This window comes from Scyliorhinus canicula, chromosome 3 (assembly GCF_902713615.1).
Source record: "Scyliorhinus canicula chromosome 3, sScyCan1.1, whole genome shotgun sequence".
NCBI lineage: Eukaryota > Metazoa > Chordata > Chondrichthyes > Carcharhiniformes > Scyliorhinidae > Scyliorhinus > Scyliorhinus canicula.
Window position 1 is genome coordinate 79,926,237 of NC_052148.1, and position 144,179 is coordinate 80,070,415.

The window sequence follows — 144,179 nt, forward strand, 5'->3', positions numbered from 1 at the left end:
GCCGGCAAGCCCACCAAGGAGCAGAAACTCCACATTCTCCACTCATGCGTGGGCACATCGGTCTACGCAATGATCAAGGACGAAGGCGACTTTGATGTGGCCATGGAGATTCTCAAAGGACACTTTCTGCGGCCGGTCAACGAAGTTTACGCACGGCATCTCCTGACGACTAGACAACAGTTCCCTGGTGAGTCCCACGACGAGTTTTACCAGGTCCTCTCAGCTCTAGGGAGAACGTGCGCATGTCTCCAAGTTTCGGCGACTGAGCACATGCAACTTCTAATCAGAGACGCTTATGTTGCCGGCATGCAGTCTCCTTCTATCCGCCACCGATTGCTAGAGAAGAACACCCTCAGCCTAGCTGAGGCACGGACTCTTGCAACCTCCCTGGAGGTTGCTGACCTGAACACCCGCGCATACGCCCCCGGCCGTGCAGCAACCCCCTGGACTTCATGGCACGCGCCACCCCTGTCTTCCGTGAACCCCGACCCCCCCAAGCCTGAGCCGCGGGTCCCTCCGACAAACTAGCGGGGCCCCGCTGCTATTTCTGTGGCCTCTCAAAGCACCCCCGCCCGCGCTGCCCGGCCCGCTCCGCTCTGTGTAAGTGTTGCGGGAAGAAGGGTCACTACACGGTGGTCTGCCAGACCAAGTCGGTCGCTGCTGTTCCGCGCAGCAACCGCTGATCGCCCCCCCCGGGACCCCCCCTCAGGGCCCCACGCCACGTACCAACCTCTCCTGCCTGCCTCCTGGTTCCTGCAACGGCCCCACGGTCCTCCCGACCAACGCTCCCAGCTGCCCCGAACGGCCCGCAGACGCGCTGACACTGCCCCCAGCCGCCACGAGGCTCCCACAGGCGCCGCCATCTTGGGCCCGGGACGCCATGTGCGGGCCATGGGCGCCGCCATCTTGGGGCCCCGGCTCCACGTGCGGGTCCTGGGTGCCGCCATCTTGGGCCAACACGGAAGGCCCTGCAAGTGATTACTCTGCCACTGAGGATGATCTGGAACTCTCACCACGACTGGCTTCCATCAGACTCGACCAGTCGCGACCACGCACGCTCGCCAAGACTACGACAACGGTTCAGCTCAACGGACACAAAACGAGGTGCCTGCTGGACTCCGGGAGCACGGAGAGTTTCGTCCACCCCGACACGGTAAGACGCTGCGCGCTCCCCATCCACCCAGTTAAACATAAAATTGAATTGGCCTCAGGTTCGCACTCCGTCCAAATCACCGGCTGCTGCATAGCGGACCTCACGGTCCAGGGGAGGGTTTTCAAAAACTTCAAACTCCTCATTCTCCTCATGGGGTCTCGGTCTTCCAACGGGAGATGGACTGAATGGTCGACAAGCACGGTTTACAGGCCACCTTCCCGATCTCGATAACGTTACCATCTGCGGCCACGACCAGCAGGACCACGACATCAACCTCCAAAAATTCCTCTGAACCGCTATACTCCTTAATTTAACTTACAATAAGGATAAGTGCGTGTTTAGCACCAACCGTCTAGCCATCCTTGGCTATGTAGTGCGTAACGGAGTGATAGGTCCCGATCCCGAACGCATGCGCCCCCTGATGGAACTCCCTCTCCCCAACTCCCTCAAATCCCTCAAACGCTGCCGGGGCCCCTTCTCATATTACGCCCAGTGGGTCCCCAACTACACCGACAAAGCCCGCCTCTCATCCAGTCCACCTCCTTTCCCCTGTCGATGGAGGCCTGCCAGGCTTTTAGCCGCATCAAAGCGGATATCGCAAAGGCCACGATGCATGCTACGACGAGTCCCTCCCATTCCAGGTCAAGAGCGACGCGTCTGACGTAGCTCTGGCGGCCACCCTGAACCAAGCGGACAGACCCGTGGCCTTCTTTTCACAAACCCTCCACGCTTCCAAAATCCGCCATTCCTCGGTGGAAAAGGAGGCACAGGCCATAGTCGAAGCCATGCGATATTGGAGGCACTATCTTGCCGGCAGGAGGTTCACCCTCCTCACAGACCAACGGTCAATAGCTTTCATGTTCGACAATGCACAGAAGGGCAAGATCAAGAACGACAAGGTCTTGCGGTGGCGGATCGAGTTGTCCATGTACAACTACGATATCTTGTATCGTCCTGGGAAGCTCAACGAGCCTCCCGATGCCCTATCCCGCGGTACCTGCGCCAACGCGCAGATTGACCGGATCCGCTCCCTCCACACGGACCTCTGCCATCCAGGGGTCACCCTTTTTCTACCATTTTATTAAGACCCGCAACCTGCCCTACTCCGTCGAGGAAGTCAGGATCGTCACCAGGGACTGCCACGTCTGCGCCGAGTGCAAACCGCACTTCTACCACCCTGAACGAGCGCATCTGATCAAGGCATCCCGCCCCTTTGAATGTCTCAGTATAGATTTTAAGGGTCACCTCCCCTCCAACAACCATAACATATATTTATTGAGTGTTATCAACGAATACTCCCGCTTCCCTTTCGCCATTCCCTGTCCCGACATGACCACAACAACCGTCATAAAGGCCCTCCTATCCATCTTCTCCCTGTTCAGTTACCCCTCGTACATCCACAGCGACCGGGGGGTCCTCTTTTATGAGTGACAAACTGCATCAGTTCCTGCTTAGCAGGGGCATAGCCTCTAGCAGGACGACCAGTTATAACCCCCGGGGTATCGGTCAGGTCGAGCGGGAGAATTGCACCATTTGGATGACCATCCTGCTGGCCCTGCGGTCCAGAGATCTCCCTATTCCCCATTGGCAAGAAGTAATTCCCGATGCCCTGCATTCAATCCGGTCTTTCCTCTGTACTACCACTAATCAAACACCTCATGAACGTCTTCTTGTTTTCCCCAGGACGTCGTCCGCAGGATCCCCTCTCCCGACCTGGCTGGCCACCCCCGGGCCCATCTTGCTCCGGAAGCATGTGCGGGTGCACAAGTCCAACACATTGGTTGAGCGAGTCCGGTTACTCCACACCAACCCGCAATATGCGTATGTGGAGTATCCCGATGGTTGGCAGGATACGGTCTCGCTTCGAGACCTGGCACCCGCCGGCGTGCGGCCTTCTCCCCTACATCAACACCTCCCCCTCCAACCCCAATTCCCCCCAGCGCCCCCCGCGCCTCCACGACCCAGCGCACAGACCCCCTCTTCCCCAATTACAGTGTCTCCACCACCGGCCCGGGGTACAGAGACACATCTACAACCGACGCTGCTGGAGGCAAGGACGACCATCGGCCCGACGTCACCGGCTCCACTGCGACGGTCCTCCAGAACACCACGGCCACCCGACAGGCTGATCGTCTCCATCTGATGCAGCCGTGGGACTTTTGTTTGGACATTTTGTGTTATTCTGTTGTTAGTAGTGGTAATATTGTTTTGCCACGAGCCAGTCGGCAGCCCACCCTTATCAATTTTCGCTGCTCATACCACCAGTCCTCGGACCCACCCTCTCTCTCTCTCTCCCACTTACACCCCGCTCCCCCCTGCCTTCTTTCTCCACAAGGGGTGAATGTGGTGGTATGGATATGAGCACTGCCATTGGTGCAGAGCACTGGCTTCCCATTGGCTCTGGCTGGTCATGTGCCTCTCGTCCGATTGATTGGGACTAGTCATGTGACTGCTCTCCAACTGGTCGAGAGGCAAGTAGGCCCCGCCTCCAAGGCGGGGTATAAGTACCCAGAGTTTCCGGCGGTCAGCCATTCTCTGTAGTCGACCACCGGGCTAACAACTAGCTGATTAAAAACAACAGTTCGGATCCTAACTGTGTCTTGAGTTGAATTGATGGTACATCAATCAGCAAGGTGGTGGGCATCAGAGGGAATAAATTGCTGGTCTTATTTTTAATACTCCCCACCCTTTTTCCTCTGGACGAAATAAGTTAAAATCTGGGCTGAGGAATCTGGGCTTACTTCTAGCTCTCATGGTAAGCAAAAAATATGTTCTCATTCACAAGGGATGCAAGGGCTAGGATTTTCCCGGCAAGAGTAAGTCCTGACGTTGGGATCATATGCAGATCCCGAGCCCATGTGGGTGGTCAGAGTGACCTTGGTGGCAATTTCCCGGTGGCACGATCTTAATTGGCCACTATTATGTGCACTGTCCAATTAAGAACAGCAGGCTGGCCGTCCATGCTGCAAGCCTAATTAACTAGGCAGAAGCTCTGCAGCCTAGACCACAACACCCAGAGAGCTGGCCACTGCTGAGTCTGCAAGGAGAATGAAGCGAGAAGGTGCCTCCATTTTGTAGCATTATCACAGGAAAGTTACAAAATATTTTCCTCTGTTGGGGCCAGGCAGACAGGCCCCAGAGATCAGAGGGAAAACCTCTCCTACAGTAGTGTTGTAACCAGGTGTAACCTGAGGGGGCAGCGGGGCCCATGATGGACCACGATTTGGATGGTCTTGCACCCATGAAGCCAATGGAAGGCCATCTCCGTGCAGCTGCCCTTTGGCCATAGGCGAAATGCTGAAATAAAACTGAAATATTATTTTCTGAAGTTCTGAGTTAGAGAAAGCTATCAGGAAGTTAGCAGCCCCATGAAAAATTGAGTGATTTTCAGTGATGTGTTATGTTTCCTCTTTTATTAGCTGATATTACTCAAGTATTATGGCTTTGTTCAGCAAGCTGCAGATGCATTTTGTCAGACAATGACCTACAAGTTTAAACATTTCCAATTCAGACCATAAATTTCCTGAATAGGCAGCAGTTATTCATTGTTACAAAGTCATTCCTTTCTTCAGTTTTTGATAGCTTTCATTAAACCAAGCTTCACAGCTGAGCTGCTCCCCAGATTATCAATCAATTTTATTCTTTATTGTCTGACTCTAAAGTTACTCCTCTACTAAACATGGACACATTATTGTATTGTTCTGGGATCCATTGCGGTTGCTATCAGTGAACCTCCTTCTCAAAACTTTTGGAACAGCTTTCCACCATTAGGATTCATTTTTCTGAACTGACTCAAGAAATGGATCAGTTGCACTGACAGATTTTTCACTGCATTTGACCAATTTGGCTAATAGATTAAAAAGAAAAACTCAAGAACGTGGAAATTGCTGCATTGAAATTGTGGTGACATGAAAATGGACACATATGGGCTATTTCACATCAAACAATCATTGTGTTTCAATTTTCTGTATTGATTGCCCACAGTAAAAATGGGGTGGGGGGGGGGATTTTCTGTCAATTTCCATCGGTGGGAACCTATGTGGGATCTCGCAGATGTCCGCACACCGTTGCTTCCGCCTGTAACAGATGCCCTATGTGCCTGGGCATCAGAAATACATTACCTTAAACCTGGACTAGGCCCAGCAAGATGCCCAGATAGCAGGATTCCACCATTGCTGAAATATCCTAGGTCCAGGAGTGATTGATGGCACACATCCCACCCTCTGAGACTGGCTCAATAAGGGGTGCCCTTCATGAATAGGAAGGGCTTCCACTCCACTAATGTGCTGGTGGTGTCCAACCACCAGCTGCACATCCTGTACGTCTGTGCCCAATAACCAGGCAGTGTGCACGACGCATGCATCCCGGTGCACTATTCGGTTCTCGGCAACCTTGAGGCACTCCCTTGGGTGGCGGCATGGTTATTGGGCGACAAGGTTTACCCGTTGAGGTCATGGCTAATCATTTCTGCGTGGAGGATCCAGACTGAGGTGGAGAACATTATAAAGGTGTCCATGCAGCAACCAGGAGCGTTGTCGAGCGATGCATTGGCTTGAGCGATGCATCGGCTTGCTCAAGATGTACTTCCGATGCCTGGACCACTCTGGTGGGACGCTCTAACATAGCCCAGAGAGGGTTTTGACCATCATGGTGGCCAGCTGCGCACATCATGGACATCGTGCAACAGAGGGGCGACATGTTGGAAGAGGAGGAAAAACAGAAGGCCTCATCTAACAAGGAGGATGAAGATGGTGTCCAGGAGGACCGGGCCTGGACCATGAGCTGTCACCTCATCACCTCCTGATTTGCCAACTAGGAGGCCTGACCACCGACAGCTCCACCACCCTGTCCCACCTGTTCCCGCCCCCTCCAAAACCCATTCCCCCCACCCAGAATCACCCATCTCCTGAACCTCTATTTCCCTGTATCTCAGTCCTTCTTCCCCTTCCCTGTGCGTCAGCCCTTCAATCCACCTTCCCTGTCCCTCATTTCCATCAGTAGTCATGCTATAGAGCCAGTTCTGCTGATAGACTTTGAAGTCCTGTCTCACAGAGTACATTCTGTCCCTTTGCTACACTAAATACTTCTTGTAAATGGTGTTCAACATGGAGTACTGAATCATGAGCTGAGTGGGGTTGGGAGAGAGGTTGGGTGGGCAGCAGATGGTAATTAGCCAGAGGTTTCCTTGCCCATGTTTGAACTAATGCCATGAGAAAGACATTATGAGATCCTCAGTCAATGTTGTGGTCTCCCAGACACTCTGTCCTGACTATATACCATTGCCCTGCTGATAGGTGTACTCTGATGATGGGATAATTTATACACAGAGATGGTGATGGTGGTGTCTGTGACATTGCCTTTAAGATATGATTTGGTAAGTATGATATGTCAGATTTTGCTTGATAGCTTGTGAGACAATTCCTTCAAGCCCACAGATGTTAGTGAGGAAGACTTGGCAGGGTCCATTGATTAACCTCCAAATAAAGGTGTTGGTATGCGTCTTGAATATTGCTGCTGAAGCTTTTCCTCTTATACTCATCAGGACAAATGTAAGAATGGTCGGTTCAACCCAGAGGATGTTGATGGTGAGTGAATTCAGCAGTGGGAATATTTATGAATGTCGAGGGGAAGTCATTAAATTCTCTCTTGTTCAAGATGATCATCACTTGATACTTGTGTGGTGAGAATTGTACTTGCCGTTTATCAGCCAAAACCTGAATGTTGACTAGGACTTGCGACATACAGGCATGGACTGTGTCAGTCTTTGAGAAGTCACAACTGGCACTAAACATTGTGTAATCATCAATGAAGATTCCCACCAACTCCTAACCTTATGATGGAGGAACGTTCATTAATGAAGCAACCAAAGATGGTTGGGCCTAGGGCACTATCCTGAGGAACTCCTGAAGCAATGTCCAACAACCACGACTATCTTACTTTGTGCTCGGTATGACTTGACCAATGAAGACCTTTCCCCCTCACTCCCATTGGCTTCGATTTTACATCATACCCAGTAAAGTGGTGTCTTGATGTCAAGAGCAATCACTCTTACTTCATTTATGAATTCAGCTCTTTCATCCATGTTTGCACCAAGACTGTGTGGTGTTCTTTGTGGTGTTAATTCTAGGATAGTTGGTGTAGTTTTCACAAAGACCACAAATAGCTTTTATATTGAACAATAAAGATTTATTTACGCTACTTAATTGGATTTGACACTTACTCCTATATAATAAACATACAATCTATATTCATCTACTACTAATCTCGACACTAATACAATAACTTTCACTCACACTATCTTTCCTACTGTCTGTCTTCTAGCTTTCTCCTCAACCTCTCACACACAAGGCTTAGTATCAAAGTCTTATATAGTTCCATATCTAGCTCCATCTAGTGGTTGATTTGGACACAACATTAACCCTTACAGTTGTGTACATTCATCATAATGTCACATCCCCCTTTCTTTGTAAAAAAAAAAGGTTATAAACTCTGTAACATTCTTTCTTTGAATATTACATTTGTGAACATGAATCATTAACTTGTGTTACATTCAGTTGCAAAAATAAATGTTAAATCACATTGGTCATTACAAATAAATAGTTATGAAAGTCATTACAAATTCAGTCTGTTCGCTGGTTTCCTCATTCTGGTTGATCTTCTCAGTGGTCTTGTCGAAGTCTGCAAGATGTCTTCCAAATTGTCTTGATGCATTGGTGATAATGAAGGATTTAGAAAGTCAATGTTTTGGAAAATGGCATCCTGAGCAATGATGTTTGGAGTTTGAAATGGAACATAGTATTTTATTTGCAGTAATGCTCTTCTATTTCTTCCAAACATTGTGCCTTTTTCAGTTTGTACAAAGTACGATCTTGGTGCAATTTATCATCATACTTTAGCAACATGTGACCATCCACCATCAGGATTTTGTATTTGAACGTAGTCTCCTTCATTTAATGTTGATAAAGGTTTTGTGTGCCTGTTGTAGTCGTCTTTTTGTTTTTGTAACCTCAGGCGGTTATGTATTTTTTGGTCATCCATATTCTGAATCATAATTTCTGGAAACGTGATATGAAGATTTCTTCCCATCAACATCTGGGCAGGTGACAAACCTGATGACAATGGAGTAGCTCTGTATGTCAATAGTGCCAAAGATAAATCTTTATTGTCATCCAGTGCTTTGCTGAATAGCTTTTTACCTATTCCTACGCCTTTCTCTGCTTTGCCATTGGATTGGGGGTACAATGGGCTTGATGTGATGTGATTAAAATGATAACCTTCTGCAAATTGTGTCGGCTCCCAGCTGGTGAAGCAAGGAATATTATCAGAGACAATTGAATTCCATGGCGGGCAAAAACAGATTTTGCTGCTTTGATTACAGATTGCGTTGTTGAATCATTAAGCATAATAACCTGAGGATAGTTGGAATAGTAGTCAATTATGACTAGATAGTCACGACCTTTAAAGTAGAATAAATCCCTGCCAGCTTTCATCCATGGATTGGTGATTAGTTCATTTTCTTCCAAGCTCTCTTTGCATTGCACAGATTGATGCAGCTGACAAATGCTGCATTCCTGCACACGATTGTCCACATACTTGTTGATTCCAGGCCACTGCATAGAATGTCTTGCTCGTCTACGACATTTTAAATTCCTTGGTGACTCTCGTGTATCTGTTCCAAGATACCTTGTCGGAGGCAGGACAGAATGACTATTCTGTCTCCTTTAAATAGGAATCCATTAGTTACAGTGAGGTTGTGTTTGATACTGTGCAAGTGGAGCAACATCCATTGCGCCAACCTCTTTCAGGTATTTGATTATCCTTTGGAGTGTCAAGTCCTTTTCTGTTTCTTCTCTTATGATTCATACCATGTTGTCAGACACTGGTAGCATTTCAGCAACAAATGAAGCTTGTGCTTCCACAATGTGAACTATATCTGAAATTGTGGTATCAATGTTATTTGGAACTCTTGATAAGGTATCAGCAACAAATAATTATTTTCCTGGCTCTTTAAGCTTGACTTTCGATGCCTTGGTTGTATGTATCCTTTCAATTAGGTTTAATTTATCGCAAGCATCCACCCAAAGTAACAATAATTTATCATCTTCCACTATTTCAAAGTCGATTGGTATATTGATGTTGCCATTCTGAACAATGAAGCAGTGGGAACCTCTCGTTGATTTCTGCGTTTGTGGTGTGCTGTATGCTTGTCTTAAATTCTTTTGGTTATTAAATTTTTGTGTGTTCCTGTATTTATCTTAAATGCAATGTCACACCCATTTCTTTCAAGTAGTACAGTCCACTATTTAATAATTTTTGAAAGCTGTTGTACTAATTTGTTATCACAGTCAAGTGCATTAATCTTTGTAATTGGTAATTGCATCAACCATGAAAATATCTTTCAGTGCATATAGGGAGGAATCATTATTATTAGTTAAGATATTTTGGCTTATTTCTTCACTCTGTACACTGAATCTTTCTATAGGATTTTAACAATTTGTTTGCTGGAGAAGCTGTTGCGAAATGGCACTGTGCTGCATTTGCAACAATTGGAACACTGTTTGCCATTTGTCGGCCAATTTCCTTTTACTGTGGGGTTGGCCTAAGTGTGTGCACATCATCAAGCTTGTGACGACACTCTCAAAATGGCCACCAGCCGGGCAGCATGTGGCGCAGTGGATAGCACTGGGACTGCGGCGCTGAGGACCTGGGTTTGAAGCCCAGACCTGGGTCACTGACTGTGTGGAGTTTGCACATTCTCCCCATGTCTGCGTGGGTTTCACCCCCACAACCCAAGGATGTGCAGCTTAGGTGGATTAGCCATGCAAAATTGCCCCTTAATTGGAAAACAAAAAAATAATTGGGTATTCTAAATTTATATATATTTTTTAAAATGGCCACCAGCCATTGTAAGCAGTTTTCTGTGCTGCAACACAGCATTAATGGCATCGGCCACATTTCCCGACTTTGCACCTTTTCTGTTTGCCCTGAACTCCGTATATTCAGAGGATGCTTGTTCACTGGCTTTGCACATATTAATGCTTCAACCAGTGGCAAAATCAACCGTCTCAGCATTTCTTCTTGCAAACATGCCTCATTAATCCCAAATACAACTTGATCGCGAAGCATTGAATCAACAATGGAGAAGTTACACGACTGCACTCTTAACTTTAAAACAGTAATAAAATAATTTACCAACTCCACTTTCAGCTGCAGCCTTTTTCTGAACATGTAGCACTTATAGGTTTCATTCACTTGCTTTTTGCAGTGAACATCAAATTTCTGTAGCACTAATTATACTTTGTTTTATTCTCATCTACAGCAAATTCAAAGTGTTATACAACTTTCATGCTTGTGTTCCAGCCAAATTAAGAAGAAGTGCTATTTTTCTCTGACCTGAAGCATTTTCTAGCGCGGAGGCAGATAGGAAAACTTCAAACTGCTGTTTGAAGAGTGCCCAATTTTGATATTGTTTACCATTTGTTCTGAAGTAATCAGGTTTCTTCAGACTCTCCATCCTACGATTTTTAATCTGTGTAGATTTTTTTTGATCGGTGTAAAATAACCTACCTGATGTTCCTGCTAATTCTTTTTTAGAAATAAACGTCTGGTACCATGTGGTGTTCTTTGTGGTGCTGATTCTTGGATGGTTGGCGTAGTGTTCACAAAGACCACAAATAGCTTTTATATTGAACCAAGTTAAAGATTTATTTACACTACTTAATTGGAGTCAACACTTACCCCAATGCAATAAACAGTTCATAATAAACATACAGGGCTAGATTCTCTGATTTTGGGGCTATGTCCGGAGGATCTGTGGCATTTTACGTGGGATAAACCGGTGCGGCGCCAGCACCGATAATCTGACCAGTGTGGGAATAGCAGTTGCACCACGTAAAATGCACAGCCTTCCCATTATAAAGAGCTGGAGAATTGATGACTCTATGGTCGCATTGTACAACATAGCACCGGCCGTGCGCAGATCCGGCCTGCCAGATCGTGACCCTCTGGACACCTCCTCGCTGAAGACCCTCCGGACGGTAGGAAAGCCCCTGCCTGACTGTTGGCGGTGCTGGGCACAGTCCCCAGCCGCCAAGCCGGGTTCCCCACCGCTGAGACTATGAGTCAACCAAACGGTCGGGAACTCGGCCCATCGGGGGAGGGTCTTCATGTAACGTCCTGAGGCTGTCCCAATGGCGTGTGGCAGTTTCCTTGATGACGCCATTTTAGAGGGGGCGGGTCGTCCGAAAACAGGCACTGACCACGATTCCATTGTAAAAAGGGATTCTCCACCAGATCGGCAATTATGAAACGGCTGTTGGGGAACGGTGAATCCCACCCACAATCTACACTCGTCTACTACCAAATGAAATCTTTGTTTCCTCGTTGGCCATAGGTGATAACCCGAGGATTGGAGGATAGCTAATGTTCTCCCGTTATTTAAGAAGGGTAGCAAGGATAACCCGGGTAAGTATAGGCCAGTAACTTGACGGCAGTGATAATGAAATTGTTGGAAACGATTCTCCGGTTGCTGGCGCTGAAATCACGGTTGGCGACGGGCCGGAGAATCCAAATTCCCGACAGAATCAAGGGCGGTGCATCTTCCGCGATGCTCTTCCCCCCCCCCCCCCCAATGCGAGTACACCGTGCCACGTATCCATTGCCTGAGGCCCGCCCCCCCGATGCTCCAGCCCCCACCGGTCGAGTTTCCAATGGCTTGAGTCGCATGTGGCCTCACCCGTCGGGAACTCAGCGTGGCGGTTGCGGTCTCAGTCTAGCGCCGCCACAGTCGGAGGAGGGCCGATCCGGGGGTAGGGGTGGACATATTCGGGGCGGGGGCACTGTGGTGGGGCACTCTGGGACGCGCAAGTCACCCGAAGGGGGCACCATTTTGCAGGTTTGGTCCGTGGGCTGAGTCTTCCATGAAGCATGACGTGGCCACTGCATGCCGCCGCCATTCGCAAGCGTGGCCACGGTCCAGGAAATTCTCCAGGCCGCATCGGCAGCTAGAGCCAGGTGCTCTACACTGCCATCCTGCTAGTCCCCAGCAAAACAGGGGACATAGTTGCCAAATCAGAGAATACAGCCCAGGATCTATGCACATTTGGAAGTGAATGGTCTTATTAGTGACAGACAACATGGTTTTGCAAAAGGCAGGTCATGCCTCACTAATTTGATTGAGTTTTTTAAAGAGGTGACAAAAATGATTGATGAGGGAAAGGCTATGGATGTTATCTATATGGACTTTAGTAAAGCATTTGACAAGGTCCCTCATGGCAGGCTGGTGCAAAAGATTAAATCACACGGGGTCAGGGGTGATCTTGCTGGATGGATTTGGAACTGTCTTGGCCATTAAAGACAGAGGGTAGCAGTGGAAGGATGTTTTTCCGAATGGAAGTCTGTAACTAGTGGTGTTCCACAGGGATCGCTATTGGGAAATAAGCTGTTTGTAATAGATATCAATGACGAGTTTGCAGATGATAGTAAGATTGCAGGAGTTGTGGATAGTGATGAAGATTGTCAGAGAATACAACAGGATGAAGATAGGCTGCAAAATTGGGCAGAGAAATAGCAGATGGAATTTAACCCGGACAAATGTGAGATGATGCATTTTGGTAGATCCAAAATATAAACTAAATGGCAGAACCATCAGGAGCATAGACACACAAGAGAGATCTGGGTGTGCAGGTCCATAGTTCCTTAAAGGTGGCAGCACAAGTGGAAATGATGGTAAAGAAAGCATATGGCATTGCTGCCTTCATCAGATTGGTATCGAGTATAAAAATTAGCAAATTACGTTACAGTTATTTAGAACGTTGGTTAGACCACATTTGTAACACTGTGTCCAATTCTGGCCACCACACTACCAGAAGGACATGGAAGTTTTGGAGAGAGTACAGAAAAGGTTTACCAGGATGTTGCCTGGTATAGAGAGTTTTAGCTATGAGGAGAGATTGAATAAACTGGGATTGTTTTCCCCCGAGAGACGAAGGTTGAGGGGTGACCTGAAAGAGGTTTACAAAATTATGAGAGGGATAGATAGGGTGAACAGTTGGAGGCTTTTTTCCAGGGCAGAAATGACAATTACAAGGGGGCAGAAGTTCAAAGTGAGGGGGATAGGTTCAGTGGAGATGTGCGAGTGACTCTTTTTATACTGAGGGTGGTGGTTGCCTGGAATGCACTGCCAAGTGATGTGGTTGAGGCAGATATGTTAGCGACCTTTAAGCCTTATCTGGATAGACAAATGAACAGATGGGTAGAAGGATATAGGCGGTTGGTCTAGATAGGCCACTTGATCGGCGCAAGCTTGGAGGGCCTAAGGGCCTGTTCCTCTGCTGTTCTGTTTTTTGTTCTTTGTAATCTCTGCACTAAAACAATAATTATGATCTGCTCTCACTCACACTAGCTTTCCTACAGCCTGTCTTCTAGGTTTCTCCTCAACCTCTCACCCACAAGGCTAGCATCAATACCTTATATAGTTCTACATCTAACTTTCTCTAGTAGTTGAATTGGACATACCATTAACCCTTACAGTTCTGTATTTTTATCATAATGTTACAAGCTGTAATGAGGTCTTGAGCTGAGGGGCCCTAGCAGAACCCAAACTGAGCATCAATGCGTAGGTTATTGTGAGCACAAGAAGTCAGTTACCTCAGTCTGCTGGATGGCTGTTTTATGATGTGGAACGATGCCAACAGCTTTGCTTCAATTCCCGTACTGGCTAAGGTTATCCATGAAGGCCCCACCTTCTCAACCTTGCCCCTCACCTGAGGTGTGGTGACCATCAGGTTAAATCACCACCTATCAACTCTCAAGAGGAGAACAACCTGTAGGACTGTGGAGGCACTTTCTTGTGAGTAGGTGTCACTTAATAAAATGGTTAGTTATGCCTTTCATCACTTTGTTGATGATTTGAGAATACATTGAAGGGCGGTAATTTACCTGATTCGATTTGTCTTGCTTTTTGTGGTAAGAAATATTTGTCTGTGTTGTAGTTGTACTGGAACAGCTTGGCTATGCGCTTAGCTAGTTCTGGAGCAGAGGTCTTCATTCCATTTTCAGTTGGGATCTGGTTAGGCTCAGAGCCCTTTATGTATCCAATACGATCAATAGTTCTTGAGATCATGAGTGAATTGACTTGGCTGAACACTGATATTTGTGATTCTGGGGCCCTCTGGAGGAGGCCAAGATCAATAATCCACTCAACATTTCTGCCTGAAGATGGTTGCAAACTCTTAAGATTTGTCATTTGCTCAGATGCACTCCTCCATCATTGAGATGGTGAATGTTAAAGTTTGAACTCTAAAAGTTTTTATAGCTTCTCTAATTGCACTATTTTGGTTTTGGGTCCTCAAATGTGAATTAATTATTGGTTGTTTTTGTTCACAAGGCTTGTTTATACCATGGTAAAAAATCCTAATAAAGGGATTCCTTTCTGTTTTTGAGTACTTTTTGAGGAAAGGGTTAAATGGTGGTATGTGAGGCTTTTACCTGCATGACAGGTAGCCTGGCCTTTCCTGGCCTTCTCCATACACAACTGTCAAAAAATTAATTGAGAAGCAGCTATTACCCACCATCAAATTTCAGAATGATTCATTGATCATGGACTTTCCTCCCACACCAGCTGCTCATCCACAGCTTCAAGGAAGATTAGTTTCTTTCCTCTACCTCCTGTGAAAAAAACATCATACAGTATCATTAATTCTCTTTTTAAAATGGCAATTGACCCCGAATATCCATCTGCTTTCAGAATGTGTTCCACATAAATGCTGCAGCGTGAAAAAGAAAGTTATTTTTGCTCCTTTTTTTGGTAACCTTGTTCAAGGTTCAAGGTTTGCATTCATGTTCCAAGGTAAATTGTAAATTGTATGTTCACTTCCATCTCATCTGCACCTATTCCGAATTGAAGATCTAAACCTGACTTCTGTTCTTCAGTGGAAATAAGTGAAGATCTCAGCAAATCAACCCACAAATGTACAATATTATTGCCTCACCGGAGAGACACATTGACAGGAATAGTGTTCCAGCTGGAAGATAAAGTGCAGACATATTCAACGACCAGCGACGATGAAGATCATCATCTCTGAACTTTAGTTGTTCAATTACCAAATATGATACTAGAATATTTACAGTGCAAAGATACATTAGCTAGTTTGCCAATTCCTTGTGTTCCATGGAAAATTAACCATTTTCATTCTGAAAAACAGTAAATGAGTGAAAGTGACATTGTAATTTTTTATTTGGAATTCTAAAATTCCAAAATTGATGTTATAACATGTTAAACTGCCACGACCGTATGACATTTCTGAATTGCAACTGCTTCTATTCCAGGAGGTCAGATACACCTGGGGTTGGATTTTTAAATGGCTCAGGATTGGGATTGGAAGCAGACAGGCTCTTAATTTGGTGCAACCAGCCTCTAATGGTTTGCCACCACAATTTCAACTCTGTACCATTTTGAATGATGATGGCTGAGGAATGGATGGGCTGCCCAATTGAGACTATTATAAATTAAGGGGCCAATTAAGGCTCAGATCCCACATGAACTGGAATTTCCAAATAGCAATGCAGGCTGCCCATATAGGCCCGGCCCACGTACAGGCCACTTTAAGGATGGATGGAAAGTATAAAGAACATGAAAGATCAAACAATGGGTGCCTACCTCCGATCCATAATGGTTGCCAAGTCTCCAAGAACAGTTTCTTCCTTACTGCCATCAGACTTTTGAATGGACCTACCTCGTATTAAGTTTATCTTTTCTCTACACCTTGCTATAACTGTAACATTATATTCTGCAGTCTCTCCTTCCTTCCTTATATACGGTATGCATTGTTTGTACAGCATGCAAGACACAATACTTTTCCCTGTATACTAATACATGTGACAGTAATAAATCAAATCAAATCATATGAAATCAATGTAGTCATCTGGAGGGGTTTCCATTGGCCAAACAGCTGTGGCTTTTTAAAAGGTTGAAAGAATCTTATTTTCACTTGTCCCTTGTAGTCCCCAACTTTAGATAGGCTTTCCTCACAATGTCCACGTCAGGTGGATTAGCCATGCTAAATTGTTCCTTAGTGTCCAAAAGTTAGTTATGGTTACAGTGATAAGTCAGGACAGTGGGCCTAGGTAGCATGCTCTTTTGGAGGGTCGATGCAGGTTCGATGGGCCAAATGGCCTCCTTCTGAACTAGAGGGATTCTATGCTTCATGAACGTCCCGAATGAATTATTTTCAGAGATTTGCAACATAAAAGTCCATGTCGACCCCATTAACAACATTGCCTTCATTGACCCTTTCTGGTACCTCTTTAAAAATTAATTGGGTACTCTAAATTTATTTTAAAAAATGTATCAACCACTATTGCTGTGGATCTGGACACATGTACCAGCCCAGGTAAAGGTGTCAGATTTCCTTCCATAAGGACATTAGTGAATCAAATGGGGTTTTATGGCAATGGTTTAATAGTCACCTTTAGACTTTTAAATTTTGTATTAAATTCAGATTCTAACATCTGTCATGAGAGAATTTGAACCTGGGTCGCCAGAGCATGGTTCTGGGTCTTTGGGTTACTAGTCCAGCGACAATACCACTATGCCACTGCCTCCCTTAGAATAAGGGGTAGCAAATTTAAAACAGAGGAGAGGAGAAACTACTTCTCCCAAAAAAATTTGTGGAATTCGCTACCCAGAGTGGAGTGGATGCTGGGACAGTGAGTAAATTTAAGGAGGAGTTAGACAAATTTTTAATTGGTGATGGGTTGAAGGGTTACCGAAAACGGGCAGGACGGTGAATTTGAGGCCATGATGAAATCAGCCATGATCGTATTGAACAGTGGAGCAGGTTCGAGAGGTTAAATTGCCTACTCCTCCAATTTCTTATGTTCTGCGAAATAACTATTCTGTCTGATTTCACCATCCAGCTCTTGGTCTGTAGCCCTGTGGCACCTCAACCACAAATCTGGTGATCTTAATTAACAAGGGGATTTCTTGATTAATATGGAGATCAGAGATTCTGGGGATGAGGAACATATCAACCATTATCTAATGGCGGAGCAAATGGGCCGAATGGCCTAATTCTACTCCTATGTCTTATGGTCTCATGGTCTAATTGTCATTGGAATCCTCATTGAAGTCTCATGACATCAGGTAGAATATAGGCAAGGAAACATCCTTCTGATTACCTCCTCCCTCTCAGCTGATAAATTAGTATCCCCCTGTGTTGAGCACCACTTGGAAGAAGTGTGGCAAGGGGAATAAATGTATTCTGGGCGTACTCTCGATCATCAGCAAAGTAATGGAAGGTGTACTCGGCAGATATCAAGCTGCACTTACTCAATAACCTGTTCACTGATGTTGAGTTTGAGTTCTACTACTGCTTCTCAGCTTTCTCACTCTAGCCTTGGTTGAAACATGGATAAAAGAGCTGGATCCCAGAGGTGAGGTGAGAATGAGGACTTCAATCCATCGTCAAGGGGACTTCACTGAGGATTCCAATGACAATCACTGCTAACGTAGTCCTAAAGGACATAGCAGCTAGAATGGGACAATGGCAGATGATGAAGGAACCAACGGATCAGCAGCAGACTAAGAGCAAACCAAGAGGGAAAAATCTACTTGTTGCAGATGCATCTGCCCACAACCGTATAAGCAGAAGTGACAACTGCACAGCCTGTATGGAGACAAAGCCCCATTTTCACATTAGCATACTGCATTGAGAATCCTGTCATGTGGCACTATCATCATGATCAATGAGACTGAACAGATCCATAATCTATGTGGCACTGTGAGACACCTGTAGCACCACAATTGTAACCTCATAGGCTGGCATATATTCCACTCTGCCATTACTATCAAGCTAGGGATGAACTATGATTCAATGAAAAGTGCTGCTGGCATGCCAGGAGCAACACAAGGCTTATCTAAAAATGAGGTGTCAACTGGGTGAAGCTACAACAAAGGGCTACTTGCATGCCAAACAACAGAAGCAGCATGTGACAGACAGAGCTAAATGATTCAACAACAAATGGGCCAGATCAAATTTGTGCAGTCCTGGCCCATCCAGTTGTGAATGGCAATGAACAATTAAATAACTCATTTGAAGAGGAGGCTCCACAAATATCCCCATCCTCAATGATGGGAGAACCCAGCACATCAGTGTAAAAGAAAAGCAGGAAGCATTTGCATCAATCGTCAGCCAGACGTGCCAAGTTCATGATGTATCGCAATCTCCTCCACAGGTCCCCAGCCTCTTGGTGCCAGTCTTCAGCTAATCTGAATCACTCCACACGACATCATCAAATAGCTGAAAGAACTGGATACTGTAAAGGCTATGGGTCCTTTCAGTATTAGAACATAGAACATAGAACAGTACAGCACAGAACAGGCCCTTCGGCCCTCGATGTTGTGCCGAGCAATGATCACCCTACTCAAACCCACCCGATACCCGTAACCCAACAACCCCACCCCCCCCCCCCTTACTTTTTAGGACACTACGGGCAATTTAGCATGGCCAATCCACCTAACCCGCACATCTTTGGACTGTGGGAGGAAACCGGAGCACCCGGAGGAAACCCACGCACACACGGGGAGGACGTGCAGACTCCACACAGACAGTGACCCAGCCGGGAGTCGAACCTGGGACCCTGGAGCTGTGAAGCATTTATGCTAACCACCATGCTACCGTGCTGCCCATGTTCTGGGAATAGTACTGAAGACTCATATGTTCCTATGTATTTATACTCCAGACATAGCCACACCTTGAGCCATGTAGTTCCAGTTCAGCTACAACACTGGCATTTACCCGACAATGTGGAAAATTGAGCAGCTATGTCCTGTGCACAAAAAGCAGGACAAATTCAACCTGATCAATTGTAGCCCCATTAGTCTACTCTCGATGTACTCAGCAGATATCAAGCTGCACTTACTCAATAACCTGTTCACTGATGTTGAGTTTGGGTTCTACCACTGCCTCTCAGCTTTCTCACTCTAGCCTTGGTTGAAACATGGATAAAAGAGCTGAATCCCAGAGGTGAGGTGAGAATGACATCAGGAAGCATTTGAGTGAGTATGGCCTCCAGGCGCCCTCGCAAATCAGGAGTAAATGGGAATTGGAAGAAAACTCTCCACTGGTTGAAGTCATACCCAGCACAAAGGAAGATGGTTATAGTTGTAAGTCAATCATCTCAGTCCTGGGATATCACTGCAGGAGTTCCTCAATGTTGTGTCCTAGGTCTAACCATCTTCAGCTCCTTCAAAAGACCTTCTCTCCATCATAAGGTCAGAAATAGGAATGTTCATTGATGATTGCATAATGTTCAGCACCATTCACATGCCCATTGACAGCAAGACTGTGACAATATTCAGACTTGGTCTAATGAGTGACAAGTAACATTCATTGAACAAAAGTCCAGACAATGACCATTTCCAACAAGAGAGAAACCCACCAATTACCATTTACCATTGATATTCAAAAATATTATCATCACTGAAACCCCACATCTTTGGGGTTACCATTGACCAGAAACTTAACTGGACTAGTCATATAAATACAATGGCTACAAGAGCAGATCAGAGACTTTGATTTCTGTGGCAAGTAACTAACCTCCTGACTCCCCAAAGCCTGTTCACCATCTACAAGACATAAGTCAGGAGTGTGATAGAACACTCTCCACTTGCCTGAATGAGTGCAGCTCCAACAACAATCAAGAAGCTGCTTTCCATCCAGAACAAAACAACCTGCTTGATTGATACCCCATCAACAAACATTCACTCCCTCAACCACTGACACACAGTTGCAGCGGTGCGTGCCATCTATAAGATGCACTGCAAGAACTCACCAAGGTTCCTTCAACAAAGTTGCAACTGCTATCATGTGGAAGGTTAAGGACGTGAGCACATCACCATCTACAAGTTCTCCTCCAGCCACATACCATCATGACATAGACAAATATTGATGTTCCTTTACTGTCACTGGCTCAACAACTTTCCGAACAACACTGTGAGTGGTCTCACACCACATGAATTGCAGTGGTTCTAGAATGCGGCTCATTATCACATTCTCAAGAATAATTAGGGATGCTTGGTAAATGGTAACCTTGCCAGAGATGCCACATGCCATGAATAGGTAAATACAAAATAAGTAATATTTTATACCACAGCCGCAATTCAAGTATACATTGTGGAAATATTACCTATGTGCTGTCATCAGGTAATTGACGCACATTTTTGAGAGTTCTGGGTAATCCGGCCAATTTGCCACAAAAAGACAGCCCCTTGAGAGAACCATTTGATTTGACCATGTTCCAGAGAGCTTTGCAAACTCCGACACTTAATCCTTCAATCAATTGCAATTTACTGAAAGACTGGATTGTGTGTGGCCACATGCAAAGAGTCCTTAATATCAGATGTCAGACTTTCTGAATTATGTCATGATACATTCATACACAGGACGTTGCTCATCTTGAGATTTTCCATGAGCTAATTCAGTAAAATAATGTTTTATGGTTAGTAAGAAGTGCACCTTGCTGCCATAAAGTATAACCCCTACTGCAAGGGCAACAGCTGACAAGTTATAAGGCTGAAGTTGTCATCGAGATGACCATGTGAATCTTAGATGGGTGTTATCGCTGTCTTGATAGATTGGAAAAGGCTCTTCAATTTTCTCCGGGGAGAATGTCCATATTGTTGTAATTTACAATGCCTGACACAACTTTGATTTCCAAACATGGTAATTCCTGAAGAGAACTTTTGGGAACACAGAGCATGGATTCAAACATCAGAAAGACCATTGGAGGAATTCTAAGGGATGCGTTGAATGTGTTGAACTACATTGATCGGAAAGTTCGCATCCACTTTTCTGTTGGCACCATTATCATTACCCTACCAATCCTAGATCATTACTTCTGCCACTTTAATACTACCTGACCATTGAAGCCAACATAATATGAATGGATAATTGAGCACAACGTAAGTGTCCTTTCCAGAATCATTAGCACCTGCATGAATAGCTGAGTACAAAATAAGTGCACATTTTTCTTTATTACAAGCAAGTCAGAATGAACTACAGGCATTCTACTCTTTATTCATACCATGCTTCCCCTGGGTGTGCAAATGTGAATGTCTTTCTCCTGCTCTATTATTTCCCCGAAGGAGAAGCTTGGGGCGAGTGGCATAGGCTGGTTGGCCAAATTGTCTCTTTCTGTACTGTATATTCTGTATAATCTTGAAAATTAATCAGCTACTCAAATGGCACATGAGCCACTTGGATTGAAATGACCCTCTTCACATGACAGTCTGGTCCAGAAAGGGAGTTGTGCTACTTATATCTTTTGGGGCTGATGTGACACTTTCTTTAAAAATTCATCATCAGTGTAGGAGCATCATTGGTGAGATTGGCATTTATTGCTTATCACCGTTTGGTAATATTGGACATATCCAGACATTGCACCTTTTTCAATAATACAAAAAAATGAAAGATAACTGTTCCCTGGGTGCATTCTCCATGACAATGCCTTAACCAATCAGAGTCCACATGCTAACCTATCAGCACCCATTTCTCATTCAGTATCAATTGTTGTTCCCTCTGAAATTTGCTATTTTTTAATTTGTCCTCATAAGTGAAATACAAAAACAGCTTTTACTGTCTCATGTTTCACTAAAAGTTATTGTTTATTCTTTGTTGCCCTTGAGAATCAATTCTCCTCAGCAGGGAGTTCCAGAATTTTGACCAGTGATGGTAAAAGAATGTCAATAGACAATTCTCCAGACCCACTGTGTTCTGTGAAGCATTGAATGTCACATCCTTGCGAACAGTATCAAATTAGCCCAGCACAGCTTGGGTATGTGAATGGGGCAGAGAAACATACAGCAGGACATTGCTCAACAGATTCCTTTGTGACTTTTTTCTTAACATCCTGCCCTTCATCCTTACCATCCTCATAATTAATAAGGAATAGAATACCCTACTGTGCCTTACGCTCATCTCATTCATCATCATCATGAGCATTTTCCTCCTCTCCATCATTTTACAGCCCCCCCCCCCCCCCCCCCCCCCCACTGCTGTGATGGTTCTGAAGAAGGGGGAGCCACAAGCAAATAATTAATGAACATACCCCTTCAACATGATGGGAGACCAAAAAGCTTTGAGCAGCCTGATGCTTCAGTCAAGAATACCACAGTACCTGATTTGGTATTAACCTGTCACCTGCCACCTGCACCATCCCACTGCATCGTGAGGAGAGATTAGTGTCTCCTCAGCAGATCTATGGCATGCTCCTCCGAGGTAATCAGCTTGCTCTTGACTGAAGTGTCCTGTGTTTCATGCTCACTGGACATAGCTCTTTCTCATAACAGGATTGAGTGCATTAGGCTTTGCTAGCATGCCAGAGATGGCTCCCGAGTGCATACTGAGTGTTAAGCAGTCAAACCAACTGCCCTTAAATGGACCACTGCAGAACGCTCAAAGTGTTTATTGCAAAAATGCTGTGCCGCTGATTTTTATGAGGTTATGAAGAGTACGCATGAACCACCTGACCCTGAAAGATTTTCCAGCTTGCTGCTGGTTCATCCATGTCAAACCCAGAGGATTTTTTTTGCTGTCCGTGTCCCTGCTGAAGGATTTATTTTCAGCTCCGATTTTCTGTCCCATTTACTCTACGTGCTCGTTCAGTGCTGGCAGTTCAATGACTGGTGCCATCAGGCAGACAGTGCAGCCACTCCACAAACAGCCCACCCAAAGCAAAAATTACCCCACACTCTTTCTGCTGAAAATGAACCATTATATTTAAGTGTTACCAGAATAAGTTTACTGAGAGACAGAAAGGCAAATTAAATTTCCTTTACAGGAATAATGTTGATGCAAACGCTGGAATCGGAAACAAAAACAGAAAATACTGGACAATCTCAGCACCTGTGGAGAAAAAAAGAGAGCTAACATTTCGTGTCTGGATGACTCTTTGTAAAAGAGTCCAAATCCAACACATTGTTTAATGGCCACATGAAACTGGAGCTGTGTTGAGGATCAATGGAACCCGTTGTTAGACCTCTAGATCAGTTTGTCAAGATTTCATCAACACTTGAGCAGTATTTATTCTGGAAATTCTCTGCAGACTTCACCTAAAAATAGTAAGTGCTCATCCACCTTATAGGAGTCTCAGGAGGAAGGGAATTTTTGGTGATTGGTATATTACTCGAGGCGCCTCTTAGATGAGGATTGCAAAGAAGACATGAGGCCAGGCGGAACTGCACTAGCTGCTGCAGAATAGTGAGGCAGGAAGGTGAGGTGAAATTCTTCACCCTGTGGGCACTGGACATCCCTACTCATGGAATTCCTTCAACAAGACCTCCAGTATCGCATCACAGAACCTGTGTGCCCTGTCTCTCAGCCCTGAGTCATCCTGCAATGTGTCACTGTGTGCCAGTCAGAACGCTGCCACCTTCATTGGAAGTGGGTTTGAGGAGCCATATATAACTAGTCTGAAACTAAGATCAAATCAACCTACTCCCAATCATTCTACTGCACTCCATATGCCTATCCGATAACTGCTTGAAAGTTCCTAAAGTGTCCAACTCCACTACCATAGCTGGGAGTGCGGCCCACACCCCAACCACTCTCTGAGTAAAGAACCTACCTCTGACATCCCTCCTATATCTTCCACCATGAACCTTATAGTTATGCCCCCTTGTAACAGCTCCATCCACCCGAAGAAAAAGTCGCTGAACATCTCTCTATCTCTCCCTCTCATCATCTTATACACCTCAATTAAATCACCTCTCATCCTCCTTTGCTCCAATGAGAAAAGCCCTAGCTCCCTCAAACTTTCCTCATAAGACCCACCCACCAATCCAGGCAGCATCCTGGTAAATCTCCTTTGCACCCTTTCCAATGCTTCCACATCCTTCCTATAATGAGGTGACCAGAACTGCACACAATACTCCAAATGTGGTCTAACCAAGGTCTTGTAGAGTTGCAGCATAACCTCACGGCTCTTAAACTCAATCCCACTGTTAATAAATGCAAACACACGATAGGCTTTCTTCACGGCTCTATCCACTTGGGTGGCAACTTTCAGAGATCTATGGACATGAACTCCAAGATCTCTCTGCTCCTCCACATTCTTCAGAACCCTGCCGTTAACCATGTAATCCACATTCAAATTTGTCCTACCAAAATGAATCACCTCACACTTATCAGGGTTAAAATCCATCTGTCACTTTTCAGCCCAGCTCTGCATCCTATCAATGTCTCTTTGCAGTCTACAACAGCCCTCCACATTATCCACTACTCCACCAATCTTGGTGTCATCAGCAAACTTACTAACCCAACCTTCAACTCCATCATCCAAGTCATTGATAAAAATCACAAATAGCAGAGGGCCCAGCTGGTGACTGGTGACCGCTGGTGACTGGGCTCCAGGATGAAAATTTACCATCTACCACCACCCTCTGTCTTCTATGTGATAGCCAGTTACTGATCCAATCGGCCAAATTTCCCTTTGTGCCATGCCTCCTTACCTTCTGCATGAGCCGACCATGGGGAACCTTATCAAACGCCTTACTAAAATCCATGTATACAACATCAACTGATCTACCTTCATCTATGTACTTAGTTACCTCCTCAAAGAATACAGTCAAACTTGTGAGGCAAGACTTACCCCTCACAAATCCCTGCTGACTATCCTGGATTAAGCTGTATCTTTTCAAATGATCATAAATCCTATCCCTCAGGACCCTTTCCAATAATTTACCAATGACCGAAGTGAGACTAATCGGCCTATAATTACCAGGGTTATACCTATTCCCTTTCTTGAACAAGGGGACAACATTCGCCTCTCTCCAGTCTTCTGGCACTATTCCTGTAGACAGTGAGGACATAAAGATCATAGCCAAAGGCTCTGCAATCTCATCTCTCGCCTCCCAAAGATTCCTAGGATATATCCCATCAGGCCCAGGGAACTTATCTATCCTCAAGCTTCTCAAAATTTCGAACACATCTTTCGTCCGAATATCTTTCTCCTCCAGCCGACCAGCCTGTATCGCACTATCCTCCTCAACAACATGGCCTCTCTCCTTGTGAACACTGAAGAAAAGTATTCATTCAGTGCCTCTCCTATATCTTCAGACTCCATGCACATGTTCTCACTACTGTCCTTGACTGGCCCGAACTTCATCTTGGTCATTCTTTTATACCTCACATAAGTGTAAAATGTCTTGGGGTTTTCCTTGATCCTACCCACAAAGTACATCTCATGCCCCCTCCTAGCTCTCCTAAGCTCTTTCTTGAGCTCCTTCCTAGCTATGTTGTATCCCTCAAGTGCCTGAACTGAACCTTGTTTTCTCATCCTTACATTCCCCCCTTCTTCCTCTTGACAAGACATTCAACCTCTTTTGTAAACCATGGTTCCCTCAATCCACCATTTCCTCTCTATCTGACAGGGACTTACGTTTTTAAAAAAAATATTTTTATTCTTCTCCTTTTTCACATTTTCTCCCGAATTTACACCCACCAACAAGAAACAATAATCAGCAACAGATATGTCAATCCCCATAACAATAACAATGATCCCATCCTCCTACCAACCCCCAAACATCAGCCCGCATGTATACATAAACAAATGACAAAAAGGAATCAGGGATTACCCATAGTCACCCTTAATATACACATCCCCCAACCCTTCCACCCATCCCCCCCAACTAATGTTCGATGTTATCCAGTTCTTGAAAGTGCATTATGAATAATGCCCATGACCTATAGAATCCCTCCGTCCTTCCCCTCAGTTCAAACTTAACCTTATCAACGGTCAAGTATTCCAACAGGTGCCCCCGCCACGCCAGGGCACAGGGTGGTGAGGCTGCTCTCCATCGCAGCAGGATCCGCCTTCAGGCGATCAACGAGGTGAAGGCTACGGTATCTGCCTCCGCACCCGTTTCCAACCCTGGCTGGTCCGACACCCCGAATATAGCCTCCTGGGGTCCCGGGCCCAGTTTCACCTGCACCACCTTGGAAATTACCCTAAACACCTCCTTCCAGTACTCCTCTAGCTTTGGACAGGACCAAAACATGTGAACGTGATTAGCCCCCCCCCCCCCCCACACTCCTCCCCCCCCCCCCCCCCCCCGGTAATGCTCACACACATCTTCTACTCCTTCAAAGAATCAGCTCATCCTCCCTCTCGTGAGATGTGCTCTGTATACCACCTTCAGCTGTATCAGCCCCAACCTCACGCACGAGGTGGAGGCATTCACTCTCCGGAGCACCTCACACCAGAACCCCTCCTCTATAACCTCTCCCAACTCTTCCTCCCACTTTGCTTTGATCCCTTCCAGTGGGTCCTTATCCTCTTCCAAAATAGCTCCGTACACCGCTGACACTACCCCCTTCTCCAGTCCCCTGGTCGTCAGCACCTCCTCCAGCAATGTGGAGGCCGGTTTCTCCGAGAAGCTCTGTATCTCCTTCCTGGCGAAATCTCACACCTGCATATGAACATTTCTCCCTGCTCCAGCCCATACTTCGCTTCCAGCTCCCTCAATCCTACAAACCGACCCCTAATAAACAAATCTCCCCGCAACAGCCAATCAGCGTTGCCGCTCTGCCGCCCTCTGCAGAGGCAAGGCTTAGGAAATAAAATGGAAAATTCCATCCAAGGGGTCTGAAAAGGGATCTAGGTAGGTTAAGTGAGTGGGCAGAGATATGATGCAGGGACAGCACGTGATTAGGAAGGCAAATGGAATGTAGTTGTTTATTGCAAGGGGTATGGAACATAACAGTCGGGATGTTTTGCTTCAGTTGTACAGGGCATCGGTGAGACAAGATCTAAGGCGGGATTTGTCGACAACCCCACTGCGTGTTTTTCGATGGTGGCGTGGCCCGCCAGTGGGATCTACTGGTCCCGCCGTTTTCAATGGGATTTCCTGTTGGGAGCACCCCTTGTCGCCAGGAAACCCACGCACTGGCATGGGACCAGAATTTCCTGCAAACGTGAACAGCTGGTAAACCCCGCCCCTGGAGTACTGTGTACAGTTTTGGTCTCCTTATTTATGAAAGGACATATAGAATAAATGCAGAGAAGGTTCACATGAATGATTGAAGGACTGAGGGAGTTATCCTATGAGGACAGGTTGGACCTGGATCCATTGGAGTTTAGAAGAAGGGAGTTGGCTACTAAAAGGAGCTTCCCTTTGGGGGCAAGACTAAAAATAAGAGATGTCCCATTTTAGATGCAAAGGATGAGATTTCTTTTCTCTCAGGTGGTCATGGGCCTGTGGAATTCTCTTCTCCAGAGAGTGGGGGAGGCAGAGCCATTGAATATTTTTAAGGTTGAGCTAGATTGATCCTTGATTGACAAGGGAGTCAAAGGTTATTGGGCGTAGGCAGGAATGTGGAGTCGAGGCCACAATCAGACCAACCATGATCTTATTGAATAGCAGAGCAAGGTAGAGAGGCCAAATGACCAACTCCTAATTCATATGCACGTGTGAAAGGTTATTACAGGGATGCAAGGCACTTGTAACTTTGAAAATGTGGTGCCCCCTACAGGAATAATTGATACTGCATGTACGTACAATGCGTTTTCAAAAAAGAAAAGAAAGACTTGCTTTGTGTCGCACTTTTCACAGCTTCCCAATAAGCTGCATTTTTATTCTTCCTACCAGTCGTCTCAAAGCACTTTCCAGCCAAGATTTTATTTTGGAGTATAGTGACTCTTGTGATATAGGAACAATCCAATGCAACAATTGCTGGATGTAATTAATACACAATTTATATATAGAAATGCAATCATTAATTCAACATCTGGTAAAGTTCTCTTCCAAGCCCTCATATATTACTGACAGTATATTTTCTCTACATTGTCTTCTTGCTGGTTTGTGCACATGGGATTGAAACTTGATGAAAGATCACTGTACAATTAGCCCTCAGTTAACTTCGCCCACATTAAATGTCAACAATATATTAATAAAGATTTTCCAAGTTAATGAAATTAACCCACAAAATTTCTCTCCCACAAAAAGCTTGCACAGTTTGATTACGGCATTAATTTCCTTGGATTTTCTGCCGCTGCACTGTGCTAACTTTGTTTACAGATGGTAAGTAGGGGCTCAGACCTTCTAGTCTCTGGGTGTCGTTTCCTACAGGTACCACAGATGATGACACCAAGGAGGTCCCTGCGCAAGTTCCGGCCAGAATTGTCCAGAAAGTTTCAACTTGCAATGGGCAATTCTCCTGTGTCTGGAACCATGCACAAAAGTTTGCAAATCTGAATTAGAGTTGGAGATGATGCAGGGTTCCAACTCACTTACTTGGATAGTTACCCAGAAAACATTTTCCAGAGAAAAAAAATTGTGCTCCTACATAACTGTACAATTGACCCCCCCCCCCCGCCTCCCCTCAGAATCCCTCCCACCCTCCAGCCATTGACAACTTTCTGAACATCTGACCCTTTGAACAGCTGACCCTTCTAATGAACCTGCAATTCCTCCCAACTTCCAGCCCCCACCTCTGACTCTTCCCCCACACCTTCTGACTCTTCCCCCCTATCCTTCCGACTCTCTCCCTCCACCCCCCACCTTCCGAATCCCCCTACCTCCCGACTTCCTCCCACCTTCTGAATCCTCCCCCACCCCACCTTCCGACTCTTCCATATCCCACCTTCCAACTCTTCTCCCCCACCTCTGACTCTTCCCCCACCTTCAGAATCCCCCTACCGTCCCACTCCCCACCTTCTGACTCCCCCCCCCTCCCAACAATCCGACACTCCCTCCCCACCTTCTGACTCCCCACCTTCTGACTCCCCTTTCTAACCTCCCGACAGCTATTCCCACCTTCCGACTCTCCCCTGAATCTCTTACCCCTTGACTCTCTGATATCCTGACCCGCCTATTCCTTTGTCCCTCCGACACTCCAAGTTTCCTGACCCTCCAACACCCCCCACACCCTCCAACTCCCACTGATTCTCAATTACCCCACCCCTCCTGATTCACCCCCGACCCTCTCACTCCCCCCGACTCTCAAACCTCTAGCACCCTGACTCTGGCATCCTTGCGACTCCCACTGTCCCTCCAGCTCCTGCTCAACCCTCTGACTCCATCTGACCCTACAAATCCCCCCTCACCCTCCAATTCCCCACAGCCCTCCAACTCTCCCACAACACGACCTGTCCCTACCACTCTGCCACCCCTTGCACTTTCCACTTATTTCACTCGCACTCATTCACTACCACAGTGAAAAATTATTTAAATGCCTCTGATATACCTTCAATTCATCGAGAGGCAGAGAGAGCGAGTGAACATTAGGCTTTATTAATCATGAACCTGCCTAGCCAGAGTTGGTTGTACAGATGAATGCAGCCCATAGGCGGCCGGCCTATATATAGAACATAGAACAGTACAGCACAGAACAGGCCCTTCGGCCCTCAATGTTGTGCCGAGCCATGATCACCCTACTCACACTCATGTATCCACCCTATACCCGTAACCCAACAACCCCCCCTTAACCTTACTTCCATTAGGACGCTACGGGCAATTTAGCATGGCCAATCCACCTAACCCGCACATCTTTGGACTGTGGGAGGAAACCGGAGCACCCGGAGGAAACCCACGCACACAGGGGGAGGACGTACAGACTCCACACAGACAGTGACCCAGCCGGGAATCGAACCTGGGACCCTGGAGCTGTGAAGCATTTATGCTAACCACCATGCTACCCTATGGCCCTGGTGAGGGCGGAGCCAGAGGTGGAGCCCACCGGGGTTACAGTATAGTACCTGGAAGCAGCTCATATCACAACTTCCAGGTCATAGGTCATAGGTTACAGTATCATACATGCATTAGGTGAACACATTCACCACAGCCTCAAAGCATTTCACTATGTTAGTGAAGGAAGATTTACCAAATTCCAACAGCTTGTGCTGTAAAAAGACTTGGCTTCCCCCAACGATCCGGCCCTACTGGAAAGAAATCGAAGAACAGATACATTTATTATTTTTGAAGAAGCTCAGTTCAGAAGTCCAGGTGCGAAATTTCGGAGTTTCAGCCCTTGTTTAAAAAATAAGAGTGGAGTGGAAATCTGACGGTGCCTGCAATCTTCTACATTTTACTGACGGAGCTTTAAATTAATTTTATGGTAGAATGGGAAAAAATAGAAAAGATAAATGCGTTATGCAGCAAAATGCCAGGCAGTGATGAAAAAGGCAAGGTCTTATCTGAAATGAAGTATGGGTAATCAAAACTGCCTTGGGCAGCCAGGAAGTAGAGTTAGATATCACTAAGCCCGTGCTGTCAAATAATGATAGAAAGTCTAATTCTCTGCTATCAGTGAGCTCTGCTCTCGTAAAGCCCACTGGAAAGCCAGACAGGGAATACAACATTGTATATCACACACATATACAGTGAGCCTCTGAAAGTTGCTTTTTGTGTTCTTGTCAGTACAATTACATGTTCTCTGCATTTACCAGGACACTGGACTCGACTGCTCATTTCCCTCAAATTTTAACACTTGAAATTATGTATTCTTGAATTAAGTTGTGCAGTTTAAAGTGAGCCACCATTTCTCATGTGTATCTTTATATCCAATATTCACAAAAGATGTGAATGAAGATTGTTATGTTCAATTGAGGACGATAGCCACTATAATTGCTGCAGCATTTCTGGTCATAGGGCACACATTTTGGCTGGGGTCAGCTGAATTTCAGAGGTGCTGAGAGCAGACAGAGAGAATGATGGAACTCTATGACACCAGTCCAGGACGTTCTGGCAGGAATGATAATTCCTCATTGAGATACAGGTACGACTGATGTGTTCAGTCACTGTGAAAGCACAGCATCAATGTGCTGGGAAGGTTGCACACTGCACAGGGAGGAAACCCTGGACTGAGACATGCCTTTATCATTTCAAACTGACAGGAACACTGATCATTAGGACAAGGAGCCATAGAAAGAGTAAACTTAATGGGGGTTTATTTACAGTAGAGAATGTTATTTACAAGTGATTAACACCCATGTCCAAGCTGTGCAACAAATTATTGCCATTTTGTACCCTGCCGCTACGTCTTGGTGCATCCCCCACATCCACAGTGGAGTTGGAGACTGCCACACCACATTATCTGTGATGACCTTGGTGGGCATCCAATGGAGGGGCAAGACCTGGGATGCCCAGGCTGCTTTGGGGGTCCTGCTGTGTAACAGTGCAATCTCCTTGTCCTGTGGAGCCGGAGCTGAAGTTGTCACAGGATGAGGGATGGGCTGGACTGGATGGCCCCACGGTGTGCACAATCTGACCTTTCACGTGGGTGCCTGAAGGCCCCTGGCTGCTTCGTTGAGGTGGAGAGAGTAGGTGGAGTGGACCTGGGATTCCCTGACTCCCCTCTGCCTTGTGAGTGCTTCAGCCAAGGAGTGCAGGTCCCACAGAAGGACAGTCTCCATGGTGGCCACCACACTACAAGCGTTGGCCTCTTGGTGCAGTTCTATGACATTAGGCTGAAGTCAGACAGACTCCTCCATTGACACTTGTGATCTGACGAGGGTCGCTGACATCAAGGACCTGGGGTGAATTCTCTGCCTCCTCAGACGCAGATCTCTCAGTGGCACGCCATCACTGGCAGTGGGATTCTCCATTCCAGTGGCTGTCTAATGGGATTTCCCATTGCAGTCACTCCACACGGCCGGGAAACCCATGGGCAGGGGTGTGTTGCTGGTGAAACGGAGAATCCTGCCAGTGGAGAATTCACCCCCCATGTTTTTGCAGCTCCAGCAACTGAGGCATGACTGAGTCCAGAGGCTCCTCATCTGAAGGCAGTAGATTCCTAGCCTCCAACAATCAGTCGAGTTGTAGCACCCTGCTACGTCCCTGCGGTTGCATGCTCCACTGACTTTTCATGTGTCTGGACCAAAGCCCCAGTCAGAAAAATCCTGCCGCCATCTGTGTCATGTTTTGGGTGATAGTTTGGACATAGTTGTTGCTAAATTAGGGCCCTTCAATCCCACAATACTTAATCAAATCATTCTAGTTTTCAGGAATAAGGGGCGGGATTCTCCATTGGCTGACATTGAAATCGCAAAACGAGATTGAGTGGAGAATCGGTTCAAATGCCAAAGTCACAGCAGGCGCCGAGTTGACGCCTAATTGCAATTCTCCGTCACTTCAGCAGCAGCGTCAATGCAGTCTGGAACGCACGTGCAGTCAACACCTTTTGCATGTCATTAGCGGGCCCGCCCCAGTATTCTCCGGGGCTTCCATGATGCTCTGCCTCCGATGGGCCGAGTTCCCAACGGCAAGGTTTATTTGTGCTTTTAAAAATGGTGAAACCGGCATCGTGGCTACTGAAGGAGAGAGAGAGGGTACAGAATGTATCCAACATCGCCATAGTTTGCTGACCGTTGTGCCTCTGGGCGGAGGGCTTCTGCCAGGGCCAAAAGAGACATTTGCTGCAGCCGGCAAGGCAGCCATGCAGCTGCGCACACCACTAACAGCCCACTGTGAATGTAGGGCCATGGGTGGTATGGATTCCCCCCCCCCCCCCCCCCAAGGGCACCTCCCATGAATATATTTGAGTCTTTCAGATCACTTTGCATTTGTAGACACTGTAATATGACAGATATTTCACAAGTGTTACCTTGTGACCATTGCACGTTCATGGAGTCATTTGTGAATGATGTTATTGTAACGGTGCCTAATATGTTCATTTAGCACTCTTATGAGAATAATTTAGTTAATGCCCCCTTACACATGTATTGTAAGCCCATGTGGTACCATTACTCACAATACTTTCCAGGTGCCTGGATGTCTGAAAAAATTGTAAAATGCCTCTCAAAATTATTGCCTTCCAAAAAGACACTTCTCAAATATGATCTGGAAAAGAAACGAAGCGGATAGTGATCATTCTAACAGACATACAGTCAGATAAAATGATAAGTTATATCCTTGGCAAATCCTACCTTCAATGCTTGCACTAACACATGAATGTTTTATGTGAAACAGTATTCATTTTTCATAATTTCATATAATGCTTTTAGCCTAAATTCTTTAAACCAAATAAAACTGAAATAAGTTACTCTCCACAATAATCTGCACAGAGGGAACAAGGCAGGTCTGAAATTGCAGTTAATAGACCAGTTTAATCTCTACTCTTCAAGGAGTCAGATGGCTACCTTTCTGTGCTGACACTTTCATTTCGATAATAAATAGTCTGGGAATTTGCTGGCCTTGTAATATTTCCCATGGTGGTAATAGATTCCAATCTATGCGATAAAAACTAAGTCATAATAAGGATTTGACATGACATATTGCATATTCATGTGACTGGAAAAGGCAAATTAATCCGAGAAACGAACCAAAAGATTTGTATACCTCTTGGCAATATGTTTTGATTGTACCAGAGTGCAGCAGAGGAAAAGGTCATCTTAGTTCAACTGCTAAACACTTTTCAGACTATAAACTGTATGCAAAGTATTGGGGGGGTGTATGTGTGCATAATTCCATCAATCATCTGCAAAGCCAGATCTGTTTAAGTGTAGATACAATTTCAAAGTTCTCAAAGGTGAGGTTTTGACTGCCAATGAACATTTGACAGATGAGTTATTCAAGTTTTAGTTCTAGTGTCATACATTGTTAATGATGACCAAAACTGCTCTGAAGGAAGCAAATCATTTTTTAGCTTCATTTTTGGGAAATATTCTTAATTTCACCAAGTGGAGAAACAATACCATGGACGAGATTTTCTGTTTCCCGACACCGATTTCGTAATCGGGGATCGGGCGGAGAATCCATTTTTACGACCGAATTGGGGGAAGCGCCTGTTTTACGCAAGTTTCGCATGCTCCACCCCCTCCAAAACAGCGTCATTGCGGCACACGCCGCACGCTGTTGGGACAGCCTCAGGACATCACCTGAAAGCCCTCCCCCGATGGGCCGAGTTCCCGATCGCATGGTTGACGTGCGGTCTCAGCGGTCGGGAACCTGGCGTGGCAGCTGCGGACTGTGTCCAGCGCCGCCACACCCGACTGGGCGACTGGGAACTGTGCTGCTGGCCGGGGGGGGGGGGGGGGGGGGGGGGGGGGCCTTTGGTAAGGGCTGGGGGGGGGACTGCTGGGGGTGGCCAGGGGTTGGCGAGGATGGCATTATCTGGCAAGTTGGGAACTGGTGGGGGTGGCCAGGGGGTGGCGAGGGTGGCATTATCTGGCAGGTTGGGGACTGGTGGGGGTGGCCAGGGGGTGGCGAGGGTGGCATTATCTGGCAAGTTGGGAACTGGTGGGGATGGCCAGGAGGTGGCGAGGGTGGCATTATCTGGCAGGTCGGGGCCGTGCATGGCCAGTGCCATGTTGTACGGTGTGGGCGCTGCAGGTCGTCGCCATGCGCATGTGCAGCCACGGACCTGGCAATTCTCTGTCCGTTTATTTCATGGAGGCCGGGCATTTTATGTGGCACGGCTGCTAGCCCCTCACTGGTCGGAGGATCGGTGCTGGGGCGCTGCCAATCTTTCCCACATAAAACGCCATGGATCCGCCGGACATCTCTGAAAATTGGCAAATCCAGCCCCATAACTTACTGGCTCCCCCACACTCTGGATCCACCACACCCGACTAATCCTTCTGCCTCTCTTGGGTATTCCCAAACTTCCTGACCCCAGATGCCCAGGACCCATGGGCTTGACTCCCAAGTAACCCCCATTGATCCAAACGAACCCTTCATCCCCTGTCCTGACAAACAACGCCCCCCCCCCCCCACCCCCCCCACCCAACTCCTGACCCGACACCTCTCTTGCCCCCAACTAGCAAAATTCCATCCACTTTCCATACACTTACTTTCTCTCTGGCCTGTCTGGGTCACTGAGCCCTTTAAATCTAGTTACTTTCCAACAGCCAGTGCAGTTAGAAAGGATTGTGATGTGACCTCCCCAAGCTCGCAAGTGCTGGAAAGCGCTGGGACCTTTGGGGACTCTTTAGCTGCTGGCCAAAAGGTCCAAACAGCTCCAGCCAGCAGAGGTTTGAACAGAGTGTCCAGAAATTGGAGAGCAGATCAATTTTTGACTGTAACCTTCAACTTCTTGAACTTGGAAGAATAAAGCTAGTCATATTGAACTAAATGTTCCAAAGGTTATTTGGCCAAATATGGTTTGCCATATAAATAAATAAATATCGATGTCCATAAATAATGATGGGAAATGCAGAGGTCATGAAGTAAACATGCACATAGCTTGCTCAATTTGTTAATCAGTCGCGCCCATTTAACTATGAGCAGAATTTAAATTCTTGTCTGGTGCTCAATTATTTGCTTCGCCTGTCTTGACTCAAGTCCCATTCAACTATCACACTGTGCTTGCTGACCAACACTGGCTCCCAATCAAGCAAACTCTTGATTTTAAAATTCTCATCCCTCGCCAGCTCTGTAATCTGGTCCAGCCCCAAAATTCCCAAAGATATCTGCACTCCCCTTTGTCTGGCCTCATGAGCATCTCCAATTTGAATAACTCCGCCTTTGGTAGCTGCACCTTCAGTTGCCCAGGCCCAAAACATTGAAATAACCCACCACGACATCACTGCGTCTTTACCTCTCTTTCCTCTTTTAAGACACTCCTTAAAACTTAGTTCTTTATCCAAAATGTGGTCATCGGACCAAAGGGCGGTATTCTCCATTCCCCACCACTAAGATCAGGGGCGGGATTCGCCAGTCGCCGATGCCGAAATCGCATTCGGCAATCGGCTGGAGAATACCCGTTTCTGACACAATTGGGGGCAGCGCCGCTTTTCCGATGCTCCGCCCCCTCCAAATAGGCGTAGTCTCGGAATATGACATATCGATGGCCTCAAGACGATGCCTGAGGCCCACTCCCCCCCGATGCTCCACCCCGACCGGCCGGGTTCCCGACGTTGTCGGTCGTGAGTGCTATCATCCGTCAGGCGCTCAGTCCATCGCCGCCACAGTCGGGGGAGGGCTGACCCGCTGGCAGGAGCGACTTTGGCTGGGGCTGGGGTCACTGCTGGGCGGGGTCCGGGGGTCACGATCTTGCCAAAGGGAGGAAACTATTTTGCAGGCCAAGTCCATGCATGGTCGACGCCATGTTGCACGGTGCGGTCGTTGCAGGCCGCCACCGTGTGCATTCCGGCGTCAGGACATAGCCTCAAAATCGGAGAATCCAGCCCTAGGAATCCCGATCAGGCGAAGCTTTCCGAGTTGGGCCGAAGACTGTGTAGGCAGCGGGCGGCAGAACTGTCCTCAGCATCTGCAGTAATTTGCTTTTACCCATTCTCCGGCCCCGCCCGCCAGCCACAACGTGCTTCCCGCGCCGGCGGAATACACAAATAGCTGATTTGCATTCATTAGAATTCAATTTACTGGCTGAAACCCGAATCTCCCCCATTGACCTCGTTATTCTCCGACCCCCACAATGGGAACTCCAACGGGTGGGCTCTGGTTTACAAAACATAGAAACATAGAAAAAAGGTGCAGGAGTAGGCCATTTGGCCCTTCAAGCCTACACCACCATTCAATATGATCATGGCTGATCATGCAAATTCAGTATCCCATTCACGCTTTCTCTCCATACCTGCAAAGCGCAGTCCTGGCGCGATGGGCCCCTTCTCACGCTGAATTGCTCCACCTGACAGTTGGGTGGACCGGTATCGGGATTCCCGATCAGAGAGATAATGACAGGTCATCTAATAAACGGGATTGGCGGAGGGACATTGCAATGCTCCACTGCCCCGCACCAGGTGAACTATCTGTCCCGCGCAGCCGACGCCATGCAATTTGCCTGTATATAAACCTGCTTAATGGGCTGGAAGACCAAATCTCCACCTTCCCATTATGCTCCACTCCTCAGAGTCGGGAGTCAGGTGGGTGTGATTTGGTGCACGCATTTACAAGCAGGGCCCATGCACCATGGCCATTGAGGGGTTGCAAGGCAGTAAGCAAACTGTTGAAACCTTTCGGACCTTCTGGGGTGTGTAAACCTGCACCTTAAGGAGTCGCGGGGAATGACTTGGTGGCAAGTGCGTTGATTTGTGTGTGCCCCTCGGGATCAGGGTGCCCTGGCTGAGACCCCCATTGCTGCTTAAAATCAGATAAACCCAGTTCCTGGCTGAAACCTACAGGCTCCTGGCTGCGGAGACTGCTGGCTGCTCACAGGACTCTGCAAGTACTCTGAACCTCTTTGGTTATGTGCCAGCCCACCTAATTGGAAACCTTCATACGCCAGCTGTATTATCAAGGGGATGGGTGTGACATTCTCAATCGCCAGCCCACCAGGTTTTGGAACTCCTCAGAGCACTCCTCAGAAGTACAGCCCCACAGCAGAGGAAGCAGGGGATTAGCAGATTCAACCTAAACCAAGGACACATGGACCGGTGCCGCTGGAACTCTCCCTGGCACAGAGCCTCTCTCAGAATAAAAGCCTAATCAGTGACACTATCTGCTAGCCCATCCCTCAGGATCACAAGATAGAATCCCGAAAGTGCATAAGGAGGCCATTCAGCCCATCGAACCTGCACCAACCCTTCAAACACTTGTCCCATCCCTTCAATCCCATAACCAAACCTGCAGAACCCTGGACACTGAGGGCAATGTAGCATGGCCAATCCACCTAACCTGCACAGCTTTGGACTGTGGAAGGAAGCCGGAACACCGGAGTTAACCCATGCAGACACGGGGAGAATGTACAAACTGCACAGAGACAGTGAACCAAGGCCGGAATTGAACCCGGGTCCCTGGTGCTGTGAGGCAGCAGTGCTAACCACGGTGCCACCGTGCCACCCAAGACAGTGAGCTGGGGGCGGGATCGAACCCGGGTCCTCGGTGCCATGAGACAGCAGTGCTAACCACTGCACCACAGTCCCGCTCCGTTCGATGCCTCCAAGCCCAGCCTATCCAACATGCCCCTGACCCCATCCATCCCACACCCGGCCAGGAACCCTGACCATCTCCCTGTCACATTCTGTGTGTAAATCCAGCCTCCATTGAACACTGCAGCTAAGGTCCCAGCAAAACTCCTTGCTCCTCCCCCATCTGTAGGACCTACCCGCACACCCGGCTCTTAGCGTGGAGACGAATGGCGAAACAGTTTGAATGTCTCCACCTTACAACTAGTTGCCACCCTCCTGGCAGAAGAGCATAAGGCTCATCCCGTGAAGAGACGCACAATACACCATAATGGGAGACAGGGGCTACAGAGTCTATTGTTAACATCGCTTGTTGCAGCCTACGATACACCAGTTGGCAGGGACGGGTGAGGATAGGGCCTCCCCATGGGGGGGAAGGGGTGAACAGTTTGAGGCTGGCACAGCACTACAGCTCAGTGTGACCATGTAGCTTGGTGGCATTGGATGTTCAAGACAATCCTCACCGTGCTCGCATTCTCTGTCTTTCCCCGCTCCACCCACAGAGAGATCTCCTACTCCAACCAGCTATGCTCGCTATCTACCTTGTCGCTGCAGTCTTGCAGATGCAAGGAGGGGAGAGCGCAAGGGCCAGCCCAGGGAGGACTCTGCATGAGAATAGCCTGTCCCAGGTGCAAGGGGCCAGCTAGTGAAGCTCAAGTATTGGCTGCCCACCAGGGCGAACAGGAGGTGCAAAGGACGCTTCACAGGCCACGTGTATACCGTCAGTGCCTGACCCTCATGGAGCTGCTGGACTGTGTGTGCCGCCGCCAAATCTGATTTACCAGGGCAACTGTTATGCCACCAATGTCAGATGGTGGCACACCTGGCATTGCAGGGGCATGGAGGAGGACAACCGCTTCCGATGGTTGTCAATATGACGATCGCCCTGAACCTTTACAACTCCATCTTATTCCAGGGCTAGAGCAGGGTCCTGTGTGGAATCTTGCAAATGTACACCCACAGATGCACCCGTGCTGTTACACATGCCCCATACTCCTGGGCATTGGACTACCTCACCTTCAACCTGGACCTGGACAATAGTACGTTTGGGAAGTGGGATTTCGTTGGCATGCCCCATCCAGGGGGTAATCGATGGCACACGTCACCCTCTGAGCATGTTTGACATGGGATGCCCTTCATCAGTAGGAAGAGCTTCCAGTCCCGTGCAGATCACCAGCTGCACACCATGTACGTCTGCACCCGATATCCAGGAGTGTGCACGACGCAAACATTCTTGTGTACTCGTCGGTTCTCAGCTGCTTCAAGGTGCTGCAGGACAACCCGCTGAGGCCATGTTTAATAACGCCCCAGACCGAGGGGGACAATGCTCATTCTGCAACCAGGAGCATCGTCAAGCAATGCCCTGGAGATGCGCTTCAAATGACTGGACCGCCCTGGTGGGGCTCTCCAATATAGCTCAAGGAGGATCTCGAGCATTGTGGTAGACTGCTGTATCCTTCATACCATCATGCAACAGCAGGGTGACTTGTTGGAGGAGGAGGAAGAATGATAGGCCCCCTCTGATGAGGAAGACGAGTATGGTCTCCAGGAAGACCCAGACGCGAAGCCTGAGCTGGCACAACAGATCACCAACATGTGATCCGGAGCCACCACATACTGGACAACCTCATAACCCTCCAAAGTACCAACTAGGAGGCCAAGCCACCAGCAGCTCCACCGGTCTGTCCCACCTCTTCCCTATTTCCTTCCCAAAATTCACTTTCCCCACCAACCTCTTACCTCATCCCTCTCCCTTCACTCTTCACTCCATCTTCCCCCTAGACTTCCACTCCTATTCACTACCGCAGCTCCCCTTCCTCCCTCTGAGGGTTCGACCAGTAATACCACAGGGTGTTGGACTGGGCTGGTAGCATCAGCCAGTCTTTGTCCACGGGACGCAGGAGGTTGATGACAAGTCGCTATGAGATGAACTCTGTGCACTTCATTGACAAAGTCTGACTCCTGTATTTAAGATAACATATCACTGTCCAGCCAAATGATTCCTGCATGTTTGCTGTAAATTCCTTTTCATGGGCTCAAATATGTTTGCAGGAGGGGATGTTGGGGTTGTGGGGGATAGTGAACAATTGGGGTTCACTCACTGGGGGTAGTGGCAAACAAGGCGGGCTCACACTGCTGTCCCCAGACCCTGCTGCTTCTTGGTGAGGGTGTAACCATGTGGGATCTTCATGTGTTATGGGTACCCTGCCCTGCATACACATTTACCCTCCCACCCACCCCGTCCCACACGGCACCCACATGGCACCCAGCCACAGTCCATTCTTCACACCCATGGGACAGAGGTTACAGGCAGATCTCATTAGTGGTTCAAAAGTGCTTAATGGTGAGTCTTCACAATTCTTTCCCATTACTATGTACTCTATACCACAACCTGAATATCATCTATCCCTCTACTCTTTCACAGCCTCCTGTTTCTTCTAGGTGTTATGTGAGACATCACGTCAGGAGTGGAGGCAACCTACTGGTTTTCTCGCCCTCTGCCCTGTGCACCACGGAAGGGCTGAGGTGTTCCAGTGCCTCCCACAACTCCCTCATTCCTCAAGGTGCTCACTGGCTCCCAAGCTACTCCATGGGACAGAGAGAAGGCAAGAGTGAGCTCCGGAAGCCCCACCGTCACCTGGCACTGCCAGTCCTGGAGGACCGCCCTCATCTTACCCATTGCCCGATGCCCTCAGCCATGACCCTTTGTGAGTGGGCCAAGCTCTGGAGCGCTGTAGCAATGTCCATCTGCACCTGGGGCATGTGCGCCTATAGCTGAGCTCGCCTGTCCTGCACTTCAGCCATGCACATCACAGTCTTCCCCAAGCATTGGAAGTCCTGACACGGCTCTTATGTCTTGCCCAGGACATCCACTGGCTCCGGCGTCTTGCCCAGGACTTCCACTGGCTCCGGCGTCTTGCCCAGGACTTCCACTGGCTCTGACGTCTTGCCCAGGATTTCCACTGGCTCTGACGTCTTGCCCAGGATTTCCACTGGCTCTGATATCTTGCCCAGGACTTCCACTGGCTCTGATATCTTGCCCAGGATTTCCACTGGCTCTGATGTCTTGCCCAGGACTTCCACTGGCTCTGACGTCTTGCCCAGGATTTCCACTGGCTCTGATGTCTTGCCCTGGACTTCCACTGCGGACGCCCCCCTTTCAGTGTTGGATTGGGGGGCTACGCACTGTCAGCACTATCTGCTGCACCTGAAGGCAACTGGAATTTCCAGCTGCATGTTCAGGCACTGGAAAGTTGCTGACATGTCCTCCTATAGATTCTGGCTTTACTTCTGCATCTGCATCAGTGGTGGGATCACCTTTTCCAGAAGTGCAACATCTGTCTGGGTGACAGCTGTTCCCTGGGATCCCTGTTTCCTGCAGGCATCCGCTCCCTTGGGAGTCCCTGCCTCCATTTGATGTGCAGCATGTGTGGTATTCACCAGCGGGTGACCCAGGAGCCTGATCACTAACATTACCCACCGAGGTGATAGTCTCTGCGATGGTGGATAGTGCAGTGCCACTATGTTAGTGCCTTCCCCAGAGTAGTGCTCTGAGGATCAGGATGGTCGGCAGCAACCCTGGACACCCAACCTCATCTGATGGTGACCCTGCAAAACAAAAGACATGGGATGAGATCTTGGGCAGGACTGGTCTGTGGGAGAGGGGGTGATTCACTTGCTTTTGGGACATCTGTGTTGTATTGGGCACATATTTGGCACGCATCAAACTCAATTGCAGTCACTACCCTCTCCTTGGCCTCCCCCGTGAGTTGCAGGGCCCTTTCCTCTGAGGACTGACTATCTCGGATACCCCCTTCCATTTTATGGCGCTCCTGGTGATTATGGTCTGCTTTATCAATCAGGACAGAGAAAGGACATAGTGAGACACTGAGAGGGGAGTTCTTTGGGGGTCTGTAGCTGCTGGCATGTGTGTGCAAGGCTCCTGGCCAAAGAGGATAATACATGTGTTGGGGTTTGTGGAAGGTGGGTTGTAAGAACAATGCAGACGGGTGTTGGCATCTAAGGGATTGGGGGCAGATCTGAGGAGTGAGCTATGGGAGTGATTGCAGGTTACTCACCCAAGCTGTTTGAAGGTCATTCATCTTCTTTTGGCATTGCATGCCAGTCCTCTTGGTGAGGCTGCCAGCAGTCACTCCCTCTCCCGCCTCATCCCAGGCCTCATTCAATATAGTGGGCTTGAGTTTCCACACCACCCTGTGAAAGGCGGGTGTCATTCCTCTCCTCAACATCGACCAGCATGTGTTCAATGTTGACATGCAAGAACTTTGATGATGGTCTTCGTGCAGCCATCTTCTTGGCTGGAATGCAGTCTGTGATGAGTGGAGCTCAGACTCCAGCTTGTCTGGATCTGAGCGCAAATCCCTACCCCAGTGAATCAGATGCCAGTGGGGCTGGGACTCAGGCGGGCTGCGTGCTGACACATTTACATAACACAAATTGCTCCGCACCAGCCCGACTAGAGGAAGCACAGAGTTACCACGATCCTCCACCAGCGGCAGTACTTAGTCTACGGAATGGAGAATCCAGACGCTGATGAGCAGACAAGATTGGTGAGTGAAGAAACAAGCCAGGAATCCTGTCCCTTTTCTCACAGCTGCTCCATCAGCTCTATGCTTTAGAAACTGTATTTTGAAGTGCCTGAGCTTTCTGAGAAAGCCCACAATACTTGAAAAGGCTTGAAATGCCCCAAAATCATTTTAAATACTGAGCATTCTCTCAATTTCACAGCACAGTACTATTAAATTGCCTTTGATTGACAGCTTAATGGTTTAAACACAGCTATCAGGAGATTTGTTTATTTATCTTTCCCTCACACAAATGCATCTGAATACCGTCCATTGATCCTAACCACAAGGTTTATAAGATTTTTGTTATGATTGACAGCTGCTGACCACTTTAACAATCTCAGTGCTTTCTGTGGTTCAAAAAGAGGAAGTTAAAGCACTTTGCTACTTTGAAGTGGTCAGATTGAGAAGGCTGGGCGAAGGTGCCAGGACCAACCTCTTTCACACAGCCCGAGCCCACCCCACCCCCAGGACATTCTTTCTGCAGCCTAGCAGTGGCAGAGGGGCACTTGAGCAATGGGCTGACCCACTTGACTTCACTTGGGGTCCATTGGGCGAGACTAGGGATTCACTGTTGGGGTGTCAGTGCCAAGGTGCGAGAGGGCAATGCACCTTTTTTAAATGCCAGGGGTGTGGACTGAAGGGAGGGTTGAGGGGGTCATCCACCCTCCTTCATGCATAGTGTGAGGGGTTGACCTATCATTGCCGAGGTGGTTGGGAGGATGTCCCTCCTTGATGAGGGGTTGGGGGTGATCTCCGCATTAGTGGCGGGGGGGGGGGGGGTTAACATTTGCATTGTGGGAGGAAGGGAAGAATACCCCTGTATACCAAAATCAGAACATCCCTCCACCACCCCCACCTGGCCGGCAGCGACAGCACCTGTTCCTCAACTTTAAAAGTGCAAGTGAATCTTGCCGTCGGGAATTCGCCCTGGTGGAGTCAGAGAATCGCAGAGGCCCCGTTGAATACGGGTTCAGGCACGAATGATATGCCAATGGGTTTACTATACGTGCGGAGTGGAACCCATTTACACCGCTCACAAGGCGACGAAGAATTACGATTTGGTGTGTGATGGAACCATCAATTCACCAGACACGTGTTTCCAATGTGAATCTAGGCTTTAATCGACTTACTTCAGAGCCAGCCTGTTACCTGTCGATGAACTCGTAGTGACCCAGGCTGACTCTGGACATGGATATTTATACAGCTGCACTAGGGGGAGGAGTCGTGGGCGGAACTGTGAATTGCGCTTTCACATAGCCGTCCGTCAGTCCAGAAGTAAAACACTCGAACACATTGGTAACTAATATTCGTTTATTCACGGCCGGGACAAATCTCTAAGTAGTCGGGGAACCACCTTCGAGAAGTGCCAAAGTCCCAGAGTACAGACTGTCCCTTTATACAATCACAGCTTAGAGGTGGTCCCCTTAAATTCCTAGATACACCAATGATTTGGCAAGGATCCAGGACATGTACTTATATGGAATTATTATCCTGAGGTAGGGTGGTGACTATGACATCACTAATACTGCTGCGGCTAACGGTTTTCTTATCCTATCCGTCCATCAGATCCAACTTCCTTATCTTCTTCCCTCTCGTGCTCCTGAGTCAGCTCTTTCACATTCCAATGCCCATTGTCTCAGTTGACAAGGTTTTACACACTCATCTTTGCTGTCTCTGCACTAACAGACACAGAGAGCTGTTCTCATTTCATTCCCTCAACCCTTTAACATTCTTTTACTGGATGATCACAGATATATTTCAGAACCTTAATATTACGTACAGACAGCAAGGTTAAAACAAGACAATAAATGTAATCCACTTCCACAGAACCAAGGGTGGAGCCCAGTACAAGTTCCTGAGTGCTTCTAGCGCTACTCCCCCTAGTGGTAGGATGGCGCTACTGCGCTTACAATAACAGTGTGAATTAATATATATACATTCATATATTACATTCACCGCATTCACCCCCTGCAAAAAAATCAAGTCCGGCGGGGGTGGTGGTCTTGTCTATAAAGTCAGTTGTCCGGCGGTCGGATTGTCCGCTGAGACCTGCGGAGCACCGGGGTTGCAGCCTCTTGTGGTGCCTGGATGGGTGTAGTGTGTAGTGTGATGGGGGTACAATGGCGGACTCCAGGGAGGGTTGTATTCGAGCTTCATACTCTCCTGGTTCGACCAGGGACTGGGGGCGCTGGGGGCTGGCCGGCGCAGGTGCGCGGGACTGGTGGAGCGAGCACGTGGGCTCGGGAGTGCAAGGGTGCGGCAGCATGGGGTGTAGGGTGAGAGATCTTTCTGTGGGGGCAGAGGGGGCGCTGGATCCGGCGGGTACCAGATCCCGGAGGGATACAGTGTCCTGACGGCCGTCAGGGAACTCGACGAATGCGTACTGGGGGTTGGAGTGGAGCAGACGCACCTTCTCAACAAGGGGGTCGGTTTTGTGCACCCTGAGGTGTTTCCTCAGGAGTACGGGGCCCGGCGTCCTCAGCCATGCCGGAAGTGAGACCCTCGTGGTAGTGCCCCTGGAAAAAATGAAGAGCCTCTCGTGAGGGGTCTGGTTGGTCGCCGTACACAAGAGGGACCCAATAGCGTGGAGCGCGTCTGGGGGGACTTCCTGCCACTGGGAGACTTGGAGCTTTCTAGACCGGAGGGTCAGTAGGACGGTCTTCCAGATCGTCACATTCTCCCTCTCCATCTGCCCGTTCCCCCTGGGGTTGTAACTGGTAGTCCTGCTCGAGGCAATGCCCTTGTCGAGCAGGTACTGACGCAGCTCGTCGCTCATGAAGGACGAACCCTGGTCGCTGTGTACGTAGCTGGGGAAATCAAACAGGGTGAAGATGCTATGCAGGGCCCTAATGATTGTGTGGGAGGTCATGTCGAGGCACGGGATAGCGAATGGAAAGCGGGAGAACTCGTCTACGACGTTTAAGAAGTAAATGTTCTTGTTAGTTGAGGGGAGTGGCCCTTTGAAATCAATCGCGAGGCGTTCAAAGGGCCTTAAAGCCTTGACCAGGTGGGCCCTGTCTGGTCTATAGAAGTGCGATTTGCACTCCGCACAGATCGGGCAGTCCCTGGTGACCGCTTTTACCTCCTCGTTGGAGAAAGGCGGGTTTCGGGCCCTGACGTAGTGGGCGAGCCGGGTGACCCCCGGGTGGCAGAGGTCATTGTGGATACTTTTTAATCGGTCGATCTGCGCGCTGGTGCATGTCCCGCGGGATAGGGCATCCGAAGGCTCGTTGAGCTTCCTGGGTCGATATTTGATATCGTAATTGTAGGTGGAGAGTTCGATCCTCCACCTCAGAATTTTATCGTTCTTTATTTTGCCCCTTTGCGAGTTGTCGAACATGAAGGCAACCGATCTTTGATCGGTGATGAGGGTGAACCTCCTACCTGCGAGGTAGTGCCTCCAGTGACGGATAGCCTCCACAATGGCTTGTGCCTCTTTCTCGACTGAGGAGTGTCGGAGTTCTGAAGCGGAGAGGGTACAGGAGAAAAATGCAACGGGTCTCCCTACCTAATTTAACGTGGCTGCAAGAGCTACCTCTGAGGTGTCGCTCTCTACCTGAAATGGGGTGAATTCATCCACCGCCTGCATGGCCGCTTTGGCGATGTCCTCCTTGATGCCGTCGAAGGCCTGGCATGCCTCGGTTGACAGGAGAAATCGTGTGGCCCTAAAGAGTGGGCGGACTTTGTCCGCATATTGAGGGACCCACTGGGCGTAGTATGAGAAGAACCCCAAGCACCGTTTGAGGGCTTTGGGACAATGAGGGGGAGGGAGTTTTAAGAGGGGGCGCATACAGTCCGGGTCGGGGCCCAGGACTCCATTTTCCACGACATAGCCAAGGATGGTTAGTCTGGATGTGCGGAAAACGCATTTCTCCTTGTTGTACGTGAGGTTCAGTTTCTGTGCCGTCTGGAGAAAATGGTGGAGGTTGGCATCGTGGTCCTGCTGGTCATAGCCGCAGATGGTGACATTGTCCAAGTATGGAAACGTGGCCCGCAGCCCGTACTGGTCCACCATTCGGTCCATTGCTCATTGGAACACTGAAACCCCATTAGTGACGCCGAAAGGGACCCGGAGGAAATGGAAGAGGCGGCCATCGGCCTCAAATGCCGTGTAGTGGCTGTCCTCCGGGCGGATTGGGAACTGGTGGTATGCAGACTTCAGATCCACTGTGGAGAAGAGCCGGTACTGGGCGATCTGGTTTACCATGTCTGCAATCCTGGGGAGGGGATACGCGTTGAGGAGCGTAAATCTATTTATAGTCTGACTGTAGTCGACCACCATACGGAATTTTTCACCGGTCTTAACGACCACCACCTGAGCTCTCCAGGGACTATTGCTGGCCTCTATAATCCTCTCACTGAGAGGCTTCCGACCTCTGCTGATAAATACCCTATCCTGCAGGCTATACCGCCTACTACGAGTGGCTACGGGTTTACAGTCCTTAGTGAGATTGGCAAAGAGGGGAGGGGGGGGATTCGCAGCGTAGCGAGGCTGCAGATCGTGAGTGGGGGCAGGGGCCCTCCGAAGCTGAGGGTGAGGCTCTTGAGGTTACACTGGACGTCTAGGCCTAATAAGAGTGGTGCGCAGAGTTCGGGCAACACGTAGAGTTTAAACTTCGAGTTACTAGTGCCTCGGACTGTGAGTGTCGCGGCGGTGCGCCCCTGGATCTGGACAGAGTGGGAGCCTGAAGCGAGCGCGATAGTTTGCTGCGCGGGGAAAACGGGGAGCGAACAGCGTCTTACCAGGTCTGGATGTATGAAGTTCTCTGTGCTCCCGGAGTCGAAGAGGCATGGCGTTTTGTACCCGTTGATATGGACCTCTGCCATCGAGTTTGGTAGTTTCTTTGGTCGTGATTGGTCCAGGGTGACCGCGCTGAGTTGCAGGTAGTCGGCGGCTCGATCAGCTGTGCTGGAGAGGCCCCGTGATGACTGCCCTCTGAGTTCATAGTCTTGTTCGAATTCCTCCGCTGAGTTGTCCGAGCGCGGAGATGCCGATCGGGCCCGTGGATCGCACGTGGCGGGCGGCGAGGAAGATGGCGTCCAAGATGGCGGCCCCCATAAGTCGCACGTGGCCGGCCGCGTGGTGGAGGTTTTCCAAAATGGCAGCCCCCATGAATCGCACGTGGCTGGAGGGGGCGGAGTCGGAGCATAGGCCGCAGCGTTTCGGGCCCCACGGGGCTGAGAGTGCTGGGAGCGGTTACTGCGAGTCGCTGGGGAGTTGGAAGCTGGGGGCCTTTTTGCGAGGCACACTCTAGCGTAATGCACTTTTCACCCGCAGCTGCTGCAGGTCGCGTTGCGGGCCGGGCAGCGCTGCCGCGGGTGCTGGTTCTGGACGCAGAAATGGCAGGCTGGAGCAGCATAGTGGCTGGCTGGGGCAGCATAGTGGCTGGCTGGGGCAGCATGGTGGCTGGGTGGCCGCGTAGCACAGGCCTGGGGGAGTCGCTGGTCGGGGGCCCATAATGAGGTCGCGGGGTCCGCGGGGAATGAGTTAAGGCTGCGGAAGGAGACCTCCATCGTGGTCGCAGCTTCCACAGTCGTTTCTAAGTCCTGGGCCCCCTTTTCCAGCAGTCGTTGGCGCACATAGTTAGACCTGAGGCCCGCTACAAAAACATCGCGTTCCGCCAATTCCCTGTGTTCAGCCGCGGTAACCGCTTGGTAATTAGTCATTGGACATATTGTTAAGTTCTCTTAGGAATTCGGCGAGTGATTCCGTAGGCCGCTGACGGCGAGTCGTAAACACATGGCGAGCGTAAACTTAATTAATTGGCCTTACATACATTTTTTCGAGAACTGCTAGCGCCGCAGTATTTGAACTGGCCGAGTTTAGTTGCGTTGAGATTCTATGGTTCACCCTCGCGTGCAGCAGACTCAGCTTCTGATCCTCTGTAGTTTCGGCTGTGCTTGCTTCGGCCAGGTAGGCCTTGAAGCACTGGATCCAGTGGGAGAATATTACTTTAGCCTCTGCATCCTGTGGGTTAAGTTCCAGGTCTCCAGCCTTGAGGGCTGATTTCATAATCGATCTTACTGTTCTTAAGTCGATTAAATTGATGGAACCATCAATTCACCAGACACGTGTTTCCGATGTGAATCTAGGCTTTAATCGACTTACTTCAGAGCCAGCCTGTTACCTGTCGATGAACTCGTAGTGACCCAGGCTGACTCTGGACACGGATACTTATACAGCTGCACTAGGGGGAGGAGTCGTGGGCGGAACCAAGGGTGGAGCCCAGTACAAGTTCCTAAGTGCTCCCAGCGCTACTCCCCCTAGTGGTAGGATGACGCTACTGCGCTTCCAATAACAGTATGAATTAGTATATATACATTCATATATTACATTCACCACATTGTGAAACCGGGGCCTGCCACGATTTTGGCGTTGGAACTGATTCTCTGCTCAATCGCGTTTCCCATTTCCAGGAAATTTTCATCCTTGTTTTCCAATCCCTTCATGACCTTGCCACAAAATTATAGCAGAGGGTATTACCCTAAATTGTTGAACTAATGATTAAGCCTGGAAGACTGCCTGGCTGAATGATGAAATACTGATCGCCGAGCTTGTGTTAAATGTCAGTGAAACACTGGAGCAGGCCAAGGACAGAAAGGTCACAGAGGGAGCAAGATTGAAAATTAAAATGACAAGCAACTGGAAACTGGTGGTTACAATTAGAACATAGAACACAGAACATAGAACAGTACAGCACAGAACAGGCCCTTCGGCCCTCGATGTTGTGCCGAGCAATGATCACCCTACTTAAACCCACGTAACCCGTAACCCAACAATCCCCCCATTAACCTTACACTACGGGCAATTTAGCATGGCCAATCCACCTAACCCGCACATCTTTGGACTGTGGGAGGAAACCGGAGCACCCGGAGGAAACCCACGCACACACAGGGAGGACATGCAGACTCCACACAGACAGTGACCCAGCCGGGAATCGAACCTGGGACCCTGGAGCTGTGAAGCATTGATGCTAACCACCATGCTACCGTGAGGCCGAATTGCAGACTGAATGGAGGTGTTCCGCAAAGTGGCCACCCAGTGTTTCCAGTGTTTAGGGTCTTAGATGGTGAAAAGTGAGCAGGTAAAGGGAAAGGGGCGGGATTCTCCAACCCCCCCCGCCTGGTCGGAGAATCTCCGAGGCTCGGCGTGAATCCCACCCCCGCCGTCTTCCGAATTCTCCGGCCCTCCAGAAGTCGGTGAGGCGTGAGTCGCGCCACCCTCCTCAGAGAATGGCAGGGACCGGCGTGACTCAATGGGCCCCGGGGCTGCCCGAATGCTCAGGCCCGCAATGGGCCGAAGTCCCACTGGTTTTTTTCCGGTCCCACCGGCATGGATCAGATTAGGTCCCTTACCGGCGGGACCTGGGCGCGGGCGGGCTCCGGGGTCCTGTGGAGGCAGTGGTGGCCTAGCCCGCGATCAGGGCCCACCGATCCGCGGGCGGGCCGGTGCCTTGGGGGCACTCTTTTCCTATGCGTCGACCGTGTCAGCCTCCACGATGGGGATGACGTCAACAGCCGCTGACGCTCCCGCGCATGCGCGGACTTACGCCGGCCGACGGAGTCCCTTCAGCCCCGGCTGGCGTGGCGCCAAAAGCCTTCCACACCGACCGGCAGGGCGCAAATCACTCTGGCCCGGCCTAGCCCCTGAAGGGGCAGAGGATTCCGCACCTTTGGGGTGGGCCGACGCCGGAGTGGTTCACTCCACTCCGTCCCGTCGGGAAACCCCCGCCCCGCCGGGTACGGGAGAATCCCGCCCCAGGTGTTTCATCTCCTGCTATTGCATGAAAAGATGCCAATGGAGGGGGTGTTAAGGGAAACATCACTAATAAAGTCATCAATGTACCAGAAAAGGAGGTGAAGGAGGGGTTCTTTTTTAATATAAATTTAGAGTGCCCAATTTTTATTTTTTTCCAATTAAGGGGCAATTTAGTGTGGCCAATCTACCTAACGAGCACATCTTTGGGTTGTGAGGGTGAAACCCACGCAGACACGGGGAGAATGTGCAAACTCCATACGGAGAAGGAGTGGTCCAGAGTCGGAGAAAAATAATGTTCCACATATTAGTAGACATAACTAGAGCACAGCTGGGTGGGAATGGCAACACCTGAGAAAGTGAATGGAAATGAAGGAACAATTGTTCAATGTGAGGGCAAATTCAGCCAGGAAGAGGTGGAAGGGGACTGGTTTTGCTTGAATTGGGCTGGATTTTCATTCCAGAAGCAGTTTGTGGGAGTGAAGAAATTGTCTGGCTCACAGTGCCTACCTTGGGAGAAAGTGTCTGTCATGGTGGGATTTTCATTCTAGGGAGGGCGAACTAGAGTCGGGCTTACTGCCCCTGAAAATAGTTTGGAGGCAGCCACAGGGGCTGCCAAGGCGGGCTGCTTAAAAGGTCTCCCAGCTCATTGTGCCCGGCTAGATGCTAATTTGTATCAAACTATGCAATCTTACCAGAGTGAGAAGTTATTCAATATAATAATATTTTGGCCAAATCTCTCTCAACTGCCACCCCCTACTTTGAAGAGTTATTTATGTCATACACCCAGTGGCGGACTGGCCAGGGTGTCAGCTTGCCCGATGGCAAGTGGGCCCCCTGTATCAAATAAAAATGCAATAAAGAAACAAACACAGACAACTGTTTTAGTAATAAAAAGGAATAAGAAAAAAAAAGAGAACAGGACACAAATAAGCAGTGCATGAAAAGGAACGAAGCAGGGGAGGTAGTGGAAGGATGTGGAATAGGGGGGGCCCGGGTCAGGCATAATTAAGGAAATTCCATGTTTTCAGCAAGAGTGTGTGAATTTAAAGATAAAGTTACAATTCGTGATTTGAGATGGTCGGCAACTTCAAAGTATATCAAGCAGTAGTCTTGGTTCAGCCAGTACATCGGTCCGGGGCCCGGAGAGCCAAGAAGGGGCCCGTGAATCTCTGAAGGGCCCTTAAAAATTATAATTAATTAGATAAATAAATCTACAACTTCTTTCCTGAGATTTGTATTCTAACTTAATAAAATATAATTGTTTTTAAAAAGAGCAATACCAAATAAAAATGCAATAAAGAAACAAACAAATAATCACTGTATGAAGGAACGAAGCAGTGTTAAACGGATGTAAAAAGGAGTGGGGGGGGGGGGGGGGGGCTGGTTCACCCGGGTCAGACATAGTTGGAAATCCACGTTTTCAGCAAGAGTGTGTGAATTTAAAGATAAAGTTACAGTTCGTGATTTGAGATGGTCGGCAACTTGAAAGGATATCAAGCAGTACACAGGGTCGTAAGGTCACCAAAAAGGAGAAGCGGTACCTTTGACCGTGAATCATGAGGTCAAAGATATTGAAGTGATAAGCTATGATCGGTAAACTCAAAGGGTTGCGACTTGTAACACTACACTGGTATCAAACTGGACATGTTAACTTTGGTCGTGGGACCATTCTTAATGTCTTACTATAGTCGGACCAAACTTCTAAGTTTCAACAGTTGTCTCAGTTGCTTGCTGGTGTGAACACTGGACAGTGGATTGTCTCCTCTTCTGAAGCTGCATAGGCCACAGTAGTATTGACTAATGAACATAGCCTATTGAAGTGTAAGTAAGTTATTTTATATTTTTTATCAAGTAGGGGTTTATCTGGCGTTCCTTCAAGTTATTCTTGCAATCATCAATATTCATTTTTCCCAATGTGGGCTATTTTTAATTAAGTTTTAATTTCAGGAATATTACCCCTACCAGCATGGAAAAGAAAAAGCATAAATCTGGATCACTAAAACGCAAAGAACAAAAAGAAGCAGAAAGGAAGGAATCAGCCAAGCGATGCAGGCCTATTACAGAGTTTATAATACCACAAACACGATCCACATCAATATCCAGTTCTGCAACAAATAATCAAGAAGCAAGAAACAATGCTCATGGTGATGATGCAATGACATGCGAGGTACAAGAACAGAGAAGAGCTACTTTGAATGTAGAGACAAATACAAATGCATCCATTACAAATCAACCCAGGCCCAATATTTCAACTGGTTTCCTTGTTCCGGTATCTGTACTGCCTGTAGTTGCAACATCTGAACACATAGCTTCAACTAATGACAGGGAATCAGATATTCCTTCAAGCATAAATGACTTGGTTTCTGAAGCACATTCTGTAAATGAACCTACGCAAGAAAATGAAAGATCAATTACTGGAATCTTCCAATATCCATCATGAGCAAAGCTTAAACAGTTTTTTGCTGAACATCCACTTCAGCCACTTGATGATCTGCCATTTGATGCTCGTTTGTATAAGAGGAGAATTATGAATGACTCAGTCCCAAGAAAATGGCTAACATATAACAAAGAAAATAGATGCTTATATTGTTCATACTGCTTAGCCTTTGAGTTTCCCAACACTTATAATCCATCACCCTTTGTACGTGGCTTTAGTGACTACAGGTGTATTAGACAGAGCTTGACTTTACATGAATCGACAACAACACATGTCAGAAATGCTCAGCAATATATCAGTGTGGTTAATGATGGCACCTTAGATAAATTTTTTGCAGCATCACTAATTAAAAGGAAAGAAGAAGTATTGAAGCAGACGAGTATTGTCATGAGGATTATAGACATCATAAAGATGTTAGGCAAGCAAGCACTTCCTTTTCGAGGTCACAGAAATGAATCGGCCTACACTCTAGATAATGAGGTTCTGAATCATGGCAATTTTTTAGCTCCAGTGCAGTTGATGGAAAAATATGACCCCATTATGGCAGCTCACATTTCTGCAATGCAAAACAAGTCTAAACAAAGAATTAAACGATTAGAGCAACAAGGAAAGGCTCAAAGTAAAGGCCGTGGTGGACTTGTTACATACCTGAGTAAAACAACTATAAACATGTTAATCAAAATTATGAAGAATATGATACAAGAAAGAATTAGTCATGAAGTTTCTCAAGCAAAATATTATTCTTTTCAGGTTGATTCAACACAAGATAATTCATCCATCGATCAGTTTAGCATTATTATTCGGTATGTGCTTAAAGGTATTATCTGTGAGCGACTACTTTCAGTTGTGCCAAGTAATGATGGTACAGGACAGGGACTTTTTGATCTATTGATTGAAACATTACAGCATCTTAAAATTGACCCCCAAACATGTTTATCTGATACCACAGATGGCGCTGCAAGCTACCATGGCCAGTATAATGGTTTACAAAGTAAAATTGCTGATATGGCTGATCAACATGTTCATACAGTAGTCCCCCATTATACCGCGCTCCGCAATACCGCGGTTCGCGATATACCGCGGGGGGGATTATGGACCCCAACTGTCAGTTGTGTCAATTTCAGCGGCCGGCTGATTATTTCAGTGAGAGCAGCTTCCCTCTCTGGATCAAAGTGAGCAGGCCGCTGAAATTGACACTGCCCGCTGCTCTCTCCCTCCAATCAGAAACATTAAAACTTAAAAGTTGGATTGGAGGGAGAGAGCAGCCGGCAGTGTCAATTTCAGCGGCCGGCTCACTTTGATCCGGAGAGGGAAGCTGCTCTCTCACTGAAACAATCAGCCGGCCGCTGAAATTGACACTGCCGAGGGGGGGGGCGGGTGTTGGGGGGGAGAAGAGGGGGGGCGGGTGTTGGGGGGGGGGGAGAAGAGGGGGGGCAGGTGTTGGGGGGGGGAGAAGAGGGAGGGCGGGTGTTGGGGGGGGAGAGGAGGGGGGCGGGTGTGGGGGAGACCCCCCTGGGGGTGTGGGGGAGAGACCCCCCTGGGGGTGTGGGGGAGAGAGGGTGGACCTGCGGGTGTTGGGGGAGAGAGGAGGGCCCTGCGGGAGTTGGGGGGGGAGAGGAGGGGGGCGGGTGTTGGGGGGGGAGAGGAGGGGGGCGGGTGTTGGGGGGGAGAGGAGGGGGCGGGTGTTGGGGGGGGGAGAGCAGGGGGCGGGTGTTGGGGGGGGAGAGGAGGGGGGCGGGTGTTGGGGGGGAGTGGAGAGGAGGGGGGCGGGTGTTGGGGGGGAGAGGAGGGGGGCGGGTGTTGGGGGAGAGGAGGGGGCGGGTGTTGGGGGGGGAGAGGAGGGGGCGGGTGCTGGGGGGGAGAGGAGGGGGGCGGGTGTTGGGGGGGAGAGGAGGGGGCGGGTGTTGGGGGGGAGAAGAGGGGGGCGGGTGTTGGGGGGGAGAGGAGGGGGGCAGGTGGGGGGGAGAGGAGGGGGGCGGGTGTGGGGGAGACCCCCCTGTGGGTGTGGGGGAGACCCCCCTGGGGGTGTGGGGGAGAGAGGGTGGACCTGCGGGTGTTGGGGGAGAGAGGGGGGCCCTGCGGGTGTTGGGGGACGGGGGAGGGGAGGGGGGGAGGGGGCGAGCCGGAGGGTGTGGGGAGGGGGCGAGCCGGAGGGTGTGGGGGGACAGGGGGCGAGCTGGACGCTGTGGGGGAGAGCAGGAGGGTGTGGGGGAGAGGGAGCGAGCCGGAGGGTGTGGGGGAGAGGGGGAGAGGGAGCGAGCCGGAAGGTGTGGGGGGAGAGGGGGCGAGCTGGACGCTGTGGGGGGAGAGGGGGCGAGCCGGAGGGTGTGGGGAGGGGGCGAGCCGGAGGATGTGGGGCGAGAGGGGGCGAGCCGGAGGGTGTGGGGGGAGAGGGGGCGAGCCGGAGGGTGTGGGGGGAGAGGGGGCGAGCCGGATGGTGTTGGGGGGGAGAGGGTGCGAGTCGGAGGATGTGGGGGGAGAGGGGGCGAGCCGGATGGTGTGGGGGGAGAGGGGGCGAGCCGGAGGGTGTGGAGAGGGGGCGATCCGGAGGATGTGGGGGGAGAGGGGGTGAGCCGGAGGGTGTGGGGGGAGAGGGGGCGAGCCAGAGGGTGTGGGGGGAGAGGGGGCGAGCCGGAGGGTTGTGGGGGGAGAGGGGGCGAGCGGAGGGTGTTGGGGGGGAGAGGGGGCGAGTCGGAGGGTGTGGGGGGGAGAGGGGTCTAGTTGGAGGATGTGGGGGGAGAGGGGGCAAGCCGGAGGGAAAAAAAAGAAATTGACACTGCCGGCTGCTCTCTCCCTCCAATCAGAAACATTAAAACTTAAAAGTTGGATTGGAGGGAGAGAGCAGCGGGCAGTGTCAATTTCAGCGGCCGGCTGATTTCAGTGAGAGCAGCTTCCCTCTCCGGATCAAAGTGAGCCGGCCGCTGAAATTTTAATTGGATCCACGATGGGGGTTTTAAATTTATTTAAAAATCTATGCTAGCGCTTCCCATTGTGAGTCTACGGGGGTCTGACCTCTCCCCCCGCCCCCCGTAGACTCTCAATGGGAAGCGCTAGCATAGATTTTTAAATAAATTTAAAACCCCCATCGTGGATATCCGCGGCTCGGTTGCAACGCGGGTGGCTGTCTTGGACCCCAACACCCGCGTTATAAAGGGGGACTACTGTATATGGTGCTATGCCCATGTCTTGAATTTGGTGATAACTGAAACAACAAAATGTTGTGTGCCTGCAGTTTCTTTTTTCAATTTACTCCAGAATATAGCAACTTTTGTGAAAGCATCATACAAGAGAATGGCTGTATGGATAGAAGTTGTTGGAAAACATCTAGGACAAGAAAAAATGAAACGATTAAAGCTAATTGGTGAGACCAGATGGTCAGGAAAATCCAATGCAGCAACAACTATATTTGGACGTTTTGATGATGCCGCTGCCAGTCCAGTACTTTCGTAAATCTATTGACATGCTTATCAATGATACAAGATTCAGAAAAGTTTGATGCAAAAACAAAACATGAAGCAAATGTTTTACTTCAAAGTCTTCTAAAGTTTGATAGCATTTATTACTTGTATATATTTGAAACTACAACCTCGTTATCAAGTTATCTACAGACAAGTGGTTTAGATATGTTTACTGCATGGAGTTTGGTAGATTCAGCTACAACAAAGTTGAAGGAACAGACAAGAACATTTGATAACGTTCACAGCAAGGCTTTGGAATTTGTAAATAAATGTGATGACAGGATTTCACAGATGAATATGGATGAAAATCAAACATTGGAAATTGATGCGTTGGAAACAGCATTGCCAGTGAAGAGGCAGAGGCAGAGGAAGAAGAAAAGAATGGCAGATGAGCTTATTGATGATTAAAGAAATTCCTCAGATTCTCTAGCTGATTTTCGAGTAAATGTGTTTAACCTAATAATGGATCGCATTGTCCAGTCACTAGAATCACACTTTGTACAACACAAACAGTTGTATAAAGATCTGTCCTGCTTGGACCCAGCAAAGTTTAAAACTATTGCAGAGAAGGGCCTTGAAGATGAAGCATTGGAAGATATTATTAAGCTGTTTCCACAAATCAGCAAAGATCAAGTAATATTGGAATTGTTTTCTTTTGCTTCAAACTTTGATGTATTAAAGCTATTGCTTAATGATGGTGAGAATATGGATTCCAGTTGCAACAATTTTAAAATTTGCAGCACTTGCCCATCATGTGTACTAAAAATTCTGGCATCCAACAGACTTCATGACAAGGCATATGATGACCTTTATGAACTTTATTTTTTTTTTTTTAAATTTAGATTAGCCAATTATTTTTTCCAATTAAGGAGCAATTTAGCGTGGCCAATCCACCTACTCTGCACATTTTTGGGTTTTGGGGGCGAAACCCACGCAGACACGGGGAGAACGTGCAAACTCCACACGGACAGTGACCCAGAGCCGGGATCGAACCTGGGACCTCAGCGCCGTGAGGCGGTTGTGCTAACCACTAGGCCACCGTGCTGCCCCTTTATGAACTTTATAAAGTCATCTGCACACTATCAGTTACTCAAGTCCAATGTGAGAGGACATTTTCAAAGCTAAAGATCATAAAGACCAGGTTAAGAAATTCGCTGTCTGAGGAGAATTTGGAATCATACATGTTGCTATCCATTGAAAAGGAATTGTTAGATGAATTGGATGCAGAAGCAATTATGGACAGATTCACACAATCATCTAGTGAACACAAATAGTTTTACTTTTAGATTTTGATGCTTTTCAAAGTCATGACCACACTGGTTAAATTCCTGGGATGAGTTATACGACTTTAAGCAAATAGCTTGAGTAGGTCACCGTCCAGAGAAAATCAAGCAATGGTGCTTTTGTATGGTGCTGAATGTGGTCATAGTAACACTGGCTCGATCAAAGTGCATTTCGGAATCCTGACTGTTCTCTGCCTAATTGAAGCTGCAGCATCAAAAGCTTAGGTCTGCACTCAACCCTCGAATATCTTCTGAGCAAACGGCTAATGGGACTGAAGAACTAATTAGAAAGCGTAGGAGAGACCATTCTGAACAGATAATTGAGACAGCACTGACATTTTCTGAGTGTATGGCTACTCCATTCCCAAGATAGTGAGGGTTTTTGTTATCTCAGAATAGCAACTGGTCATCCCGTCATTAATGGACTGGAATTAGCCTCAAATGCATCATGAACAAAAGAATCACTTCATCCACCTCCCACACATTATTAAGGTACTCTTCCTGAAGAAGTTGAGATTTCTAAGAGCTGCTAATATGTCATTTCTAACATCAGCTAATTAAAATATATACCAGAGAAGAAACTAATTTTAAGCATTCATATTTATCTAACAAGGCAGCCAGTTTCAAAGCGAACGTGTTGAACTAACAGCAGAGCTTTGCATGCACATGTTTATTAATGACTCCAATTTCCTAGCGACCCTTTGCTACTGAGGTAGCCTCCCTTCGGTAGACATGAGCCAGGACTTTTCAGATGGTGTGGATTCCTACGCTGCCACCCGAAGAATCAACAGGCAATGTAACCTCCATGTCTCCTACTCAACACAGATACTGACTGCCTCAAAGTTAATTCCTGATTTGGCTGGAGGTGGAACTTCAGCCCCTCACTCAGGAGGAAGAACATAAAATTTACAGTGCAGAAGGAGGCCATTCGGCCCACCGCGTCTGCGCAGGCTCTTGGAAAGAGGCCTATGCCGCCACCCTATCCCCGTAACCCAGTAACCCCATCTAACCTTTTTTTGGGACACTAAGGAAAATTTATCATGGCCAATCCACCTAACCTGCACATCTTTGGACTGTGGGAGGAAACCCACGCAGACACGCGGAGAATGTGCGGACTCTGCACAGACAATGACCCAAGCCAGGAATCGAACCTGGGACCCTGGCGCTGTGAAACAGATGTGCCAACCAATGTGCTACTGTGCTACCTATAGAGCCCTGCCTCAGAGAGCTCTGACCAATCTGGTTGGCTGTCAGTTCTGTCGTCCCAGCAGAAGCAGTGCCCAGATTCTACTTCCAGGAGTCCAGAAGGTAAAACGTCTTAGGGTAGGGTGAGGGGATATGAACTTGGGGCTGGGCAGATAGTAGTGGTCGAGAGTGGGGGAGGAAGGGAGCACCTGCCGGCCCATTGATCATGGCGCCACCTCCCCCTCCCCGCCTACCCACGGCATGAGCAGGGTCACTCTCTGCACTTCCCCCAGGCTCCTGAACCGCTCCTGATTGTCTCAGAATTGGGGCTTGGTGGGAATTAGCCCCCAAGTGGCCAATAATTAGGTGGTCACAATTTGGGCAAAGACAGGAAGACTGGTCTCTAGCCTTGCCAGTCCCACTGTAGAATTACTAAGCAGCCAGGGAGGGTGGGATGTCAATGGGAGGACCACCCAGGGGTTTTATAGGCCCTCCCATCTGCAAATCTAGCTCTGGGATAGTAAAACTCTGCTCATGACGAGAGGTTATTACAGCTCAGTTGAGGGGACACTGGAACAATTAAAAGTTTTATACAATAAATAATGTACTAATTTGATATGAAGGATTGACCAAAAGGGAAATGTCACTTGCTACAAAGAAGCTAACTTCCTTTAAGCTTTCTGCCATAAAGTACAGCAAGTCAGCAAGAATATTGCCAGGGGAATAAATTATGAGTCACTAAAAGCTGACCTTATTCGTCAGCTATGGTTCAGAATCTTGTTTTAATTGATTAACCTTATGATTTTAGATGATGCAAATGTTACTCAGTAAATCTTTCACGAAAGGGCCTGCAATTCAGTACTCTATCAAATATTCAACAGCAAGGGTTTATGCCAATTGTATGACTCAGAATGACTTCAGCTGATTTCTGTTCTACCAACTTTTTAATTTTCTTTCTGGAATTCAACATTACTCTCTGGTAATTTTATCACAATGGCGGTGAATCTCCGCTAATGCCCACTGAAATCCGGGATCCTGACCAGGCAGAGAATCACGCGTCGACCCAAAAATACAATCAGCGCCGGCCGGTAGACCCATCGGGGGTCTTTGGTTCTGCCCTACTGGCTAAAATGGGCTTCCTGCCCAGTGTGGGCGGGAAGCCTATAATTATATACACCCCCTCTTGTCTATATCATTAGTGCGTTTGAACGTCGTACTTAGTCCTCCCGCTATCCTCCACCCACGATGAGTGGGAACTCCACTGGGCGAGCTTTGGTGCAGGTTTTAACAAGTGCAAACCTGGTGCGATGGACTCTGAGGGAGGGAGGTAAAGGAGTTAAGCCCATTGCATATGTGCCCTTATACCACTGCCAGCATGCAGAAGGAAGGCCCCCAAAAGTATCTGGTGTTGGGTTAGCTTAGACTGGAGATAAAGGGTGTCTTGTTATGCTCTAGGTGTAGCATAAGCGGCTTCCTTGTGGTGCACTTGACAAAGGAAGGATCAGACGTGGAGATAACTTCAACACGTTTATTAAACTATATACACTTCTATAACTTGGGTTCGACACTACTGTTAATCCTACTATAGCTACTCAGACTGACTAACCAGACTGCTACAATCCACGTGGTGGGAGTGATATCAAATCAACCCTGTGTCTCTACTCACTGACTGTCTCCACTGGAAAGAGGCAGATCATGTGTGTGGTGTCCTTTATATATGAGTTGGTGTAATGCCCTCCTGTGGTCATGTCACCTCTGTGTGAAGGTGAATGCCCTTTGGTCGTGTCCTATCTAACTGATCTATTGGTTGAGTGTGTGATGTCTCTGGTGCTCCCTCTAGTGTCTAGCTAGTCCACATGTATTGACATTAACCCCTTGTGTATTTACAGTGATGCACATCACCACAAAGGGTTAAGCTCAGGAGTCTACCCCAGAATGACGATACCATGACTGGACTGTCCCTTCTAGCTCTAGGAAACCGGAAGATAACTCTCAGCATGGTGATTTCACGCAGCTCTCTGTCCAATCATCATGCTTGTTTTTGAACTGTAAAAACTTTGAAGTGGCCTCCTCACTTTGAACTGCTGGCCCTGACAGCTGATGAGCTGTCTTGATGATACAAGCCAGGAAATTCCGAGTACATTCCCTTTCTTCACATCTGCTCACTCAGCCTCATGCTTTTTTAAAAATTTATTTTTTATATTTTTTTCCCAATTAAGGGGCAGGTTAACGTGGCCAATCCACCAACCCTGCACAGCTTCGGGTTATGGGGGTGACACCCACGCAGAGGCATGGGGAGAATGTGTAAAATCCACATAGACAGCGATCCGGGGCCGGGATCGAACCCGGGTGTTTGGCACCGTGAGGCAGCAGGGCTGATCATTGCACGATCGTGCCACCCTAGCCCCATGCTTTTATCTAATACACGAGGGCGGTACAGTGGCATGGTGGCACAGTGGTCAGGACTGCTGCCTTACATGCCAGAGACCTGGTTTGATTCCGGCCTTGGGTGACTGTGTGGAGTTTGCACATTTTCCCATGTGTCTGCGTGGGTTTCCTCCAGGTGCTCCGGTTTCCTCCCACAGTCCACAGTTGTGCAGGTTAGGTGGATGGGCCATTCTAGATTCCCCCTTCGCTCCAAAGATGAGCAGGTTAACTGGGGTTACGGGATAGAGGGGGGAATGGGTCCAGGTAGAGTGCTCTTTTGAAGGGTTGGTGCAGACTCGATGGGCTGAATGGCCTTCTTCTGCACTGCAGGGATTCTACAGATTCTATGTCCACTGACTCCCCATTATCAATTCTCCTAATAACATCCTCAGAAAACTCCAACAAGTGTGTCATATATGACTTCCTATTCAGAAATCCATGTTGAGTATGCCCAGTCAGATCATTATTATCTAACTGACCATTTAACACAGATCCTTCAGAACAGATTTCATCAATTTCCCCAATATTGATGTAAGGATAACAGGCCTGTAGTTCCCTGTTTTCTTTCTCCCTCCCTTCCTCAATAGTGAAGTGACATTTGTAGGAACAAATCCTGAATCTTTACAATTTTGGAAGATGATCATCAATGCATCCTTTATTGCCATAGCTACCTCTGTCAATCCATAGAATATCAGGTCCTGGGGTTTTATCGGTCTTTAGACTCATTAAGTTCTCCAAGCAATCTTATTACTAATATTAATTTCCTTCAATTCCTCATTCTCCCTAGTCCCTAGGATCTTCAATTCCTCAGTGAAGACAGGCACAAGTAATATTTTAGCTTGACTGCTGATTCTCTATTCCCCATTATAAATTATCCTGATTCTTCCTCTAATGGATCCACATTTGTCTCAGCCAATCCTTCTTACATACCCATAGAAGCTTTTGCAACCTGCTTTTATTTTTATTTTTATTTCTAGTTTACATTCTGTCTATTCTCCCTTTCTTTATCAGTTTCTTGGTCCTCCTTTGCTTTATTCTTAAATCCTCGGTTGGCTGTTATTTCTGAACTTTATAGGTCTTTTCTTTTGATCTTACACAATGCTTAACTTCATTTGTTAGCCACGGTTGAGTGCTTTTTCTCTTTGGGTCTCTGTGCATTGAAGGAATGTATAATTGCTGTAAACTACATAATAATTATTTAAAGACCATCCATTGCCTGTTTACCATCATACCTTTAATGCATTTTCCAATCCATGTCAATCAATTTGCACCTCATACCTCCATAATTCTGTTTGTCCAAATTTAACACCCAGGCTTCAGATTGAGCGGCGTCACTTTCAACCATAATGTGAAATTCTATCACACTGTGGGCATTCATAAGAACATAAGAACTACGAGCAGGAGTAGGCCATCTGGCCCCTCGAGTCTGTTCTGCCATTCAACAAGCTCATGGTTGATCTTCATCCTGAAGGTTCTTTTGAAACAAAATTTTTAATTAGCCCTTTCTGGTTAAATAATACTGGATCGGAAATAGCATATTCTCCAGTTAGTTCCTCTACACACTGCTTTAGAAAACCATTCCTAATACACGTTATATAACAATCTTTATTGTCACAAGTAGGCTTACATTAACACTGCTATGAAGTTTCTGTGAAAAGACCCTAGTCGAGGGCAGCACGGTGGCACAGTGGTTAGCATTGCTGCCTACGGCACTGAGGACCCGGGTTCGAATCCCGGCTCTGGGTCACTGTCCGTGTGGAGTTTGCACGTTCTCCCCGTGTCTGCGTGGGTTTCACCCCCACAACCCAAAGATGTGCAGGTTAGGTGGATTGGCCACGCTAAATTGCCCCTTAATTGGAAAAAATAATTGGCTACTCTAAAAAAAATTTTTTTAAAGACCCTAGTCGCCACATTCCGGCGCCTCTTCGGGTACACAGAGGGCGAATTCAGAATGTCTAAATTACCTAACAGCACGTCTTTCTGGACTTCAGGGAAGAAACCGGAGCACCCGGAGAAAGTCCCGCAGACACAGGGAGAATGTGCAGACAGTGAACCAAGCCGGGAATCGAACCTGGGACCCTGGCGCTGTGAAGCGACAGTGCTACTAGGAACTTGCCTTCCACAGCATGAGTACTCATTAAGTTTGTCCAGTCGATGTGCAGATTGAAGTCACCCATTGTGGCCAATTGAGGCAATTGTGGCTAGAGGCCAATCACGTGAGAGCGTGTGAACCCCAGCCAATGGGGAGTTTGTACGGGGCTCTGGGAGCGGGGAGCTGATGTGTAAAGACCTGTAGTATATTGTTCTGTTCCTGTTATCTAACTGCCTTTGCTTTTCATCAATCAACCCTTTTGTTTACAACTGGGAGCCTCTTGTGTGTGTTTCAAGCCACCACGCCCATGGTCACTCTATTATCCATGCCACATGTTTCTATAATCCCCTAATTAATATCACACCCCACAATACCACAACTGTTTGGTGCCCTGTCAACAATTTCTACCAATGTTTGCTTCTCCTTGCTGTTTCTTAACTTCATCCAAACAGATTCCACATTGAGATGCTCCCTTACTGATGTATTGATCCCATCACTTATTTTCGGCACAGCACCACTTCCTATTCCTTTCTCGCCTCTCTAAACTCTGCTTACAGGGTCTCATCCCTCTTCCTACTTATGTAAGTTAGTGACATATTCTTTTACAATTAGTGAATTTTGATATAATATGGCAAGAGCTGTTTGCCTACCTCAGCACCCTCCCCCCTGGAGCAGTGAAACAACAGTGCTAACCACTGTTCTACCTTGCCGCCCCCAAACTTGTAATCTAACCATATCTTGGTGTCTGTATTGTACAAGTTTTTCCAATATATTGCACATGCCCTTGATGAAAATCGAGTTAAAGTATAAAAATATTAGCACCATAAAGCAGTGGAAACCATGATGAATAAAAATGTCTCGTTCCCAGTGAGTTAGCTCCTCGGGTAACAAACATTTTGGTTGGATGATGTGAGGCCTGAGCTCAAATTGGCACCGCAGGGAATGGGATGCCGCATGGTCCTCTTGCTCTTTCCTTCAACGATTGGCTGCACAAGATAAACATGACATCACACAAGGCAAGTGCAACAATTCTAATGTTGTTTATCTCTCCCAGTGCTCTACACATCTTGTTTCTTTTCTATTATGCTTCATCCCAGGATGCTACCTTGCTAAATTAGTTGAAGCCTTCCCCAACACAGTTAACCTCCCCATGAGGGCAATGGCCCTGTAATGTTCTCTGTATGCACGGATGCCGAGGTCTCTGTAGTTGAAGTGATCAAAGAACATATGGCTTTGTAAATGAACAAAACTGTTTATTAATTAACGGAAACACTAAAGGGTTTTGATGATGTCTACTAAGATTACAGTTGGATATGATGGCTAAATACAAACATCTATGATTAACAATTATTAATTACTGTTGATTCAGGAGCTGCTCAATATCCACTGCACCCTGTGGCTGCTGTCCAGGTTGTGTCTCCCCCATGTGGGTGTCCTCCAGTAACCTTCTCCTGTCGCCACGCCACCTGTGGTCAGATGCTAGAATACATCATGTCTCCCATTGCCATGTCTTCTAGTAATGTTCTCCTGTAGCCACGCCATCTGTGGTTGGATGCTAGAATTGTAATCTATGCATGCAGGCACTAATGCTTAAACACAGTTTGGTTATTATGTTATATACACAAATGATATTCTACATATCATCACTGACCCAAGCTTTGCTGAGGTGCAATCTGCATCTTATAGAGGTCCCTCATGCTATAGAACTGATCTCAATGCCCCAGAATTCTGAAGATCTCCGTCCTTCACCAGATATGTGTTAAACTGAGTATTTTATTACTCCTATACTCACTAGTATGTGGCACTGACAGTAATACAGAGATTACCACCTTTAAGATTCTGCTATTTAACCTCCTCCCTAGTTTTTGGAACTTTGGCTATACAACCTAAATGTGTTTTGCCTGATGTTTGACTCCAACATGGATTAGGACTTCTGGCTGTTCCCGCACCTTCTGCCCTGACACCCCATTGCAGAATGTCCTGGAGCTGTAATGACACCAGAGGAGCAGTGATCTATCTGAGACACATATCAGCAGTTGCAAACTCTCCTAACTGTTGTATCAGCTTTGACAACTTTATTTGCACATTTCACTGAGCTCCCTCATGCAGTCAGGGTGCTGTGGAATTGGATACCACTCCTTCAGGAGTTTTGCTCCGTAGTACTGAAAACTAGTTTGTGAGTGCCACACTGTCAAAGGATTCCAGAACTACCTGCCACTTCCTGCCCTACCCTGACTTCCAGTTTACCAAGGCATTTGTTACCCATCCCCAATTGCCATTGATTGCCACCTTCCTGAACTACTGTATTGGTCTAAATGCTCCCTCCGTGTAATTTATAAGGATTTACAGGATTCTAACCTAGGAATAAAGAAGATGGAGATATAGTTCCAAGTCAGCATGGTGTTTTATTTAGAGGGGAACACGCAGGTGATAGTGTTTCACTGTTCTTATTCACCTGCTGTCCTTGTTCATTGATATGAGACATATCAATGTCTCAGCAATCATCTTTCAGTCAATCCAACCAACATACAACATGGTGGCAGCTGTGAAGGACCCCTGTGAATGGGTTGGGTCGAGGTAGGATGCTCTTTCAGAGGGCCAGTTCAGACTCGATAGGCCGAATCGCCTCCTTCAGCACCGTATGGTTCTTCTTGTAATTAATTCTTAAAACCTTTAAATCTCAGCTTTGAAGAAAATTGTAAGCCTGGCCTGGGAAAGTGGAAGACAAATTGTAGAATCTGTTTACATGTGGTGGCTGCAAGGGAGCACAAATGAAAATGGTGACAAATACTCAATTCTCCAGAGGAAGGGAGTGAAGAAAGTAACGGCAGTAACTTCAAGCAAAGAGTTTTAAAGGCTTTGCAGAGATAAGACTAAAAATATCTGATCTAGGCAGTGACTGCCGTGGGTCTTGGTGAAGGATGATCAGTGCAAGAAACCAACAATTACTGCAAGGAAAGGTCAAAACTTCAGTCAAACCAAGTAAAAGCTTAGGGAAGTGATGGGTCTTAAATTTAAACTGCATGCTAGATTTAAACACAGAACCATAGAATCTCTACAGTACAGATGGAGGCCATTTGGCCCATTGAATCTGTACTGATCCTCTGAAAAAGCACTCCACTCAAGCCCACTCCCCTGTCCTATTCCTATAACCCTTTAACCTAACCTACACATCCCTGGACACTCAGGGGCAATTTACCACGGCCAATCCACCTAACCTGCACATCTTTAGACTGCGGGAGGAAACCGAAGCACCCAAGGGAAACCCACACAGACACGGGGAGAAAATGCAAACTCCACACAGTCATCTGAGGCGGGAATTGAACCCGGGTCTCTGGTGCTGTGAGGCAGCAGTGCTTACACTGTGCCACCATGCCACCCGTGACCCATCGACCAGTTGACCCATCGAGTCTGCACTGACCCTCTGAAATAGCACCCAACCTAGACCACATGCCACCTCCCTTTCACTGTAAACCACCTTACCTTTTGGACACTAAGGGGCAAATTAGCGCAGCCAATCCACCTAACGTTACATCTTTTGACTGTGGGAGGAAATCGGAACACCTGGAGGAAACCCACGCAGACACGATGAGAGCATACAAACTCCACACAGACAGTCACCCAAGGCTGTGATTGAACCTGGGTCCCTGGCACTGTGAGGCAGCTGTATTAATCGCTGTGCCACCCTGCTGCCACTAAAATATGGAATAGGAAGGACCAAATCAAACTCACAAAACTGGGCACTTTATAGAAAAAGGTGCTTGAGTTGCTGAATTGCTTCAGGATTGGGCAATATGTCTGAAGCTGAACAAGTCAATCCATGGAATCCTTGCAGTGCAGAGGGAGACCATTCAGCCCATCGAGTCTGCACTGACCTTCCAAAAGAGCAGCCTACCTAGGCCCACTCCCCCACCCTATCCCTGTAACTTCACCTAACCTTTGGACATTGAGGTCAATTGCAGCCCCACTTGTTTCAGAGTCGCAACACAAGTGAATTAATCAACATTTCTTAGAAAAACACCAAAGACTTTGACCTTTCGTAGCCCAATAATTGCAGTTACCAGGTTTGTAAAGTATAAACACAATTATTGTTTATTTATAACAAGAACTCTAATGAAATATGCAGAAAAAACAACTGGTTAACTATTAAATAATTCCTAATTCCCCAGCTTAACTTTCCCCCACCCTTGACACACACACACACACACACATGACAAATAGTGATGGCACAGTAGCTAGCACTGTTGCTTCACAGCGCCAGGGACCCGTGTTTGATTCCCGGCTTGGGCCACTGTCTGTGCAGAGCTTGCACGTTCTCCCTGTATTTGCGTGGGTTTCCTCCGGGTGCTCGGGTTTCCTCCCAGAAGTCCTGAAAGATGTGCGTGTTAGGTGAATTTGACATTCTGAATTCTCCCTCTGTGTACCCGAACAGGTGCCAGAGTGTGGCGACGAGGGGCTTTTCGCAGTACTTCATTGAAGTGTTAATGTAAGCCTACTTGTGACACTAATAAAGATTACTATTATTACAGAAGGGATGAAATGGATAAAACAAAAAAATAAGTAAAAGAAAAGAGAGTCTTTGTTTCAGATGATGGCTTTTAGCCACCTTCCTTCACAGCGAGCTTGCAAGTTAAAGTTCTCGACTGAAGCCTGTAATGGTTTTCCCTGCAGAGTCATTCATTCAGGTTCTCTGCAATTTCAAGAATACAGCGCTCACAGATTTTCTGGAGAGATATAGTAGATTCTTGTCTTACTTTGCAACCTGTAATAGTTTTCCTGAAGATAGATTCATTCAGGTACTCTGCAGATCCAGAAATATAGTCCTCAGGCATTCTGGAGAGAAACACACAGGAAAGAGAATAGGATCTCTCTGAGCTGCCAGGTGTCAAACTGAAACTCTTTGGAACTTTGAAAAGCATTCCACTGGGATAGAATCCAGTCACCATGCACATCTTTGAACTGTGGGAGATAAACCGGAGCAGCCGGAGGAAACCCAAGCAAACACAGGGAGAAAGTGCAAACTCCACACAGTCACCCAAGGTTGGAATTGAACCTGCGTCTCTAGCACTGTGATGCACTATCAATTACGAGAAGAGGAAAGTAGAATGTAATCGAGGCTTTATTACACTGAGATGTGTGGCCTCCTACAGCAGCTGACAAAATGACTGCTGTACAGGGAGCACACATATTTATACTCCGCCTACTGGGCGGAGCCAGCAGGCAGGGATCTACCCGTACCTGTAGTACAGGGGCCTTACCGTAAAACACATATATATATATTCAGTACATACATCTGTGGTGACTATCACATTCACCCCCTTGTTAACAATGGGTCCAGCGGGGGTGGTGGAGAACTATATACAGAAAGTTGTGTTTAAAATCACAGAGAATATGACAAATTCAGGCGGTCCATTGCCTTGATCTGTCGTCGAGAGCGCCGTAATGCTGGTGGTGACTCGGGCGGCGGCTTGGTTTTCGGTGACTCCGGGAGCGTGTCGAAATCCTCTTCATCCCCGGGTGGGAGCAAGGGGAAGACAGATTGTCCCGGAGGGGGGGCTGCGGTGGAGTGCGCCGAGGGAAGGGAGGGTGACGCCGGGAGGGGGGGGGGGGGTGTGTGAACCAGCTGGTGCCAGGTCCCTGAGGAAGGCTGTTTCTGGCGGCCATCGGGGTACACAACGCAGGCGTACTGCGGGGTTGCGTGGAGTAGCTGTACCCTCTGAACCAACGGGTCCGCCTTGTGGAGTCGCACATGTCTACGGAGGAGAACGGGTCCTGCCAGCCAAGTTGGGAGCGAAACCCCGGACGTGATCTTCCTGGAGAAGGCAAAGAGACGTTCATGGGGGGTTTCATTAGTCACGGTGCACAGGAGCGACCGAATGGAGTGGAGTGCGTCGGGGAGGAACTCCTGCCAGCGGGAGGCAGGGAGATTTCTAGACCGTGGGGCCAGCTGGATGGCCCTCCAGACCGTCCTCTCCTCTCTCTCCACCTGCCCGTTTCCCCGGGTTGTAGCTGGTCGTCCTACTCAAGGCAATGCCCCTGTTGAGCAGGAATTGGCGCAGCTCATCGCTCATGAATAAGGATCCCCGGTCGCTGTGGACATAGGCGGGGAAGCCGAAGATGGTGTTGAGGGCTTTGATGACGGTGGCAGACGTTATGTCGGGGCATGGGACGGCAAAGGGGAATCCGGAATACTCATCGACCACACTGAGGAAGTACGTGTTTCGGTCGGTGGAGGGGAAGGGCCCTTTGAAGTCCACGCTGAGGCCTTCACCAGGCAAACATGGTCTGGCCGGCAGAAGTGCAGTTTACACTCCGCGCAAACCTGGCAGTCTCTGGTGATCACCCTGACTTCCTCGATGGAGTAGGGCAGATTGCGGGCCTTGGTGAAATGGTAAAAATGGGTGACTCCCGGGTGACAGAGGTTGTCAAGCAGGGTCCGGAGTTGGTCCACTTGTGCGCTGGCACATGAACCTCGGGATAGGGCATCAGGGGGCTCGTTGAGCTTACAGGGGCGATACAAAATCTCGTAGTTGTAGGTGGAGAGCTCAATCATCCACCTCAAGATTTTATCGTTTTTGATATTGCCCCGCTGTGTGTTATTAAACATGAAGGCAACCGACCGTTGGTCAGTGAGGAGAGTGAATCTCCTGCTGGCCAGGTAATGCTTTCAATGCCGCACAGCTTCAACGATGGCTTGGGCCTCGTTTTCAATTGAGGAGTGCCGAATTTCGGAGGCATGGAAGGTGCAGGAAAAGAATGCCATGGGCCTGCCTGCCTGGTTGAGGGTGGCGGCCAGAGTGACGTCTGATGCATCACTCTCGATCTGGAAGGGGAGCATCTCGTCGACCGCGTGCATCACGACCTTGGAGATGTCGGCCTTGATACGGTTCAAGGCCTGGTGAGCCTCGGCCATCAGGGGAAATCGGTGGATTGAATGAGCGGGCGGGCATTGTTTGCGTAGTTTGGGACCCACAGGGCGTAATGCAAAAAGAACCCCAGGCATCATTTGAGGGCCGTGGGGCAGTGGGCGAGGGGAAGTTTCAAGAGGGGGCGCATGCGATCGGGGTCGGGCCCCAGAACTCCGTTCTGGACCACATAGCCGAGGATGGCTAAGCGGTTTGTACAGAACACGCACTTCTTGTTATACGTGAGGTTGAGGAGAGTGGCGGTGTGGAGAAATTTGGAGAGGTTGGCATCATGGTCCTGCTGGTCATGGTCGCAGATGGTGACATTGTCCAGGTACCGGAAAGTGGCCCGCAGTCCGTATCGGTCAACCATTCGGTCTATCTCCCGTTGGAAGACCGAGACACCGTTGGTGACGCGAAGGGAACCCTAAGAAAGTGGGAAAGTCGGCCGTCTGCTTCGAACGTCATGTATGGGCGTCCGCCCTACGGATGGGGAGCTGGTGTTTGGCAGATTTCAGGTCCACTGTCGAGAAGACCCGGTACTGTGCAATCTGATTGACCATATCAGATATACGTGGGAGGGGGTACGCATCAAGCTGCGTGTACCGATTGATGGTCTGGCTGTAGTCACCGACCATCCTGTTTTTCTCCCCAGTTTTGACCACTACCACTTGGGCTCTCCAGGTGCTGTTGCTGGCCTCGATGATACCTTCCTGGAGCAGCCGCTGGGCTTCAGACCTGATGAAGGTCCTGTCCTGGGCGCTGTACTGTCTGCTCCTGGTGGCAATGGGTTTGCAATCCGGGGTTAGGTTTGCAAAAAGGGAAGGCGGGTCGACCTTAAGGGTCGCGAGGCCGCAAACGGTAAGGGGTGGTGGGGGCCCGTCAAATTTCAGGGTTAGGCTCTGGAGGTTGCACTGGAAGTCCAGGCTGAGTAGCAAGGCAGCGCAGAGGTTGGGGAGGACGTGGAGGCGGAAGCCACTGAACTCTACGCCCTGGACAGTGAGGGTGGCGATGCAGTATCCCCGGATCGCCACGGAGTAGGATCCGGAGGTGAGGGAGATTCTCTGGTTTGCGGGGTGTACCGCGAGGGAGCAGTGCCTTACCGTATCGGTGTGAATGAAGCTCTCAGTGCTCCCGGAGTCCAGCAGGCAGGAGATCTCGTGCCCATCGACCTTCACTTTTGTTGAAGCGGTCGCGAGGTTGTGCGGTCGAGACTGGTCAATCGTGACCGAGGCGAGACGCGGCTAGTCGTCGGCCGTTGCAGGCGATGAGCGGCCTGATGAGATGCCCGATGGGCAGGGGTCCTGAGGCGGGTAAGATGGCGGCGCCCACGAGCCGCACGTGTTGTGTGGGTGGCAAATGGCGGCGCCCTGGGGCTGCACGTGACCTGGGGGAGGCAAGATGGCGGCGCCCACGGGCCGCACGTGTTGTGAGTAGAGCAAGATGGCAGCGCCCACAGGCCGCACGTGGTCCGAGGAGGGGAAAATGGCGGCACCCACTGGCCACCCGTGGTCCGAGGAGGGGAAGATGGCGGCACCCACTGGCCGCACGTGGGGGTTGCTGGGACAATAGCGGCGATTGGGCGGGCCTGGCACACTGTAGTGAAATGTCCCTTCTTGCCACAGGCCTTGCAGAGGGCGCTCCACGCCGGGCAGCGCTGTCGGGGGTGTTTTGACTGCCCTCAGAAGTAGCATTTGGGTCCACCGGGGTTGGTTGGCTGCCGCGCGGCACATGGTGGGGTTGGCTAGGGGCGGTCGCTGATGGGGTCCATGATGGGGTGACCGTCGGTGGGGTCCACGATGCACGGGGGGGTGGACCGCGCGGTCGGGGGCATAGGCCTGAACGTTGCGTGAGGTGACCATAAGTGAGAGCGCTAGTTTTTTGGTTGCCGCGAGGTCGAGCGTGGCCCCTTCTAATAGGCGCTGGCGGATGTAGTCAGACCCTATGCCCTTAACAAATGCCTCTCTCAACAGCAGATTTGAGTGTTCAGTGGCCGAAATGGCCTGGCAGTCACAGTCTCTAACTAGGGAGAGCAGGGCGCGCCAGAAATCTTCCACCGACTGACTGGGAAGTTGCCGCCTCATGGAGAGGAGGTGCCTGGCATAGATTTTGTTAGTCCGCTGAGCGTGGTTTTCTTTCAGTAGCGCCATGGCCTCTGCGTAGGTCGGCGCGTCCTGGATGAGTGGGAAGATGTTGGAGCTCAGCCACGTGTAAAGGATCTGGAACTTCTGTGCTTCTGGGATTGCATCTGGCGCAGACCTGAAATAGGCTTCAAAACAGGCTAGTCAATGTTCAAAGTCCTTTTTGGCATTGTCTGCTTGAGGATGAAGCTGCAGGAGATCCGGCTTGGTGCGGAGGTCCTTCTCTGAAAAATATCAGTGTAATAAATTGATGCACAATCAATTACGAGAAGACGAGAGTAGAATGTAATCGAGGCTTTATTACACTGAGATGTGTGGCCTCCTACAGCAGCTGACAAAATGGCTGCTGTACGGGGAGCACACATATTTATACTCCGCCTACTGGGCGGAGCCAGCAGGCAGGGATCTACCCCTGTACCTGTAGTACAGGGGCCTTACTGTAAAACGCATATATATACAGTATATACATCAGTGGTAACTACCACACACTGTGAGGCAACAGAGCTAACCACTGTGCACTCTATCTGCCCTCCAGCCTTGGAAGCCACTTTAATGGAAGCCACTTTAATGGATGTCACTGACTGACATTATTACCGGAGTCAGGATCCTGAAATGCATTCTATATTGGGATCTGGATCCCAGAACAAAAATTCTGCCTGAGAACTGAACATTTTAGATGTGGCCACTTCTTGAAAACTTCATCATCGATGAATAGATTTTTAACATGTGCAAAGGAAAAGATAAATGAAAAAAAGCACAGACATATGAACAAGAAAATAAATAGAATGACCTGTAAAGTGTTGAAGTAGAAAATTAAAAAGTCGACCTGCAGAAGTGATATCAGCATCTAGACTCAGTCACAAAGACACTTGAGTGACATTATAGGATGCTGTCAGCGGCATCGAATGTGTACATTTATCATGTGAATCAGTTCCTTCTAAAGGACAAGAGAAAAATGTGAACCAAAGCATATGTTCCCGTTGTAACTGATGCTCCTGTATAAATCCTTAATACACTCTGTGTGCATTTTAATGCTAGTGTTTACTCATTTAACAGGCCTCTGTTAAGATATAGCATACAGAGAATTAAAATAAATATATTAATTATTCATATAGAACAGCATGGATCAGACAATACAGACTATAACATGCAAGGGTGTGGTAGTAACCACTGTTTGTATAATACGTATATGAGAGGTAATACGGTAAGGCCCCTGTACTACAGGTACGGGGGTCCCTGCCTGCTGGCTCTGCCCAGTAGGTGGAGTATAAATGTGTGGGCTCACCAAGCAGCAGCTATTTCGGCAGCAGCTGCAGGAGGCAACACATCTCTGCGTAATAAAGCCTTGATTGCTCTCTACTCTCGTCTCGTCGTAATTGATAGTGCATCAAAGGGGAAGTGGCCATATATAAAAATAAGGACACAATACGGAAGTTCATATTTTCTCTTATGACAAGATGTATTAAAGACTTGAAGAATTCGCAATTACTGTGTGGAAAAGAACACACAGAGGGGTGTTTTGCCTTTACTGCTCGGGTTTGATTTAGTCTCATGATTACCAACCTTTATATGAACTGCCTGATGTTCAATTAATTGATTGCAATAGAATGAAGGTCCAATGGTTTTTAATAAGGGTAAGTCAGGAAGACAAGAATCTACCCCGAAGTTTAAGCTTAAGCTTAAGAACTGATCATAGTCATACTGTAAACCAGTATTCCCAGCACACACTAACGTTTATCATGGCAACTTGAACTGCAAGGCTTGTGTTGACAGATGACCTTTTCTCTGTCACTCCCTAGAAACATCCTGAGACTTGAAAATTAAGATGTCATCCGGGGGGACAAATCAATCGATGCAGCCATCCAACAATTTATTTGCAATTCAGAGATTTTGTAAGCAGCAAACTGTCTGGCATTTTAAATTGATACGGCTGACAAGCCCTGGCCATTTGCAGTGCCCCTGTAACAAACACGCAAACAGCGCAGCTTCACATTGAGTTAAATGTGTCGGCAGAGTCTCAGCTAAACAATCTCTGGAACTCTAAGGAGCAAATATTTTACTCCCACCTGAGGAAGGAGCAGTGCTCCTAAAGCTCGTGTTTGAAACAAACCTGTTGGACTTTAACCTGGTGTTGTAAGACTTCTTACTAATTATACTGTATAGAATTAGAACAGTACAGCACAGAACAGGCCCTTCGGCCCTCAATGTTGTGCCGAGCCATGATCACCCTACTCAAACCCACGTATCCACCCTATACCCGTAACCCAACAACCCCCCCCCCCCTTAACCTTACTTTTATTAGGACACTACGGGCAATTTAGCATGGCCAATCCACCTAACCCGCACATCTTTGGACTGTGGGAGGAAACCGGAGCACCCGGAGGAAACCCACGCACACAGGGGGAGGACGTGCAGACTCCACACAGACAGCGACCCAGCCGGGAATCGAACCGGGGACCCTGGAGCTGTGAAGCATTTATGCTAACCACCATGCTACCCTGCTGTGCTATGTATAACAAAATAAAAACTTTTTTTTTAAAAAGGAGAAAGCAGAAGTGGCGGACAATTTCAGCTATGACACCAGGAATGGCATTTTATTGACAAAATCCTGGCCATTGTCACTATTGTCGTGAATTAATTTACAGCAAATAAACAGCAAGGGCAAATTTAGGCTAAAATTCTATTATGAGACTGCTCTCTGGGAGACCCCAGTTCTACAATGGACTGCCAATCACAGTCTGCCCAGCAGAGGGGTACTTTTGAAATTGATGGTTAAATGCACAAGCCCTCCCTCTTTCTTTTTAGTGTTGGCACAATGCCTGTCAACGCACTCATAGCATTAGAAAATTCAAAGATATGATTATAAATTGCCAACAGATTTAACAGGCCATGTGACCTTCACACGGGACTAAGATTATAATCCACATTGCGCTACCATAATTGATGCGAGGTGATGTAGTTAAGACAAGGAGGTTGGGGTGGTCTTGCACTACTTGGCTTCAGATGAGCACCTCTTGAATTCTGCTGTCACTTTCGTGGCATTGCATCCCACTGTGATTTTGCACTGATGAAGCCCAACTCAGCCAATTTATATGAGAAGTGAGAAAACAAAGTATCGAATCTGCTGGAAATCTGAAATCAAAGCAGAGAATTCTGGAAATGCTCAGCAGGTCAGACAGCTGCCAAACCTACTTAGTATTTCCAGCAATCTCTGTTTTTATATTAAAAGTGGCTTTGACGTCAGCACTCAACATTCCTCACTCTCGGTTTAGTATTCATCTGATGCTTTGCAAACCTCTCAGACAAATTTCTCATCACAATTTGTGATCAAATGCTCAACACCGTGTGATAAACTTCCCAATTTAAAAAAAGGAATGATCAAGCAATTAAGGTGGAACCTCAGATACTTGTCATCGATGGGACTAAATGTTTATATTCTTTCGCATTTCTTGTCTTTAAAAGTTGTCTGTCAAAATGGTACATATGTGAATATACTATCATGTAAATGTGCATTGAGATATAATAGTTACACCAAAAACAATTAGATGTTTCATGGTGTGAGTCGAAGCATGATGTACCTCATTTGTCTTTCCTGACAAAACATGATACAGGGAACAAAAGACAAAAGATGCTGATTGAGACAGTCTTTAGGGAACCAACTAAATTGCCACAAAGAGAAGATGTAACAGACCATTGAAATCAGTAATATATGGTACACGGCCCTTCAGCGACTATGAGGTGTGGACAGTTCTTCCTTTTTGTTTTACACACATTTCCACGCGATTCAAGACATTTCTGTGAAATAAAATGCTTCCTAAACGATTTATGTACGTAACCACCTTAATTTAAAGCCACACTGTGTAGCACAACCTGTGGGCAAAATGCATGGCCACTTGTTATTGCGTTTAAACCAAATTCGATGGAAAGTCAAGATCCCTTTATAATGCCACCGCTACAACAATAATTCACATTTATATCACATGTTAGCATCAACTTTTTTTAAGGGCTTCACAGTCCAAAGGAAATGTTCGGAGGGCTGATCAAATGCTTGTTTATACAGGTGGATATTAAAAGAGCTAAAGGTGTAGAATACAATGAAAGTGACACCCAGGAATGCACAGTAGGAAGGAATGAACAAAGGTTTATTCGATATGCACGTAGCTAATTCGCCTCGGCCTGAAGGATCACCCTCCCTGACCTCCACCTAGGTCAGGTTTATATACAATGATGTTCCCCCTTGTTAAAGGCAAATCCCACCCTGTTTTACTGGGGAAGTTCATACGCTGGTCACGGCGACCGGGATGGTGCATAACCTGTGACTTCCGAGGGGGTCGTACAAGGGCTATGGAAAGGCAAAGGGGTTTAGAGAGGCAATTCAAAAATGGGGTCCTGGATGAGCATAGGCACCCAGCTGCAATGTTCTCACTTTTAAACATACCTCACACCAATGTGATGTTTTAATTTTCTACACCCATCATCCTGACACATTTTCTTATTTAGATTGACAACTTACTGCAATTAATAATAAAAACAATAAGACCATAAAATATAGGAGCAGAATCAGGCTCAACAGCCCATTGGATCTCCGCCAATCGATCGTGGGCTGGTATGTTTTGGATCTCCATTTTCCTGCCTCCTCTCCGTAAATCCTGATCACCTTATTAATCAAGAACCTATCTATTTCTTCCTTAAAGACATTCAATGACTGGGCTTCCACAGCCTTCTGTGGCAATGAGTTCCACAGATTCACCACCCTCTGGCTGAAGAAATTCCCCAGCTCAGTTTTAAAGGATCCTTCCTTCAGTCTGAGGTTGTTCTCTCGGGTTCTAGTCTCTCCTACTAGTGGAACCATCCTCTCCACATCCACTCAATCTAGGCCTCTCAGTATTCTGTAGGTGCTAGCTATGAAAAAGGTTGAGTAGATTAGGATTGTTTTCGTTGGAAAGATGGAGGTTGAGGGGGGACCTGATTGAAGTCTACAAAATTATGAGAGGTATGGACAAGGTGGATAGCAACAAGCTTTTCCCAAGAGTGGGGGTGTCAGTTACAAGGGGTCATGATTTCAAAGTGAGAGGGGGAAAGTTTAAGGGAGATGTGCGTGGAAAGTATTTTACGCAGAGGGTGGTGGATGCCTGGAACGCTTTACCAGCGGAGGTGGTAGAGGCGGGCACGATAGCATCATTTAAGAAGCACAGGTATATGAATGGGTGGGAACAGACCTTGGAAAATAGGAGACAGGTTTAGATAAAGGATCTGGATCGGCGCAGGCAAGGAGGGCCGAAGGGCCTGTTCCTGTGCTGTAATTTTCTTTGTTCTTTGTTTTAAGTGAAGATGCCTCTGCCTGTTCCCAAACACAATTGCTGAATGTAGTACATCCAACACTGGATATTGGACAAGCAGTTAACCAAAGAAGGTATGGAGGTTTTGAAAAAGGTGTGCATCACCCCGTTTGTCATTGACCCTGGGCTGGGTTCTCCATTGCGAGTCTGCCCCCTAAAGCTGCTAGCGAGGTTGGAGAATTTTGGCGCACTGTTCACTTTCAGTGGGAATCTCTGCTCCCGTTGCTTATCAGTGGAATTTCCCGTTGAAGCCACCCCCATGCCATCAGGAAACCTGCAGGCGGTTGTACGTTGCTGGCCGGACCAGTGAATCCCACCATCAGCGAATGGCTGGAGAATTCCAGCCCCTTGTCTGCCACTGATGTCACATGTAGAAAGGAATTAAACAGAAAGCCAAATATTTGAAAGTGTCAGCTAACAGTGTGGAGCTAGCAGAGCAGCCTTTATTGCAGATGCTCTGGCCAAGCAGGGACGATCGTGTGTGAATAATGCAGCTGGATTGTTAACTATGCCCAAGTGCATTAAGAAAAATTTCAGTGCTTCTGTGTCTGCAAGCGGCACTTTCTTATGGAAGAGAGGAATCAGCTGAGCTGAGCACAAACTATTGTCAGGTGACAGGGTTGCCAAGACTGCGAGGTGTACATTTTACATGCATTAGGGGTCTTTCCATTCATCCAAGTATCTACAGGAATAGTCAATTAATCATCAGGGATTGTCCAATCCATAGTAATGTCAAAGGTACAGGAAACACTTCAGTTAATCTAAATTTAAACCAGCCAATGCTGAGCTGCTGCAATTCTAAAATCAAGAAATTACACTTGCAATGATTAATTTGATAATAAGGTTGTTCTGCCATGGTGGAACATTGCGAGCGATTAGTGTGGGATGGAGGTAGATTTGCACCATTGCAATCCTAATTCTCATGAAATCACCCTGATAAAGTCATCTTAGCTAACACTGCGAATTCTCTGCTACGAGATAAATGGTTTTCAACAGTTCCTCATTTGACACATCCAATCGGCTGAATATCTTTCTTTTGCTTTTCTTTGAACCTGTTCATGCAGTGTTAACATCGCTGGCAAAGCCCATATTCATTCCCATCCATAATTACCCTTCTTTTTGATCGGGATTGATTTGATAATGCAGAGCTCCCTGAATAAATCAAACAAAGCTTCATATATTAAATTCTAGATTTGTCAAGATATATTATGCTCCTTGCATCAGGTGTATGCATTGAGATAGTTGAGTTCACAGCAAACCAGCCTATATTAATGTTCACTTTTATTTGAAAATTTGAATTTCCAATATAACTGAGCAGATTTCCGAGACACTCATCAATCTTCATGACAGATGGAACAATCTGACTTAAGCCAATTGTTATTATTCACATAAGGAATTAAGTATAATTCCAAAGTCAATGAGAAGGAAAAAAAATATTTTAAATGCAAATATTTGTAACGTTTTTTTCTGGGTAACATAAAGGAACAAAGAGTGAAATAAATTTCCTTTACAATAATTCACAGGACGAGATGGTCAATGACTGCTTTTGTTGTTGACACAGATGAAAAAAACACACACATTGTAAAAACATGGAAAATAGGAGGAGGAGCCCATTCAGCCCTTCGAGCCTGCTCCACCATTCATTATGAACACGGCTGATCATCAAGTTCATTAACTTGATTCCGCCTTCCCCCCATAGCCCTTGGTCTCTTTAGCCCCAAGAGCTATGTCTTATCCTTCTTGAAATTACACAATGTTTTGGCCACAACTATTTGCTGTGGTAGCGAATTCCACAGATTCACCACTCTCTGGGTGAAGAAATATTCCTCACCTCAGTCCTAAAAGGTTTAGCCCTTCTCCTCAAACTATGACCCCTAGTTCTGGACTCCCCCACCATCGGGAACCCTCTTCTTGAATCTATCCTGTCTAATCCTGTTAGAATTTTGTAACTTTTACAGATGCTCCATTGAAAGCATTCTTTCTGGTTGTATCATAGCTTGGTATGATTCCTGCTCTGCCCAAGACCGCAGGAAACTACAAAGCGTCATGAATGTAGCCCAGTCCATCACGCAAACCAGCCTCCCATCCACTGACTCTATCTATAATTCCCGCTGCCTCAGAAAGGCAACCAGCATAATTAAGGACCCCACGCACCCCGGACATACTCTCTTCCAACTTCTTCCGTCAGGAAAAAGATACAAATGTTTGAGGTCATGTACCAACTGACTCAGAAACAGCTACTGCCCTGCTGCCATCAAACTTTTGAATGGACCGACCTCATATTAAGTTGATCTTTTCTCTACATCCCAGTTATGATTGTAACATTACATTCTGTAGTCTCTCCTTCCTTCCCTATGTACGGTATGCATTGTTTGTACAGCATGCAAGAAATAACACTTTTCACTGTATACTAATACATGTGACAATAATAAATCAAATCAAATCAAATCAAAGTTTCTGTGAGATTCTCTCACTCTTCTAAACTCAAATGAATAGAATCTGAGCCAATTTAGTCTCTCCTCATATGACAGTCCTGCCACCCCAGGAATCAGCCTTGTCAACCCTCACTGCATCTCCTCCATAGCAAGAGCATCCTCCCACGACAAAGGACACCAAAACTGCACACAATACTCCAGGTGTGGCCTCACCACTGCCCTATACAATTACAGTAAAACATCTCTATTCCTATATTCAAATCCTCTCGCTATGAAAGCCAACATACCATCTGCCTTCTTTACTGCCTGTTGTACCTGCGCGCTAACTTTCAGCAACTGATGCACGAGGACACGCACGAGGCGCAGTAGCACAGTGGCTAGCACAATTTCTTCACAGCTCCAGGGTCACAGGTTCGATTCCCGGCTTGGGTCACTGTGCTGAGTCTGCACGTTCTCTCCTTGTCTGTGTGGGTTTCCTCCGGGTGGTCTGGTTTCCTCTCATAGTCCAAAGGTGTGCAGGAAAGGTAGATTGGCCATGATAAATTGCCCTTAGTGTCCAAAAAAGTTGAGCTGGAGTTACTGGGTTACAGGGATAGGGTGGAGGCATGGGCTTAAATAGGGTGCTCTTCCTAGAGTCGGTGCAGACTCACTGAGCCGAATGGCCTCCTTCTGCACCGTAAATTCTATGACACCAAGGTCCGGCTGAGTATCCATCTCTCTCAATTTACACTCATTCAATTAATAATCTGCCTTCCAATTTTTGCTACCGAAGCGTATTACCTCATATTTATCCAAATTAAATACTACAAATCCATGCAGGTGCCCACTCACTCAGCCTGTCCAAATCCCACTGAAGCATCTCTGTATCCGCCTCACAGTTCACCCTCCCACCCAACTTTGTATCATCTGCAAATTTGGAGATAATACATTTAGTTCCCTCGTCCAAATCATGAAAAAAAATGTGAACAGTTGGGGTCCGAGCAGAGATGCCTGCAGTACCCCAGTATTCACTGCCTGCCCATCAGAAAAAGACCCATTTATTCCAACTCTGCTCGTTACATCTGCAAAGAATTCTGGTAGATTTGTCAACCATGAATTTTCTTCTGTAAATCCATGCTGACTTTGTCTGATTAAACCACTGCTTTCGAAATGCTGTACTATGAAATCCTTGATAATGGACTCTAGCAATCTCCCTGCGACTGATGGTAGGCTCACTGGTCTATAGTACCCTGTTTGTCTCTACCTCTCTTTTTGGAATAGCAGGGTTACATTTGCTACCCTGCAGACTGTAGGAACCATTCCAGATTCCAAAGATTTTTGGAAAATGACCACCAATGCGACTACTATTTCTAAGGCCACTTCCTTAAGTACTCTGTGATGCACTATCAATTACGACGAGACAAGAGTAGTGCGTAATCGAGGCTTTATTACGCAGAGATGTGTAGCCTCCCACAGCTGCTGCCGAAATGGCTGCAGCTTGGTGAGCACACACATTTATACTCCGTCTACTGGGCGGAGCCTGCAGGCAGGGGTCTACCCCCGTACCTGTAGTACAGGGGCCTACACCTGATATGCGGTACATACAATGCAACAGTGGTGAATACCACATTCACCCCCTGTTAAAAAGGAGTCCGGTGGGGGTGGTGGAAGGCTATTTAAATGCAGGTGATAGTTTAGGAATGTTTACAAATTCAGATGATCGGGCGCCTTGATCCGTCGTTGTGAGCGCAGCATTATCGGTGGCAATTCAGGCGTCGGTTCGGTCGTCGGTGACCCCAGGAGCGTGTCGACCTCATCTTCATCCCTGGGTGGGACCAAGGGGAGGACGGATCGTTCTGGAGCGGGGGCTTTGCTGGGGTGCGCTGGGGGAGGGAGGGTGGTGCCGGGGCGGGGGGGGGGGGGGGGGGGGGGGGGAGTGTGTGGAGACCCAGCTGGCACCAGGTCCCTGGGGGAGACTGTGTCTTGGCGGCCATCGGGTACACCACATAGGCGTATTGCGGGTTCGCGTGAAGTAGCTGTAACCTCTCAACCAACGGGTCCGGCTTGTGGAGCCGCACATGCTTACAGAGGAGAATGGGCCCTGGAGTTGCCAGCGACGTTGGGAGCGAAACCCCAGAGGTGAACTTCCTGAGGAAGGCAAAGAGACATTCATGGGGAGTTTCATTAGTCGCAGTGCAAAGGAGCGACCGAATGGAGCGGAGGGCATCGGGGAGGTCCTCCTGCCAGTGGGAGGCCGGGAGATTTCTGGACTGTAGGGCCAGCTGGACGACCTTCCAGACGGTCCCATTCACCCGCTCCACCTGCCGTTTCCCCGGGGGTTGTAGCTGGTCGTCCTGCTCGAGGCAAAGCCCCTGCTTAGCAGGTACTGATGTAGATCATCGCTGATAAATGAGGATCCCCAGTCGCTGTGGACGTAGGAGGAGAAACCGAACAGAGCGAAGATGGTGTTGAGGGCTTTGATGACGGTGGCAGATGTCATATCGGGGCATGGGATGGCGAAGGGGAATCTGGAATATTCGTCGACCATGTTAAGAAAATACGTGTTTTGGTCCTTGGAGGGGAAGGGCCCTTTGACATCCACGCTGAGGCATTCAAAGGGGCGGAAGGCCTTCACCAGGTGCGCTCGGTCTGGCCAGTAGAAGTGCGGTTTGCACAGCGCGCAGAACTGGCAGTCTCTGGTGATAGCCCTGACTTCCTCGATGGAGTAGGGAAGATTGCGGGCCTTTATGAAGTAATAAAAACAGATGACACCTGGGTGACAGAGATCATTGTGAAGGGTCTGGAGTCGGTCCACTTGTGCGCTGGCACATGTACCTCGGGATAGGGCATCGGGGGCTCGTTGAGCTTACTGGGGCATTTCAAAATCTCGTAATTGTAGGTAGAGAGCTCGATCCTCCACCTCAGACCTTATAATTTTTGATCTTACCCCGCTGTGTGTTGTTGAACATGAAGACAACCGACCATTAGTCAGTGAGGAGAGTGAATCTCCTGCCGGCCAGGTAATGCCTCCAATGCCGCACAGCTTCTACTATAGCTTGGGCCTCCTTCTCGACGGAAGAGTGCCAAATTTCAGAGGCATGGAGGGTGCGGGAAAAGAATGCCACGGGCCTGCCTGCCTGGTTGAGGATGGCGGCCAGAGCGACGTCTGATGCATTGCTCTCGACTTGGAAGGGGAGTGTTTCGTCGACTGTGTGCATCGCGGCCTTGGCGATGTCGGCCTTGATACGGTCGAAGGCCTGGTGAGCCTCAGCCGTCAGTGAGAAAACAGTGGAGTGAATGAGTGGGCGGGCCTTGCCACATAGTTAGGGACCCACTGGGCGTAGTCCGAGAAGAATCCCAGGCATCGTTTGAGAGCCTTGGGGCAATGGGAAGGGGGAGTTCCATGAGTGGGCTCACGCGATCAGGGTCGGGCCCTAGAACTCTGTTTTGAACCCATAGCCGAGGATGACTAATCGGTTTGTGCTGAAAACTCACTTCTCCATGTTGTAGGTTAGGTTGAGGAGTTTGGCGGTGTGAAGGAATTTGGAAAGGTTAGCGTCGTGGTCCTGCTGGTTGTGGCCGCAGATGGTGACGTTATCCAGGTACGGGAAGGTGGCCCGCAGTCCGTACCAGTCAACCATTCGGTCCATCTCCCGTTGGAAGACTGAGATCCCGTTAGTGACGCCAAAGGGAACCCTAAGGACGTGGTAAAGGCAGCCATCCACTTTAAACGCGATGAAGGGGTGGTCCACCTTGCGAATAGGGTGCTAGTGGTAGGCAGATTTCAGGTCCACTGTCGAGAAGACTCGGTACTGTGCAATCTGATTGACCAGATCAGATATGCATGGGAGGGGGTACACGTCGAGCTGCGTGTACCGATTGATGGTCTGACTGTAGTCAACGACCATTCTATTTTCCTCCTCAGTTTTCACTGATGTGTTGGGTATGCAGGGTCTGTGAAGACTGCATTTACCATAACAGTGAGAGAGACAGGCTTCCAACACTTGTAGAAATGCAACTCTATTTTATTGAACTATGAACTGTTAAACATACTTGAACTGTGGGTTGACACTATGCTGAGTTGACTGGAGACCTGAGGCTAACCTGACCAGACTATACTGCTACCACATGGTGGATGTTCGTGTTGCTGCTCACGGGCTCTGGCTGTCTCAGAGGCTGCATCCCAAGAAGCGGGAAAACTAGTGCCCTCTGGCTTTATAGTGTGCGTGTCCTGCCTGGTGATTGGCTGCTGTGTTCTGTGTGTCGATTGGTCATTCAGTGTGTCAGTCAGTGTCTGTCTGTGCACCATCATATTCTTGCGTGTATATTATGACATCTCTCCCTTTTGAAAAAAATGTGTATATTGGCAACAAATAGTGTGGTATGTGAATTTGCCTGACTAAATACAGAGTATGTGAGCATATTTACATGACAAGGAACCTGACTATATACAAAAATCCGAATGTATTTACACGGGAAGGTGTCTAGTGCAGACAGAGTGCATGTAACAAATCATAGAAAAAAAACAGTATGTACAAACGAGCAAACGAAGAATCATAGAATTACATAAATTTACAGTGCAGAAGGAGACCATTCGGCCCATCGAGTCTGCACCGGCTCCTGGAAAGAGCACCCTACCCAAGGTTAACACCTCCACCCTATCCCCATAACCCAGTAACCCCACCCAACACTAAGGGCAATTTAGCCTGGCCAATCCACCTAACCTGCACATCTTTGGACTGTGGGAGGAAACCGGAGCACCCGGAGGAAACCCACGCACACACGGGGAGGATGTGCAGACTCCGCACAGACAGTGACCCAAGCCGGAATCGAACCTGGGACCCTGGAACTGTGAAGCGATTGTGCTATCCACAATGCTACCGTCCTGCCCTGAATCAAGGTAACAAAACAATCAGTTCATAAATTCTGGTTGATAAAGGAGCATGTGGCTCTGTTGAGTCGGAGGCCATGCTCGTGGATCCTCTGGAACACGCGCTTGAGTTGATCGATGTGTTCCTGCAGAGTGGTGGACCAGACTATGATGTGATCTACGTACGCCCGCACCCCCTTGCTGCCCTCCATCATTTGTTCCATTATTCGGTGGAACACCTCCAAGGCAGAGATGATGACAAACGGCATCTGGTTGTAACAATACCTGCCAAATGGGGTATTAAAGGTGCAGAGCTTCCGACTGGATGCATCAAGTTGTATCTGCCAGAACCTCTTGGATGCGTCCAACTTTGTGAAAAATTTGGCACGAGCCATTTCGCAGGTGAGCTCTTCACGCTTTGGAATAGGGTAGTGTTCCCTCATGATGTTTAAATCTTTGGGGTCGATGCAAATACGCAGTTCCCCTGATGGTTTCTTAACACACACCATGGAGCTAACCCAGTCGGTGGGTTCCGTAACCTTAGAAATGGCGCCCTGGTCCTGGAGAACCTGCAGCTGCTGCTTGAGGCAGTTCTTAAGGGGCGCCGGCACCCGGCGGGGTGCATGAACCACAGGCGTGGCATTCGGTTTTAAAATAATTTTGTACCTGTATGGGAATGTGCCCATACCCTCGAAGACGCTGTGGTATCGTGCAATGATGTCCGTCAGTTGTGTCTGAAAGTCGGCGTCTGGCGAAGCTGATGCCACAGTGGGTGACATGGAGTGAATCCTTTGTACGAGATTCAGGATTTTGCACGCCTGAGAACTGAGCTTCGAAGCTTTGGTGGACCCTACAATCTCGATGGGAGGCAGGTAGTTGAGCAGATCTGCACGGGGCTGCGTAGTGCCCAAGCTTGCCACACAGGAGACAGCGTTGAGGTTTCACGGGACATTGCCGCTTTAAGTGGGAGGAGCCACAGTTGTTGCACTTCGTGACCCCAACGACGCTCCGTGCGCCACCGCACATGCGCAGTCGAACGTTGTGCGCACCTGCGCAGTTCGGTCCTTGGCCTCGCTGTCCTGTCGGTCGGTGCGCGCATGCGCAGGAGCCCGGGAAAAGCCCGCGAAATGGCTGCCCTGATCCAGACTCAGGCCCTGGAGCTGTTTAGATGGCTATAGGAAGGGTAGGCTGCTTCACTTTAAGGAGCTGCTGCGTAGGGGGTCTGAGTGCTCCCCTAAAATGATCTGGTCGCGGATCATGGAGTAGGAGGCGGAGCCATAATTACAGGATTGCGCGAGGATGCGAAGATGTGTTAGGAAAGATTGAAAAGGTTCGTCCTTACCCTGCAAACGCTGTTGAAACACATAATGCTCAAAACTCTTGTTGACTTCGATGTCACAGTGGCTGTCGAACTTGAGCAGGACTATTTTGAACTTGGACTTGTCCTCACCTTCAGCAAATGTGAGGGAGTTCAAAATTTGGATGGCGTGGTCCCCGGCCGTGGAGAGAATGAGAGCAATCTTTCTGGCATCCGATGCAGCTTCGAGGTCGGTGGCTTCAAGACACAGCTGAAACTTCTGCTTAAATATCTTCCAGTTGGCACCGAGGTTGCCGGTGATGCGGAGCTGCGGGGGAGGGCGGACGCTGTCCATGTTACCGGATGGCTGATCGCTGGTCAAAGGCAGACTATCTCAAGGTAGGTCCGACAAAGTCTAACATCACGCACTGGTACCATGATGTGTTGGGTATGTGGGGTCTGCGAAGACTGCGTTTACCATAGCAGTAAGAGAGACAGGCTTCCAACACTTGTAGAAATGCAACTCTATTTTATTGAACTATGAACTGTTAAATGTACTTGAACTGTGGTGTGGTAGTATGACTAGGGGTATTACGGTAGCTTAGAAGTGAGCTGCTATTGGTGCAGAGGACTCGCTGCCCATTGGCCCGGGTAAGTCATGTGCCTCTCTGTCGATTGGCTGAGAGGTAGGTAGCTCCGCCTACAAGGCGGGATATAAGAACCCGTGCTTCCCGGCAGTCAGCCATTCTTCTGTACATCTGCTGCCGGGCACACACCTTGTGCATTAAAGCCTATCGTTTGGATCTCATCTTTGTCTCGTGTCCAATTGATGGTGCATCAATTTAATGCACAAGTTTTAAAGGATGGAGCTTCATATCAAGCCGGAGTGCCTTCGACTCAGCTCGCACGCAGCAAATGCAACAGCAGCATTTAAACACGGGCTGGCGTGTTTCAATAGTTACTTGAGCACAGCTGAAAACCGCCCGACGAGGGAACAAAAACAGCATATCCTCCACTCGTGCGTTGGCACCGCCGTGTATACGCTCATAGAGGACACAACAGACTATGACGCAGCTATGGACTTGCTTAAGGGACATTTCATCCGGCCGGTGAACCAGGTCTACGCACGGCACTTGCTGGCCACGAGACAGCAATTCCCTGGTGAGTCTTTAGACAAATTCTACCAGACCGTCCTTGTTCTGGGGAGAAACTGCGCCTGCCCACAAGTTTCTGCGGCCGAACACATTGAACTTTTAATCAGAGACGCTTTTGTTGCGGGTAATCAATCTTCCCAGATCCGGCAGAGACTCTTAGAGAAAGAAACTTTAAGCCTCACCGAGGCAAGAGCCCTCGCCTCCTCTCTAGATGTCACTAATCGCAACGCCCGCGCGTACGCTCCTGACCTCTGGGCAGCATGGAACGCTACCCCCCTCACCTCCGCAGACTCAGAACCCCCTCAGGCCTGCGCCGCAGGACGCCCCGATAAACCCACGGGGCCCCGCTGCTACTTTTGCGGCCAGGCCAAGCACCCCCGCCAGCACTGCCCGGCCCGCACCGCAACCTGTAAAAGCTGCGGCAAAAAGGGCCATTTTGCGGCCGTTTGCCAGACAAAGGTGGTCGCTGCAGTCCCGAGCAGCGACGCAGGTCCCCCCCCACACGGACCTCGCTGCCCCCACCCCCCACCTCCACGAGTGATCACCGGGCGCCGCCATTCTGGGCTCCCGACGCCACGTGCAATCCCCGGCCGCCGCCATTTTGGGACCCCGACTCCACGTGCGAACCCTGGGTGCCGCCATTTTGTTCAACCCCCAACATGTGCGGCCGACGGGCATCTTGGATCGGCACCGAGGACCCCGCAAGTGACCACTCACTGCCGGATGATGACTCAGAGTTCCTGCCACGACTCGCCTCAGTTACATTGGACCAATCACGGCCCCGCACGCTGTCCACGGCGACCACGAAGATCCTTCTCAACGGCCACGAGACGAGGTACCTGCTGGACTCCGGGAGCACGGAAAGTTTTGTCCACCCCGCCACGGTAAGACGCTGCACATTTCCCGTTTATCCGGTAAAACAAAGAATCGTTCTGGCCTCCGGTTCGCACTCGGTCCAGATCACAGGGTGCTGCATAGCGGACCTCACGGTCCAGGGGAGGAAGTTTAAAAACTATAAGCTCTTCGTCCTTCCCCACCTCTGCGCGGCAGTACTCCAGAATTTAACGTTAAAATTCGGCGGCCCTATGCCCCCCCCTTACTGTCTGCAGCCTCGCGTCCCTCAAGGTCGACCCCCCTTCCCTGTTTGCAAACCTCACCCCGGATTGCAAACCCGTCGCCACCAGGAGCAGATGGTACAGCACCCAGGACCGGACCTTCATCAGGTCTGAGGTCCAAAGGCTCCTGAAGGAAGGGGCCATAGAGGCTAGCAACAGCCCCTGGCGAGCACAAGTGCTGGTGGTTAAGACCGGGGAGAAAAATTGGATGGTCATAGACTACAGTCAGACCATCAACAGGTTTATGCAGCTGGACACGTATCCTCTCCCGCGTATCTCCGACCTGGTCAACAGGATCGCGCAGTACAAAGTCTTTTCCACAGTGGACCTTAAGTCCGCCTACCATCAGCTCCCCATTCGCGCGAGTGACTGAAAGTACACTGCGTTCGAAGCGGATTGGCGACTCTACCACTTTTTAAGGGTTCCTTTCAGTGTCACAAATGGGGTCTCAGTCTTCCAAAGGGAGATGAACCGAATGGTCGACCAACACGGTTTATGGGCAACCTTCCCGTATCTCGACAACGTCATCATCTGCAGCCACGACCAGCAGGACCACGACATCAACCTCCGCAAATTCCTCCGTACCGCAAAACTCCTTAACCTCACTTACAATAAGGATAAGTGCATGTTTAGCACCGACCGTCTAGCCATCCTCGGCTGTGTAGTGTGTAATGGAGTGATAGGCCCCGACCCCGAACGCATGCGCCCCCTGATGGAGCTCCCCCTCCCCCACACCCTCAAAGCCCTCAAGCGCTGTTTGGGCTTCTTTTCATACTACGCCCAGTGGGTCCCCAATTACGCCGACAAAGCCTGCCCACTCATCCAGTCCACCACGTTTCCCCTGTCGATGGAGGCCCTCCAGGCCTTTAGCCGCATCAAAGCAGACATTGCAAAGGCCACGATGCGCGCTATCAATGAGTCCCTCCCCTTTCAAGTCGAGAGTGACGCGTCGGATGTTGCTCTGGCGGCCACCCTCAATCAAGCGGGTAGACCCGTGGCCTTCTCCCGTACCCTCCACGCTTCCGAAATCTGCCATTCCTCGCTCAAGAAGGAAGCACAGGCCATAGTTGAAGCTGTGCGACATTGGAGGCACTATCTGGGCGGAAGGAGGTTTACCCTCTTCACAGACCAACGGTCAGTGGCTTTCATGTTTGATAATGCACAGAGGGGCAAGATAAAGAACGATAAGATCTTGCGGTGGAGGATCGAGTTGTCCACGTACAACTGTGACATCTTGTATCGTCCTGGGAAGCTAAACAAGCCTCCTGATGCCCTGTCCCGCAGCACCTGTGCCAACGCACAAGTGGATCGCCTCCTAACCCTCCACGCGGACCTCTGCCACCCGGGGTCACCTGTGTTTTCCATTTCATAAAGACCCGCAACCTGCCCTACTCCATCGAGTAGGTCAGGACTGTGACCAGGGAATGCCACATCTGCGCGGAGTGCAAGCCGCACTTCTACCGCCCTGAGTGAGCGCATCTGATAAAGGCTCCCCGCTCCTTTGAACGTCTCAGCATGGACTTCAAAGGTCCTCTCCCCTCCAACAACCGCAACACGTACTTCCTCAACGTGATTGACGAGTACTCCCATTTCCCTTTCGCCATCCCCTACCCCGACATGACCACAACCACCATTATCAAAGCCCTGCACACCATCTTCTCCCTGTTCGGTTACCCCACATACATTCATAGCGATCGGGGGTCCTCCTTTATGAGTGACGAGCTGCGTCAATTCCTGCTCAGCAAGGGCATCGCCTCCAGCAGGACGACCAGTTACAACCCCCGGGGTAACGGACAGGTCGAGAGGGAGAACGGTACGGTCTGGAAGACCGTCCTGCTGGCCCTACGGTCCAGAAATCTCCCAGTCTCCCACTGGCAAGAGGTTCGCCCAGACGCCCTCCACTCAATCCGGTCACTTCTCTGTACATCCACTAACCAAACGCCTCACGAACATCTTCTTGTTTTTCCCAGGAAGTTGTCCTCAGGGACCCCGCTCCCGACCTGGCTGGCTACCCCCGGGCCCATCCTGCTCCGGAAACACGTCGGGTGCACAAGTCGGACCCATTGATCGAAAGAGTCCAGCTACTGCACGCAAATCCGCAATATTCGTATGTGGAGTATCCCGACGGCCGACAGGACACAGTCTCCCTCCGGAACCTGGCACCCGCAGGATCTCGGCCACAACCCCCCAACACCAGCCCCCCCCCCCCCCCCCGACCCCCACTGCCCCCACCCAGCACCGACGCACCCACAGCTCAGCGGACAGGGACCCCCTCCCCTGGCCTGGCCCCCGCTAGCTCCGACCGGGGTACGGACACAGAAACAAGATCTTCGCTCCCGGAGTCATGGACGACCACCGCTCCAACGTCGCCGGCACCACTGCGCAGGTCAAACAGGACATCGAAGGCGCCCACTCGACTGATTGAATCGATGTGACCTACTGGTGGACTTCTGCCTACGGATGGACTCTTGTGATTTACTTTTGTTCTTTACCTGTAAACCCATTCCCACCCTCCCCCCCCCCCCCACCCCCTAATTGTGCACACTGTACATAGTTGTTGTTTTTCCTTTTGCACATAAGTTACGGGTCAGTGGGCAGCCATCGATGCAACGGTATGGCCTAAACATCTCTAGTCATACTACCAGTCTCACGTACTCACGGGACACCCCTCCCCCCTCATGCCCGCGTTCCCCCCCCCCCCCCCGCTTCTTTTTCAACAAGGGGTGAATGTGGTAGTATGACTCGGGGTATTACGGTACCTTAGAAGTGAGCTGCTATTGGTGCAGAGGACTCGCTGCCCATTGGCTGAGAGGTAGGTAGCCCCGCCTACATGGCAGGATATAAGAACCCATGCTTCCCGGCAGTCGGCCATTCTTCTGTACGTCTGCTGCCAGGCACACATCTTGTGCATTAAAGCCTATCGTTGGGATCTCATCTTCGTCTCGTGTCCAATTGATGGTGCGTCATGTGGGTTGACACTATGCTGAATTGACTGGAGACATGAGGCTAACCTGACCAGACTATACTGCTAGTACATGGTGGATGCTCGTGTTGCTGCTCACGGGCTCTGGCTGTCTCAGAGGCTGCATCCCACGAGAGTGGGAAAACTAGTGCCCTCTGGCTTTATAGTGTCCGTGTCCTGTCTGGTGATTGGCTACTGTGTTCTGTGTATTGATTGGTCATTCAGAGTGTCCCTCAGTGTCTGTCTGTGCACCATAATATACTTGTGTGTATATTATGACATTCACAACTACCACTTGGGCTCTGCAGGTGCTGTTGCTGGCCTCGATAATACCTTCCCGCAGCAGCCGCTGGACCTCAGACCTGATGAAGGTCCTGTTCTGGGCGCTGTACTGTCTGCTCCTGGTGGCGATGGGTTTGCAATCCAAGGTGAGGTTTGCAAATAGAGAAGGGGGGTTGAGTCATGAGACTGCAGACAGTGAGACAGTAGGGGCCCACCAAATTTCAGGGTTAGGCTCTGGAGGTTGCACTGGAGGTCCAGGCCAAGTAGCAAGGCAGCGCAGAGGTTGTGGAGGACCTCGAGCCGGAAGCTGCTGAACTCTATGCCCTGGATGGTGAGGGTAGCGGTGCAGTACCCGTGGATCGCCTCGGAGTGGGATCCCGAGGCCAGGGAGATTTTTTGGTTAATAGGGTGTACCGCGAGGGAGCAGCGCCTTACCGTATCGGGGTGAATGAAGCTCTCAGTGCTCCTGGAGTCCAGAAGGCAGGATGTCTCGTGCCCGTCGACCTTTACTGTCGTTGACGTGGACGCGAGGTTGTGCGGTCGGGACTGGTTGATCGTGATGGAGGCGAGACGCAGCTGGTCGGCGGTGGTTGAAGGCAATGAGTGGCCCGATTGAGGTGCCCAACGAGCAGGGGTCCTGAGGCAGCGAAGATGGCAGCACCCACAGGGCGCACATGGCAGGCAGTGTTATAGATGGCGGCACCCAAGGGCCGCACGTGTCCTGAGGCAGGCAAGATGGTGGCGCCGATGGGCCACACGTGTTGTGAGGCGAGCAAGATGGCGGCGCCCACGGGCCGCATGTGGTCTGAGGCGAGGAAGATGGCAGCGCCCATGGGTCGCACGTGGGGAGTGCAGGGACAATAGCGGCGATTGAGCGGGCCTTCTACACAGTGGCGAAATGGCCTTTCTTCCCGCAGGCCTTGCAGAGCACGCTCCGCGCCGGGCAGCGCTGCCAGGGGTGTTTTGACTGTCTGCAGAAGTAGCGATTGGGTCCCCCGGGGTTGGTTGGCTGTCGCACGGCGCAGGCCTGGGGTTGGCTGAGGGCGGTTGCTAGTGGGGTCCAGGATGGGGTGTTCACTGGCGGGGTCAACGATGTCCAAGAGGGGTGTGCCATGCGGTCGGGGGCATACGCCTAAACATTGCGTGAGGCGACTGTGAAGGAGATCGCTAGTTTCTTGGTCACCGCGAGGTCGAGGGTAGCCCCTTCTAAGAGTCACTGGTGGGTATAAGCTGACCCTATGCCCGTAACAAACCCATCCCTAATTTGAAGTTCAGAATGTTCAACGGCCGAAACGGCCTGGCAATCGCAGTCCCTTGCCAGGGTGTGCAGGGCATGCCAGAAATATTCCACAGAGTCACTGGGGAGTTGATGCCGCATGGACAGGAGGTGCCTGGCATAGATTTTGTTGGTCTGCTGAGCGTAGTTCTCCTTCAGTAGTGCCATGGCCTCAGCATAGGTAGGCACGTCCCGGATGAGGGGAAAGATATCGGAGCTCAGCCACGTGTAGAGGATCTGGAGCTTCTGTGTCTCTGAGGGTGGTTCTGTCGCAGATCCGATATATGCTTTGAAGCAAGCTAGCCAATGTACAAAAGCCGGCTTGGCGTTGTCTGCTTGAGGGTGCAGCTGCAGGCGATCAGGCTTGAAGTGGAGATCCATCGTTATAAAATCTGTGCGTAATAAATTGATGTACTACCAATTTCGACGAGACGAGAGTAGAGTGTAAGCGAGGCTTTATTACGCAGAGATGTGGAGCCCCCCGCAGCTGCTGCCGAAATGGCTGCAGCTCGGAGAGCCCACACATTTATACTCCACCTACTGGGCAGAGCCAGCAGGCAGGCATGTACCCCGTACCTGTAGTACAGGGGCCTTACCGTAATACACCTCAAATGCGATACGTACAACACAATAGTGGTGACTACCACACTCTGGGATGAAAATTATCAGGTGCCTGAGATTTGTTCGCCTTCAATCCCATTAATTACCCCAAAGCCATTTCTTTACTAATACTAACTTCCTTCAGTTCCTCACTAAAACTTGTGGTTCCCGGAACATTTGCTACATTAGTCATGTCTCCCTTTGTGAAGACAGAAGCAAAGTACTAATTTAGTTCCTCAGTCATTTTTTTTAAATATAAATTTAGATTATCCAATTATTTTTTCCAATTAAGGGGGCAATTTAGCGTGGCCAATCCACCTACTCTGCGCATTTTTGGGTTGTGGGGGTGAAACCCATGCAGACACGGGGAGAATGTGCAAACTCCACACGGACAGTGACCCAGAGCCGGGATCGAACCTGGGCCCTCAGCACCGTGAGGCAGCTGTGCTAACCACTAGGCCACCATGCTGCCCCCTCAGTCACTTCTTTATTTCCTGTTATGAATTCCCTCTGTTTCTGACTGTAAGAGGCCTACATTAGTTTTTATCAATCATTTCCTCTTTACATACCTGGAGAAACTTTTACAGTCAGTTTTTATGTTCCCTGCTAGTTTACTTTCAAATTGTATTTTCCCCTTTTATAATAAATATTTTCATTAGAATGTTCCAATTCTAACAATTAACAATTAGAAATATAAAAAACACACAAACCTTATAGAGTGAGACGTTTCTTATGCACAATTTACATGTACCCCTTTCATCAGCCCGCCCCTTTCCTTGCTCCCCCTTCCCCTCCCCCCTCCTCCCCCTATTGATAGTCGGGCTCAACCTTGGCCTCATCTTTCAACATGGGTGTTCTATTTTTATATTCTTTTATCATTTTGTGGTTGTTGCTGTTACCCCTCTGGCTTCACTGGAGGGGGCTCTCTGCCTTCCCCCCTCACTCTTTTCCCATGTCCCTTCCTGATACTTCTCTGGGTTCCTTTCTTGCTGCCCCCCACCATGCATTCCTATCTGTTCTGTGTGATCTTGTTGGCCCTTATTGATCCCCCCTCCCCCCCCTTTCTTCCTAATCACTATTAGCTTTGAACAGGTCTTGGAACAGGCCGAAGAATGGCCTCCAAGCTTTGTGGAAGCCGGATGGTGTATTTAATCTTCTCCAGGTGGAGAAATTCTGACTGGTCTGCCAGTAGTCTGCAGCTGTGGGTGGTGCTGCTGATCGGCAGCCGAGCAGGATTCTCTGGCATGCGATTAAGGAAGCAAAAGCTAGGCCTCGGCGCTCTTCCCCATGTGTAGTTCTAGCTGGTCCGATACCCCAAAGACTGCCACTCTTGGGCACAGCTCCACCCTCACCCCCACAACCTTGGACATCGTCTCGGAGAAGGCTATCCAGAACCCTACATGTCTGGAGCAGGCCCAGAACATGTGGGTGCGGTTGGCCAGGCTTCTCTGGCACCATTCATATTTATTCTGTACCTCCAAGAAGAACCTGCTCATTCGGATTCTGGTTAGGTGAGCTCTGTGCACCACTTTGAACTGCATGAGGCTTAGCCTAGCGCAGGAGGAGGTGGAGTTGGCCCTACTCAGTGCTTCGATCCAGAGTACCCAACCTACTTCCATCCCCAGTTCATCCTTCCATTTCTGCCTGGCTTTGTCTAGCGGTAGACTTGCCCTATCCAGTATCCGTCCATAGATGTTCCCACAGTTCCTCCCCGCCCCCCTCACTCCTTACTGTCCATGTTTATTAGCTCTTCTAGTAGAGTGTCTCTCGAGGCCCTGGGGTATCTTGCCATCTCCTTACGGAGAAAGTGTTTGACTTGAAGGTGCCTGAGTTCCTGTCCTGTCGGTAGTTCCAAGTATTCCATCAGTTCGCTCAGTGTCGCTCGTCTGTCCTCCATGTAAAAGCCCCTGACTGTCAGCGTTCCCCCATCCTGTCTCCATTTTTGAAGGTGGCGTTGAACTTGGCTGGTGGGAATTTGTGGTTACCGCAGATGGGGGCACATCTCCATTTGACCAAAATGCTGCCTCATTTGGTTCCATGTCTTCAGTGTGACGACCACCACTGGGCAGGATGTGTACTTTGTTGGGGGAATGAGAGCGCTGCCATAGCGAGGGCCCGGAGGGTCGTTCCCTTGCAGGAGGACTCATCCAACCTCACTCATTCCATGCTGAGTTCATGTATCCATCCCCTCACCCTCTCGGCTGTAGCTGCCCAGTGGTAGTATTGTAGATTCGGCAGGGCCATACCGCCCACATTATTCTTCCTTTGCAGTGTCAATTTATGGATCTTTGGGTTCTTCCCCCGCGCACCCCCCTCCCCACCCCCCTCCCCCCACCCACCCACCCTCACCCCCCACACACACATAGACACACACACAAACGCCATGATCATTTTGTTTGTCTCATGGAAAAAGGCCTTGGGGATGAAGATCGGTATTGATCTAAACAGGAAGAGGAACCATGGCAGTATGTTCATCTTAATCATCTGCACCCTTCCCACCAAGGAAAGGGGGAGTGCATCCCATCTCTGTAGGTCCTTTGTAACTACCTTTGCCAGACTGGTCAGGTTGCACTTGTGGATCAGTATCCAGTCATGGGCTATCTGAAACACCAGGTCGTGGAATTTGTTTTGAGCCAGTTTGAATGGTACTTCCTCCAGCTCTGTCCCTTCCCCATTAGGGTTCACCAGTAATGCCTCACTCTTGCCCAGGTTGAGTTTGTAGCTCGACTAGGCTCCAAACTCTTCCAGGATCTGCATGATTGCTTTCAGGCCATTCTGTGGGTCCGAGATACGTAGAGGTGCATGTCATCCACATAGAGTGAAACTCTGTACTCTCTGTCCCCTCTTTGAATGCATTTCAGCTTTTCGCATTCCACTGAGCGATTTTCAGGGGTTCAAATGGCAGGACAAACAGGAGTGGGGACAGGGGCATCCCTAACATGTGCCTCTGTGCAGCTGGAAGTATTCAAGGCTGGTGATGTTGGTCTGAACCCTCGCCTTGGGGGTGTTGTACAAGAGTTTCACCCAGGAGATCAACACTGTTCCCAGCCCAAACTGCTCCAATACCTCAAAGATGTATTTCCACTCGATTCTGTATCCAGGGAGATGATGACCTCTGCTGTTCTCTCCCCGAATGGGATCATTATTACATTCAGCAGCTGCCTAATGTTCGCAGTTAGCTGTATACCCTTAACAAAGCCTGTCTGGTCCTCTGCGACCACTTCCAATACATAGTTCTCCAGCCTCTTGGCCAGGACTTTTACGAGTATCCTCGCGTCTATATTAAGCAGCGAAATGGTTCTATATGATCCACATTGCTTCAGGTCTTTGTCTTTTTTGGGCATCAGCGTTATCATGACCTATGTTAGCGCAGGAGGCAGGTTGCCTCTCGCGAGCAAGTCTGCAAACATACCCTTCAGGTATGAGGCCAGGGCTGGTGCGAATTGTTCATAGTAGTCCGCTGGGAATCCGTCAGGTCCCGGCGCCTTCCCTGCCTGCATGAAGCTGATGCTCTCCATGATCTCTCCCAGTCCAATTGGTGCTTCCAGTTTCCTCCTGCCTATTAGAACATAGAACAGTACAGCACAGAACAGGCCCTTCGGTCCTCGATGTTGTGCCGAGCCATGATCACCCTACTCAAACCCACGTATCCACCCTATACCCGTAACCCAACAACCCCCTTTATCTTACATTTTAGGACACTACGGGCAATTTAGCATGGCCAATCCACCTAACCCGCACATCTTTGGACTGTGGGAGGAAACAGGAGCACCCGGAGGAAACCCACGCACACACGGGGAGGACGTGCAGACTCCGCACAGACAGTGACCCAGCCGGGAATCGAACCTGGGACCCTGGAGCTGTGAAGCATTTATGCTAACCACCATGCTACCGTGCTGCCCAAATTGTTCCTCCACCCCTGGTATGCCCAGTCCATCGAGGAACCGTTTAATCTCCGCGCCCTTGTCAGGGAGTTCTGAGGTATACAACCCTCGGTAAAAGGACTTGAACGCTCAGTTGACCTCTTTTACTTAGTTACCAGTCTGCTTCCGCGATTATCCGCCTGCCCTGTCTCTCGTGTGGCTGCTTGCTTTCTCAGCTGGTGAGCCAGTAGGCGACCAACCTTTTCTTTGTGCTCATAGAAGGTCCCCCATGTCTGGTGGAGTTGGTGTACTGCTTTCCTGGTAGATAGCAGGTTGAAGTCCATCTGTAGCTTTTTCCTCTCCACCAGAAGCTCTACAGTTGAGGCCACGGAATACTTCCTGTAGACCTCCAGAATGGAGCTGATCACTTGTTCCCTGGCCTCCCTCTCTTTCCTGTCTCTAGGTGCCTTGTAGCCTTTAATCTCTCCCCTAATCACAGCCCCCAGTGCCTCCCAGAACTTGGAAGGTGAGACTTCCCCGTTCTGGTTAATGGCAATGTACTCAACATGGCCTCTGATGTTTTCTGTCAGAAGACCTTGTCTGCCAAGAGGTCCATATCCAATGTCTCTTTGTGGGACATTGGGCAGAGCCATCTCCAACCTCACATCCATATAATGTGGAGCGTAGTCGGAGATTACTATCGCGGAGTATTCAGTCCTTACTATTCCTGGGAACACCGATTTTCCCACTGCCATCAAGGAGGTGACAGTCACCTGACTTTTACACCATGGGTCCTTCCAGGGGCCGATTGGGGAAATGTCCGGAATCTCACAGACCGCGGTACACAGGCGCATCCATACCATCACATAGGCCCCATATGCCCAGGCGGCACGATACATCCATTTCAATGTGGACCAAGCCCACCAGGATACCCAGGCAGCAGGGTTCGCCGCCATCGCCGGGATGCCCCGGGACCAGGGAGTGATCAAAGGAATGCATATTTCCCTAAGAGCACCCGCAGATGACAGGCCACTCTTCACAAACCAAAAGGGGTTCCACTCAATGAACGTGCAGCTGACACGTGACCATCAGCTGCGCATCATTCACCTCTGTGCCCGATACCCGGGCACGGTGCATAATGCCTTCATCCTGGCACACTGACGATTCCTGACATGTTCGAGATGCCCTGGCTCCTGGGTGACAAGGGTCATCCACTGGGGTCGTGGTTGATGACACCTATCTGGAGGCCACAGACCGACGCCGAGACCCGCTACGACGACTCCCAGACAGTGACCAGGAGCGTGATCGAGCAATGCTTCGGAATCCTGAAGATGCGGTTCAGGTGACTGGACCACTCTGGATGGGGACCTCTACTATGGTGCTGACAGGGTCGGCCACATCATGGCAGCCTGTTGCATCCTCCACAATATCACGCAGCAGAGTGGCGACATGCTGGACAGGAAGGTGAAACACCAGGCCTCATCCAACAAGGGAAGGCGAGGATGGGCAGGATGTGGGGCCCAAGCACTGGACGCCACACGACGTGTGCACCAGGGCAAACACGCACGGGAGTCTCAGATCACCTCCAAGTTCACAAACTGGGGGGGGAGGGACTGGCCAGGGGCACGGACACCACATCCCACCCCCATGCCCCTCACTCCTCCCACGGCCCCTCCCACCCCACCTGCACCCCCTCCGTGATACATACCTGCCACACTACAGGGTGTGGATCCTGGGTTGGCAGAACAGTGGGTCTGGTCCATGGCATGGAGGATGATGACAACCTATTCTGCGATGAGCTCTGGTGCTCCACATCATCTTACAATGTCTGACTGCTGCCCATGGTAGCACTTTCCACCGTCCACCTGGGATATACCTGCGTATGAGCTGGCCATTCCATCACATGGTCTCATCGATCCTCGAGGGTGATGGTGGTGGGGATGGTTGGGGGGGGGGGGGGGGCTTGGGGGAGTAGTGCTGTGGTGTGGGGATCCCAGGCCACTCACACACTCACAACATCTGCCCATTCCCCCTCCACCTCCGCCTCTAGCCAGCCCAGACCAGCCCATCCCTCACACCCATCTGACTGAGCACCTAGACAGTAACAGTGGTAACAAGTGTTTATTGTGAACAAATATTTACAGGTTTGTGCCCTGGCCCCTATAATTAAACTGTGCCCTGCACCCATGCAAACTTAACTGGTGTCTAACGTTCTAGCCTTCCGGGCCCTAATGCTGTGTCTAGGTGGTTCCCCAGATGGTACATCAGGAGTGGAGGCGGCCTACTGTGATTCCCGTCCTGCAGAGTCCCCGTTGGCAGCCATCTTCTGAGGCCACCGGGCCTGCTCGCTGCCCACCGGATGCAGCAGGGACTGGAGGGGGGAGTCTGAGATGCTGCGGTGTTCTGGCACCCCCCTGTGGGAGTCACTGGCAAGGGCCCCATCACCTCCTCCTCCCCTGGCGTGCCAATTGGCCCCCGGGCTACTCAATGGGATGGCGGTGCAAGCGGAGCCATCCCCTGAGGCTTCTCTGCCACCTGGAGCTGCCAGTTCGGAAGGCTCGTTCTGGAATTGACTAGGGTCTGCACGCTCGTGGCCATGGAGCAGAGGGAGTGGACCATTTCCGTCTGGGACTGCACCACATCACCCAGTTACTGCCGTCACATTCTGGGTTTGTATCACATCAGCCTGTGACTGTGATGTGGTGATATGCATCACTGTAAATGCACAAGGAGTTAATGTAGATACACTAGGACACTGTAAATACACAAGTGGTTAATGTGAACACACTACACCTAGCTAGACACTAGAGGGAGCACCAGAGACATGACACACAGACAGTCAACCAATAGGTCAGTAGGATAGGACACGACCAATGGGCATTCAAGACACACACAGAGGTGACACTACCACATGAGGGCATTATACCAACCTATATATAAGGACACAGCACACATGATCTTCCTCTTTCCAGTGGAGACACTTAGTGAGTACACAGGGTTGATTAAAACACATCACACCCACCACGTGGATTGTGGCAGACTGGTTAAATAGTTTGAGTCGCTTTAGCAGGATTAACAGGAGAGTTGAATCCAAGTAGGAGACTTGTTAACAGTTTTAGAAATGTGTTAAAACTATCTCCAAGTCTGAACTTTCCTTTGTCAGAGTGCACATCAAGGAAGCAGCATATGCTACGTCAAGAGCATAACAAAACACGGTGCCAAGGAGTGAACTGTTTAAATCCATATAGTTACAACTCAAGCAGACAGTGACTACCAGTAGCAGCACCCAGGCAAGATGATGTTGTGATTCCGGTTCCACAGCAGCTCAGGTACCACGGCAATCTCAGTGCAAACTGGCGTGCGTTCAGGCAGAGATTTGAGATAGCGTCCGACCTAGATGGCGTGGCGGATGCAGAGAAAATAAAGTTGCTACTCACCATCGCGGGTCCAAGAGCAGCTGAAATCTTCCAGACCTTCAAATACTCAAAGGGGCAAAACAAGAGCGATTTCCAGGCAGTCCTGGACAAATTCCAAGAATTCTGCGAGGAACATACAAGAAAAAACAGTAAAAGAGGCGCCAGCACTAACCATGAGACGAAAGTAGGCTTTCTATTGCAGAAAATGGCAGTTTTGATTGGCGGCCATCTTGGAAAAGGTGCCGCACATGCGCAGTTGATAGAAGGGCGCAAAGTAAAGGAACAGCGATCTGCGCATGCGCAATCCATTCCTATGCTCTACGTCACAAGCATCATGATGTCAGAGGCCCCAGACCATGTCCACGCCCACTTAAAGGGGAAATGTCCCAAAACACGAAACAAAAGTTTTAAAGCCGTAAAACCTGATTCTTGCACCTGGAACAACAGCACAATGCCTGAAATTCGACCAGTAGCTGAAAGTCACCTCCGCAGAACCCTGCAACATGCAGTAAGCACCGCCCTCAAAGATGATGGAAGACAACGACTCAGACGATGATTTCATCTTGGGAGGTGGCTACCCCAGTACCAAATCCGAACCGCAACTAGAAGTGTTGTAAATTGAAGACTCCAACGACGAGTTCTTCGGCCCAGCACATATGACATCCTGACTTGTGAGTGCAGGATTTTGCTGCGGCCTGGCGCCAAGAGTCAGAGAGCGGTACAAGCCCACAGAGAGCGGTCTGTTGCCACACAGAGAGTGGTCCACGCACTGCAAAGAGTTCCCCACTCCACACAGAGTGGTCCACGCACCGCAAAGAGTCCCTGACTCCACACAGAGAGTGGTCCACGCACCACGAAAGGTCCCAGCCTCCACACAAGAAGTGATGACAGTTTCCACAGAGAGACCAATGCACGATTCCACACAGGGAACGCTGCAAGACTCCACAGAGGGAGTGACACAAGTCTCAACAGCAAGCTCGTGGACAGACTCCACGATGGAAGGAACGCAAGACTCCAGAGCGCAGTCCTTGCATGAATAAGACCATGTGGGTCTAGCAACCTCCTCTGAGCAACAAGCAGCAAACGGTGCAGGTCTACCACGCTCCAGTGAACAACAAAGCAACTATGACAGTCCACCCAGATTGTTTGAGCCACCAGAAGAAGACTCTGACAGTCCATCCAGCTCAAGTGAATGACAAGCAGACACTGAGGCTCTACCCACTGTATATGCGACAAGTGACGACGGCATCCCACTTCCCATACAAGATGTGCAACGTGTCAGACCTCAGCTAGTGTGGACAGAGGCACTAGACAATCACAGTGAGACTACTGCGGAATCCGGTGACACCACGTTAATTCAATCCTCATCCGCTTGAGCCTCTCCGCAAGCAAATGCATTCCTGAATGTTTGGACTCCGGACGTGGGGCATCAAGAAACCTCAGCTGACTCAAGTGAACCTGCAATGACTCCGGACGGGGAGCGCCGCAGCAAGAAACCAAAACTGATTCAGGTGAACCAGAAAGGGCTCCAGACGGGGAGCATCCACAAGCCAAAGCTGATTCAAGTAAGCCGGACATGACTCCAGACGGGGAGCGCCGCAACCTCAGTGACGGCACGCTCAAGGAAACAGCAGATGCCACAAAGGACGCTGACACGAGTAACTGTGTGAAGGACTCATATTCTCCACAGAGTGTGGTCCTTGAGTGCAGCGAACACGACAACAAAACCAACAAACACAACAACATCAAAGACAATAACGAGAAGCGTTCCAAAGCCAAACATCAACAACAAGCACGACAAAGACAACAACAATGGAACTACGACTGGTACGACATGGTACAACTCTGCAAATGAGGGACACTGTTACTGCTCAGCTCAGTACAATGACATACCATGGTAGGACGATGCATCTTACCAATTCACGTTTGCTGCACTACCAACAGGCAACCTGGCTTTCAGGACAGATGCCATCCTGAATTGCTACCATAAGCATCGAAAAAAAAAGAAACATACTTCAAATCAGTCAATGAAGTGATTTGAACACTTGAACACCTCCTGATGACCAAACACCAGGACACTGATGGTGTTCACAAGGGAATGACAATGTCACCATTGACACTTCTATACCAGACCACCTAAATTCATGAACTATTGGACTCATAACTTTTATTTTGTATTGTCTTATCCTCAAAGTCATCGCAACTATTATTTGGTCTTGTATACTATTGTATAGTCATCACAGTCATCATAACTTGTGCATAGCATCACTTATCTACCTGTTTTTGTTCAAGTTTCTTTAACACGTACTGAAAATATGTAACACGAAAAAAGGGGGGATGTTATGATATGCATCACTGTAAGTACACAAGGGGTTAATGTATATACACTAGGACACTGTAAATACACAAGGGTTTAATGTGAACACACTACACCTAGTTAGACACTTAAGGGAGCACCAGAGACATGACACACAGACAGTCAACCAATTGGTCAGTAAGATAGGACATGACCAATGGGCATTCAAGACACACACAGAGGTGACACTACCACATGAGGGCATTACCAACACATATATAAGGACACAGCTCACATGATCTTCCTCTTTCCAGTGGAGACACTTAGTGAGTACGCAGGGTTGATTGAAACACATCACACCCACCACGTGGATTGTAGCAGACTGGTCAAATAGTTTGAGTAGCTATAGCAGGATTAACAGGAGAGTTGAATCCAAGTAGGAGAATTGTTAACAGTTTAATAAATCTGTTAAAGCTATTTCCAAGTCTGAACCTTCCTTTGTCAGAGTGCACATCAAGGAAGCAGCTTATGCTACGTCAAGAGCATAGCAAAACATGTGCTATCTCCCTCTGGGACTGGGCTACCTCCCTCTGTGTTTGCGCAATGCCGGCCTGTGCCTGGGCAATGTCACCGATATTCCCAGACATGGCCTGCTGTGACTGGGCCATGCTCAGGAGCACCGCTGCGATGTCCAGGCTGCTCTGGCACATGGTTGCCGTGAGATGGCAATCCTGCGCTGGGCCTCAGTCAGCACCTGCACAGAATGCCCCAGCCCTTGGTCATGCTGATTCATAGCTGGAATCATCACCCCTAATGCTTCCACCGCGGACGCATCCATGCAGTGCTGTCCTGGGTGCCATGCATGATCAGCATCACCCCCTGCTCCTGCACGTGGTTGGACTCCTCCAACTACACCTGCAGGTACTGGATGCTCGCTGACAACCCCTCGTGTAGTTCCTGGCTCTGTGACTGCATCTCCAGGATAGATGGAACTGTCCGTTCTGGAAGCTCAAAACCCGTTTGGATGGCAGCTAGTTCCTGGTGTCAGTTTGCCCTCCGACCGTCCATCCCCCTCGGGAGTTCCTCCCTTCACCTGCTGTACTGGATCAGCTGTGCAATGAGCACCAGAGGGTGTTCCAGGAGGCTCTTCACTGAAGTGCTCACCCGAGGTGAGTGTCTCTGGAATGGTGGAGGGTTTTGACGCCGCGTCAACACTTGGCTGGGATTTTGGAGAATCCCGGCCCATGTGTTCCGTCCGGTGTATTGAGAAGCCGTCAGGTTGTATGGCACAGTCTGGTGAGGCAGAGTGAGCCACAACTGCATGAAACAGACAGCAGTCTCTTACTTTCCTCTGAGAGGTAAGTCTTGCGTTAAGCTCGTCCAGCTTGTTTCCAATCACTTTTTAATAATAATCTTTATTGTCACAAGTAGGCTTACATTAACACTGCAATGAAGTTACTGTGAAAAGTCCCTAGTCGCCGCATTCTAGTGCCTGTTCGGGTTCACAGAGGGAGAATTCAGAATGTTCAAATTACTTAACAGCACGTCTTTCGGGACTTGTGGGAGGAATCCGGAGCACCCGGAGGAAACCCACACAGACACGGGGAGAACGTGCAGACTCCATACAGACAGTGACCCAAGCTGGGAATCGAACCTGGGACTCTGATGCTGTGGAGCAACAGTGCTAACCATTGTGCTACCATGCCACCCTTGGACATTTGGCAGGAGTATGCTGGGGAGCGGAGACCTAAAGCTGCGTTGTTTTTGTCTCACCTGCAGACTGCCATGTTTCTTTCCCTTCCTCAGTCGGCACTGTTTCCCGGGAAGAGCCTGACCTTATGGATGGTAAGTGGTTTTGTCTGGCAGGGTCCCGGGTGCTGGTTGTGATTTTGGGTTTGCTGGGAGGGGGGGGCATGTTCGCGGTGCGGTCGGACCACGGTGTTCCACGTGGACAGTCTACGTTTTGGCACGTGCAGATCCTTGTCTGGTCTCCACCTTTTTGGGTGTCTTTAGTCCGGGTTTGGGTTGCTGGCAGTGTCTTCCTGGGTCACGTTGGCCAAGCCCCGTGTTCAGTAACAGCTTTTGTAGTCTGGTCAGGCCTCCGCGTGGATTTTACTTTCCTCCATCTGTCGGTAAGTCGGGGCGCTTGTCGGGCCTCTCCATGTTGGGTTGCTGGGCAGTCCTCTCCAGGTCAGGTCGGGTTGGGTTTCATAGTTGGGGGCTGGGTCGGGTGTTCCTGCAGCTGTATTGGGTGCTCTTGGGCTAGGTCGGGTCCTACTCGAGGTGGGGTCGGACTTCCAGGAGAAGCCTCATCCGCCTCCAGATCGAGGCCATTGTCGAGTTGTTGGAGGAGTCCTGCCCACAGACATCGGTGGATCTTCAGACCTGCAAGGGAACATAAAAGAGAAAAGTGAGAGATAGTGTTAGTGTCAGAATTAAATTTTAAGGGTGGCACTGTAGCACAGTGGTTAGTACTGTTGCTTCACAGTGCCAGGGGCCTTGGTTTGATTCCTAGCTTGTGTCACTGTATGTGCGGAGTCTGCACGTTCTCCCCGTGTTAGCGTGGGTTTCATCCGGGTGCTCTGGTTTCCTCCCATAGTCCAAAGATGTGCGGGCTAGCTGGATTGGTCACACTAAATTGCCCTGTGGTGTCCAAAAGTTAGGTGGGGTTGCTGGGTTACAAGGATAGGATGGAGACGTGGGCTTAGGTAGGGTGCTCTTTTAGGGGCCGGTGCAGTCTCAATGGGCTGAATGGCCTCCTTCTGCACTATCCATTCTGTGATATTCTAAGACATTATAAGGTTAGTACTGTTATAAGAGATGTTGGAAGAAAATAATTTGGTTGGATTATTAATATTTCCAGGTCTAATGCTGCCTATGAACATTCGACTCCAGTGTAATCTACCTTAACGTTTTTAATTATTCTTTTTGACTCTCCGTAAAATGGTTCAACTTTTTCCAGATACTGAAGGTGATCTAACCACAAAACTTTTCTGAGTAACATCAAATTTTGGGGATATACTTGTCGCATTTAATTTTTCGAGGGGACAGATCGTTTTTTTCTGCACATCAGATGTTCATCTGCTCTAAGAGAACTTTCAAATGTCCTGCACCTTGGATGCCATCCAACACCACACCCCCCTCCCCTCCCCTCCCGCTTGCTGCTGTCACATGACTGATAGCACAGCAGCTTGTGAGCACATAAGGCAATTAGCTGTCATGGAGGTTGCAGACAGCGAGAAAAAATGATGAGCTGATTTATTCACTGACCACAGTGAGATGGATGGTTGAAGTTTTCATTATTTTGGAAAAATAAAGACATATGTTAACAAAGAAGATAAGCATCAGTTTTCTGACAGTAGTAAACTGCGTACAAATTAAACTGTTTGATATATGACCTACGAAGGACAAATCTATTTTTTTCCCCCGTTAATGAGAAGGTCAGTTTGGATTTCCTTGGCTTGTACACTCATGCAACAGGAAACTTGGAAGCAAGTACACCTTTTAAATAAGACAATAATGGCAGTATTCTTGTTTACTTTTAAAGACCACTGGTTGGATTCTCCATCGGCATTCGCATCCGCGGATTTCCCACCGGCGTGGGCTTGCCGAAAATGGGAAATCCAGGATGGAGTATCCCGCTGCTGGCGGGAGCGTGCTGAACCAGAAAATGGGTGCGATGGGGCAGAGAATCCCGCCCCACATATTCATTCCTATTTTTTTATTTAAAGTACACAATTCATTTTTTCCAATTAAGGAGCAATTTAGCATGGCCAATCCACCTACACTGCACCTCTTTGGGTTGTGGGGGCAAAACCCACGCAAACACGGGGAGAATGTGCAAACTCCACATGGACAGTGACCCAGAGCCGGGATCGAACCTGGGACCTCGACGTCATGAGGCAGCAGTGCTAACCACTGCACCACCGTATTGCCCTTCCACATATTCATTCTCAAGGCAAATGCTACACAAATATATGAACATGGGGCCATATTTTCCCTTGGGTGAAAGATGCAAATGATATTTACACTATTTGCTAAAGTGTATTCATATGTTTCTTTATCATTTAAATGAATGTTGGAGCAAAGTCTATGCTCATATTTGTGGTGTGTCCTGTGGTGTTTCTATGACATGCAAATATTTTTGTAGAAATGCGCAAATTTATCATAGATGTTTTCCAATTGGCAAAGATAACTAAATATGTAAACTCGAGGACCTACCATTTTTCTACAGTTCCAACAATATCCTGCCACAGTACAGGAGCATGATTTGTGGAAACTCGAGGGAAATAGCATTAATGGCTGTTTTTCATGTTGTTGGTCATCTATTGAACATCAAGGCCAGACATCCCTATATTTTTACTGTGCAACCAGAAATGCAGTAAGGCAGGTCTTGAATTTGTCTGTTCATCCTCATAATGAATTCATTCCAAATTCGAAAGGCAGAAGGATATTTCCATATTATAAGACGGATTCTCCGTTGCGAATCTGCCTCGCTACCGCTGCTAGTGAGGAGGGAGGATTTATTCAGGCTGATAGGAGTCGCATCCATCACTCGGAGAACTGGTGGGGAGCGGCATCTGTTCTGTGGTGGAGGCCCAATGAAATCAAATGCTGCAGGAGATTGTAGGAGAATTGAGGGAAGCAGGGGGTCGGGGGGTGGGGGGGGGGGGTGTCAGGGGTAGAGTCCTGTGAGTATTATGGTCAGTAATGTTGTGAATGGTGCAGGGCTGAGCAGAGAATAACAAAGAACAAAGAACAATACAGCACAGGAACAAGCCCTTCGGCTCTCCAAGCCTGTACCGGTCATAATACCAACCTTTGCCAAAACCCTCAGCACTTCCTTGTGCTGTATCCCTCTGTACCCATCCTATCCATGTGTTTGCCGAGATGCCTTTTGAATGCTGTTAATGTATCTGCTTCCACAACCTCCCCTAGCAGCGCGTTCCAGGCACTCACCACCCTCTGTGTAAAAAAACCTGCCTCGCACATCTCCTCTAAACTTTACCTCATGGACCTTAAATCCTTGCCCACGGGTGACTGACCCCTCCATCCTGGGAAAGAGTGCCTGCCCATCCATTCTATCCATGCCCCTCATAATCTTGGAGACCTCTATCAGGTCATCCCTCAACCTCCATAGGCTCCATAGATATAATCCAGGTCTATTCAGCCTCTCCGCATAGCTAACACTCTCCAGACCAGGCAACATCATGATAAACCTCCTCTGTACCCTCTCGAAAGCCTCCACATCCTTCTGGTAGTGTGACAACCAGAATTGTGCACAATATTCCAAGTGCGGCCTTACTAACGTTCTACACAACTGAAGCATGACTTGTCAGTTTTTAGACTCAATGCCACGTCCAATGAAGACAAGCATTCTGTATGTTTTCTTGACTACCTTGTCCATTTGTGTTGCTACTTTCAAAAATCTGTGGACCTGCATGCCCAGATCTCTCTGACTTTCTATATTCCTAAAAGTTTTGTCATTTACAGTATGTTGTGTTATGCTTCTTCATGTAGCATAAGCGGCTTCCTTGATGTATACTCTGACAAAGGAAGGGTCAGACTTGTTGATAGGTTTAACACATTTATTGGACAGTTAACAATTCTCCTACTTGAGTTCGACTCTTCTGCTAATCTTGCTATAGTAACTCAGTCGAACTAACCAGTCTGCTCTAAGCCATGCGGTGGGTGTGATGCTTCTGATCTGCCCCTGTCCTTCTCTCTGAGTGTCGCCTGCAGAAAGAGAAAGAGCATGTGTGCCCTGTCCTTTTATATGGGTTGCCCCCTTGTGATAGTGTCACCTCTTGGTGTCTTGACTACCCATTGGCCGTGTCCTATTCTATGTGTTCTTTAGCTGTATGTCTGCATGTCATGATGTCTCTGGTGCTCCCTCTAGTGTTTACTTATTCTTAGTGTATCTACATTAACCCCTTCTGTATTTACAGTGATGCATATCACCACACAGTATATTTCCCCTCTGTGTTAGATCTACCAAAATGCATTACCTCACATTTGTCTGCAATAATCTCCATTTGCCATTTCTCTGCCCAAGTCTCCAACGTGTCTATGTCCTGCTGTATCCTCTGACAAACCTAAATAAGAGCGCATTATTCGAATGAAATTGTCGTTCTCCTTTTCATTTCATTGTCCATCCACCTCCTGGAGGAAACGTGATTTTTAATGAGTGAAAAGTACTTTTTGAAGAGGTTTGAGATGGTAGTTTGTGAGGATAAAATGCATTTCTTGTGGACAGGAAGGATGACGAATGAAGATAGGCTCTGTACCAAAGGAGCGGGAACCATTTCCAAAAGCAGAGAACCGCAGACGCTGGAAATCTGAAATAAAAGCAGAAAATTCTGGAAATGCTCAGCAGGTCTGGCAGCATCTGTGGGGAGAAAAATAAAGTTAATATTTCAGGCCTGTGACATTTCATTTTACATTCTACAATCGTTTGCAGCATTAGCTGGCATAGGGGCCAGGAAGGGAAGTCAAATGATCAGTTTAGCCCTCAGTTGCTAACCTATTGTGTAGGGCTTTAATTGGCATAGCAACCTCCAAAATGTGTAAGAAAAAGACAGAAAATCATGTCATCCAGGGGCTGAAAATGTGATGCAGCCATGATAACTCTACCTATACTGTATTACGGAACTGGGAATAGCAAGCTATTTGAAAGGCATGACCTTCGGTCTTGTCTTTCAATCAGCCTTTCGAACCATAGCACATTTTAGCCAGTCATCCATTATCACCTTAATGTGATCACATTAGCAGGCAGCCCAGCATTGTGATTAACTCCAAGCATTCTTTCTTACAAATGAGCGTTTTCTCATGAGTAATTCATGCAGTCAGTATGGTCCACTGGAAACATTCCTTTTTTTTAAAGCAGAAACGTGGTTTATCAGCAATGGATTCTTTTTCTCCAGTATTTTAAACATAAACTCAAACAGCAACAATGTACTCTGGGGAAAATGGAATCTGTAAATAATGGAACCTATGCCAAGGATTGGAGTGAGGTGTCTGTGGTGCAAATTTGCAAAACAGAAACAGCTAGAATAGCTAAATCTGTGAGCTTGATTGCAACTGTGGGTAAAATAAAAGAAAGCATTGACAAATTTGGAATTATGCAGTTTTCGGAGAAACATAACAGATGAGGAGCCAACATGGCTTTAAAGGTGATCGACCACTCTTAACACACCTACAAGAGTTTTTTCAGAATATAAGAGAGTTTGTTGACAATGGGAAGTTTAGCAAAGACAGTATACCAAAACCTATTAAAGCCTATGAAACAGAACAGATGAAGGTGAATGCTGTACAAATAGAAAAGCCTGGATATGCACAATGGATCAGGCAGCATTTGTGAAGAGAAACACAGTGCAGGGGTTGGATTCTCTGCTCCCTGACGCCGAATCTGTTTTGGCACCAAAATCGGGAACGGCACCAGTTTTTGAATTCTCCACCCCCTGAAAAGCATTGTACTCCAGCCCCCCCCCCCCCCCCCCCCCCCCCACCCCCACCCCGCGCGATGCTCCATCCCCGATCGGCCGAGTTCTCGACGCCATGAGTTATGTGTGCTCACACCGTTCGTGAAGTCGGCGTGGTAGCTGCGCACTTAGCCCAGGGCCGCCATAGTCAAGGGAGGGCTGATCAGTGGGCAGGGGAAACTTCATTCAGGTCGGGGAACCTGTGGGCGGAGGGTCCGGGGTGCGCGAGCGGCCGATGTGGAGTACTACTTTGGCAGTCCAGGTCCGCCGGCTGAATCTGCCATGGAGCACGGCACGGCCGCTGCAGGCCTTCGCCATGCACATGCGCTGCCTCTGGGAGTGCTGGGAGCCGAATCGGCAGCTAGAGCTGCAAGCTCTACACTGCCTCCCTGCTAGCCCCCAGCAAAACGGGGAATCAGTGGCCATTTTACACCAGTAAAATCCAGCCCCAGATTTCTCTGTTTGGGAGACTATGGGCAGGATTCTCCATCGCAGGATACCCAGATCGCTTTCCCGATAGGACAGAGAATAAAGCGCGGGGCACAATCGGGATCGGGGAACCCTTTTAACCTGCCAAGACTACTGAAGGAACCCCTGAGAAACATTGGCCCGTAACTTTCTCAGAGTGACAATTGTCAGCGGATTGCCACTCTCAATGGACTTACTGTTATGTTCGTGTACTATGATAATAAATTAATCAGTGTACGACAGAACATCAAGTTCAAGACTGGCTATTTAATGTTGAATAAACTGTGGGTAAACTAAAATATTGCTAACCAAACTGTGGTTATTTTAGCTATGCTACTAACAGCTTCTGTAACTCTGATCAATACTGGCTCTGTCCGGTTCTAGCATCCTGTTCTTCTTGCATGACACCCAGTGCCAGAGGCTATATGCACTATAGCCTGTTACATACACTGTTATTGCATACCATTACATCCCCTTTCCTTGAAATTTTTAAAACATACTACGCATCATTTCTGTAAAAATACACATGATATGAGTAACAATGCACTTTATACAATTCACAAATTTTATTGTTCAATCACAAATTCAGCCGCACTTTATCTTCCTGTCAATCTACTCAAACTTGGTATGCTTGGTGAACTTGTGTTACTACTTTGAACATCTGTCCGTGTATCTGATAAGGTTGTGACACTGTTTTGAACTTTGTTCTGTACATTCAAGTCTGACTCTTCCAATGTTTGTGTTGGTTCAGGTTGTTAGAAGTCTTCATCGACACCATCGTCTTGCTGTTCTTGAGCAGGTTTTTTTGTTTTCAATAGTGCCCAACAATTTATTCTCAAAATATTCTCAATGTTCTGTCATTGCCGTGTATTATCTTGGACCTGCCTCTTGTAGTACAGTAGCTTTTCCAGACCATTCATCAGGATCCTCAATCCTTACAACATGGCTTGATAACAAAGGTTTAAGACGCCTGGATATTCTATAATAGTGTGCCTTCTGTTCTTGCTTCTGAGATTCCAGTTTACGTCTTAACTTTTCGTTTTGTATGGAATGGTACGTAGCTTGTGATTCACCAGTAACTCTGCAGGTGACAAGCCACAGCTTAAAGCTGAAGTTCTATAACTCAGTAGAGCTAGATGCGGATCAGTTTTGCTGTCCTTAGCCTTTTTTAACAGCTGCTTTATTATTTGCACTCCCCTCTACGCTTTACCATTTGATTGTGGGCATAATCATATTGCATTGCAAACTCTTGTCATTCTTTGCAATTAAAACATGGACCATTATCACTCACCACTGTTTTAGATATGCCATGTCTTGCAAATGTTGATTTTGTATGCATTATCACACAACTTGTCAAGGGCTATTTTTGGAAGATTTGAATAATAGTCAACAATTATCGGATATTCCTTTCCATTGAGGTAGAATAAATCCATTCCAACATTTTGCCATGCAGCTGATGGTATTTCTGATATGTTCATTGGTTCTTTTGTGTGATACTTTTGACACATTTCATAATTCTCTACCATGTATTGTATATCCTTGCTTATACCAGGCCAATACACAGTGGGCAAATTCTCTGTTGCCCGACCCCAATATCGTAATCGGCGATGGGGCGGAGAACTGACTCTGATGCCCAAATCGGGGCAGCCGCCAGTTTAGAACATAGAATTTAGAACATACAGTGCAGAAGGAAGCAATTCTTGGGCAGCACGGTAGCATGGTGGTTAGCATAAATGCTTCACAGCTCCAGGGTCCCAGGTTCAGTTCCCGGCTGGGTCACTGTCTGTGAGGAGTCTGCACGTCCTCCCCGTGAGTGCGTGGGTTTCCTCCGGGTGCTCCGGTTTCCTCCCACAGTCCAAAGATGTGCAGGTTAGGTGGATTGGCCTTGCTAAATTGCCCGTAGTGTCCTAATAAGTAAGGTTAAGGGAGGTGTTGTTGGGTTACGGGTATAGGGTGGCTACGTGGGTTTGAGTAGGGTGATCATTGCTCGGCACAACATCGAGGGCCGAAGACCATTGAGTCTGCACCGATCCACTTTAAGCCTTCACTTCCACCCTATCCCCGTAACCCAATAACCCCTCCTAATCATTTTGGTCACTAAGGGCAATTTATTATGGCCAATCCACCTAATCTGCACGTCTTTGGACTGTGGGAGGAAACCAGAGCACCCGGAGGAAACCCACGCAGACACGGGGAGAATGTACAGACTCCGCACAGACAGTGACCCAGCACAGAATCGAACCTGGGACCTTGGCGCTGTGAAGTCACAGTGCTAACCACTTTTGCTACCGTGCTACCCAGTTTGATGTCGGTCAGCCATGCTCCGCCCACTCAGAAATGGCATCATCGCATTGTGCGCCGCGAACCATTGTAACGGCGTTGGCGTGTTATTGGCTGGCCCTCCTGCGATGTTCCACCACCGATGGGCCGAGTTTCCGACGGCGCGGGACATGTGTGGTCTAAGCGGTTGAGAACCCGGTGTGGCGGCTGCGGACTGTGTCCAGCGCCGCCACACTCAGCCGCAATTCGTGCCGCTGTCCGGTGGGGTGGGGCTACCGCGAGGGCTGGGGGGACTGGTGAGGGGTGGCCAAGGGGTGGCCTGTGGGGTCACGGATGGCGGGTCGGGTCCGCACACAGCCGGCCCCATGTTGTACGGCACAACCACTGCAGGTTCTCAGCCGTGCACATGCGCGGCCATGAACCCTGCCATTCCACGGCCGTTTTCGGCGCAAGAGTTTCACCTGGCACCGCTGCTAGCCCCTCACTAGTATCAAAATCGGTGAGGGGTTTACGCCGATTTCTATCACGTAAACTTCCCGCGGATTCTCCATTCGAGCTGGTACTTAGCCGCTGAAACGAAGAATCCAGCCCAGTATCTCTGGCTCTCCATTTGCACTTTTCAATCCTGAGGTTGACCTCATTAATTCCTTTTAGCAAATCACTGCCGAGAGGCTGCGGAATCACAATTCATTCTTGCATTAATTGCAGCCCATTTATTACACTTAGCTCAGATCTGATTTCACAATATTTTGTGCATGAACCTTTTGGGCAATCATTGTTAAGGTTTTGTTTTATCACCTGCAAACACCTCATCTTTTGCTGTCTCTTCGACAACTCGTTTTGACTTTCCGTCAGATACAGGCAGTGCAGCAGTGATCATGTTTATGTGAGCCTCTACATCTTCCCCAGTAGAGCTGACATCATGTGCTGTTGGAGCTCTGAATAACGCATCTGCTACCACTATGTGTTTACCAGGCCTGCATATCAACTCAAAGTCATATCTTTGAACCTTCACCATGAGACTCTGTATTCGTGGAGACATTTCAATGAGATTCTTTGTATTGGTTGCAACCAGTGGTCGATGATCTGCCTCAATGGTAAATGTGGGTCGGCCTTGGAATTTTTCCAAGCCAATTACCAGTCCGAGGCTTTCTTTTTCAAGAATGGCATCCCGGCCTTTCAATTCCTGACCTCCGTACTCCCCAAGCCCCAACCTCCCAGTTGAGGAGTCTTCAAGCCTCCACGGATCGGGCGTGGGTGGTTGCAAGGGCATGCAGGAGGGCATGAGGACCCCCTTATCGGTGAGTTGGGTCTTGAGGGTTTTGGGGATGGCGAGGAGGTTGAAAGATTGGGACGTCATTTAAAATTTTTACCCCCTTTTGCAGATGCTGAAAATCTGTAGAATTCTCAAATTCTTACATGTGGAACCCCTACTTTGAGGAACCCTGCTCCAATGCAAGAGTGAAGAATGCTGCACTGTCGTAGGTGCATTTCTTTCAAATGAAATGTTAAACCAAGGCTCTGCCTGTCCGCTCAAGTGCAGGATGGAAAGGTACTAGTTAAAGAGCAGTGGGATTATCCCTGGATTCCTGGATATGTATATCAAATAAAACAGAAAACGTTGGAAAAATGTGGCAGCTTTGGCAACATCTCTGGTGAGAGAAAATGAGTCATGACGGTTCTTCAGAACTGAAGAGAGTGAGAAATGTGGTAGGATTTATGCTGTTGTCAAGGCGGGCTGGGATTATGTTGGAACAGGTGGAGCAAAATAGAAGATCAGGAAACGTCAAAGGTTAGGAGAGATAAAATGACAAAAATGTCATTGACACAAGACAAAGGTAATGGTAATGATAATGTGAAAGACTAAAATAGGTGTTATAGTGGCATAATGGTCAGATTTAAAATTGTCACCGAAGTACAGTGAAAAGTATTGTTCTGCATACAGTATAGGCACATTGCTCAATCCATGAAAAACATAGGACATACGATAGATACACAATGTACATAGCTAGACATAGTCATCGGGTGAGGCATACTGAGTATAGTGCGACAAGAGTCATAGAATCAGAGATGTTTACAGCACGGAACCACGCCCTTTGGCCCAGCTTGTCCATGCCACCCAGTTTCTATTACTAAGCTAGTCCCACTTGCCTACATTTGACCCATATCCTTCTATACCACCCTGCCCATGTAACTGTCTAACATTTTTTAAAGGAAACAATTGTGCTCGCCTCCACCACTGCTTCGAACAGCTCATACCAGATGCTCACCTCTGTGTGAAGAAATTTTCCCTCTGGTCTCTTTTATCTCTCTTCTCTCTCACCTTAAAACTGTGCCCTCTAGTTCTAGACTCCTCTACCTTTTGGAAAAGATGTTGACTATCTACCTTATCTATGCCCCTCATTATTTTATAGACCTCTATAAGATCACCTCTAAGCCTCCTACGCTCCAGGGAAAAAAGTCCCAGCCTATCCAGCCTTTCCTTATAGCTCAGACCATCAAGTCCTGGTAGAATCCTCGTAAATCTCTTTTGCACTCTTTCTAGTTTAACAGTATCCTTTCGATAATAGGGTGACCAGAACTGAACACAGTATTCCATGTGTGGTCTGACTAATGTCTGTACAACTTCAATAAGATGTCCCAACTCCCGTCTTCAATATTCTGACCAATGAAACCTAGCATGCTGAATGCTTTCTTCACCACCCTATCCACCTGCAAGTCCACCTTCAAGGAGCTATGAACCTGCACCCCTAGATCTCTTTGTTCTGTAACTCTCCCCAACTCCCTATCATTAACTGAGGAGATCCTGCTCTGATTCGATCTACCAAAATGCATCACCTCACATTTATCCAAATTAAACTCCATCTGCCATTCATCGGCCCACTGGCCCAATTGGTCAAGATCCTGTTGCAATCTTTTATAACCTTTTTCACTATCCACTATGCCACCAAACTTGATGTCATCTGCAAACTTACTACATTGCCTCCTACATTTTCATCCAAATTATTAATATAAATGATAAATAACAGTGGACCCAGAACTGATCCCTGAGGCACACCGCTGAATTACAGGCCTCCAGTTTGAAAAACCCTCCACAACCACCCTTTGGCTTCGGTCGCCAAGCCAATTTTGTATCCAATTGGCTACCTCACGCTGGATTCCATGTGATTTAACCTTTTGCACCAACCTACCATGCGGTACAACCGTAGAGAAGATGCGTTAAAAGATCAAATAGTTTTCGAGTCTGTCGATGCGTGTTCTCAGACTTTTGTATCTTCCGCCCAATGGAAGAGATTGGAAGAGGAAATAACTCGGGTGAGAGGGCTCCACTAGGTTCCCTATCTCCCTCCTGTACTCTGACTCATTGTTGTTCGAGATCTGATCCACTACGGTCGTGTCATCAGCAAAGCTGTGGATGGAGTTGGAGCCAAATTTTGCCATGCAATCGGATGTGTGTAGGGAGTATAGTTTGGGGCTAAATACGCAGCTTTGCGGGGCGCAGGTATTGAGGACTATCGTGGAGGAGGTATCATTGTTCATTCTTACTGATTGTGGTCTGTGGGTCAGAAAGTCAAGGCTACAGTTCCAGAGGGAGGAGTCACGTCCTAGGTATTGGAGTTTTGATATGAGCTTGGCTGGGATTATGGTGTTGAAAGTGGAGCTGTAGTCAATGAATAGGAGTCTGACTTAGGGGTCCTTGTTGTTGAGATGCTCCAGGGCTGAGTTTAGGGCCAGGGAGATGGCGTCTGCTATGGACCGGTTGTGGATGTATGTGAATTGCAGTGGATCAAGGCATTCTGGGAGTATGGAGTTGATGTATTTCATGACTAACCTCTTGAAGCATTTCATAATGCTAGATGTCTGGGCCACTGGACGGTGGTCATTAAGGCATATTGCCTGGTTCTTCTTTGGCACCGGTATAATTGTTGTCTTCTTGAAGCAGGTGGAAACCTCAGCACAGAGTAGGGAGATGTTAACGATGTCTGCAAACACACCCACCAGTTGGTCCATGTAGGATTTGAGTACACAACCAGTGACTCCGTCAGGAACCATTGCTTTCCGACGGTTCACTTTCAAGAAGGCTGATCTAACTTCTGAGCCTGTGACGGTAGGTTTGAGTGTGTCCAAGGCTGTTGAGGTAGTTGACAACGGTTTGTTGGCTTCCTGCTCGAAATGAGCAGAGAATGCATGAATTCACCTGGAAGGAGTGCTCTGTTGCCAGAGATTCTACTCGGCTTTGCTTTGTAACCCTTAAATGGTTTAAGCTTTTGCACAACCGACGAGAGTTCATGTCCTTCGTCTGGAACTCTAGCTTAGTCTGGTATTGTCTCTTGGCATCCCTGATGGTTTTGGAGGTTGTATCTAAATTTCTAGTAAAGGTCAGGGTTACCAGTCTGTCCTCAGACCTGGCCTTCAATAGGGAGTGAATCGCCAGGTTAACCCATGGTTTCCGGTTCGGGAATGCACGTACTACCTTCTTTGACATACAGTCTTCTGATGAATTCTGTGACGGTGGTGTCATACATTTTTTCATTTTCATACTCATCCAGGCTGGCCGCTTGGTTCTTGAATATGGACCAGTCCACTGACTCCAAGCAGTCACGTAGGAGCTCTTCTGTTGCCTCAGACCAGCACTGCACAACCTTCTTAACCGGATCCTCCCGCTTCAGTTTCTGCTCATATGTCGGGAGCACCGTCTTGTGGTCCGATATTCCTAAATATGGTTGGGGGATGGAATGGTAGGCTCCTCCCTAATGTTTGGCAGTGGTCAATGGTGTTAGGGTCCCTGGTGGGACAGGAGATATGTTGGTGGAATTTTGGCAGCACACTCTTGAGTTTGGCCTGGTTGAAGTCCCCGACCAGGATGAACCAGACTTTCAGGTGTTCTGTTTCATGCTTGTGCATTGTGGTGGACAATTCATCTACCTGGGGTGGAATGCAGACCGCTGTGATGATAGCAGAAGTGAACTCCTGTGGAAGCTAGTATGGGCGTCACTTCAGAGTCAGATATTCCAGGTCCGGGGAGCAGTAGTTCGTCATGATCGTCACGTCTGAGCACCAGGAGGAGTTGACAAGGAGGCAAACCCCTCCACCATTCGCCTTGCCTGAGGATGACGTGCGGTCTATCCGGTGAATTGAGAAGCCCTCGAGTTGTATGGCTCCGGTGAGGCGGGGTGAGCCATGTCCTAGTGGAACAGAACACACAACAGTCTCTCACTTCCCTCTGAAAGGTAAGTCTAGCATTAAGCTCGTCCAGCTTGCTTTTGATTGCTTGGACATTTGCCAGGAGTATACTGGGGAGAGGAAACTTGAAACCGCGCTGTTTTAGTCTCACCTGCAAACCGGTGAGTTTCCCTTATTTCCGAGGTCATTGGCTGCTCCTGGATGATCCCGGGATCCAATGAAAGAAGTTTGTTCTGACCTTGCGGGAGGTAAGTGGTTGCATCTGGAGGGGCCAGGGCATTGGCTGCAATATAGGGGTCACCTGGGGAGGGGGGTGGTGGCGTTCCAGTCGGGCCCTGGCGTTCCACGAGGACGGCTCTTCCTTTCAGCGCGCTTGGTTCCTCCTGTGGGGTCTTTGCTGTTTTGGTTTTTAGGCCATGTTTGGGTCGCTGGCAGGGTCTTCCTGAGTCGGGTCAGCCAGGTCACATGCTCGAATCCAGTGCTGATGGTTGGGTCAGGCGTTTCTGCGATCAGGCTTTCGAGTTAGCCTGGTTGGGCCTCCACGTCGATCCTCTTCTTTTCCTTCTTCAGGTAAGTTGGGGTGCTGGGCGGGCCTCCAAGTCGGGTCGAGCTGGGTTACATGGCTGGAGGCCAGGTCAGGCCTTTCCGAGCCGGGTCAAGGACTTCGGGAGCCGGGTCGAGTTCCAGGCGAGGTTGTGTCGGGCCTCATTTGCTTCCAGGTTGAAGTCGGAGTCAGGTGGCCGTTCGAGTCCTGCTGGGTCATGTGGATCACTCCCCGGTAGTCAGCGGACTTCCAGACCTATAAGTAAACATAAAAGAACTAGGTTAGAGATTAAATTAGTGGTAGAATTAAGATTTAAAAGGTTAGAACAGTTATAAAAGATGCAGGAACAGGATTAGTGGAGGAGAGCTCATAGAGAGACGCCACGCTCCAGCACCATCTTGCTTTAAATAGCAATCGTTAGATATCAGCATGCGCTAATAGTCAAACAAGGTTGTTGCCTTCTGAAAGCAAAACATGAGAACAGGTGGTAATTGGTGCGGGAGGACAACGTTCATGGTATTAAGTTGTTGATCTCAAATGTTCTGTCCGGATGGTTGTAAAGTGCCAAATCACAAGATGAAGTGTTGTTCCTTCAGTTTACATTGGGCTTTTCTGGAACATTGCAGCAGGCAGAGGACAGAAATGCAAGCATGAGAGTCCGCATATGGCAATTGTTGACCTTTAAGTTCTGAAACCACACTGGGATTCCAGGAAGATGTGTTCAGCCAAGATCTGCACTCTGAAAAGGGCAACACAATGTTCAGCAGAGAGATGCTTTGATAGTTGCTTCAATCAATGTGATCACCCTTATTTTTAGACAAGGACATAATCTTTGCATCATATATATCCTAGGATACAGCCCCCTCCCTCCAGCAGAGACAGATAAATATGTGCAGGCGTTGCAAGGATGCTGGTTTCCTGTGCTCGATGAGTTCAGTCAGTGTAGTAAGGAGAGGAACCACAGTCCATGCAGGTGCTCCTGAGGAGGGCCCACCATCCGTGGTTAACTAAAAAACTTAAAGACAGTATCAAAGAAAAAACATATAATTGCACAAAGTTGAGTGACAGGTCAGGAGATTGAACTGAATGTAAAAAAACAGCAAAGAATGACAGATAAATAAGGAGAGGGAAATTAAAGAAAGCTAGCGGGAAATATAAAGACAGATTGTAAGAGTGTCTATAGATACTTTAAAAAGAGTTAACAAAGTGAGCATTGGCCCTGTAGAACATATGGCCTTTGCATCCTGATTTGCTATACCTCAAAAAATTATCTTTAAATTGCTTTGTTCCTGATTTCAGTTTTTTCTTTGTGGCTATTCACCAGAGACCCTGGAGTTCTGTACAGAGGTAATAGTAGCACTGCTTTTCCTACTTTGGACTCTCCTGTTCAGCTCTCTCCAGCAGATTCAGTTGTGAGATCCTGGCCTGTTTGTATCTCTGACCCACTCTTTATGATAAAAAAATGATCCATCTTCAGTTCTTCACAGTCCTGTAGCCATGCATGCTCGCAGCTAAAAAATGGAGGAATCTCTTGTCCATGATTTCATGCCAAAAGCATGGAAGTACAAAGCGTGTGACATAAGTGTAAATGCTGGGTGCCTGACCTGCTCTCTGCCGCCACTTCTGGCTGGAAGACTGCATTGTTTCATTTGAAAGATGGTTGCAGTCCCCATATCAGTGACTCCCATATCAATGACCCGCCTCACTAGAAACTCCCCATATCAAAGGCCCCCCATATCAGAGACCCCAATATCAGTGACCCCCCCCCCCCCAGCAGTGACATCGCCCCATATCAGAGAACCCCCTCAGAACCATTGATCTGCGAATCTCCGATGCACTTTCAAAGATAAACAGCTTTTAGTGGCTGCAATTGACAGGGCAATGGTTTCCAGACAGGCAGGTGTCTGGATTGTTCATTTTCATTTCCATTTATGCTTCATTCACAGCTATAAAGTTAGCCATCCAGGAGATGAGTGCATTAATTTCTTCTTTTTCTCACCAGAAAACACTTAACTGCATTTGATGTGGTGATGACCTGTCAAGCATAGTGAGAATGTTTATAAACATCTGAGGGGATTTAAAGCCTTGTGGTCTGTTTTGAGTTTCTTTGAAGTAACAGCTGCTGCTTTGTACACTTCTGTCTGAGGCAGCAGGTGTAAGGGACAGGTGGGTGAAAAACAGTGACTTTTCATGGTTTCTGCCTGGACTGCTCTTTAACTTCGAGGCAGAGGTGACTGATGTGGTGTCTCTGTTATGGAGCCGGGGGGTGGGGGGAGGGGGGGGGGGTTGTCTGATGGGGTGATTCTGATATGTGTGTGTGGGGGGGGGGTGTCTGATGGGGGTCTCTGATATGGGGGGGTTTCTATTAAGGGGGGCATTTTATATGGGGTTTTCTGATATGGGGTTTCTCTAATATGGGGACTCTCTGATACGGAGGTCTGATGGGGGATCTGATGGAGAGATCTCTGATTGAAGTTTTGTGAAGGGCCTTGGGGGGCTCGGCTTGTGTCACCCTCATGTATTCTTGCTGTGGGTTGTGATTCAGCAATTCCCGTGGTGGTGGTGGGTGGTTCAGATGGATGCCCCCACTTGTCAGAAGGTGTGGAGATTGGAGATTGGAGGCAGGATATGCTCTGTAAGGGAGGAGGGGGTCCAGTCACTGGGTTTCGATATTGGGGCACAGATACCGGCAGAGGGTTCAGATCGGAATCCTGGGAGCTCCCCGCCATTCACAAATTTGCATGGCAAGGGAGAGTGAATCGTTCCTGGGCGCCGCACTTAGTGCCAGCGCAGATTATACCCCGGCGAGAGAACATAATATCCGAAATAGAGAATGCTGACCTATAACTCCTTTATTCAGGGTCGCGTCCCCGCTGTTACCATATTCCTAAATGACCCTCTTATGGACTGACCTAATTAATACTACTCTCCTGTATACTTCATCCGATTTCAGTGTCTATGCATTCACATTGTGTACCTTGTGTTGCCCTATTATGTATTTTCTTTTCATGTACTAAATGATCTGTTTGAGCTGCTCGCAGAAAAATACTTTTCAATATACCTCGGTACATGTGAGAAGAAACAAATCCAATCCAATCCAATCTAAAAAGGGAGGGAGACAGAAAGCAGGGAATTACAAGCCACTTAGCTTAACATCTGTCATGCGGAAAATGTTCAAAATTATTGTTAAAGGTTTTCTGGCAGGACAGTTAGAAATGTTTAAGGCAATGTGGTAGAGACCGCAGAGTGTTGTGGAATGGACATTTACATAGAACATACAGTCTAGAAGGAGGCCATTTGGCCCATTGAGTCTGCACCGACCCACTTAAGCCCTCACTTCCACCCTATCCCCGTAACACAATAACCTCTCCTACCCTTTTTGGACACTAAGGGGCAATTTTGCATGGCCAATCCACCTAACCTGCACATCTTCGGACTGTGGGAGGAAACCGAAGCACCCGGAGGAAACCCGCGTAGATACGGGGAGAACGTGCAGACTCTGCACTGACAGTGACCCAGCGCGGAATCGAACCTGGGACCCTGGCACTGTCAAGCCACAGTGCTAACCACTGTGCTACCGTGCTGCCCCACTGTGCTACCGTGCTGCCCATGTTTAACCAATTAGAAATCTTTGAAGGAGTCACATGTGCTGTGAATAAGTAAGTAAAGTCGCCATAGTTCCAGATGACCGTAGGCTGCTTCCCTATTGAGGGGAGAGCTGACAGGTGGAGATTTAACCTGAGGATCACCACACCTCAGGCAAGGGGCAAGGTTGAGAAGGCAGGGCCTTCATGAATAACCTCAGCCAGTATGGGAATTGAACCCACACTTTTGGCCTTGCTCTGCATCATGAACCAGCAGTTCAACCAACTGATCTGAACCAGTGGGGAACTGGTGGATGTATTGTACTTAGATTTCCAGAGGACTTTTTATAAGATGCCACATCAAATGTTATTGCGGAAAATAAAAACTTATTTTGTAGTTGGTAACATATTGGTATGGATAGAAGACTGGTTAGCTAACAGGAAACAGAGTAGGTATAAATGAGGCAATTTCTGGTTGGTGGGATATAATGAATGGTGGCTCAGTGCTGGAGCTTCAGCTCCGTTTCTCTCTCCACAGGTGCTGCCAAACCTGCTAATTTTTTCCAGAACTTTCTGTTTGTATTTTAATTATGTATTTATTTATTCATTTACAGAATGTGGGCGGCACTGGTTACGCCAGCATTTATTGTCCATCCCTAGTTGCCCTCAGAAGGTGGTGATGAGTTGCCTTATTAAACGGCTGTAGTCCTTGTGGTGTAGGTACACCCACTGTGCTGTTAGGGAGGGAGTTCCAGGATGTTGCCCCAGCAGCAGTGAAGGACTGGCAATATATTCCCAAGTGAGGATGGTGAGTGACTTGGAGGGGAACCTCCAGGGGCGTTTAATACCCAGCTCTGTCATGACAGGCAGGCTCTTTATGGTTTTTGGAGCACCCTCAGTGACAGTGTTCGATCTGGAGTACAAACTAAGGTAGAGTTCCACCCATCTCTGCAACTGTGTTTTGGCTATGACTCAGTTGGTAGCACTCCTATCTCCTACTCAGAAAGTTGTGGGTTAAAGTCGTACATCCAAACTTCAGCACAAAAATCAAGGCCAACACTCTTGGTGGTGCTGTCTCTTGAATTAGATGTTCAACTAAGGCTTTGCCTGTTTTTACAGGTGGATGTATAAGATCACATGGCACTAGTTTGGAGAAGACCAGGGTGTTATCCTTAGTACTTGGGCCAATAGAAACAGATGATCATGTCAGTATCACATTGCTGCTTGTAAGAGCTTGCTGGATACAAATTGGCTGTGACAGTTCCTACATTGCAACAGTAAGTGCACTTCAGAAAGTACTTCATTTGCTTGAAAGCACATCAAAACATTCTGAGACCTTGAAAGGCTTTATCAAGGCATATATTTACTTTTTTCTCTCTTTCAACTTTGCTGATGTTTTCAAATTGGAACAGGTTATAAATAGTAAGGAACACACAGAACACACAGAATTCAAAGGTTTGAACTATAAAGTCGGGATGTTGTTCAATGTAGAAAATATGCAAAGTCACAGATATTTCCCATTGAGTTGGGAATTGGGCCATTATCTGATGTCATGATTCTACTTCCTGAATGGCCGCGCCTGCACATTGTATTTTCCCTTCGCACAGTCGGGATAGGCTGGAGATGGGGCTAGAAAGTGAGGCAGGCGGATGCCAAAGTGGACAGGTTAAAAGGCCACCTCTGTTCAATTGGAAATTGGTCCAGTTTAGAAGAAAAGAATGAGTCTTAATGGAAAGCACCTGTAAACTTTCTACCTGAGGAAAAAACCTTGGGGAAATAAAACTGCAGGGACAGAGCACAATGCCTCAAAGTGATAACCAACTTAGAAATCACTGTTACACTCACTACGTTGGGAACTGCAATCAAAAACTGACGGAGCAATGAAAGGTCCAATGACGTTGGGTGGGAATTTCCATTCCCGGAGTGGGTGAGACTGGAAAATCCTTCCCACTATCTTTGTAAACAGCTTATACTTTAAATCACAGAACAGAATACCTCCCTTCTTATTTTCAGTTCAACCAAAAGAATACACTTCAAAGAAACACATCATGCTCCAAAGCGATTTCTAGCTCTGAAGGGTTCACTTCTGTTCTTTTATTTTCTCAGTAAGAAGTCTTGCAACACCAGGTTAAAGTCCAACAGGTTTGTTTCGAATCACTAGCTTTCGGAGCACTTCTCCTTCCTCAGGTGAATATTACTTTCTCAGTCTGGAAACTTCTAACTCCCAAAACTGTCCTTCTTGTCAAGAATACTACTGCAGACCTCTTTCTCGAGATAAATAACACTAGGCAAGGCAAATCTTCCAGCCTCCTTCTAACTCCCCACAAACTTTTTCTTTCCAATCTGGGCATGAGGTTCCACCAGCACTCCAACGCAGTGAACCATACAATCTGGCTGCTAGCTGCACTCTCTTTCTCTGCCAGACCTTGGCAGGCTAACTTTGTCTGTGAATTTTCAAGGCTTTCTAAGAAATTCTACCCCTGTCAAAGCCCAATGTCAATGCAATTTAAGAGAGATGTTGATTAACTAGCCTTTTTTTTTAAAGACTTTTTTTTTAAATTTAGGATATCCAATTCATTTTTTTCCAATTAAGGGGCAATTTAACGTGGCCAATCCACCTAATCTGCACATCTTTTGGGTTGTGGGGGTGAAGCCCACGCAGACACGGGGAGAATGTGCAAACTCCTCACAGACAGTGACCCAGGGCCGGGATTCGAACCTGGGTCCTCAGCGCCGTAGGCAGCAATGCTAACCACTGTGCCACCGTGCCGCCCAGATTAACTATCCTTGAGAGAACAACTCACTTTCATCTTGGAACTAAATGGACTGTTTAAAGCACGGCTGTTTACAATCTAAAATTCTCAACATTTATTTGGGACTTTGGAGACTCACAGTCTCTCTACTGTTAGACATAGGCTGCTGCCATTGTCGCCAAGTATAAACACCTTTCACCTTCTTCCCAGTAAATAATATCTCCCCCCTTTAATCATTAACAATCAAACAATTCAGGCTTGCCTTCAGGCAGACTTCAAAATAGGTCACATGACCACTTTCATTTGACCTCATAATTGTAGCATGAATTTTATACTTTTAAGCAGAATATTGTTTCTGAAAATTATAAGTCTGACTCTACAAGCATCTTCTGCTGTTGCAACAGGTAACTCCCCGGGAAAAAGAATAATGATTTAAATGTACAATTATTTTCCAAAACCCTTCCTACATTTGCAGATTGCAAAATGCTATTTTCCTAATCTATTGCCGTTTTAGGATATAAGAAACAAGAAGTTACAATTATGGGGAATTAGCTACAGACATATAATGATCGTGCTTAGAATGCTCATTTTCCACAGCTCTTGTTCAACATTTAATTGCTGAGCCAGAATGGAACAGTACTCAAGCCTAATTAACCACAATGCAACTATTACATGCTCGGATTATAAAATTACTCTTCATGAAAGGAATTCAGAAAATACATTTTTCTTATTCTGTCAGCTGACTCGTAATCATTTTACTAGTAAAAGTATTCCAGATAAGCATATGATGTTTTGCAATGAAATTCTCCTGATGAATTCCATTCCCCTTTTCTTTCCCAGGGACCACTTAATTCGGAAATCTGTAAATGAGAAAATAGATTTTTTTTTCACTGCAAGATATAATACAAAAGCAATAAGCTCAATTTATTATCTAATGCAGGTATATGCAACTTGGAAAGTAATTGTTTATCAGTGAAGAATTGAAGAGGACAAAGGATTTGTTTTGTCATTGTTTGACCTGTTATCTCCCAACCCCTTTCTTCCTTGTTGGGCTAGGATATCATGGGCACCACATATTTTTTGTTACAAGTGTTCATCCTGCATGGATGGACTTAAATGGTGAATGTCAATAGACATTTTGCTTAATTCTCTCTTAGGATGTGAGTGTCACCTGAATTTATTGTTCATGCCTTGTAGCCCTTTAGAAGATATTAGTGATTCCCTTTCTTGAACTACTGCAGTTCATGTGGTGACGACACTCCTATGTGATGTTTGGTCGGAAGTCTAATTCAGCAATGATGAAGTACACGCAATATATGCTCAAAGTCAAAAGAACTTGGAGATAATGGTGTGGCCATGCACTGTTCTCCTAGTTCTCCAAGGTGGTAGATGTTGTAGGTTTGGAAGCGCTATTTTAGAAACCTTCACAAATTGCAGTAGTGAATCCTGCATCAAGTTCTAAGAAGCATCACAGGTATGCCCCATACAGTCTTCAATTAGCATCCACAAACAGGTATTGCTGATTAGCATCAGGAGCAGATATTCAGGCTAATTCTCCCCGCAGCAACCCAATGTCACTGAACCCAGCTGTGTCACCATCTGTAAACTTGGGATGGATTGAAAATTGAACCTGGCTTGTGTAGAACAAGCCTATTTACTCACTGAAACAAGTGGCCTAATATTGTAAGTACCCTTCCTGTTGATTCCTTTATTTCCCCTTTCTTCATTTTTTGCAATTAACATTTTGATCCATGGGGTTTAATAGGCATGTGTCTTTAAATCAAGCAGCAAAGAGAATGAGGAATTCAAAAAGTTGCCATATAATATATGGTGCTAGCTTCGTTAAACGGGACTCAGACTCTCTGGCACCCAAGAGGCGGGGTGGCATTTGGTTCCATTGGTTGGCTGATAGCCAATGAATTGGTGGGGGGTGTGATTAGGAATTGGATAGCTAACCAGTTGTATGTACTGCATATTTCAATATAGTTCTTGCTTTAAATAAAAGGTAGTTTTCTTTAAATTGTCATGTGAGAGTACCTTTAAGAATTGGGTGTTTGTCAAATAGCTGTAGTGGATGTACCTTTAAGAAATGGGTGTTTATCAAATAGCTGCAGTGATATCAGAGTGTGGGTGGAGCTGGGCTGTCTGTCTGCTTTACTTTCGCTTTGGGCTGGCAGCTACAGGGTGTGTTTGGTTTCATTTTGCAGATTGGGAGCTGCATCCAGAGAAACAAGGTGTAATTCTGGTCTTTCTCTGTATGAAAGGAATGTCTTCAAATCATTTGCTAATTTAAAAGTGACAACTGCTCTCAGTAGAGAATTTAAACCTGATTGAAATGTTAAAGAGGGTATTTTTCTTATGGATATTGCAATGAAAGATTAAGGGTTACTTATAGAGTACTGCATTCTTTGGGGGGAGTATTTGAGTTGATAGTTGCTAAGATGTTTACTGTGTGTGTTTAAAAATGTTAATGTGATTTATAGAATAAACATTGTTTTTGTTTAAACATGCATTAGCTCTCTGTTGCACCACACCTGTAAACTGGGCCCTTGTGCTCCCCATATCCAAAATCTATTCAAATTTATGGGTCAGGTGAATTCCATGATACACTTTGGGGTTCTCTAAACCCTAGCCCATAATAAAATGCATAAATCTGGTGACTGGAATTATTGGCCAGCCAAGGGCCAAAAAAGTAGGGTATTTTTCCAAGAACTATCGGTTAATTCAATTGTGCTGTGACCCCGGGTCAAGGAGGTATGGATTTGACCACGCACTAGCACAGGGTGTTGGAACAATATGCAAGTCTGAGATGAGCATGGAATTCCTATTGCAAACAAGTAGCAATCTAACTGACAAAATAAAAAAACAATGCCGTCAGAAATGGTGCGTGACTAGTCTGCTGAGTCAGAGGAAAATTTTGAGTTAATTTGATGCCTTCAAAAGTACATTGTGTTCTGTTCTTTGGTGAAGGTCGCATTAACGTAAATCAATCAGCCAAAGAAGTTAAAAGATGCAATTTAATTAAATTGTTCTGGCAACACTACATGGTAATAATTCATTTTTAATCTTTGGCAGCAAGACTCCCACAGCATCTCACAATTTTTAAAAAGCTGTTCCTAACTTACATCAATTCAAATGTCTTCGTACCCTGCACTTAGGAGATGGATGACACTTATATTGAGTCTCATTTCTAACTGTCAAATATGGCATAATCACTTGGTTGATGCCAACATGGGCTTTTTATTATTTGCAATTCATTTTCACTTGGAGTGAGCTGGAAATGTTAATAATGCGGAGAAAAATGACTAAAATTTGTACATTCACGCCTGACCACCATGAATAATGATACAGAGGATAGAAATTAACCTTCCATCCACGGAAAGAAATTAAGAGAAACATAGGAAATTGTAAGCTCATGACTAGATTCATTGAGCAGTGGTATAATAGTTTGTGTCATGCTGAGTTACTGCAGAACCTAATGGTGATGTGTGCTATCTAACAACTGTTACACTGCCTGCAAGGGGAAAGACAAAATAAAGATGCTAAAATCTCTGCATGGATGCAGTTCAGGACACACCATGCAATGTCTAACACAGGTACTGTTGTTTCTGCGACAACAATTTTGTGGTGTAACGACTCAAGCATGGGGCGCAATTCTCCGGAACAATTTCTAAGTGTGGTAGCGAGCGGGATTGCCGCAAGCTTCCCGGCGCTCAGTCCAGCAATGCCGGCAATGCAATTCAACGTTAATTAGTCCACTTAACGAGGCTTCACGGGCGTCTCGCCGCAAATGAAGGCTCGCCAGCTGTTTCGCCGTGACCTTACCCGTCAGGTCTCCCGCCCCACCCCCCGTTAACAAACAAGGTCGAGCAGCACTTAAGCTGCCCTTGCTGAGCCAACCCCTAGTCAGCTTGCAATGATGGCGCCGAGGAGACCAGTCCCAAGATTCAGGGACGCTGACGTGGGGGGACTCCTGGATGTGGTGGAGGAGAGGAGGAATTTCCTGTTCCCCAGAGGGCCCCGGAGTGTGAGCCACAAGGCAGACAAGGTGGAGGAAACTGTCAGCACGGGGATTATCACCAGGTGGACTGGCCAGCAGTGTAGGAAGAAGGTCAACGAACTACACCGGGCAGCACGAATAGACACCGACACCCCCCACTCCCAAGGGAGAACCCACCCCCCAACTTCCCATGCAACCCCTCAACCCTCCCCAACCCCGCCTTCACACCCCTTCTCCCACCACTGTGAATCATGCGTGTGGCTGATGATGGTCTCTCTGTGAGTCCTCAGGAAAACCTCTCCCATAATCTTCGGGAGAGGTCCCAGACTGGCGGAGTGCTGACTGGTATGGTTGAGGGTAGATCGGTCAGCTATGTGGATGCCGCGGATGCAGCAGAGGTGAGGAGCCACTGGACTCTGCCCGGAAGACCTGTCAAAGGTGAGCTGTATTGCCTTGCTGACTGACTAACCCACCCTCCCACTGACCACACGTCCATTCTCTTGCAGGTTCTCCAGCCGACCGAGCCGGCCCATCCCAGGCGGCTCTCTCTCCTGACCCTGAGGAAAGTGTCAAGGATGCAACCATGGTCGCAGCACAGCTGTCATCCCCACCCTCCACCAGCACAGATACACACACCTCGGTGGGAAATGTTAGTGGTCAGGCATCGGGGGCACAATCTGGTGAGCACCACACCGCTGAAGATGCACATTAGGTGGAGGCAGGAACCCCCTGGCGAGACAGCAGTCGAAGATTTGCTGGATCTCAGGGCCCAGCTGGGTCCCAGCCTGATGCTGAGCCTGTAGAGCAGAGTTACCCGGAGCTGATGGAGATGATAGGGACAAACCTGGGCATTCAGAGGGAGATGTCAGTGTCATTCCAGCAGATCCATAATCGCTTGGAGGACTCCCAGAGGCTGGAGGTGCAGGAGATGTTGCCGGCAATGCTTGGCACCAACACTTCTAGGGCACCGACCACAGTGGAGAGCATGGCGCATGACATTGGCACCATGAGTGAAGGTGTTCAAGGCGTCGCGCAGCCGGTGACAGCCGTGGCTGAAGGTCTCGGCAGAATGTCTGCCTCACTGGGGGATGTCACCCAGTACCAGGCCAACCGTGATGAGGTTCTGTGGGACAGATGGGCATGGCCGAGGTGCTGTGGAGCTTGTCCAGTCGCAGAGGGGCATGGCTTTTATTTTATAAATTTAAAGTACCCACTTCATTTTTTCCAATTAAGGGGCAATTTAGCCTGCACGCCTTTGGGTTGTGGGGTTAAAACCCACGCAGACACGGGGAGAATGTGCAAACTCCACACGGACAGTGACCCAGAGCAGGGATGGAACCTGGGACCTCGGTAACCGTGAGGCAGCAGGGCTAACACACTGCGCCACCATGCTGCCTCAGATGGGCATGGCTGAGGCACTGTAGAGCATCAAGTGAAGCATCACGAGGGCGTTGACATGGTGCGGACCATGGGGAACCGCCAGGGCTGGCAGAGCAAGATGATGCAGGGATAGTATAGTGATCTTTGTATGGGTCTGTACAAGGGGTTAATGGCAAATCAGAAGATCACTAGAGGGCAGCACTGGCAGGTATAAAAGCCAGGCGCAAGCAGCTCTCGCTCTCTTGGTGATTAGACTGTGACGAGAGCAGGAGCATAGATCTAGCTCAGGGTGACTACTATGGTCAGACATAGCTACTGTATGTAAACGTTGGAACCTTTCTACTGGTATTGATCTTAAAGTAAAGAGCTCACGCAGTTGTTAACTTTGTCACTCAATAAACCTTTTAATACCTCTGGATGACTTTGAGCCTTCTTCATCAAGGTACAGAAAGGCTCCTCAACAACTGGATTTAGTAATGCATGTTACACACAGGAGTGCTACCAAACACACTACAGTAAGGTAACAAAGAGATAGGTGGGGCTGCCCCTCCATCCCAAGGTGAACCCGAGGGCCCTATGGGCGCCAATCAGGAGGAGTGGGCACTGGGTGCCAAACCGGACCCGTCCCGTAGAGTGTAATGGTGGCCACAAGCTCACCTCCATTCCACCCCACTAATAAGATTGTGTCTCGCAGTCAGCACATGGGATAGGGTTGCACATTTGCTGCCGACAGTTGAGCCGGGGCCCTCAGGCCCCAGAGCCCCAGAGCATGCCTGCGAGGGACATTGAAGGCCACGGAACGTGGAAAGCAGCTGGCGGCCTCCACCTCTGATATGCATCCTGGGGAGACACCAATAGGTAGTAGTGCAACTAGGAGGGCCAAGCACGTCAAGAACCACTGAGCGCACTAGGAGAGGGGGAAGGGGGTGGGGATGGGGGGTGGGTACAGCACATCAAACACCTTTTTGCGAAACCATTATGATGCCTCTGTCAGTTCCTTCTGCAATGCAGATGACTCCCAGACCCTTTGCCCATCTCCTCAGTGCACTCCCCACCCCCCATAGTGGGCCACCCCTGCGGAGGGCCCCCCACATCCCCACCGAGCATTGGGGTGGCAAGCCCAGCATTCCCGGTCTCTTTGCTTGTGAGCAAAGGTGGCTACTCACCTCCTCAGCTCCCCACTGAAGCCCTTCTGGCAGGTTCACGTTTTTCAAAAGGAGTACTAATCAGCGCCAGCATGAACACTTGCTGGAGAGGCCACTGGATATGGGGTTTCTCTCATTAATTTCATGGAAATGGGGCTTAAGTGGTGATGATTGGTTTCTCGCCACGCTTCGCCGAGATCCAGATTTCGCCTACAGGAGCAGGCCGATTGCATTGCAAACCGTTTGGCACCTGACACGAACTTTGTTTTTGGCCTCTCCCATTATTCACCGACCTCGTTACACTTGAGTGAGAGCGAAATGAGGCCGGAGAATCACACCCATAGGAAAATAACTCAGTTCTCAGTTGAACCGAGAGTGTGCATGCCTAGACAGAGCTGTTCTGTTGCTGCATATTTTCAGACATGCATGACATGAACGGATATTTTCTCTCATATTTTACTCTGCAAAGTCACTACAATTCCATTCAGAACCCTTCAGCATGAGCGATCCTTGATTCCTTAAATCATCTTAGCTGACGGTCATGCTTCCAGGAGTTGTTTCAGGAGCGTGGAAAGGGGTCATTGGGAAAAATGGGGGTTGGCAATTGTAACAGTAATGGTCTACTCTTGCTCAAGGCATATGCTAGGCAAGTGCTCTTAATCAGCCACACAGTTTTTCACTTTTCTACTTATAACAAATTGTCTTGGATGCACCCCCTTGCTATACATCTAATCGTATATGTCATCACCATACAGAAGGACATAAGGAATAGGAATCTAGGAGCAGAAATAGACCATTCAGCCTGTGTGCCTGCACTGACATTCAATATGATCAGAGAATTTCTACAATGCAGACCATCGAGTCTATACTGACCCTCTGAAAGAGCAACCTACCTAGGCCCATTTCCCCAATCTATCCCCGTAACTCCACCTAAACTGTACATTCTTGGACACAAAGAGAAATCTTTATCATGGCCATCTTTGGACTGTGGAAGGATCTTGGAGCATCCGGATGAAACAGACACAGACAATGAAATAAAGTGCAAACTCCACACAGACAGTTACCCAATGCCGGACTTGAACCTGGGTCTCTGATGCTGTGAGGCAGCAGTGCTAAACCACTGCGCCGATCTTTGCTGATTGGACATTTCAATGCCTTTTACACTATCCCCATAACCCTTTCCGTTATTGTTCAACATCTATCAATCTTTGCTTTAAACATTGACAGTATGATTTTTTTCTGCACAACCAGCTGCGTGCTTTATGGCAGTGGAGGCAGCCCGCCATTGGCGCACTGCTGGGATCTCCTGGTTCTACCGTTGTCAATGGGATTTTCTTTTACATGCATCCCATGCAACTGGGAAACCCTGGGGTGTGCCATCGGCTGGACCGGAAGATCCCATCGTCTTAAAGGCTGGAAAATACCGGCCAATGACTGAGCTCCCACAGCCCTCCGGGGTGGAGAATTCAAATGATTGACAAACATTTGTGTAAAGAAATTTCTTCAGTGGCATCCCCTTTATTTTGAAATTGTGCTGCCTCGTTCTGGACTTCCCAGCCAAGGGAAAGATCTTACCTGCATCTACTCTGTCTATCCCTTTAAGTATTTTGGAGGTTTCAGTCAGATCACCTCTCATTCTTCAAAACTCTCGTGAATACAGGCCCGGTTTGCCCATTCTCTTCACAAGATAGTTCCACCATCCCGGAACAAGTCTGATGAACCTTGATTGCACTACCTCTGTAGCAATAATATCCTTTCAGAGGTAAAGGGAGCAAAACTGCACACAGTACTCTAGCCCTTTAAACATGGGGCGGGATTCTCCGATCCTGGGGCGAAGTGTTGACGCCATCGTGAATGCCGAAGCGTCATCTGGCCCCTAGGATCAGCGATCTTGCATTGCACAAGGGGCCAACAGGGCACTGGAGTGCTTCACACTCCTCTAGTTGCCGACACAAGCGTCAGGACGGGCGCCGCGGGTCCGTGCATGCACGGCACGGCTGGTGCGAGTTCACGCATGTGCGCCACGGCCAGTGTGAGTTTGCGCATGCGCGTGGGTTGCCTTCTCCGCGCCGGCCCCGACGCAACATGGCAGAAAGCTACAGGGGCCTGGTGCGGAGGAACATAGCCCCCACTGGGATAAGCCCGCCCACCGATCGGTAGGCCTTGAACACGGGCCAGGCCACAGTGGAGGCTCCCCCCGAAGCCGGATCACCCCTCCCCCCACCAGGCCACCCCCCGCAGCATGAGTGCCGAGGTCCCGCCAGGTAGGACCACACGAGAACGATGCCGGCAGGACTCGGCCTAACTCGGCGGACACTCGGCCCATCGCGCGGGGAGAATTGCCGGGGGGGGGCGAGTTGAGTGCCCCCGACCGACACCGCGCCGACCGCCGGTGCTGGAGAATCAATGGACCACTGTCAGAGCGGCGTTGCGTGATTCGCTCCCCCCCCCCCCCCCCCCCCCGCCTGCCGATTCTCCGACCCGGCACGGGGTCGGAGAATCCCGCCCACAGTGACCTGGTCTCGGAGGTGCCCAGAGAGATTATGTCACACCCCTCTCAGTTCCAGCGTGGACCTCGTTGTGCCATGGAATGGCACTGAAAACCCATTTGAGGCAAAGTCATTTCCCATGGTATGGCAGTTCAGGTCGCACCTAGCACCAGCGCGAATCACTGAATTGTCTCCTGGCAGGAACACTTAGTCACGGATTTGGAGAATCATGGCCAATATGTCCATTGAATTGCATTTATCAATGATGTTCGTAACATCTTCAAAAAATCCGACAAGTTTGTCATACATGGTTTCCCATTTATAAATTAATATTGAATATGCCCAATCAGGTCAGGATTGCCCATGTGCATGTTTATCACATTCTCTATAATGGATTCCAACATTTTCCCTGCCACTGATGTGAGGCCCACAGATCTCACTCCCTTCTTAAACAAAGCGGTGACATTTGCTACCTTCCAATCTTCAGGAAACATTCCAGAATTGATTGCATTTTGGAAGATGGTCACCAATGCATCTACTATCTCAATGGCAGCTTCAGAATGACCTTTGACCACCATGAGAACATACCACAGATTCATGCTCCCAATAGAAGATGCACTTTGGTAAGCAAGCATCAGGTATTCTGGTCACATGACCAGTCAACTCAGTTGTACCTGTCTCAATATGGTGCGAATCCTTGGCATGCCAGCCTGAACAAGCACCAAAGTGTCTGGTATTTTATTCTGCCATCTGAGCTTCAGATTCTTCCAAAGGCAACTCAACTGAATGTGGTTGATTTTCTTGGATTAACACAGATGCACAGGACTTGCCTGAATAGAGCAATTGGCAGCATAATTGCTCTGCAGACTTTCAGTTTGTTTGGCAGATTTATTTCACTTTGTTCCCAGACCAATGTTCAAAGTCTGCTGAAGGTTATACTTTGGCAATTCCTGTATGTGGATCGTCATCAAAAAGGCAGATCGAGGGAGTGTGCGGCCAAGATAAATCAATTTATTTGTTCTAGGCAGGGTCTAGCCAAAGATTGAAACCCTGGACTCGAATTAATAATTTTGTGGAGCAGTTTTTTTGTGCTGATCAAAAGATCAAAGTTATCACATGCGTTAGAGAACAGGTGAGTGAAGGCTCCAAACCATGCTCTCTCAGTCTCTTTATGCTGCTGGTTTAGAGCTGGACATGCAACTTGTCAGTCTATACATGGACATATTAATAATAATAATAATCACTTATTCTAAACCAGCATCATAAAGAGACTGAGAGAGCATGATTTGGGGCCTTCACTCACCTTCTGGAAGTGGAGACAACCAGGTCTGCGAGGGATATCTCTACTGGGCCTTCAGCTAGTAGGCAGCAGAGCAAAGAGAGAGAGCCGCTTCCATCTTGAGGGTCCAGTGCCTTCTCACAGGTTCTCTCTGAAAACCTCACCTGACAGGAACTAATCGCTGGCCAATCCATTTCCTTCCAGCCAACCAATTGAAACAGACCCCTCCAATCTCTTGGGTGCAATATAGTCTCAATTCCTCTGTCCAAAATACAAAACAGATCGGAAGAACAATGTGTGGAATCTGTTTCGATGGAGCTGAGAAACAGGAAAGTGCAGTGGACATTATTTGTTGGAGTTGTTTCTCGGCCACCAATTAGTAATGGTAATGTGGGGCATAGTATTAATCAGGAGATGACAGAAGTATGTAACATGAACAATACCGTGATCGTGGGTGACTTTAATCTCCCATTGGCTGGTTAAACCGAGTGAGTACTGATGCTGAGGAAGACGCCTTTCTGAAGTGTGTTCGGGATGGGTTTCTCGAGCAGTATGTAAAGGGGCCAACTAAGGACTGACTATTCTTGATCTAGTATTAGGTAATGCAAAAGGACTAATTAGTAATCAAGTTGTAAAAGAACCTTTCAGGACTAGTGACCAAAATATGGTAGAATTTTACATTATGTTGAAAGTGAATAAGTTCAATCTGAATTCAAAGTGTTAAGGTTGAATAAAGGAACTTATGAAGGCATGAGGGATAAACTGGCTGAGGTGAATTGAGAAAATACATGAAAAGGTATAACTGCATAGGAAATAGATATTTTTCAAATAACTATTCTGTGCTGTACTGTTCTATGTTCTATGGCATCCAGCACCTATACGTCCTTCAGGTCCTTCCCACCACAAAAAAGATAGTCAACTGTGGCTGACAAAGTAAGTTAAGTGTTGGATAAAAATTGAAGGAAAAGGCTTATATAGTTGCCAGAAATAGTAGCAACCTGAGGATTGGGAGCCTTTTAGAATACAGCAAATGAAGGCAAAGAAACTGATAAAGAAAGGAAGAATAGAATATGAATGCAAACTTGTAAAAGCATAAATCTGGACTGTAAGAGGTATGCAAAAAGGAAGTGTTTGGCCAAGATAATAGTGGGTTCATTACAGGCATAATCAGGAAAATTCATAATCAGGGATAGAGAAATGGCAGAAAAGATAACTTGTGTCTGTTTTCACTAAGGAAGAAATAGGAAATCTCCCCGATGTAGAGATCCCAGGGCTTGAGATAATGTGGAGTTGAAGGAAATCAGTACAAGTAGGAAGGTTGTATTGGAAAAGTTAATGAAACTGAGAGTTTCAAAGTCCCTGGAACCTGATATTATGCATTTCAGAGTGTTGAAAGAGGCTGCCATTGAGATAGTGGATGCATTGGTGACCATCTTCCAAAATTCAATCAATTCTGGAATGTTTCCTAAAGATTGGAAGGTAGCAAATGTCACCGCTTTGTTTAAGAAGGGAGTGAGATCTGTGGGCCTCACATCAGTGGCAGGGAAAATGTTGGAATCCATTATAGAGAATGTGATAAACATGCACATGGGCAATCCTGACCTGATTGGGCATATTCAATATTAATTTATAAATGGGAAACCATGTATGACAAACTTGTCGGATTTTTTGAAGATGTTACGAACATCATTGATAAATGCAATTCAATGGACATATTGGCCATGATTCTCCAAATCCGTGACTAAGTGTTCCTGCCAGGAGACAATTCAGTGATTCGCGCTGGTGCTAGGTGCGACCTGAACTGCCATACCATGGGAAATGACTTTGCCTCAAATGGGTTTTCAGTGCCATTCCATGGCACAACGAGGTCCACGCTGGAACTGAGAGGGGTGGGACATAATCTCTCTGGGCACCTCCGAGACCAGGTCACTGTGGGCGGGATTCTCCGACCCCGTGCCTGGTCGGAGAATCGGCAGGCGGGGGGGGGGGGGAGCGAATCACGCGACGCCGCTCTGACAGTGGTCCATTGATTCTCCAGCACCGGCGGTCGGCGCGGTGTCGGTCGGGGGCGCTCAACTCGCCCCCCCCGGCGATTCTCCCCGCGCGATGGGCCGAGTGTCCGCCGAGTTAGGCTGAGTCCTGCCGGCATCGTTCTCGTGTGGTCCTACCTGGTGGGACCTCGGCACTCATGCTGCGGGGGGTGGCCTGGTGGGGGGAGGGGTGATCCGGCTTCGGGGGGAGCCTCCCGACCACCCCTTGCTACTCCCTCCGGCCCTGGAAGAAACACGCCAGCCAGCAGCACAACTGTCAACAAACTATGGCGATGTTGGACCCTTTCCCTAACCCCTCTCTCCCCTTCATCAGCCATGGCAGACATTTGACAATTTTTGAAAGCACAACTGAACCTCGCCATTGATAATTCCCTCTGGTGAAGACAGAGGGCCGTGGAGGACCTGAGAGGGGGTCAGTCCAGGATGGGGGTCATTCTGAGATTGGGATCAATCACCGGATCAGGCCCGTTAATAATACGCCAATGGCATTTACTGTACATGTGGGATGGAAAGCATTGATGCTGCTGTTGAGGCACAGAAGATTTGTGATTTGCCGTGAACCCAGAACCCGCCACAATTTTGGCGTCAAAACCGATTCTCCACCCTATCGAGTTTCGCAATTCCGACATTGGCCGGTGGAGAATCCCGCCCATTGATTTTTGCAGCCATCATTTTCCCCGTTTCTGAGAACAGAGTTTTATGCCAGCTTGTACCACATGGTGTATGCTCATAAGATTTCCTGAAAATGTTAGAGTCAAATTGCTGTTGACAAAGTTATGGTAATGATTTGGCATGAATTGCAATAAAGTTCATTTCGAGAATTCTAACTCTTTATTTCACCAGGATCAGATGAAATGCATTCAAAGTCACTGAGGGAATGAGAATGGAAATTGCAAAGGCTCTGGCCATAATTTTTCAGATTTCCTTATGCGGGGTGGTGTCAAAGAATTGGAGAATTGCAATTGTTACACACTTGTTCAAAATATGACACAAAGTTAAACCCAAAAACTAAAGGCCAGTCAGGTTAACTTCAGTGGTGAGGAAGTTTTTACAAACAATAATTTGGGACAAAATTAATAGTCACTTGGTAAAATATGGATTCATTAAAGAAAGCCAGCATGTATTTATTAAGGTCTAATCAGGTTTTTTTGATAAGTTTTCAGTATCCAATTATTATTTTTTCCAATTAAGGGGTAATTTAGCATGGTCAATCCACCTGACCTGCACATCTTTGGGTTGTGGGGGTGAAACCCACACAGATACAGGAAGAATGTGTAAACTCCACACGGACAGTGACCCAGGTCTGGGATTCGAACCCGGGTCCTCAGCGCCGTAGTTACAGCGCTAACCACTGTGCCACGGGCTGCCCCAAGGTCCAATCGTGTTCAACTATTTTTCTTGAACTGGCCATCTGGACTTACCCCCATCCCGGAATGGACCCCTATCACTCCTTCACCCCCTCTCTTCTGGTCTAAGATCAATCCTGGACTGACCCCCATGCAGGACTGACCCTCTCCGGCATTGAACCCCTCTCCCCCCATCCCTCCCTCTTCTCAATCTAAGCCCCCACCCGGACTAACTCCCCGCCTGAAGTGACCCCCAAACGGGCCTGACAATCTTCCCAGACTGAACCCCATCCTGGATTGACCCCCTCGTGAACTGACCCCAATCTCAGAATGACCCGCATCCTGGACTGACCCCCTCTCAGACAGAATACTACCGGCCGAACCCCCTCCCACACTGACACTCAGGCTGCCTGACTCCCCTCCCGGAGTGACACCTTAACAGACTGATCCCCATCCCAGACTGACCTCGATCCTGGACTGACCTCCATCCCGACTGACCCTCTTCCCGGAATGACACCATACTGACTAAACCCTTCCTACTCGACTGATCCCCCTCCCAAACTGACCCGAATCCCAGACTGACCTCCATCCTGGGCTTACCCCCTCCCAGATGGACCCAGGCGGACCCTATACAGTACTTTAAAAAAATATTTAGTGTACCCAAATCATTTTTTCCAATTACGGGGCAATTTAGCGTGGCCAATTCACCGACCCTGCACATCTTTGGGTTGTGGGGGTGAAACCCACGCATACACGGGGAGAATGTGCAAACTCCACACGGACAGTGACCCAGAGCCGGGATCGAACCTGGGACCTCGGCGCCGTGAGGCAACAGGGGTAACCCACTGCACCACCGTGCTTCCCCCTATACAGTACTGACCCCACCTCCTGGACCGACTCTCATCCCGACTAACCCCCTCCTGGAGTGACCCCATACTAGACTGACCCACTCTCGCTTCCTGGAATGACCCCCCACCCTTCATCCCTCCCTCTTTCCTTATCTGACCCCCTATCCGGGACTGACCCTCACCACGGACTTACCCCCATTTTGGACTGATGCCCATCCTGGACTGATGCCGCTCCTGGACGCACTTCCTCCCCCTCGATCCCACCATCCTTGCTGGTCTGAGCCCCTCCCGAACTGCCATCCGTTCCCCCTTGCCTCCCTCCCTCTCAGACTGAGGGTCCTCCCTGAGTGACCCCCCAAAGTAAAACCCTTCCCAGAATAAAACCCTGGACTGACTCCCCTCCCTCCCTCCCTCCACCGCTCCCTCCTGGTGTGAGCCCTCTCCCGGACAAACTCCCCTCCCGAACTAACCCCCATTCTGGACTGTGCCCCATCCTAGACTGACTGCCCTCCTGAACTGATCCCCATACCAGACTGACCCCCCTCCCTCCATCCGTCCCTTCCTCCCACTCTGAGGCCCCTCCTAGACTAACTCATTGCAACGGACCCCCATCTCAGACTGACATCCATCCCAGACTGAGAGGTTGCACAAAATCTTCTGCCGGAGTGAGATGTCAGCTCGAGTGAGTGGACTGAGAATTTGGAGGTAAGTGAGAATTTGGTGCTGAGGGGAAAGGAGTGCTCATCATCAGGGGGAGTGGAGAGGCCGTTCTACGAGAGAGACCTGAGAGGTAGAAAGAAATGCTTTTCATGTACGGAATGATCTGTGTGTGCTCCACGCAGAAAAATTCTTTTCACTGTACATGCGACAATAAACAAATCCAATCCAAATCGAACCGTGACATCACAGCCAGCATACGTGATTGGCTGGTGACTGGCAAGTAGTTTTTCTTTTATTTCTCTTTTTATTTTGGCATTCTAGTTGTTGTTCCAAGTTAACTTAAAGGCTAACTTGCAACAGGAGATCCCAGACCTGTGTCATACTCCTCTTGTGCGCTGTGGGAATTCAGGGACCTTTCCTGGCTCCTTCACATATAAGAAGTGTTTCCAACTGCAGCTGCTGTTAGACCGCTTGATGGCTCTGGAGCTGCGGATGGATTCATTCTGGAGCATCCATGATGTTGAGGAAGTTGTGGATAGAAGGTTCAGTGAGTTGGTCACACCGCAGTTAAAAATTACTGAGGGAGATAGGAAATGGTCTCATTTTGAATGCTTGGCTGAACTCTAAGAATAGCTAATAGACTAGGCCTGGAGGCAATGTTGACACACTTGGAGAGGAGTGCCAGCTTTGTTTGATTGACATCTTTCCTACCTTATAACAACCTGACCTTTCTTTGAAGAGGTTTATTTCAATAACTGCGTGTTTACCTGCACATTGTTAAGAAATGAGCAGCATGGTAGCACAGTGGTTAGCACTGTTGCTTCACAGAACCAGGGATCCGGGTTTGATTCCTGGCTTGGGACACGTGCGGATTCTGCACGTTCTACTCATGTCTGCGTGAGTTTCTTCCGGGTGCTTTGATTTCCTCCCACAAGTCCTGAAAGATGTGCTTGTTAGATGAATTGGACATTCTGAATTCTCCCTCAGTGTATCCGAACAGGTGCCGGAATGTGGCAACTAGGGGATTTTCACAGTAACTTCATTGCAGTGTTAATGTAAACCTACTTGTGACATGAATTAAGATTATCATTATTATTCAATATGAAGTACCTAAACGTGTGTTGGCATCACTACTATGCGTGACTGTGATTGACTGACAGCTTTATGAGAAGATGGAGGCAGAATATATTTCCAAGGGAATGTTGAATGGCCGTTTTTTCATTTGGATCCTGACTCAGGACGAGGGCTCCCCCAGTGTTTAAGACTCCTTGGAGGAGGGCAACATGGTGGCGCAGTGGATTAGCCCTGCTGCCTCATGGCGCTGAGGTCCCAGGTTCGATCCCGGTTCTGGGTCACTGTCTGTGTGGAGTTTGCACATTCTCCCCGTGCTTGTGTGGGTTTCGCCCCCACAACCCAAAGATGTGCATGTTAGGTGGATTGAACACGCTAAATTCCCCTTGATTGGAAAAAAAATTAATTGGGTACTCTAAATTAAAACAAAAAAACAAATTTAAAAAAAGACTCCTTGGAGGTGCCATGGAGCACATTTACCAACAAATTGGTCTGGCTCCCATCAAAATTGCAGGGTGCTTCAAAATGCCCACCTCAACCATGAAGCCAGCAAGGGCAAAAGTGCTGCTTGTGGGTTGGCTACACACACCTTTATCCTATGCTGGCAAAATTGCTGGAGAAGGGAATGGGGGCAGTAGTCTCAGGATCAGGTCTCTGCCATTTCTAAAGGCCTCCTGCTTCGGCTCTATTCCACAAACCGCTGGGACATCAGTGTCCATCGCATATCGATCATAGTAAAAAATACATTTCATTCATGAGGTGTGGGCTTCACGGCTGGGCCCAACCCTAATTGCCTTTGAACTGAGTTTCAGGGGCATATAAGAGACCATAAGACCATAAGACCATAAGACATAGGAGTGGAAGTAAGGCCATTCGGCCCATCGAGTCCACTCCGCCATTCAATCATGGCTGATGGGCATTTCAACTCCACCTACCAGCATTCTCCCCGTAGTCCTTAATTCCTCGCGACATCAAGAATTTATCTATCTCTGCCTTGAAGCCATTTAGCGTCCCAGCCTCCACTGCACTCCGCGGCAATGAATTCCACAGGCCCACCACTCTCTGGCTGAAGAAATGTCTCCGCATTTCTGTTCTGAATTTACCCCCTCTAATTCTAAGGCTGTGCCCACGGGTCCTCGTCTCCTCGCCTAACGGAAACAGTTTCTTTGCGTCCACCCTTTCTAAGCCATGTATTATCTTGTAAGTTTCTATTAGATCTCCCCTTAACCTTTTAAACTCCAATGAATACAATCCCAGGATCCTCAGCCGTTCATCATATGTTAGACCCGCCATTCCAGGGATCATCCGTGTGAATCTCCGCTGGACACGCTCCAGTGCCAGTATGTCCTTCCTGAGATGTGGGGCCCAAAACTGGACACAGTACTCCAAATGGGGCCTAACCAGAGCCTTATAAAGGCTCAGTAGCACATCGCTGCTTTTATATTCCAACCCTCTTGAGATAAATGACAACATTGCATTCGCTTTCTTAATCACAGATTCAACCTGCATGTTTACCTTTAGGGAATCCTCGACTAGCACTCCCAGATCCCTTTGTACTTTGGCATTATGAATTTTCTCACCGTTTAGAAAGTAGTCTATGCTTGGATTCTTTTTTCCAAAGTGCAAGACCTCACATTTTCTCACGTTGAATTGCATCAGCCATTTCCTGCACCACTCTCCCAAACTGTCTAGATCCTTCTGCAGCCTCCCCACTTCCTCAGCACGACCTGCCTGACCACCTAACTTCGTATCATCGGCAAACTTTGCTAGAATGCCCCCAGTCCCTTCATCCAGATCATTAATATATATGGTGAACAGCTGCGGCCCCAACACTGAACCCTGTGGGACACCGCTGGTCACCGGCTGCCATTCCGAAAAAGAACCTTTTATCCCAATTCTCTGCCTTCTGTCAGACAGCCAATCCACAACCCATGCCAGTAGCTCACCTCGAACACCATGGGCCCTCACCTTACTCAGCAGCCTCCTGTGTGGCACCTTATCAAAGGCCTTTTGGAAATCCAGATAGACCACATCCACTGGGTTTCCCTGGTCTAACCTACTTGTCACCTCCTCAAAGAATTCTAACAGGTTCGTCAGGCACGACCTCCCCTTACTAAATCCATGTTGACTTGTTCTAATCCGACCCTGCTCTTCCAAGAATTTAGAAATCTCATCCTTAACGATCGATTCTAGAATTTTACCAACAACCGAGGTTAGGCTAATTGGCCTATAATTTTCCATCTTTTGTCTTGATCCTTTCTTGAACAAGGGGGTTACAACAGCGATCTTCCAATCGTCCGGGACTTTCCCTGACTCCAGTGATTTTTGAAAGATCTCAACCAACGCTTCCGCTATTTCTTCAGCCACCTCTCTCAGAACTCTAGGGTGTAGCCCATCGGGGCCAGGAGATTTGTCAATTTTAAGACCTTTTAGCTTTTTTAG